This window comes from Paroedura picta, chromosome 6, assembly GCF_049243985.1.
Source record: "Paroedura picta isolate Pp20150507F chromosome 6, Ppicta_v3.0, whole genome shotgun sequence".
Taxonomy (NCBI): Eukaryota; Metazoa; Chordata; class Lepidosauria; order Squamata; family Gekkonidae; genus Paroedura; species Paroedura picta.
Genome location: NC_135374.1, coordinates 26,054,582 through 26,198,760, shown reverse-complemented (window position 1 = coordinate 26,198,760; position 144,179 = coordinate 26,054,582). Strand labels below are relative to the sequence as shown.

The following is a 144,179-nucleotide window of genomic DNA, read 5'->3' as shown; positions in this document are numbered from 1 at the left end:
GAGCACGCAGGGGGAAGGGTGTGGGGTGGGGTCAACTGCCGTGGGCCTTGCCAGAAGCCCTGGACCCTGGCAGTTGAGCCACTTGAAGGTATGCTGAAGGTGTGAGTCAACAGTCAAGAGTTAAGTCCAGCAAATCGAGACACTGGAATACATAGTTTCATGGGCAATTTTAAGACTTCCACAGAGGATTTGAGGGGAAAAATCTGGGATCATTAGCAGGAAGGAAGTTCCATGTGACATCTTTATTCAGGAAGAAGTGACCATGTCATCTTTCAGGGGACAGTAAACTTGAAGCAATGCAGTTGCCAATAATAAGACACATAACAGCAAAGAACAAGAACACCAGAGTGCAAGGATGCAGTATAAAAACATACAAGAAATATGGACTAGATGCAGAATCAGAATCACACAGAGCTGGAAGAGATCACAAAGAGCATCCAGTCCAGCTCCCACCTTCTCAGGGACTTAAAAATCACATGCTCCTAACAAGTGCTCCTTCCATCTCCTCCTAAAAACTTGAAGGAGACTCCATCACCCTCTGAGGCAGCACCTTCCATGAACAGCCCTCCCCATCAGAAAATGCTTTCTAATATTTAAGTGGAACCTTCTTTCCCATAATTTGAATCCATGGTTCATAGTCCTTGTCTCTAAAGCTGCAGTAAATAAGTTGGCCCCCTCTTCACCATGTCTAGCTTTGACATAGTTAAACCCAGCTATCATATCACCCCTTGCCCACCTCTTCTCCAAGCTACATATATCCACCTCTCTCAACCTTTCCTCGTAAGGCATGGATTCTAACCCCTCAGCCCTCCTAGTCACCCTTCTCTGAACACATTGCAACTAGTCAATATCCTTCCTGAATTCCAATGCCCAGAACTGGACACAACATTCTTAATGAACTCTTAACTAATGCAGAATAGAGTGGTATTATAACTTTCTTTGCTCTAGATTCTAATATCTGTTACATTCATGAACAATCCAAAAGGCTAGTTCACACATGCCTTTTCCTCACTTAATGAATGCAACTCTGAATGATGACTTGCATGTTTGAGCAGGCCATAACAAACACAACTTCATCACATATTCTTAGATCTCTTCTTCTGCTAGTGAGTCAGTTCCCATATTCAGACACTAGTCATCCAGGGTTCAGAAATAAAGTGGTACAACTGTACATATGAATTAAACCTCATATATGTGTGATATCTCTTAATGGAGAGAGCAATGGACTGAGAGGCAGAGGGGCAAGAGATGCAATGACAGTTACAGTGATGGAAAGAGACGCTAGCTAGGAGGAAGAGGAGAAAGTGCTTTTCCTGGACAGAGAGCATCCTTTCCCAGTTGAGAGAGAAATCTGCCAGCCCTTTGATGGTTTAACACTTCTTGGTCCAGGTCTGATGGGCCTGAGCATCAGGACCAGGCATCCAGATTGACAGAACTCCATGAGCGGTAGGGGCTAAAAAGGTGAGCTGTCCCTTTGCCTGTATTTGGTTGGTGACCGTATAAAACCCAGGCAGGCATGAGTTCTCAGGTGTAGTTTCTGTGAAGTTTACTTCTCATCTATTTTACAGTGAACATCTTAAACTAATTACTCTGTGAAGCCTCTAGAGCCAGGAGCCGTAACCCTCCTGGGGAGGTGCCATATTTCTCCATGTGTCAGATAGGAGGCCAGACATGTGTCAGAAAGGAGGCCAGAATGGTGGATCTTGTACTTGGTTCCTTACATTGCCAGTGCTACAGATCAACCATTAGGGATGTACATTTGGATACATCTGAGCCAAAGGTACACCTGGAAAATGCCTTATTTGTATTTTGGGGTTAATTTCAGCATACCAAAGATATGCAGACCCCAGTATCGCCCCCAAATAGATTTCCCATTCAGTACAATGGTCATAAGAGCCTCTTGTGGCGCAGAGTGATAAGCCAGCCGTCTGAAAGCTTTGCCCATGAGGCTGGGAGTTCGATTCCAGCAGCCGGCTCAAGGTTGACTCAGCCTTCCATCCTTCCGAGGTCGGTAAAATGAGTACCCAGCTTGCTGGGGGGTAAACGGTCATGACTGGGGAAGGCACTGGCAAACCACCCCGTATTGAGTCTGCCATGAAAACGCTAGAGGGCGTCACCCCAAGGGTCAGACATGACTCGGTGCTTGCACAGGGGATACCTTTACCTTTACCTTTACAATGGTCATAGAAGAAAGAGGAGGAGGAGGAGGAGCTGGTTCTCATATGCTACTTTTCTCTACCCAAATGAGTTTCAAAGCGGTTTACAGTCGCTTTCCCTTTCCTCTCCCCACAACAGACAACCTGTGAGGGAGGTGAGTCTGAGAGAGCCCTGATATTACTGCTCGGTCAGAACAGTTTCATCAGCGCCGTGGCAAACCCAAGGTCATCCAGTTGGCTGCATGTGGGGAAGCGCAGAATCAAACCCGGCTTGCCAGATTAGAAGTCCGCACTCCTAACCGCTACACTAAGCAGGCTTCTCAACCAGGGTTTTGTGAAGCCCTGAGGTTTCTTGACAGCCCTGAAAGGGTTTCCCAAATAGATGGGAATTAATTAATTTTAATATATATGTTTAATTTGTTAAACATTTATTGGATGATATGATCATATATGGTCATGTCGACCAGTTCCCCCCTCCTCTCAAAATGGCCAATGATAGGTCTCGAGAGGGTGGGAAGGGGAGGGGCCCCAGGTGGGCATGTATACAGCTATGCTTCCCAAGCATATTCTGCATGATTTCACAATTTCTGGGATTTCTCAAAGCCTAAAAAACATTTCAGGGATTTCTTAACTGTAGATAAGTTAAGAAAGTGTGCCATAGGGCATGATGGAGCCAGAAAAAACTGGGATTCCAAAAAAAATCCCAAATCCAAATACCATACCAGTACTGGGATTTGGAAATATACCTGAACCCCCCCCCCCAAAAAAAACTTTTTCTTTTTGCACACCCCTATTAATCATCACCTCTAGGGCTGGCCAGCTCATAGCTTTTCAACTCTACTTGTGTACAGTTTGATGCTTGAACTGCCTTCTCCTATCTGAGTATTTCACTCTGATGCTGTCCCCTTCCTGTAGGACTAAGCCAGGGGTAGCTCTTTTGTCTTGGTCAGGGATTGCAAAGTTCCTTCTGACTACCAACTTCTGATGCTTCAGGCCTGCTCCCTTCCTGCTGCCAAAGACCCCAAGGTTGCCTACCCACATCAATGAGCTGCCCCCTTGCCGCCTCCATCTGGGCCCATTTATTTCTCTTTACTTGGCCACTCTTAGTTCCTATTTCTCTCCCTCTCAAGAGCACTTTTTCCTGAGAGGAGTCCTATTGTCCTATTCCATCTCTCTGCTCTTCCTTTGCACCAGGGGAGTCCTTTGCTCCACAGGAAACTAGTGCTCATTGGGCCTTCCTTCTGACTCTTCAGAGCCAGGTGGGCTGTGGCTGCCCACCTGACTCCCCCCCTCCAGCTCTGCTTTCCTTAGGACTGTGCCCCCATTCCAGCCCTTCCCCTCCAGAGTTAAGGAGGTGGTGAACTCCCCCTCACTGGCAGTCTTCAAGCAAAGGTTGGATTCACACTTTTCTTGGATGCTTTAGGATGCTTAGGGCTGATCCTGCGTTGAGCAGGGGGTTGGACTAGATGGCCTGTATGGCCCCTTCCAACTCTCTGATTCTATGATTCTATATACTCCTTGCCACTAGACAGGATTGAGAATGTCAAATCCTGAACGTCCAAATGTTGCAGCAAATGAGAATTCAGGCAATTCGCCTTCAGAATGATAATGATTCCTGTCTCTTTTTACCCTTTACAGAGAAGTGCTCTGTGGAACATTATTCTGTAATTTATTCAGCTCCGAGGAGCAGAGCCCTATTGCAACTCCATATCCTTTATTGATATTCTGTAGCCTTCACAAAAGCAAAGGATGCTTCTAATGATTTGCATGAGTAACCTGAAGATATTATATCATAAGGAGATGAAAGTATTTACAGTCCAGATATGCAGTATCACAGACACTGGATGTTTTCTTGTCAGATCATGTTTGGTGTCAAGGAACTTGCTGTTATCACTGAATCAGAATGGGGGTGTTCTTTTCTTGAAAAAATGTACAAATCCACGCAGTCACAGGTACAGCATGGGAGTCCTTGGAAAAAAGAAATACAAGGATGAAGGGAGACAAATCCTCCCCTTCCCACCACCACTTACGTGATACCTGCACATTTGACTGTTTTGTACCATTTTTCCCCCTTATCAGCCCAATTTACACGTGAGAATTTTACTCTGCAATTTATGCAGAATTAGCTCTAAGGTAATGGATTTAAATAGCTTGCAGACAAGCAACTCTGCATGAGTTTTCACTACCTACAGTTGCGTTTCCAGAAATTATGAAACCACTGGGTTTCTTTCTAAAATGAAAAGAATTTGGGGTAGGTGGGATTAAAACACATGCAATGCATACATTCCTACCAAACCTGAGTTAATTTTAATGATTTAACAACATAAATTGTATCATTTATAACAGGGGTGGCCAAATTGTGACTCTCCAAAGGACCACGGACTACAATTACCATGGTACCATGCTGGCAGGAACTCAATAAATGACAGGAGGAGCTCCCACAGGTGAGCAGGAAAGACCCCTGGCTGGGATCACTCTCCTTGACATCTCCCCTTTCTGGCGACTGCAATCTTTGCCTTATATGGGTATGGACCTGCTGGGGATCACCACCGGTGGAGAACGCTGGGGCCCTTGCCAACGCTGTCAGCTGCCCAGTTACTGTTTGGCAAGGCTCAGCTCCTTTAAGGCGATGGGGAGGGTGCCACAGACATGATGCCTCAGTTCATGGCTCCACCCCTTCCCACCTAGAATCATAGAATCGTAGAATAATAGAGTTGGAAGGGACCTCATGGGTCATCTGGTTCAACCCCGTGCACTATGCAGGACACTCACATCCCAATCACTCATCTACTGTAACCTGCCACTCCTTTGCCTTCACAGAATCAGCCTCTTGGCTATGACGTGCACAAGGCTGGGTCCCTGGGCCTGCCAGCCTATGATTGGCTCTGTTTGCCCTGCCATCATAGCCCTGCTGTAGCGCCTGGTGACCAGTATGGTCCATGGCAACATGGTTACTGAGGACATGGACACAGCTGCAGCCTCTGCAGCCTCACTTTTTAGTCTTTTTCCTTCCTTCCAGTTTCTACCAGCACTGTTTAGAAAGCAGACTAGCTACATCATGGTTAGACTGGCCATCATTCAGTAATTATTTCTTTTTCTGGCCTGTTACAAAATGGGGGTGGGGTAAATATGAAGAACTGTTGTATTGTATTACTTTTTGGATTAATCTATATCATCTATATCAGGGATAGTCAAACTGCGGCCCTCCAGATGTCCATGGACTACAATTCCCAGGAGCCCCTGCCAGCATTCGCTGGCAGGGGCTCCTGGGAATTGTAGTCCATGGACATCTGGAGGGCCGCAGTTTGACTACCCCTGATCTATATCATTAACCAGTACATCTGGCTTTTCTTCTCTACAGATTTGTCTAATTATTGAAGGAGACAATCCTATTTTTATTTGCAATACAAAAATACCCCGGGTCATAAGTACAGCTTCTTCGTTATTGAGTTCACCTAATCAAACCAATGGATGATCCCAAAAATCTTTACCTGTTACCAAAATCTCTTCCTCAGCCCACTCTGTCCCACTTGTATACCCTTCACAGATACAAGTCCCATTGGGACTGTTCAAATCCAGAGTAGATATAGCTCCTGGAATGGTGTTTAGAGGATGTGTTCAGATAGCTCTGAACAGTTCAATAGCTGTATTGAACTGATGTTACCCAAGCTGTTTACAGTAGTGTTGCTTAAACATTCTCCATTTTTAATCATCATTTGTAATAATCATGCAGCTGGCTGGTGCCTGCTGTCAGTTGTGTGGGAGGGGGAAGCTGCCGGTTCCGTTTCTCTAGTTCCCCCTACCTCGCCTTACAATAGACGCAAATGAAGCACTTCCCCCGCCTGTGTAGCTTAATATGTGCACAGCCCTAGAATCAGGAACAGCTCAGACAACCAGGACCTGTGACTGCACAGAATTGGGAAGCTTTCTCCAAGCTAGCAGGATGATGCAGTTATTGATAGGATGTGAAAACAGTAAGCACTCAGGAGGATCATGATCAGCAGTATGTCTTCCATGGAACACTGAGCAACTCTGTCACCTTGCAGCACCAGTACCTCCCATGGCCTGGGGCGAGGGGGGAGAGATAATGAATGAGGTGTCAAAATAACCATCAGATCAGGAGGCACCTGAGTCCTGACCACTTCCAAGTGTTGTAAAGGATTTTAGTTGGATTACTAACTTTTCTGATTCTTATGAACAGGAAGTGGTTTAAACATGGGCCATTTCCGCATGAGGAAAATGTTTCTGGACAGCATTCGCATGTTGGCGACGTATAGAGCCCCCTCCACATGACGTCGCCAACATCCTGAGGGTTTCCAGGAGCTAGGTTGCATTTTTGCCATGTTTTACTTGAGATTTCGGGAATCCAGAAACCTGGGGGCTTTTCTGCACATGGAAAAAATAGCGTTACGCCAGCACAATGGTGTAACGCTATACAAAATTGTGCCACCAGCAATTTCACACCTCCTGGTTCTCTTGCTGTCTTCTGCTGCTTTCTCACGCTTCTTGGCATTCCGCATGCCTGCTTAAAATGGCGGAGGAGAGGAACGCCCTATTACACGTGACTCTCCTCTGCCTGTCAATCAAGCCAGGCAGCCAATCACCTTTCTCCCTGTTTTAAAGGGACTGTGATACAAGCTTTTTTTTTTAAGTCAAATTTCTCCATTGATATGCCAATGCATCAAATCATAGATGCACAGTGCTTTTTTTTTTACAGAATACAGTGCTTCAGTGTGATTCAACATGTCCAAAAATTTGATGTCCAACTCAATACAACAATGAAAACCATCAGCAGATATATTAAACCCACTCCAACTGGCGTTATGTATTTCATATTAATCTATGTTTCCTATGTGTAACTCTGTTATATGATAAATAATAGCACTCTACACCACGTTTTGTTTCTGCAGCAACAGATTAGCACTGCTGCTGCTTCAGCATCCCCAAGTTCATGCCACAATTGCCCCTCTTTAAAGGTTAATCAGGCTCTCTAACTCCCTTTGCCGACTGAATAACTGAACAAGAAAATAGATTATGGGGACCCAGTGAACATTATATACTTGGATTTTCAAAAGGCCTTTGACCAGTTATCTCACCAAAGACTCATGAGTGAGTTTAGCAGCCATGAGATAAACGGATGGGACTTCTTGCCGATTAAGAACTGGTTAAACGAAAGGAAGCAGAGAGTAGGAATAAATTAGACAATCAGGCAACTATGTAGCAAATGATGTTTAATAAAGGTAAGTGTAAGGCAGGGACCCCCAGCTTGTGGCACCTTTGGAATTCTGGCACCTTTGGCTGCTACAAAGAGGCCCCGGGTGTGCTGATAGGCCCGAAGGAAAGGCCGCACCGCCACTGGGGGGAGGGGGGAAGCAGGCCTTCCCTCACCAGGCCCAGAAACGCCGCACCCTGGGGCAATGCTGCCTCTATGTGTCTGCTGGGTGGCCACGGTGGGGGGGGGGAGCTTTCAAAGCCCGTTCTCACGAACGGGCTTTGAATCTAGTTACTTTATATTTAGGGATTGTTGTTCAGCTTCAACAAAGCTTTTAGTTGTCATTTCTCCCTTCATGGTATACCTTTTTCTCCATGTTACAAAATCTGAGCCTCTGTCATTAGGGTTTTCCTACTCCAGCAGTTTTCATATGTTCATTTTCTAAGAAGAAAATGCAGAGGAGACTAAAGCTTAAAGCCGGCTGTATATAACATTTTTTTTAAAAAAAAATCTGTTCCACCCTGGCCTTCCTCAGAACTGCTTTCCATCTACCAGTTGTTATTGCTTCTTTTGAAGTAAAGCAATTCCAAAGATTTGAAAAGATGTTTGCAGTTTCTCCAAAGCCCAATTCCCCTTTCTGCACTCCAATATATCAGCTTTCTTTTTAAATAGCTCCCAGTAGGGCATTTGCTCTATCTTTTAGCTGAGATGATTCCAAAAGCATTTCTCCACAGGTTCCTGGAGCCAAGTGTGGTTATAAAAAATAATAAATATATTTCCCCTCTTGAAGTCCCTAGATGCTGCAAAATCTCACATGCATGATGTAATTCTTGTTGACATGAATAGCAAAATGTGCCCAGAGTGTCGCGAGCATGCACAAGCAAAGTTGAGAATACATGGATATTCCTCCAGAAGTTGTTCCCAGATACTTGCTGCACAACCACAGACATGGTATGCTTATTATTTAATCAGCAATTGTATTTATTAAGACATTTTTACTCCATCTTCTACCCCAGTAAGCCATTACATATGGGGAGGGAAGGCTGGGTTGGCAGTGGCATGGCAGCGGGGCTAATCCCTGCTTATGCATGACCTCGCTGCCAGCCCAGCATTCTCCTGGCCTTGGCCTGCTTTAGGGCCTCTGATGCCCAGTGGCAAGGGAACTGCCACTTCCCTTTTTTGCTGCGGCCACCATCAGCAGCCAGGCTTCCTTGGCACACAGGAAGAACCAGGACTGGAAGGCCCAGCTCTTCCCTGTGCTACGTTGGCCTGGAGGGGACCAAAAATGCCCCACTTGGCTCTGCAGCATCTCATGGTGCCATGAGGTTGAATGGGGTTTTGTTTCTCATGCAATCCCGCCTTCCTGTAAAATTATCCCCCCTGCCCTCCCCCCTGCACAGCAGAACCTTTCCACTATGTCTGCTTTTCCCGGGGGGACGCATTTTGGCACGGAGCTTCTCCGTCGCCAAAATGTCTCTGCAGCGGAGATGCAGAAAACGGTGCAACAGCTTGCACTGCTGAAATGCATCCCCCACAGGGGCACAATACACAGTAGAGCATGCTGCACCCCCATAACACTCTGGCAGTGGCCCAGTGCAGCTGCTGCTGTACATTATAGGTCAATGAGACCCAAAAGCAGCTTACATCATCATTTTCCTTTCTTGTATATTATTCTCATAAAAGCAGCCCTGTGACATATGTTAAGGTACAGGTACGGTCATTCTGGTACATGTTTGTGTAGTGAGAGGGGTTGTTTGTGTTTGTTTTGTTTTGCTGAATTCTGAACCTAATGTAAGACCTTGACTAGGTCTAGTATTTTCCCATCATTCACACTTCAGTTTCCTTAATTCTTTTCACATTTGAGCTGGTTGTCAATTATCCTGCTGCAAGCACAGAAACAGTGTGCGTTTATCTCTGACCATGTTTTCTAAAGTCTGCCCATCTGTCCAGTGCCATAAAAGGAGCTCACAGCTCACCAATGACAGATCACGGTGTTTTCTCTGGCATTCTGAACAGTAAAATATAGCTGTAACGTGGGAGCTGGAGAACCATTGTCACGTTAAACCTATAATATGCAGGAAAATTATGTCTCAAAAATCCTGGACTCAGAAGGGAAGTGTCTATGGAACACTGTCATACAAAATATTACAAGACATTCAGGAATATATGTTTGTAAAACTGTAACTGTAATGTTGTTGTTGTTAGTTGTGAAGTCGTGTCCAAACCATTGCGACCCCATGGACAATGATCCTCCAGGCCTTCCTGTCCTCTACCATTTCTCGAAGTCCATTTAAGTTTGCACCGACTGCTTCAGTGACTCCATCCAGCCACCTCACTCTCTGTCGTCCCCTTCTTCTTTTGCCCTCGATCACTCCCAGCATTAGGCTCTTCTCCAGGGAGTCCTTTCTTCTCATGAGGTGGCCAAAGTATTTGAGTTTCATCTTCAGGATCTGGCCTTCTAAGGAGCAGTCAGGGCTTGTCTCCTCTAGGACTGACTGGTTTGTTCGCCTTGCAGTCCAAGGGACTCGAAAGAGTCTTCTCCAGCACCAGAGTTCAAAAGCCTCAATTCTTTGACGCTCGGCCTTCCTTATGATCTAGCTTTCACAGCCATACATTGTAACTCTAATACATAATCATAAAACCTCAAATCAGTGAAACCTAAATAAGCATCATTGTGCACAGCCTTTCTGCTCAGGGTGCTTGCTCATATATAGTTATCACATAGACCCATTATGCACGGGGGTTTTAGCGCACATTCGGGGTGGAATGGCGGCAACTAAAATCACCGATAACGCACGGTGCTGGCTGCAACCGGCCGCAGCTTCTGTGCATGCCGCCGAAAAAGCCACGTTAGCGAAACGCGGAAGAAAGCGCAGCTTCCGGGTGACCGGGGCGCAACCAGAAGCGACGCCCGGATCACCGCATGCATAATCGGTTACTCTGGGTTTTGCCGCCGCCGCGCCCCGCCCCGTGCATAACCGGTGTGCATCGCGTCTTCCCCCTCCGCGTTTTCCATGTGACCCGAAATCGCCGTTTTGGCGGCCATGCATAATGGCCCATAGTGATTCCCAGCACACAATCAACAGATTGGGGGACAATTAAGAGCAGAGCCTGTTCCTAGTTTTGCAGCAGTCGTTATCAAGGAGATGTGGGAAAGGTCCCTGATCAGGATGCTCACAGATCATAGGAATCCAACCCTAGAAAAGGGTGAGTCAAGGACTCGGGGGAGTCTGGGTGCACCTGAGATTCCAGGAGATTAGGAAAACAAGTCCCAGTCCAAGCCATGGTATGCTGCTGAGGCCAACTAATTCTATGCTGGTGTAATGGTTGCACCAGCGCAGCAGAAATGGGGCTTGCTCATGGAGTCTTTATGAGATGTGCCCGCGTAGAGCTTTGTTAACATCTTAACAAATGTGGGGGGAGGCAAGATAACAAAATGAATAGGGGGGAGTGCCATTTGTTTAGCTATGTGGTTTTCTTTAATCTGGTTTTAGGAAATGATCTAGCAATGTTGGCAAGTGGACCTTATGTTTCATAATGTTGAGACACATTTGTGTCTTTTGTGCCATCCATAATATTGAAACATCTATTGTGTTACTGAAGATTATAAAAAAAGAATTGTTGATTCATGTATTGAGAATTATGTATCTACACATTTTTTTGTACTCTCAAAATGAACCTGAAAATTCGGTTATGGTAAAAGACGGTGACCAGCCCAAGATCCCCCAGTAGGGCCTTGAATATGGGCCTCCCTGGTCTTCCTCTAATCACTACACTCAAGTCAAATCGCTTTCATATATCTTTAACGGTACTTGGTTTTTTCGTGGTAATTACTGAAAGGGCAAGCAGAAGGTATTGCACACTTTATCTTGCTCTTTAACAAATTGCTGACCTAAAAGATTCATTCTGATTCCAGTTGCTGGTAAGTGTTTCGAAAGAGCATATTTTATGCTTTCTTTCTTCTTTTTTCTCTTCTTTATTAATTTGGTTAGATAGGACTTCTATGTTCTTGTCTGCTGTTTAATTATGTTATGTTTTAGAGAGTTACGTTATACTTAGGGAGCTAATGACTGTTGGAGTTTTGACTCCCTGATTTCCCTTTCATGTTTTTTTTTTTGCTTCCCAGCTTCTGCTTTGATAATGCTGACCTTCACTAGAGCAGTTGTGTTGTCTGAGATTTAACTGTTATTTTCTTTTAATGTACAATTAGTTAGGATTAGATAGGATTAATGCATTAACCTATTTTAAGGTTGAGATGTAACCTATTTAACATTAATTTTTAACACTTTCCATCTTTAATTCAATTCAATTCTCATTCAATTCAATCCTCCCCCAGAAGTGTTTTTACAACCCAATTGTATCCCTCTTGTTCCTTCAAAGTCCATCTTGAGGAGGATGCAGGAAGAAAGAAAACTCCTGTCGCTTCTAAGAAATTAGAATTCTTGGTCCATAATAAATTTGCAATGCCTACCTCCAGCACATCAGCTTCTGCTATTATGAACTCCTTTCCCCCTGAACATTTGGCCAGCTATTTTTCCCCAACCATGTTACCTGAATTGCTTTCACACATGTCCTGGAACATGGGTCTTTGAGTTTGTGGGGAAGTTAGCCAAATTAATACGAGAGGGGGGCAACTAGTGTTTAGGATCATTGCCTACACATACCAGGGTAATTACACCTGTAGGAACTCCAGGCAGACACCAATGTAAATGGTAAAACAGTAAATAGAAGTTTTATTGAAAGAAAATAATAAAAAGTATAAAAATAGCTAACAAGCAGTCAAATAAAGAAGAATAGGGTGGGAAAAGTGGCTCCAGTATAGTTACCTTTCCTGTAGAGAGGATAGGCAAGAGAAAGCAGGCTGCATAGAGACTGTGCAGGGTGTTAAGATGAATCCCATATCCAAAATACACAGGGGCTTGCTAAAGCCATTGTTTATACAGGGTTTGGGGGAGCTGGCCTACATGATGCAAGCCAGGTGGGAGGCTAGTTGGAAATTTCCACTGAGCCTGGTGTTGGGCAACTGCTGGCCCAGGCCGGAGGTGGCTGTTAATGGGTCTTAGAAAAGGGAGCTATCAGGTCTCAATGGGTCTAGCTGTAGGGTTTGGGGGAGAGATTTCCCCTTGCAGAGGGGCCAAGCGTGAATATGTTGCAAGTCAAAGAGGTTTGCCTAGGAGCCCCTGGGCAAACAGGATAGAGCAGGTCCACTAGATCAGCAGCACAATGGAGTGGGGGGGGGGAGTTAAACTGGATAACTAGATTTGAACCAGGAGGCACCTGGATTAGGCAGAGGCTGAACTTCTGAACCTAAGGCAGAGAGCAAGATTTCTAAAATGGGGTCTGGCCTAGCTTGGCAGACTTTAAAAGTGTCATGGCTTTGGCTTAAGCCTAGACTATTGAGGGGTGCCAATGGTTGTAGAAGACAGTGTGCCTGTCTGTGAGGCAGGGGGTCCTACCATACTTAAAAACCAATACTGTCAATATAAATTGGACCGATCTGTCCAGAATTCTTGACTCATTCAAGTCTTTGTAATGTCAAAGCTCTTCTACTGGATCAGAGTATGAAGGCAAATCGAAACATGTGGTTTAACAGAAACTGTAGATTACTTAAAGGTAGATCCAGCAGAAACATTGAGAATCTAAAAGAAATAATATTATTACACTTCTGAGGGAACTGCTAGAAGAGCTATGGAATTTTAATTAAAGAAAGCAAACAGAAAGCTATGGCCAGAGAATGGAGTCGACTTATATCTGCAGTTAATAATAGTGACAACATTACATAACCTTATGGTCTGCTATCAAGTCTGCCATCAATCCATAATTTAAATTTCCCTCCTGCATTGCCCCACAGGTCTGGGTAAATCATTTTAAATTGCTATTTTCAGATGATGAAGCTATATCATGACATCTTTCTCTACTATTTCTCTTGATACGGTTCCCTCTTGGCCTGATATTTCTAATGACAAAGTTGAGCTTTTCATCTGGGCTCTTTGATCAGACAAAGCTCCTGGGTTTGACTTAATCCCAAATGCCTTATCTAAGACAAACCCTTGGTGGGCACAGTTTTAGCACCACTGTTCACCTCTATCAGACCTTTCCTGAATGAGGGATTAGGACCGGGCCGGCATTCGTCTGGTTGCGGGGCTAATCCTCACTTCCAGTTGATGTTGGCACCAACCCTACTCAGGCCCTCAGTTGCCCCACAGCAGGGGAACAGATTCTTCTTGCGTTCTCTTCTGTGCTTTGGATGCCATCGGGGCCTATGTCAGGCCAGGCCCGTCTGGCAGGGAAGAGTCTGGTTGTCCAGGCCCAATTCCTCCCTCTGCCCTGTGATGATTATAGTATCCCAGAAGGGATACAAAATGCCCTAGGTGGCTTCGTGTGCAGCGCTGCAGAGCCTCCTGGGGCATTTTTCTGTTTAGGAATGTGGTATTGCTACAACGCTCCTAAACAAAAAAAACCTGCCTCCACTCCCCCCCATGTAGCAGAACCTTTTCGCCCTGGCTGCCTCATAGAGGCAGGAATCCAGGTGGTGTGCCGGTGAAAATAGTCACCCATGGGGACACAGGAAGCAATGGGGCAAACTGCCCTATTGCGAACACCCAGTGGCAGCCCAGCTCACAGCCACCAGTGCAGAAAGGTAACAATCCTTCAGCCTTTTCTCATAGGCAAGGTGTCCCAACTCTGTAATCATCTAAGTTGTCCTCCTCTTGGTTGCTCTCATTTCATTCAGCTGGGTCTCATTTGTCGCCTGTACTCTGATTCAAGTGTCCAAGTCTGCTGTGGGTGTGATTTATCAAACTCTTTTAATTTGGATAGAAGAGTTAGACAAAGTTGTTTACTGGCTCCATGGCTGTTCAATTTATATTTAAATGACTTTGTTTTAAATTTTGATGAATTTTACCATTTCCCTAAACTTGCTAACTAACTCGCTAGCTAACTTGCTAGTGTCTCCATTTTCCTTTATGCATACATTGCTGTTATTTTAACACATACAAGGAGTAATCTTAATAAGATCTTTAAAAAATCTTCTCTAATTATTGCAGGAATGAAACCCTGTCAATAAAACTAAGCTTCTAGTGTTCCCTAAAAGTAGCAGCTGAGCCCCCTCAAACTGGATTATAGCTAGATATATAACTGAACAAGTAAAACCTCTTTTCTTTTCTTAGTATTCAGTTCTCAGCTGGTCTATCCTGAAAAACTCATTTTAAGTTTGTGCAGCTAAGGGATGTTCATTTGGATCTACCAGAGTTGAAAATATACTGAAAAAATACCTTATGAGTATTTCTCAGGTACATTTCAGCATCCTAAATGTATCCATATTTTCTCAAGAAAATCAGGGGGGAAATTCTGAGAAAATCCTGGATGTATTTGGGAATTACTGGTAGACTTGAGAACAGCAATCTGCTCCGGCCTCTCAGCTGTTTGTCAGGCTTCTGCAGTCCCTTTATATTTTAAAGAGGGTGCAAAAGAGCATCCCCACCAGCTTGGCTTAAGGCTAACAGTCTTTTCCCACAGCTGCAAGATCAGCCTCAGCTGAGGTTGGCTCCTCTTGCAGGTCAGCTTAAACCAGGCGGCAAGAGAAGTCAGCCCAGGATCTGCCAAGGTGGCGGGAGTTGATAGCTTCATGCCACCTAATCAGGGGATGGCTCCTCTTGCAGCTTTGTTTAAATTGAGCTGCAAGAGAAGTCAGTCCACTATCATCTGGTGCAATGGGAGCAGAGAACTCCCCTCTGCCTTGGTTTAGTGCTGGCTTCTCTTTCAGCTTGTTGTAAACTGGGCTACAAGAGAAGTCAGCCCAGGATCAGATGTGCCTGCAGGGGGTAATCTACTCTCTGCAGGTGCAGATTCTGGTGCGCAAACCCCCTTTCCATTTTTCTTCTTCTCTGCTCTATTGGACCTTAAAAAAGGGATTTCTCCGAGTACTGCCACATATTGGGACCCAGGATTTCTTGGGAAACTGGAATTCTTGTTTGGTTCCATATACCCAAACTGGAAAAACAAAACAAAATTGATTTGCACACTCCTAGTTGCACTTAATAACAAAGGGGGCAGATATGTACCTAAAGCTCTTCAGATTTTTGATTTGAAGGTTGTTCCCCTTGTTCCTCTCTTGGACCTGCAATTGGGATAACTACAGTTACAGAGAGAGAAAAAACATGGCATTATACTCTCCTAATTTCTGAGAAAACAAATGAATATTCCCTGTTCTGTTTCCAGTGTTGTGGGCAGAATTTAGACAGAAATCATTGGAGGCTAGAGCATGGCTCCTTGCTTTTAAACTGAGCATTAAAAGTTTGTGTTCTCTGAAGACAGCCGACTTGCTCTTCTGAGAAAAGGCTTTAAAATCTTCATGTGTGAAAATAGTAGACAATAAACTAATATTAATTAGTAGGAACCCCCTCATAAAATATTGGCCTGAGGAAAGTATGATTCTCTTGTCTTCATTAAGAAACATGTCATGGAGACTGACCATCATGGTAACTTAGTGAAAGGCTGCTGTGTTTGTTTGTATTATGGTATCCTCCTTCTAATGTCTAATATCCTCTTATTATTTCTCAGTTCCATGATTTTGTACGGCATTCTTGTTTGCCAGGTTGAACATCATTCCTTCCATGGTTTTACAGGGCAGGTTTGCTGGAATCTGCCCTTGTGCCCTGCAAATGACCAATATTCCTCTCCCAAATTTGCTTGGGACTCTTAGGAACCACCTTATTATGCCCCTACTAAGTAGCCACTTACCTCACTACTCTTTGGAAACTATTCCAAACTATTCCAAAGAGCCAGTTTGGTGTAGTGGTTAGGAGTGTGGACTTCTAATTTGCCATGCCAGGTTCAATTCTGCACTACCTCACATGCAACCAGCTGGGTGACCTTGTTCTGATTGAGCAGTTCTGAGAAAACTGTTCTGATTGGGCAGTGATATCAGGGCTCTTTCAGGCTCACCCACCTCACAGGGTGTCTGTTGTGGGGAGAGTAAAGGGAAGGTGACTGTAAGCCGCTTTGAGCCTCCTTCGGGTAGAGAAAAGCAGCATATAAGAACCTTCTTCTTCTTCTTTTCTTACTCAAATATAATGATCCAAAAATTACATTGGGTGTGGCTAAATATGTATCAGTCCATTTAACTCTTTGTTCCAAACTATATCTAGAAATGTTGTGCTGCTCAAGATTGTAAATCTTTGAACTTCTAGGGCTGAAAGGAAAGGAAGGGAAAGATGCATGCTAAAAATTACTTTGAAAAAAGATTTTCTGAGGAAGTTGAGAAATTTCCCATTTGGTTCTGACTGAATGACACTAAAAAGTGTCTTCCTTTGTCCGGCTGTTCTAAATAATCCCTTTTAGTAGGATTAATCAGAGTCTTAAATTAACAAAAGAAGCAATTACTTATTCTTTTTTGAAATCAAGACCAGCCACAGCCTGTAAAATGCTTTCTCCCTCCTCATCCTCTGGATTTCATATCAGAAATCACATTATGCATTATTTCAGATGTGTAAAAATCTTGAATCTTATTTTAAAGGAAAATGCTGGTAAAGAAGAATAGCACAATATTAATTTCCTTTTGAATTTATATCTAATGTGTCTTGATTAATGTATAATTAAAATACAAAGCAAGGTTCTGCTTTCACAACCTAGATGTGCATATTTCATAATATAGGGAGGAACAATCCCAGCCAAATCCTACTGAATATGTGTGGTAGAGGTCTGTTACCCATTATGGGATTATATAAATGGATTGGCTATACAAGGAAGCACAGAGCATTTTAATTTGCAGATGATGCCATGCATGAGATGTCTGTAAGGCATATTCATCAATTGCAGCTTGCAGAAAGCATTAAGCGTGCTGGCTTTAAGATGTGAATCATGGGTGCTATGCATCTGTCCATATGGGCCAGACACAGCATGCTGCAATTAATCCAAACATATAGTGCAGGCTTTCTCAACCAAGGTTTCGTGGAACCCTGGGTTCCCTTGACAGCCTTGGAAGATTGGCCTGAATGAGTGAGAGCTAATTAATTTTTAATAAAGTTTTTAAATTTCTTAAACATTTATCATGTGATATGACCACATATGGTCATGTTAATCCACCCCTCCCAAAATGGCCAATGATGGGCCAGGATGGGGTGGAAAGAGGAGGGGCCTGGGTGGGCATGTATACAACCATGGTTACCAACCATGTTCTTCTGCATGATTGTGCCACTTATGGGGTTTCTCAAGACTGTTTCAGGGGTTTCTCAATGGTAAAAAAGTTGAGAAAGGCTGGTATAATGGGTTGTGACAATGTGTCCCCAACCAGATGCAGCACATAGAGGTAGATGTGCTTGATCACTTTGACACAGTCATTGCATATGTTAACATGTCACCATTCAGTAGTATTCCTAAAACAGAAAAATTCTTTTTAATCCCCTCTTTCTTCCACCTTTCCCATACTATTTTCACATACTGCTCCCACTCTGCCACCAACATGTCCTTCCCCTTTCTGTTTGCTTATGAGTAGGGAATGAGTGCCCTGAATGTGATGTCAGCACATCAACAGATACTCTAGAAACTCTATTGTATGAACCATAGAGTTTCTAAAACATGACTAATATAGGGCTGCCAGTTGGGACCTCCTGACAACCAGCAGGGCAATGGTTGGGCTTACCAGGAGCAGGAGGGAGGACCAGACAACATTCCCAATTATGTGATTACATAATTTCTGGCATGCACCAGAAAATAACATCATTGTGTTGTGTTGTCCTGGTGATGCTCTGGTATTTGGGCAAAAATTCTATGGTAAAATGCCTTCTATCATAAATTCTTCTGCCCAAATACCAGAATATTACCGCAACATTTCTACATGATGATATCACTTCTAGTGCATGCCAGAAGTGACGTTGTCATGTTGCCAGCAATATAGCCTGGGGCCCTCTCCCTCCCGTGACAAGTTTCCCTGCCAACTGGCTGAATAGGGCTGAATAGTGGCAAACGGCAGGGCCTCAAGGGGCGGGGGGGTACTGGGAATCCTAGACTGGCATCACACCTGAGTTTTTGCCCAAATGCAACATCAGCACATAGCCTTCTATCATTTCCATCCCCCACTGCTTATCCCATGGGCTGATACGAAAAGGGTGGATGGAAAGGCCTTTCCCTGAATGATGGATGACAAAAAACAGGCATTTGATAACCTTACTTACAAGCCCTTCTACTATGGCTCCCAGCCGTGTGTATCCAACTGTTAGTGGCACAGGATAGCGTGTGAGGCTGGAAGGATGTGTGGCAAGTATGGGGAACCAAAGGTGGTGGGGTGGATGCTCCGCAGCCGCTCCACCTTGAGATATCCAGGAACTGCTCCTTTTTGCAGCCCTTTGCTAACCAGAAAAAGTAGCAATCCTTCCTTAAGCCACAATATGTGTAAAAAGGTGTAGGTTTGGGTGCTTTGGCCGCCGAAACAGCTGTTTGCACCCAAAGCAGCCAGCGCCATGACGCAGGGGGGGAGGGGTGGCGCCAGTGTACCAGTTGGTGCATGCAGGCGCCGTTTCAGGCGTAGCCACCTGCACCACCCCTACCCAACGCACCACGACACTGGCTGCTTCAGGCTCCATTTCGGCAGCCAAAGTGCCCAACCCTAGTATGAAGGGAGAGAGAAAAAGATTCATCCCGTCAATGCAGTCCAGTATATGCAAGTTGCACAGCAACACCATGAGAAAGATCCTTCAAAAGACAAAACTTTTTTCATCCTGTGCTTGTCTTAGGCTTATATAGCCTTTGCAGTATTGTCATTATTACCTGGTCTCAGACTTGCAGTATAAATGTTTTGGCAGTAAGTGGGGATCGTACTAAAATATTAAAACTGAAATTGGTGTCAAGCTCTTGTTTGATTGTTATTTGTGAACTAAATGAAGAAAGATAGTAGATATCCGTTTTATATATGAGTGTGTGATGTGTGATGTGAGTTGTTTTTTTTTTTTAAATAGTGCTGTTATAGTTAGTTTCTTAGCTTTCCTGGGAAACGTTTTTATTTATACCTGCTTTTAAAGAGAGTAAAATCCTCTTCCCGAAGCAGCCTGTTTTTTAAAGCGACTGTCAGCGCTTTGCAAATTGTGTTTTCAGAGAATAAAAATAGCTTAGCTTCGATTTAAATAGAGAGCAAGAGAAAACACAGCGAAATTTACAAGATTTAAGAGGATCTTGGTATTATCTCAGGAAAACAGTTTCCATCTGCTTTGTCCCATTATGCCATTCCAGCCCTTGGAATGTGCTCCATGCATTCAGCGTACGAGCAACACTAAACTGTGTGATTAAGCATTTGGAGATTTTATTAGGAGACCGTACCTCTTTAAATACTAATGGCAAAGTTTCTAATTAACATGACCGTAATGTTTCAATGTCAGACGCTTAGCGTCTGCTCCAGGGCCTGAGTACATCTGGAATTGGTGACTGTTTCATTAAAATGACACGCAGGCTGTGTAACTGAATAAATAGATGCCGGAAAGGGCTTTCTGGACTGTGTTTTTATATTCGTTGCTGCTCAGAGAATGCATCCCTCCCCAGAGACTGTAATGCATTCTTGCTCCATTCCCAGCTTGAGTCTGAGGTGCTCTTCTCATCACGATTGCCATGGTGCACCCTTTGAGGGGCAATAAGGGTTGCCAACCTCCATGGTGAACCTAGAGAGCTCCTGCAATGACAACTGATCTTCATTATTATTACTAGGGGCAAAGTCCGTTGCATTCAGGAATACAACGGGCTCTAGATTGGGTGGGGTGGGGTGGAAGAACTCTGCAGAAGACTTCTCCCTCCCCCACCAGGACCTGGAAAGGTTGCAGGCTGCAGGGAACTCACCAGCAGGGGCAGCTCTCATGCAGCAGGGATTTGCAGCCTCCGAGCCTCAGAGGCAAGTGGAAGGAAGAGGGGGTGGTCAGGGATGGGGGACGGAAGGTGATTAGCTGGCCGCTGGACAGACAGGCAAGCAGGTTGGAGGAAGAGGCACTCAGGGGTGGGACAGCCGCCTTGAGTGGGTGTTAACCGCTGAGTGGCACTTAAGCCATGAGATCAGCTCCTCCTCCAAGCCCTTACCAGATATATTAAGTGGAGCAGATTGTCATTATTATTAATTGAATTTCTCTGGCACTCTTGGCAAGTCAGCTCATGGTGGGTTACAGAATAAAACCCCCATAATGCAATAAAACTCTCCATTAAAACCCCAATTAAAATTACAAATTACATTAACACAATCACAAGCATAGAGGCAAAAAACAAGCCCTTCCCCCCCTACGCTGCCACGGCATCTGCTGGCCACCCCCGATTAGACCAATCTGTAAGTATTTCCCAACCTAGTATTGCCAACCCTAGCCAGTCAGTGGACAATGGTCAGAGTGGCAAATAAAGACCTATGAAGCTTGCAGCCCAGCTTTTGTCTTCACTGATTCATGGCACACTATAGAGAAACAAGATATTAAAAAAAATACCAGACAGACAGACAGACAGCTCCCTGCCCCCAAGTAGCTTACAATTTAAATACCTGCAATATGTTTCAAAAGACTGAGAGGAAAGCTACTGAAGAAGGAACCCCAGATAGTGTTTGCATTACAAAGTTTGCAGAAAGTATCACAATATATGCAGTACAATTATGTAGTAAGAACAAATAAAACGAATGAAGGAATCAGGGGGGGGAAACAAAAAAAAATGTGCCTGAGTGGGATAATGAAGGGAAAGTATTTTCTGTCTTTTATTCTTGTGCATTAACACCACCAGGAACACAACGCTACAGCATTTAAAACGGGCAGAGACAGCCGAAGCAACAAACTGTGGAAAGGCAGGGAAAGCAAACATTACACAGAGAGGCCAAGACCAGTATGAATTACAGCTCCCCCTCAAAAAAAAAAAAACCCTTTCCCCCCAAGTTAATGGTGTCCACCAATACTTTGCTTCCGCAAACTAGTTTTGCTATATTCCCCCCTCCCCCCCGGCCTTCATTCTCCATTTCTTGCAGAATTGCTTTTTACTACTTTTGTTCTACAGCTTGCAAAAAAGCTATTTCTTCCAGTGTGCCTGGGTGGGTGGGGGAGAAAAGCTGTTTTTTGAGTTGGTGTCTGGAAGCTCTCTGTGGTGAAAAATGAGGTCAAGTAAACACACTCGGCAGCAATCATAAAAGGTATCTGCAGACCGCTGGGGGAGGGGGGGGGGCTGGCAAGCATCTCCCACCCATTTTGGAACAACAGTCTTTGAAAGTCCCAGGCTAATGTGACTGAAGTGGCTTGGGTTCTGCATCCACTCCAAAAGCATTACTTTTGCAGACCATGTACAGCTTTGAACAAGTGGAAATATACAACAATACTGTTTTTTTTTTTCCCCCAAGGGTGCCTTGTTCAGAGCACTTTCATTGGGTAAGAGAATGCTAATTGAACAAAATAAAGGCAATGCCTCCTTTGCGGACTCTCTTTGAGGCCTCAAGCGAATCGCGGGGGTGGGGGGAGACCATCAGAAAGCTGCTTTGGAAGGGGAAGTGTATGGCACGATGGCCCACTGAGGTCCCTCCCCTCCCCAAAACTCACCCTCTGCAGGTTCCACCCCCCAAATTTCCAGGAACTTCCCAAACCAGAGCGGGCTACCCTAAATTATGTACATGGCTCCCTTTTCCTTTGCAGAGGATCTCGCTTCTCTGTTCACTTCATGATATAGTAAATGAGCTTTTTCAAACTCAGATCAACACCTCCAAGCATTTAAAAGCATTTTTGTATTAGGGTGCCTATTATTAACTATTAACATCTGAACTGTGCCAAAAGGCTGCTGGATACTGTGAATAAAGTTGCCAACCTTTAGAGTCATGGTGCTAGGGGAAACAGACAAGATGGATTCTTAAGGGAAGATGGTAAGGCCTCTTTCTCAGTAAGGTGCTCCTGCTGTGGGAGTATCGTTTCCTCTTTGTAGGAGATTCACATTAGGCAAGACTTCAAACACCGTGGAGTTGGCCAAGCCAAAGTGATTAAGTGTAATAGTGTAAATGGACTACCATATATATATACTACCATGGCTCAAGGAATATGCAGTGTGGTTCTTGGATAGGTAGGTTTGAACATAGAAGAAGAAGCAGAGATGGGTTTTATACCCCATTTTTTACTCCCCAACGGAGTCTCAAAGTGGCTTACAATCACCTTCCCTGACTTGTGACAGAACTGCTCTGAGAAAACAGCTCTAACAAGACTGTTAACTGGCCCAAGGTCACCCAGCTGGCTGCATGTGGAGGAGTGGGGAATAAAATCAGATTAGAGGCTGCTGCTCTTAACCACTACCCCAAGCTGACATCCAACAAGCTCCTTGGACCAGCGGCAGGACAGAAACAGAATGACAGATACATGAACTTATTAGAATAACTAGATTCCATCCTACACTAAATACCCTAAAGGTGAGTAAAGTGATTTCTCTTCTCTACACCACCTTTCATTCTCTACACAAAATTATTCTTGAAAATAGCCTTGAGCATAATAACTGCATGCGCAGCATTAATCAGTTTCTGGAAAAATTGCCTGTGGGTTAACAGTGCATTAGCCACCATCCTCATCACTTGCCACTACCTACTTTACTTTCCTGATTTCTCATAGACCACTAGGAATGCCAGTACATTTAGGTTTATGGAACAGACACTGTGGGTCACATTCGTTTCTCTCATGTCCATTATTTATAATCCATGACAGTGAATCCGGTTTGGTAGTATGATGTCAAATTCAAAAGTCTTTGAAATGTAAATAACATGCATGAGCACACTCTGCCTCCCCAAGGCTATTCCCCCCAAGTTTAAGAGCCTTTCCTCAAAAGAAGCCCCAAGTTCCAAAAAGACTGGACTGGGGGAGTGCCAGCTTGGTGCAGTGGTTAGAAGTGTGGACTTCTAATCTGGTGAGTCGGGTTTGATTCTCCACTCCCCCACATGCAGCCAGCTGGGTGACCTTGGGCTCGCCATGGCACTGATAAAGCTGTTCTGATCGAGCAGTAATATCAGGGCTCTCTCAGCCTCACCCACCTCACAGGGTGTCTGTTGTGGGAAGAGGAAAGGGAAAGCGAATGTAAGCCGCTTTGAGACTCCTTCAGGGAGAGAAAAGCAGTGTATAAGAACCAACTCTTCTCTGGGTGCCAAGAAAGGTTACCCCATCCGACCTCGATTGTTTCCTGTGGTGGGGGGAAAAGTGCTCCCAAACCTTGTGAGAGTTCCCCCTCATTCTCATCCCCCACTTCCATAATGTACTTCCTTTGCACAGCTTTTCTCTGCGAGTGGCATACAATATTTTCACATCAAAAGCCAAGAAAGCCACAAAAAATGGATTAAGGAACGCAAGTAAATCATAGAGTTAGAAGGGACCTCCTGGGTCATTTTATTTTCCTGGGCTCCAAGATCACTGCAGATGGGGACTGCAGCAAAGAAATTAAAAGACGCTTGCTCCTGGGGAGGAAAGCTATGGCAAATCTAGACAGCATCCTAAAAAGCAGAGACATCACCCTGCCAACAAAAGTGCGTTTAGTCAAGGCTATGGTCTTCCCAGTTGCAATGTATGGCTGCGAAAGTTGGACCATAAGGAAGGCCGAGCGTCAAAGAATTGAGGCTTTTGAACTCTGGTGCTGGAGAAGACTCTTGCGAGTCCCTTGGACTGCAAGGCGAACAAACCGGTCAGTCCTAGAGGAGATCAGCCCTGACTGCTCTTTAGAAGGCCAGATCCTGAAGATGAAACTCAAATACTTTGGCCACCTCATGAGAAGGAAGGACTCCCTGGAGAAGAGCCTAATGCTGGGAGCGATCGAGGGCAAAAGAAGAAGGGGACGACAGAGAATGAGGTGGCTGGATGGAGTCACTGAAGCAGTAGGTGCAAACTTAAATGGACTCCGGGGAATGGTAGAGGACAGGAAGGCCTGGAGGATCATTGTCCATGGGGTCGCGATGGGTCGGACACGACTTCGCACATAACAACATAACAACCTGGGTCATTAGTCCAACCCCCTGCACTATGCAGGACACTCTAACCTGCCACCCCCTTGAACCTTTACAGGATACTAGAAAGTAAAGTTGAAAAGGAGAAAAGGAGGCCTGAGGCCTGCTGCTGTACCAATTTACCCTCACACCTTGCCTGAAGTCTGCAAAAAGCATTGCAGACCTCCAGACCTCATTGCATTTGCAAAACACATTGCAGAGATTGGCTAAGATCTCCCTAAGGGGATGCAAGATGCCTCTTCCCCTTTCCCCCTGTTGCCCTGGAAACCAGGGTGGAATGTGGAAAGATCACCTAGAGAAGGGATAGATGGAATGGGAAGAAGGAAATATTGTTTCCCTTTAAAATTTAAATAGGCCATATCAGCTGAATTGCCAAATGGTGATTCAGGCTTCTCTGATTTGGACCATTTAAATGAATAGAGACTGTGATTTGACTCAGATAAGCCCCAGTAATGATTTGAGTTTTGGGGGGTTTATCTCCAATCAGAATCACACTCCCCTAGTTCACTGTATTCATAAAACACTCATCCAACACCACATTTCTAATGTCTCTGGATACTGTAATTATGGTCTATATTAGATATTTCGTTTCATTGATTGTACTGACTTACACAAGGTAGACTATAAATAAACAGAAGAAGAATGGGTTTTCATATGCTGCTTTTCTCTACCCGAAGGAGTCTCAAAGCAGCATACAATCACCTTCCCTTTCCTCTCCTCACAACAGGCACCTGTGAGGTAGATGGGGCTGAGAGAACCCTGATATAACTGCTGGTCAGAACAGCCCTATCAGGTCTGTGAAAAGGACAAGGTCACTCATCTGACTGCATCTGGAGGAGTGGGGAATCGAACCCCGCTCACCAGATTAGAAGCTGCCGCTTTTAACAACTACACCAAGATGGCTTTCCAGCTTTTAAATATTTTTAGATCTCTAGCTTAAAAGTACAATTATATCCTTATGCTGGAACTGGGATTCATAATGCTAATCTACACGGTTACTTCTGCGATCTTTGTCTGAATGGATTGTCTCCCAGTTTCCCCATATTTTGGAGCTCTGAATTGCTGGTCATGTTTCTCATGTGGTGCCAATATAATGGGTGTTCCACATACAAATAAAGAAGCCTTCCAAGAGGAAGATTTATAAAGCTTGATTCATATAACTTTGTAATGCTACTGTTTTGGATAACTGAAAAACTGCATGAATCTCTGCTCCAATGTTTTTCCCCAACTTGGCTTTCATAGGAGAGCACTGTTTTTGAAGAATCTGTGTAACATTTTTCAAAGACTTTCTACATTTCCAGCACCTTCTCTGCTTTGCCTCAATTTTATCCAAAATTGCTTCGCTACGGTCCTTCCTGAACGATGACAATATGAGCAGCTTTGCAGGTCACAAAGATTAGGAAAATACACATTTTCAAAATCTTTATAGCCACCAATTTAATGCCCTCATCCCTTCAGGGGCATTTCCCCAGTACTTTTCGCTGCCTTTTTGTGCATCAGTTTGTGCATCATCAGAAAGCCCTCTGGTGGTGTGACCAGAAGAATTTTAGCCTCTACAGCAGGGGTAGTCAAACTGCGGCCCTCCAGATGTCCATGGACTGCAATTCCCAGGAGCCCCCTGCCAGCATTCGCTGGCAGGGGGCTCCTGGGAATTGTAGTCCATGGACATCTGGAGGGCCGCAGTTTGACTACCCCTGCTCTACAGGATGATCAATATAATGCTTGGGTTAGTTTCCATCTGGATGGGCTGTTGCCCCTGTGAATACCACCGCATCTGCTGTAGCAGTAAATCCACAACAGAAAATGTAATTTAGATACACCCATTTATTGAAGACTTCTTCAAAAAAAATACATCTCCAAGAAAGATCTTCTCCCCTGCCTCCTGGGGAATTGTATTGTTTCTAATTTTTTTATTCCTCTCCTCAACCACCCCAGAAAGCAAATACTAAAGCAGTCCCCCAACCCTCAGTTTCCAATTGTTATTACAGCCAAATATTCTGAGCTCACAGAATCGCCAAATCTGGAAGACCAGAAAACCTGAAATGTTTTCCCGGAGTTTACCTCAGAACATGGTTTCAAGGGTTAGTTCTTATTCTCCCACCAGTGGAGAAGACACTAAACTATGACTGCAACACAATATGGAAAAGACAAGAGGACAGAATGGAGTGTACATGAGCCCTGATAGTATTACTCGGTCAGAACAGCTCTCCCAGGTCTGTAACGAGCCCAAGGTCACACAGCTGGCTGCATGTGGAGGAATGGGGAATCAAACCCGGCTTGCCAGATTAGAAGACGCCACTCTTAACCTCTACACCAAGATGCTAAGGTCTATTTTACTATGATAAACATAAAATAGTGTCCCAGCTAAGGAAATCTATTAGGGAGTCACTCAAGAAGAATTAGTTACTAAATAAATGCCTTCTCAAGATATATTCCTAGGGTGCCAAAACTATTATAATTTCAGCAGGGACCTTTTCGGTCATCAAAAATTGCTTCAATAATGGCCGTTTTCCACTTTTATCCATTGTTCTTTTGTACATGATTTTTATTTTAATTGTATTGACATTTTTTTTTTACCTTATGCACTATGTGAGCAACTTTTTAGAGGAATAGCAGCCAATAAATATTCTGACCAAAAAAATAATGTTTACGCACTATAGGGCTACCAGCGTACAACATCTGTAACTGGCTGGGAGATTAATTAGGCCTCTGAAACGTATGCCTATCTGGAGAATACTCCAGCTGCTTGTAAACATTGCTGGATCGATTTTCTCCATACCACTACGGACCATTTTTCTCCTGCTAGGAATGAAAGATGTGATAAATTCAGAAATGGTTGGGGGGGGGGAAGCAAGTAGCAAAGACACTTTTGCAGAATGTTAGAGGGCATTCTTTGACGTGATTATGCCATAAGTTTGAAATTAGGAAATGAAAATAACATTTTGTATTGTGATAGGACACTGGGCAAAGTGCTTGTGCAGATAGCAACACTTCAGCTCAAGCTGTTAGTCAATGACCACGATTTTCTGTACCCATTTCAAATAGTCCCAGTTGGGGGACTGAAGCAGCTTTACTTGCCTTGGTGAAGAAGAGCTTTTGCTAAAAGAACAATGGGACAGTGTGACCCTATTGATACTTTTGAATTTTTAAATTCTTGCTCACGGGCAATAATGATGCATTTACATCATGGGTTGCATGTCAGGCTTATGTCTACTTGGCAGTCAACAACAACAACAAACAGTTAGTAAATAAGCACTATATCCCAGAGACAGTCAAGCAACAATGTAAATATGGAAGACCAGATTTTGATCACTGAAACACTGGGGTGGGAAAGGTAAGGAAGTGACACAAACTTTGACAATGCTAGATGTTGTGTTGTGAATGTGATATTTTATTTATTCATCAATTTGTATACTGCCCCTCTCGGAGTTGCTGTCTCAAGGCGGTGAACAACAATTAAATGTACATCAGTGATAAAACAATAGAATTGATACATTATCATTAAAGCGATAAAACTGTATTCGAAAACATTAAAACAACAGAATTAAGCAGCTATCTACAACCAGTAATGAAGCCCAGAAGAACTCAAGGCATATTATGGCAGGACTGTGACAGTCAACTCGTGCCAAGAATTACACATATAATATAGAATAACAGTCAGCAACGAAATATGTTGTGCACCACCCCAAGCCCATTGTTGAGAAGGGTGGTATACAAATTAAATACATAAAAATAGCATACAGGTTTTTTTCCCCTCATGATAGTGATTCATTTGCTTTAAGTCAGAATGATGTAGTGATTCAAGCTTTGTTCCAATGTTGGGAGAGACAGGTTCAAATTCAGTCAATCATGAAATTCACAGGGTGATCTTAGGACAGTCTACCTATATAAGGATAAAACAGATGAGAGGAAAACCATGCAGGTTTTCGGAGGTTCTCCTCCGAAGAAGGGCAGATTAAAATGGGAGAAGGTATGCAAACGTAATTAAACAATCCTAAACAGATCTATTCAGGTCCATTCAGTGTGACTTACCATCTATACTCGCATAGAAGCTGAGCTTTTCAGCCCTTTTTTTAAGCTGAAAAAGTCCCCCTCGTCTTATGTGCAAGTATTAAAAGAAGCTGCCAGAAAGGAGGTTGCGGGTGGGAGACAAGTATATTTGCTTGAAGAACAGAGGCACGAACAAAGCAGCAAACCCGGGAGGGACAGTGGGAGGGGAGGGAAGAACAGTCTCCGCCTCCCCTCTCACTGCCTTAATGAGGCTAGCACGTGTTGCAGGAAGCTCTGCAGGAAGATCTGAAGCCTCTGTCTCAGGGGGAGAGCAGAGAGCAGAAGGAGGAAAGGAATGAAAAGTGGAGGGAACAGAAAGAGTACAGGATTGGATATAAAAAGGCAAGATGAATCATAGGGAAAGACGGAGGAGGAGGGGAAAGAGGGGGGGGGGGGAAGGAGGGAAGAAAAGGAAAAAAAAGATTCTGCCCAAAAGGGAAGGGAAGGGGAGGGGAGGGGGGAAAGCCACTATCCAAACATCACCCTCGGCTTATATGCAAGTCAATAAGGTTTTCCAGCATTTTGTGGTGAAATTAGATGCCTCGGCTTATATGCGGGTCGGCTTATATGAGAGTATATACCAGACAATTTGCTTGCTGTGTCTGAATGACAGCCTCATCCAGTTCCCTTCCTCAGAGGCAAGATTGTTCCTCTATTTTTCTTTCCTTTTACTGAATGAAGTGCCCTAGTAATGTGTTTTCTTCTTTGCTGTCCCACCCTGTCACAATATGATATTTCGACTGTTGATTCAACCCAGGCACCTGAGGGAAAGGAGCCTGCTTTAACTTAAAAAGCATGAGGGTGTTTTTTTTTAAATTTAAAAATAACAAAATATTTTATTTAATATAGAGAGGAAAGGTAAAAGTATCCCCTGTGCAAGCACCAGGTTATGTTTGACCCTTGGGGTGATACCCTCTAGCGTTTTCATGGCAGACTCAATATGGGGTGGTTTGCCAGTGCCTTCCCCAGTCATTACCGTTTAACACCCAGCAAGCTGGGTACTCATTTTACCAACCTCAGAAGGATGGAAGGCTGAGTCAACCTTGAACTGGCTGCTGGGATTGAACTCCCAGCATCATGGGCAGAGCTTCAGACTACATGTCTGCTGCCTTACCACTCTGCGCCACATGAGGTTCTTATAGAGAGGACAGGTCAGGTGAAATCAGAGGTTGAAATTTCTGAAGAAAAATCAGTACATTCTCAGACTTTATTATTTACATTTATAGACTGCCCTTAATGAATTGGTCCTCTCGGAGCAGTTTTTATATCCATTAGTATCAAATACAATTAAAATCAACTAGTCATTAATAAATACATACAATAATTCTATAAGCCAGATATAATTGGCTAGACCACTCAGGAGACATGGGATTGGATATACATTTATTGTCCTTCTGGTTTGAAGGAAATGTTAGCAAGAATAAAGAGCAGGAGAGGCCCATCAACGTTCTTAAGTTTCACGCTAATGAAAGGTTCTTAAGCTTTTCACAGTGACTTAAATCTTTATGCTGAGAGGTTTTTGTTCCAGTGTTTTCTCCAAATACTCCAATACTCTTTGACTTTTTTGGTTTCCAGAAGGCTGGTATACTCATTCCAGTATCTAAACCCCTTCTCTTGAAACATCAGTACTTGAGTTTTTAACAGACTCATAACATCTTTAAACAGTCACTAATCACATCAGACCATGGATCTCTGCACTCTTCAGAGCTAACTCCCTGTTTGGCTGGTAGGGAAATTCTCCTCTCACTAGACAGTCTTTCCCCTTTCTTTGGCCCGAATGGGAGTCTTCACCTACTTCCCAAACTTCCTTGCCAACTTCCCCTAGTTCTCCTATCTGTGTTACACTGCTCTGAGTTAGGGATGAATTCCAAAATTATCAGTCCTAGAGCTGAAATTGAACTCAATTCTCAGCATCCAGCTCAGTTTTTCTTTGTTCAGAGGATGCCAACCAGTCAGATATCTTGGAACAGCTTGTCATTCAAGGCTTTCTGGCTCTGTGAAGAATTAACCCTTCACAGTATTTTATCTGCTTACACATGACATATAAGCTTTTAATAGTGCAGTTCATCACAGCTTGCAAATAGTTTATACTGACACTGAGTCTCATACATGTAGGAAGGTCCACATAACCTCTTTTCTGAAATTATGTATTTTGTAATTTTTATAAAATGATTGAAAATTCTGTTAGAGATCACAAGGTGAGACTTTCCTTGAGCCAGTAAAGGAAAACAATTTAAATCAAATTTGGGGAGTATGGGTAGTCCTCTACAGCTAAAGTATTAGCTAAGTGTAAATTAGATTAAGGAATACATAAATGTGGCTGCCAAACCGGAATGATGATGATTCATCAAAAACTGGTGCTCAAAACTTTGCTTCCTGATAGATAGCTAAGTGAATTTTGCACTGCAGAAAGGAAACACACATATTTTAGTATGCACACACACACACAAACACCCAAAAAAAGCTATGCATAGCGTCATTGCTACTAGAATAATTCTTCCACCATGGACAGCAGCCAAAATGCTTAGACAAGTATTGGCCCCAAGTGACCCTGCTAATTTGGAGACAAAATCCTTCCAATTAAACTGACAGGACAGCAAAGCCTACTCAGGTTATTTTTAGAAATGTATGACCTGTCTAAAAATCTGTGAGTAAATGCCTAAGGTGTATTGCTGACTGCAATACGTTGTGCCCTGTTTGGTGTGCTGTACCCTGCACCTTTTCCTATGTGCTAGCACGCATCCCCCTTCATTAAAAGCATCTAATGATCAAGGGTGAAGCCATTGACTCTCTGGAACCGTGGGCACATTTTTGTTGTGATTTCTCATAGCTTGCGTTTAAGAAACGGCAACTCTGGGTGTTGCTTTATAGGTCACTAAGACTCATGGACATAATTTTGTGCAGTGCTAATTATTCACACAATTGGGGAACTGCTCACAACATGAAGAATTAAGGAGTTTCTGGCCACACGGGAATTTCTGCTCCCCTAACAAGATCAATCATAGCTATTACTTTCTATCAAAGGACTGTAATCATATGAATTTTCTGCTCTGGCAAGGGGGAAAGAATATGATAATGAAGTCTAATGTATGTATGTTGCTTGCCAATTTATAATTAGGTTGCTATGTCTTTTTCATGCCTGGATATAGGTCTCAGGTTCAATAGCTAGCATTAGTTCTTGATGGATGGCAGACAGAAAGGCTGGGAAGGAACTCTACTCAAAAGTGATATAGTGGTTGATTAGAGCATAAAGATCTGGGAGATCCAGGTTCAAGTCCCCATGCTGTGACGGAAGCTTGCTCGTATGGTTGTTGTCACAAGGAAAGAACAGAACAGTGTAAGCAACTCTGGGTCCCCATTGGAGAAGACAGAGAGGTATAATATATCTAACTTGGAGAGCTGCTCTCACAGTATGGAATAATCTTATTCATGATATTATTATACTTCAATGTTTCTATCTCACCTTTATCTCCAGGGAGCTCTGCTACTCAGATTGCTTTAATTTGTAGGGGGAATTAGCTGAGTGAGAGGAGGGGTATCCAGGATCGCAGTCTGTGTGTATACAGGAGTTTAATTCCTTTGGGGAAACCCCATAAAGAACCAGTCCAGATATAAAAATAAGATGTCTTTATTGCAAGATAATGAAAATAAGATAAAACAGTATATTACATACATATGCAAGCACCTTTATCACACACTAGATACTAAGGAACAAAAGGGGGGAGGGATGTGGAAATTATACTACACCTGTCGTGGAGATAGATGGATCCAGAGAGAGATGAAGTTGGTACACAGCATCTCCTTCAAGAAGTGACATTGGGTGTACAACATACCAAAGAGAGCACACTGAGAACACACATTTTGGGGGTTGTGCAAGGGTCGATATACTGTTTGAAATTCAGACCAGCCCCGGGACTGCCCCACAGGGTGGTACAATGTGATACAAAGTGGTAAGTTATAGATAAATCTGATAGGTGGGTTGGCATGTGAGGTAACTAGAGCGGGAGGTGTGGGGTTGTGTCATGTAAGCCCATCAAGTCAAACAATTCCTTGTCCTGAAGAGATTAAATTTATCTGTGGCTTGGAATCAGAGGAATGTGGATATAAATTATCTGCCAAAATCTATTTAATGGCTCATATTATCTAGTTAGGAAGGGTTCCAGAATACAATATGGATTATTAAAGCAAGGGAGATGCTGCTAGACAAGAGCCACACTGAACAGACAGCTTGGGTTAGAGACAGAACTGGAAATAGACAAGAGATTCCAGTTAGTTCCCAATGGGAAAATGTCCTATCCCAGATGCAAAAGGAATTCCCTCACCTAATGCTTCACATTCAAGGAGCCTGCAAAGCCAGAAGCAATTCCAAGGCTTAAGCAGGTATTTGGGGTCTGTGTTGGGAAGATGAGAACCTGCAGGAAACAGATTGGCCTGACAGCCAGGGGATGAAAAAAAGAGGAGAGCTGCGGTTGGAGAGGCAAATGCAGTGGTGAACACAGAGAAAAGACTGATAGCCAGGAAGAAAAGTATGACATCCATGGAGGCCTGAGAGATAGCAGACAATTCAGGGGAAGGCTGTAGAGAGCCAAGATACCTGTGTTGCTGTGGAGGACCACCAGTGACCCTGGAGGATGACAGCCAAGCACTCAAAGTGGTAAGACCAGGAAGAGGGAGGTTGTGAAGGGACTGGTCAACTTAGGCCCCAGAGACCAATCTGAAATGGTGCCATTCATTCTGCCCACCTTCAGACCCTGCTTCCTCATATTCCTTCACAGGCAGATTTAGTAGGGATGTGCAATTAGAATGAAATCAGTCTTTTTCAGATCCAGGTATCACAAAGCCAAAAAAAAAATGGTATTCCCAATTACTTGGGTTCCATATACTGGTTTGGTATTTGAATGTGTTTTTCCCCGCAGGGATTCTGATATTATTTGCTTTCCTTACGGGGAATCTTTCAAGAGTGTGAAGGGGATGTTTTCTGGGCAGATGGCAACACAATTTCAGCAGAGCTGCTGCTGCCTATCCAAGAAATAACATTTCAAGTGGATGGTTCAGATCTATGCAGCCCTGAACGAGGTGCCTCCAGCCATACTCTGTTGTTTCCCATGGTGGGTGGGGATTCCATGCTTTCTCCTTGACAAAGAATAACCAAAGAGACAAGAGCAAGCAAAGCAACTCAAAGCACACGGAACCAATGAAGAACTGGGGAATCCTAGCAGAAGCAGGGGACAATGGGGCAAGTCTAACAAAACAAATGTCATATCAGGGAATCTATCTCACCATCAAACCAGAGAACCCACTAAGTCAAACCCATTTAACAGGGAAGCTCTTGCAAGCCTTACAATTGCAAACCATAGACTCCAAACCAGTCTAAACAGAAAATCCAACACAAACAGAAAATCTGAAGCAAACCAACCAGAGCCAAAAGAAAAACAATTCTAAGACAAACAAAACTAATTTAAAAGGACAGAAGCAAAGCCAAATCAACATGGCAAAGCCAATCCTAAACCCCAGCAAGACACAAACACAGTAAAATGAAAGAAAACACAGTCTTGGGAGCCCTAAAACACTGGTTTGATATTCCCGTTCAGTCCCGAGATTTTTTGGGATCCATTTCCCAATATCCCAAAACATCCCAGGTCCCCCCCCCCCCGAAGGCCTGAATAAAACAAACCAACCCATGAATAGATTTCTTGCCTGGAAAACTTCAAGCCCATCCCAACAGTTTTATGATCTTTTGTTAGGTGCACGGGATTCCCCTCTCCCCCCAAAGACTACACTGTTAAACTGATTTACCACTGTAAAGGGAAGCAGTTAGCACCAACTTTAATTATCGTATATCGTTTTCATTTCAACTCTATATCTCCCTAAAGTAGAAAACCATTTAAACATTCATTTTCACTGTATCTACTCTGGTGCATTAATGCATTTCAGACCTGACAATACCGATGAAATGACTGTGCTCAAGGTCTATTCTATTTACCCCAAGAGAAATGAAACCTTTCTAACACAGAGAAGTTAAAATGAAACGCTGCTCAGAGGGAGTCATAATCATGGTTGCTTCAACTCTTGTTTCCTTCCTGAACATCTCCTACGATTTGTACTTTTTGGAATTAGTTTATGAAACGAAGGCTGCAATCTTATTCCAATATTTTATTACCTGCTAGGCATGCTCCTGGGTTTAAGTCCCACTGAATTAAATGGTTTTTACCACTGAGTCAACATCTATGGGATCAGGCTGTATATTGAATATAACCGTACAAATACCAAGAGACCTATATTAACATCTAATATTGTACAACATGCCCTACTACAGCTGTCTTTACCCACTAATTCCAGTGGTCACTAAGGATCTAAACGAGATCTTAGGCTTTACTGAAAGTCAAGTGTCAAAAATGTGAAAATTGCACAGATCACCACCAAAACTTAAATACTCCTGAATGTGAATGATATATCCAATTGCTTTGATGACAACCAATTGCTTTGTGGACAAAGACAATGTGATGAAATCGCTATGGAATACATTTTGATGCAATGACCACAGAATTTACGTTCCAAGTGATGGGAGTATTATTGTACCTATAGGGGGGGGAAAGTAACAAGACCATATCCAAATTATTTGGTATTGTCATAACTCAGTAAGGCAGATCAGGCTGAGAGCATGAAACAATTACCAACCAAACTTCATGACAAAGAAGACTTATGAATTTAAACATTGCACATTCAATCCACTACACTCGCTTCATGGTAGGGGCATGCATTTGGGTAACCCCAAACTGAAAATATACCCCCAAAACATCTTATTGGTAATTTTCAGGTATATTTTGATACCCCAAATGTATCTAGGATTTTTAAGGAGAACCAGGAACCCCCCCCCCCCCCAGTCCTGGACATATGCGGGAATTACTGGCAAACCCAAAGAACAGCTGAGGAGACAGAGCAGATAGCCCCCAAACAGCTAGGCAGTGGGAGCATTCTTAAACACCTATTTAAGTGTGCAGCAGAAAAAAAGCCAACAAGAGCGCTCCTTACTGGCTCAGCTAGGACTCTTTTGGCCTAACCAAACCGCTACAGAGAGCTCCTGGTGCTTTGTAGTCTGTGTTTGGTGATCAAGTTTCAAGCAGGCTGCCAAGCAGCACCTGCAGGGAAAGTTGTCCCCACAGGATTGGTGGTTTCGTGAGTTCTCTGTGGAAGTTTAAAGAGACCACCCAAAAGAAGCCCAGCTGAACTACCTCTCAGCTGCTTTGTTTTCCTTGATATTTTTTGGTTCAGGCTTATTGGATCCCCCAAAATCAAGATTTTTGAAAAATCCCAGATTTGAATACTTTACTGGTATTGGGACCCGGGGTTTTTCGGGTCCAATACACCCTAACAAGAAATACCAAGAAAAAAAATTGCACACCCCTGCTCCACAGCTTATTCATGTGGTGAATAGAACTGAAATAATAGAGCACAGAATACATGGGAATCTCTAAAATCTTCAAGAACATTCATACCATCTGGCAAAATACCACAAAATAAATAATCCCCAAGCAATCATCATGACAAGCACACTCCCTCCAAGAACGTACAGAGCCACTGTATGTCATGGTTAGAGTGTCAGAGTAGGATCTAGGAGTACCAGGTTCAAATCCCCACTCTGCCACAGAAGAATGCTGGGTGATCTTGCGCCAGCCACACACATTCAGGCTAGGTTACCTGACAGGGCTATTGTAAAGATAAATGGAGCAGAGAAAGGTCATGTGAGCTCTTTCATCCCTCCATTGGGGGAAGGGAGGGCAGTGTAAAAATGAAGGAAATTCTACAAGCAGGTAACTGACAAAAAGGTTCAGGTTAAAGGTAAAGACAGTCTATGAGATTTGCAGATGGATATTTACATAGAGTTCACAGAAAGGTGGATTTTACAAATTATTCCTTCATCCAGAAAGGCACTGTAAGATGTTTCTGAACGGTCCACATCCATTCCACAGCAGGTGCCCCTGCAGGTGCCCCTGTCAGCACTATTAAGTTCTGAACACAACATTAAGCCATTTCCCTCCTTGGGGCAGTCATTTACCCAACAACTGTTTTGCTGAGCCACTGGATTTTGTTAACACAATGGCAACAACTTCAATTGGAAAACGCCTGGAGTAATCCAAGTAAGTTCTCAACAATAGATAAATATTGAAGACTATAGTTTTTGTGTGCAATATTAGAACAAAGTTTTAGCAAATTGCATTAGACTTCTGATAGCATGTCCAAGTAAGAGTGCAAATTTCCCTCACCAAGGAAGTTACTAAACAGAACATACTTGACAATTCCAGGGATTCAAGCTCACCAGATTCAAGATAAATGGGAGCTCCTAGAATCATAGAATCATAGAATCATAGAGTTGGAAGGGGCCATACAGGCCATCTAGTCCAACCCCCTGCTCAACGCAGGATCAGCCCTAAGCATCCTAAAGCACCGTCAGGAAGAACTGGGGGGAGGGGGAGATAAGAGCATTGGATTGGATGCTATGAATTTGTTCTGCTAAAGAACAGCCTTCTTCCAACAGATGTGTCCCTACCAAAAGAAGGCCCCAGGGCTAACAGAAAGCATTCACAAGATCCAATGTGTGGACTACAAACATCATTTAAAATTCATATTTGGATACTATCACTAGTGCGAAGCCAAAAAAGATAAATCTGAAAAAACATTGAGTTCTTGCTTCTCAAAAGCAGCAGAGCTGCATTAAAGAACATGTGATGACACTTCAGAAATTTTAAAACCTGCCACTTTTTAAAGATTTTATTGTTAAATAAATATATGTGCGTGACCTATGCATCATACAGATTATCATCTGAATTGGTCAATATCTCAGCAACTAACATATCAGAACACCATGGCTTCCAAGCCATCTTCCATAAACTTCTTATAGAGGGCCATAAACTTGGCCACAAATGCCTCCAGGTGATAAATGGATTTGCTCCCCAGCTGCAATCGGTGCTCATAGAAGGCTGCCATCTGAGCTACTTCCCCTTTCAGCTGCCCATCACAGTTGTTGAGGAGTTCAGACAGAAGCCCCTACGAAAAGTAACACAAAGCAACATTCAAAATTTGTTTAGGTTTCAGATTCGTGAAGCCATCCTCTCGGATGACAGTTACTAATACCTAGCAAGAGGATACACACATATAAGCTTTTTTAAACCACACTTCCAAAAAAGGTATTTAGTATATACAGCAATGGACAACACTAGTCCATTAATTTAATGCACTAGGATCTCAGCATGGCATCCATCAGAACATTTCGGTGGATGGAAAAGATTTCTATTTCACTGTGCATCATTTCACTGCCTGCCCCCTCCTGCAGCAGCCCAAATTGTCATAGAAATGCTGGGGGGAGGGGAGAACAGCATGAAGTGGGGAGCTGAAGGTTTGATATGGGCCGGAAGGATGAGCAAAAATGGTCCTTCTCTTGTATACATGGAAACTCAGCAATGGATCTCAAGCCAATGCCTACAAAGGAATCTAATAGAAATGAGAAGTAACTTGGGGTGCTTTCCAAGTATATAATGAAATAAATGATCTGTCTCATTTCCAAGCACTCAGTCCACCAACAATATTCATTCTAGCATATTTGGCTGCAAAAAAACATATATGCACACAGTTTAGAATCATTAACAGAAAGGTTTTAAAAGTCAAGAGAAGTATAAAATCTGCAGTGTTTGCACACGATCTCAGTGGAAGCCTCAGGGGTCCTACAGTGTGCATTAAACTGTCTATAAGTGAGGAGGTAGCTAACCAGGTAGATTTGAACGTGCCTTTATTCCTTTCTTCATCTGCCCTTATTCTAAACCCTAGCTTGTACAACAGCAGCAACAGCACATCCGTGTGAATTCAACAGAAAGTAGAGTTTTAATGCTGCTTCTTTTTGCACAGTTTTCTTCTTTGAGAAACCCTCGCTGGTGATCTTACAGCATAGGACATTTGCTTCATTTTCCACTGATTTTGGGGCATCCAGCACTCACTGTGTTTGTTTTGAGTTAAAACAAAACTAATTTAATCTGAAGAGAGTTTTTTTCTCCTCCTCATCCTGAGAAATGTCATTCAGGGAGAACCTGACACTGTCTGCCAGATCTAAATGTAAACAATTGCTGATGTTTCATACAGGAAATATTCATGCTCTAGTTGGACATCACTTCAGATCATTGTTTAGGACCTAAACACAGCAGGCAAATCAGTTTAGAGCTGGTTTGGTTTTCTGGCCATTCACAATTGTAAGTTCATGGTCATCTCCATAGGTCAGCAGCCTCTGAAGGTGGAGCAACACCCATAATTAAGGCTTGTCCATATGTCATATGTGTTCCCCAAAGAGCTTTAAGATCTACAGACCAAAATCTGCTCAGGATCCCTAGCCCCAAGGACTTGGCCTCAACCAAGGCCAGGTCTTATTTGGCCCTGGCCCTGGCCCTGGCCCTGGCCTGGTTGAACGCTCTCCCAAATGAGATCAGAGCCCTGTGGGACCTTAATCAGTTCTACCAAGCTTACAAAATGCAGTTGTTCTGCCAGGCCTATGGTTGAGACCAAAACGACATCTGGAAGTGCTGACCTCCCTGCTGGAAATCCACCAAATTTACTCCAGCTAAAGGGTCTCATGACCACCCCCTTTCCCCTTCTGATAAGGTAGTGAAAATCAGGCAATATTGATGTTCTAAATTCATTTAGTTAAGTTTTATCTTGGATTTTATTCTATTTATGCAATTTTGATTGTTGTAACCTACCCTGAGTCGCCTGAGAAAGGGTGAGCAAAAAATATCTTATTATTAGTTCAGAAAACATGACAAACCATAGTACTTTTATAAAATTATTAATTTTCAGCCAGAATGTCTCCCCAATTCAAATCTGTAACCATCTTTCCCCTGTGCCATTTATTACTGGCCTCAATTACTAAACCACTTAAGAATCTTTATTAAGTTACCTTTATTATAATCTCCGGAGGAATGCAGTGGGTCAAGAGTTCATAAAGTCGTCCACGAACCTCTAGCAACCTATTAGAATAAAACCGATTGAAGCATGATTTGAGCTGTTAAATTTAAATAAAATACTATTTAGCAGAGAAGGATGCGATAAAATATCTTTTTAAAAAAGTTTTAATTTCAGTCACCGTAGCATTTTTGTTGCTAACAGCCAGTAAGAATCTGTTTTCTTGTACTCTGCTCAGATAGATATTAATTAAAATGCAGCAGCTACAATTTGAACTACAGTCAAGAAGATTCAGCATTTGAGAACATTAGACACAATTCACAGACGTTTATCCCCCCCCCTTTCCCTTTAAAAATGCTAAGCACCATAAAATCAGCTATGTTCAAAGGACTCATCCTTCTGTTATTTCCACACACACTTTTAGGCCTCTACAGCAGAATCACCACAGACAAATAAATTAACATCTCAACAGCTCATCATAGTTGAAGTGGCTTGTAAATCAATATACATCAATAAGGATAAGGAAGAAATAATAAAAGGTGTCAAGAATATGCTGACAATATGAATTAGCTGGAGGGAAGACAAAATAAAATCTAGAAATGATTGCCCAATCAAGCAACTGTGATGCTGAGCAGCTTGATTTCAACCCAATGCCACAAACATATCATCTACCTTCCAAGTGTGTTTGCTTAAGGCATTAATTACTTTTATTTGGGTTCCTGTAGAAGTGCAGCTCCCAAGCCATTGTATGCACTAGAAATCCAAATAAAACATAATTTAGTGTTTCAAGACTTCCAGTGGGGAAGGGAGAGGGAGAGAAACTACCATGCTGCTGTTCTTATGACATTTTAAAAATTTAACTCGGGAAATGTTTAGGATGTCAGCTCACTCACCCTTGGTGGTTTGGGATTTTTAAAAAAACACCCTGAGAAGTATTTTTTTTAGGATTTGGAAGTGACAGATTGTGATCTCTGTAAAAAAAAACCCCGAACACTACTGTGATTCTATTCTCTAAGCAGCAGTTTTTCTTGCAGCTTCAACCTATGATCAATCAGGGAATGGCTCTGCAATTTCTAAGCAACAGCCAAATCGTGACAAGCTTCTCTTGCACAACCTGATCTAATAAAAGAAGTCCTGAAGTGTCTGTCTGACAACCAGGAAATCAGCTGCAGCAGCCATTAGTAAGCCTTGCTAGCACAATATTTGTCTCCTGTTGGTAATATGAAGGGACAAGATATTTGTGCCTTGAATCCTACAAAATTCCACTCCCCTCCCCTCAAATGCTTTGTTTCAAAAACTAGCTAGTGATATAACCAAGGCCACACCACCAGTCAAAGGGTCAGATCTCACAAATCACCAGGGGAAGTTGCTTATAATCATAGGTCTTTCTCACATCCCTGTCCACCCCCAAAGTCTCTCCCAAACCCAGGAAAATTTGCTCCTGTGGAGCACAGGACTCAAATAGCCTAATAGCCAAAAAGACTGGGAGGCTGCAGTGAGCAATAGAGACTGGCATGAACTGGCTCATGGACAAAAGTTTGTGCTGAATTTTAGTTGGTTTGTAGTTCACTAAGTGATATTTGTGAACTGAAGAGCCACCATAAACTTTCAAGAATTTTAAGCCTGTTAGTTGTGGCTCTAAGCCATCTAAACCTCTGCTTTCTCCTCCCCATAAAAAGCAGTCAGGAGCAGAAAGCAAGGGTCAAACTGATGCACATTGGTTTGGTTTGCAAAACAGACTACTAGTTCAAATTGAACCTCAAAAATACAGCTCATGTGGCGATTAGGAACAGAATGAAATCTGCAATTTCTGTGACTTCCACCAGTGTAGCTGTGCTGACAGAAGAGAGAGCAGAAAGCAACTTTGTCTACTTCCCCTGTTCTATTTTGATTCTGCATGTTGCAGACAAAGAGAACATAAAGGTTTCCTAAATATGTAAGATGAATACAGAAGGTAATTCTTGTTCAAATCTCAATCATACTGCCTCGTTTCTGAATTTTGGACCTCTACAAATGAGACAATACTGGAAAAATAACAGAAACAATGACGAAGCTTTAGAAAGATCAGCAGCAGAACGTGTGACTCACAGCAGCAAAGAGTAAAACGCTCCAAAATTCACTGTGACATGCTGTCATTATATTTTTGCCAACACGCTGAATCAAAAGCTGGGTAAATGTTTGGCAGCTTTAACGGCATTCAGACAGCAATGAATTGGTGCTAATACCACTGCTGAAAATGGGGAGGAAAATGCCATAGCCCTGCACAAACAAAAAAACCTGTCCTCATAAATTCCAGTGGGAATTACATCATTGCCCCGAACAAGCAACTCTGGTCTGCAACAGCAGGGCCTCACTCAGATTCCACCCTGCAAATGGGCAAAATCCACAACTGCTCAAAACTTAGAGGGGTCCTCGCTCAGTGGTAGAGCATCTGCTTGGCATGTAGAAGATCCCAGGTTTAATCTCTGGCTTGTCCTGTTAATGGATCTGGCAGTAGGTAATTTGAAAGATCTCTGCCTGAGACCCTAGAATGCTCCTGCCAGTCTGAACAGACAATACTGACTTTGATGGATCGATTCAGTCTAAGCCAGCTTCATGTGTTCATGCCCATACATGTGTATTCTCTGTCATGGCCACCGCCTTATGCAATGGCCTGCCTAATGGCAGGAGGCTCATATCCTCCTGGCTTCCGCACACTGTGCATGGTGATCTGATTATCTGTGTTCCTTCTTCCCACCTACAATTTTAGAAAACTGGACAGATGCTTGTAATATATAGCTGGTGGCAGGGAGAGAACCATACACTGACAAGGTAAAGCATAAAGCATGATTTCATGATCAAGACTTAATATTAGCATTCTAATGTAACTATCTCCCACATGCTTTAAATACAGTTCTTAGAAATCAGCATTTAAGTACCACAGCACATGGCTAGAATCAGAAAACTGTGTCATGTTTTGCATTGCATTTACAATGGCTTTCAACTACAGCCCAGTGTAGTCACCTACTTCTGAGGGGTTTGCTGACTGACAATGGCATTTGCTGTCTCTCTCAGATAGACCTCCCAGTCAGTCTCAGAAATATCTTGATCAGGAGTGAAAGGACACCTACGAAGAAGAAAAAAAAAGGACACTCATGATTTGCTTAAAACAAAGCAGAAAGCAAAAACTTTACCCTGGACTGTTTGACTTACTGCTGGACTCTGCAAGCCTCGCACATCAGAAGGGCCTTTCGGAGGTTTCTCCCAGACTTTTCTGCAATCCTCTGAGCCAGTTCTGGAGGAAGAACTAGGCCCTCCTTCTTACAGACACTGGACAATACATTGCAGATCTAGAAGTTCAACAGGAGAGTGAATTGTTTGGACCAATAGCTGAGTGTTCTACAAAAGCTTGCACTGACTTTTCAAAGATACAAGTATTTTCCTTGGGAGACAGTCATAGGGAAGATGGTTCTGTTAACTGGAAGGCACACAGGGACTGACTTTCTACAGATCATGCTTGAGGTAGTATGTTTCGGGCATTTGTTCCCTCATTTTTGCCTGCCCCAACTATTTGCCTTGGCAAGAAGCCCTGGGCGCTAGAGAAGAGGCACCAACATAGTATTTCCTGTGCATGCTTTTCCACAGAGGGAGTGAAGGACACAAGGAATGGTTCCTTCCTATAGTCTCCTGGTCACAAACAAAATCAACAGCAAACTACTCTCTGTGCCCCTTCAGGCAGAAGAAATAAAGCCAAAAATGACAGTGTTGCTATCAGTCACAGATTGCATGGTACATTTGGCACTTGTCACTAGTAACTAATAATTACAGAGCTGGTTAACTGCTGTAATATATAACATGCACCCAGAGACCACTATGCAATCTGGCCCAGAATTTACCAACATTAGCTCCCACAATACAGAAAAAATGTGGAAGTTTCACTTAAGGTTTTAATGAACCATGGTGGTTAACAGCATCAGATCTGCTCTCCCAATAGTCAATCTAAATCTGAGCTTACTTATGAACTCTTCCAAGATCCTCACCAGCTCTATTTTGAGCCAGTTTGGTATAGTGCTTAGCATTAGGCTAGGATTTGGGAAACCCAGGTACAAATCCCCATACTACCATAGAAGCTTGCTGGGTGACCTTGGGCAGAAGTTACCCGCTCTGCCTAATCTACCACACAGGGTAGTTGTGAGGATAAAAGAGGAGACGAGAACAATGCAAGCTGCTTTGGGTCCCCACTGGGGAGAAAGGCTGGCTATGCATTAAATGAATAAACAAATGGAATATGGGCATGTATCAACCTTTTACATGGCAAAAACTACAAAATGTGCATGTGAAGTATGCTCAGTTCTTACAGAAGTGCTATATACACTCTAAGTACTGTGTAGACATTCTTAGATGAAAAAGCTTGAATGTCAAAAAAGACACTGAACCAACATTCCTAAAACAAAGATTTTTCTATATTAGTAACATATTTGCTTAAACTACACTGGATAATTAGTTCACATTTGTCAAAACCTACATCTTCAGTGCTGGGGGCAGGCACACGAACTGCCAAGCACCTGCTTCTGATAGGTGCTATGACTTTTGATGTGGAATTGCAACACAGAATTAGTCTACAGGTGGCCATATACTTCTCCATGGTTCGTCGCAATGCATGCTGGGCATCTTTGGTAAGTTTGTCCACTTCTGTCAACAGCACCACTAAAACCAAACAGAAAGTAACTTTTTACGACAGTAGGTACATAGTGAACTTTAATAACACTTTTTTGTTTTTGTTAAGTGAGAAGTCTTGTCCGACCCATCGTGACCCGATGGACAATGATCCTCCAGGCCTTCCTGTCCTCTACCATTCCCCGGAGTCCATTTAAGTTCACGCCAACTGCTTCAGTGACTCCATCCAGCCACCTCATTCTCTGTCATCCCCTTCTTCTTTTGCCCTCAATCGCTCCCAGCATTAGGCTCTTCTCCGGAGAGTCCTTCCTTCTCATAAGGTGGCCAAAGTATTTAAGTTTCATCTTCAGGATCTGGCCTAAGAAGCAGTCAGGGCTGATCCCCTCTAGAACTGACCGGTGTGTTTGCCTTGCAGTCCAAGGGACTTCAACCCCAAAGCTTTTAGCTGAAGTCAAATACAATGGACCAGAGGAAAAATGTCATGATCTGGATGGCCCAGACTACTCGGATTTCTCAGATCTCAGAAGGTAAGCAGGGTCAGCCCTAGTTGGTACTTGGATGTGGACCACCAAGGAATACCAGGCTCACTACACAGAGGCTTACTACACAGAGGCAGGCAATGGCAAACCACCCCTGAATATCTCTTGCCTTAGGGGTCAGCAAGTAACAGCTATGGGAAAACCAGCGGGATCAGCCTCACCATGTAGTTAGACTATTCACACAGACACCCTAGTAGTGTCTAAATATAGTATTAAGCAGTGCTACTTGTATAGCTAGCACACAAATTTGCCAAATAAACAGCCCAGTTTAACCTGTTTTTGTCCCCTACATCTTTAAGATTTCTGGAAATGTTGCATCTCCAAAAAGAACACAAAAGGAGCTGGAGAACATAATGTGAAAGAGTGAACCAAAACTAGGGACATGTTTGATCTTGTAAAACCAATTTAGAAACCCTTTTTTAATAGGTGTATTTCTCATTTACAGACCTTTAAAATCTCGTTGAGTGCTTGTCTCAAGTTGCTGTGATTGTGCTACCGTCTTCAATAATTCCTGAATCACCACCCGGTCACTGTTTCCTGCATCGCTAAAAAAAAGTTCAGATACAAACACTTGGAGGTAAGAGGTTTGCCCCATCAATTACAAAACTTTCTGTCTAATTCTATGTATGCTGACTTTGAAGTCAATCTCACCTGGGTCAATAGGCTTTACTCCTCTCAAAGTTCAATTTCATCTATTCTGTACAGATTCTGGTATGGAACTATCTCGCAGGGAACACCAATGCATACACGGAGCTCCCATGTGAGCATAAAATTCTTAGCTTTGTTGTGCAGAGGAAAGCTCCATACATAACAGCATGTGTATGTAGAGTTGTCAGCAACCCCAAAGCACACTGTAACCTACTTTGGGCTACCACTGATAGCAGGGAAGGCAAGGTATAAATAGTTATTCTTATCCATTGTTGCTCCTCTATATATTTATGAACCAGCCTGGGGGGTGGGACGTGTCCGGCTGTCCAAGTTAGAATAGGGCCAATCAGGGTACAGCCAGCTTTGCCCTGATTGGCCCTGGCCCTGCAGCTCCCGCCCTCCGTCCCTGGACTCTAGCCTCTTTGCTCTCAGATGCCTCAGTGCCTGGAGCCAGCAGCAGGTAAGGGGAGAGGGCCCTGGGCAAAAGGTCGTCGTGGAGGGCCTCCTAACGAGGGCCTCTTGGCCTGCTAGGCTGGGCCTGCTGATGAGGGCCTCCCGGCCTGCTGACTGCCTGCTAAGGAGCTCTGTCCTGCCTGCTAAGGAACTCTGTGCAGGCCCTGATAACGAGCTGCCCAGCCCCCACCTGCCCCACTTGATCTGGCTGCAAGCTGCAGCCCAAAGCCACCTTAAGCTGCCTGGCCAGGGGCCAGGGGAGGGGACCCTTTCAAGGCCTGTTCTTAGGAACGGGCTTTGATGCTAGTTGTATAAATAAAACAAGGAAAATCTGTGCTCACTAAGGAGCTCCAAGTATCCCCAATCTTCAGAAACACTGGAGTAAATCTAGCATCTATATCAATTGTTTCAAACTTAAAACACCAAGACGCCAATTGAAAAAGGAACACTGTCAACTAGAGCACATGCTAAAGATGAAACAAAATACAGATGTTAAGGCTGGCTTTTCCAGCATTCTGTCTTTTAGCTTAAAAACCATGAGTATTACATATTCTAAGAAAGATCACATCAAATGATTATCACATATTATCTCTGGACTTTGGCAGAACCTTTTTTTTTTTTTTTTTTGCAGGAAATAGATCTGGGCAGTTTCTAGTTAACATTCCTGAACCACACAGAAAGAGCAATTCAAAATGCCTGATATCCATCATCCATGCAAAACAGCTGGTGTCCCTCCCTTCTGGGGGAGAGAAATTAAAACAACATCTTTAGCTGGCTCAAGTTGTCCTTGTATTAATCCAGACATTTCTGGTTCTTTCAAAAAGATCTTCTTTGTCTAATTAACATTTATTGAAGATTTGTTTTGTTTTTTTAAAAACTGAATTTGTAAATATAGAATTCTACCTTTTCTACAGCCTGTATTAATACAAACATGCATTCCTTTTTTATTGTATGTTACCTTGGGTTAACTTCAAGATGATAGTTGCTTGCAATAGTACTAATTTCAATTTTCTTTTTGGAAGGTGCCTGAAAAGTAAAAATACAAAATACAGTTAAACTTCACAGGTCAACACTTAAAAAACTTAACTGAAATCAATGGGCATTCACATAGGAAGAGTACAAAATTCATGGTCAACCACTCAAAATAAACGTTTTAGAGCTTAGTGGCATCAAGGCCATAGGCAACAAGAAAATTGCTGAGACATGGAGATACATACATAGCGTGAAAGGAGAACAAGTATATTACAGTGCACCAGAGGAAGGAATCACAGTTCAAGAACATCACAGGTGGAGAAAATAACTGTGATGGTAAGTACAGATCTCAGCCAGTTTATATTAATCAGAGATGCTTATGGAAAACACTAAATCATCATCATTCTGATTTAATTTGCAACAAAGTGGCAATCTTTACCCTTCCTTCTATGCCTATATTAACATTTTGCTACTTTTGAATTTTTCGGATAAGGAAACACCCTCAGCCAGCAATTCATAACATGATGACTATGGGAACCACAGAACCCACAGAGACTTTTCCTGGTGGCTGCCAAATGGTTTTAGAAAGAGGCTGGGGCCAGGAAGGGCTGTTGCCCAGCTGGCTTTCTGACTGACCACTGGAGATCTGACTGGTTGTTTAGATTTCTGAGAAGTTGTTTTGGCAACAGCTGCCACCATAGCACAAGGTCCTTCTCTATATAACTGAAAAAACTCTGTATGCATTAAAATATTTTAAACAATATGTTCATTTTAAAAACTTCCTTTAAAACAGATATTCTCCCTGAAATGTTGAAGATTTAAAATTAGAATGATGACCTCCCTAATATTTTATGGTTGCCTCCGTCTCTTCATATGAAGAAAAGTTGGTTCTTATATGCCGCTTTTCTCTACCTGAAGAAGTCTCAAAGCAGCTTACAATTGCCTTCCCTTCCCTCTCCCTACAACAGACACCCTGTGAGGTAGGTGAGGCTGAGAGTCCTGATATTACTGCTCGGTCAGAACAGCTTTATCAGTGCTGTGGCGAACTCAAGGTCACACAGCTGGCTGCATAAAGAAGAGTGGGGAATCAAACCTGGCTCACCAGACATCCACACTCTTAACCACTACACCAAGCATTTAACCAAGAGGATGAATGGATGAATAAGAACAACATCTATAACTGTCCTGGCTTTTAATTCTGTTGAATGACATGCTCAACGTCTGCACTGTATTTTTGACACTTAAGAGTAACTTTCATGAGAAATTCTTACTGTTATATTTTGATGCTCAATCCTCAGCTTCTCGACTCCAGCACCATACAACTCCCTCAGCAAACACATTATTCTGGTCTTTTTTCCTGCACCAGAGGGTCCATACACTAACAAATGAGGAAAGTCACCACATTGAACCTGTCAACAAAACACAGAAAAACACTAGGGGTGGTTCCTTGTAGTTATAAGTAGCACTATTTTAAAAATGAACGAAAGAAACAAACACTTTCTCATACCCAATTCTAAAAACCAGTATTTATATTTAGACAAGAATACGTTATGAGCCTCTTCTGGCGCAGAGTGGTAAGGCAGCGACATGCTGTCTGAAGCTGTCTGCCCATGAGGTTGGGAATTCGATTCCAGCTGCCGGCTCAAGGTTGACTCAGCCTTCCATCCTTCCAAGGTCGGTAAAATGAGTACCCAGCTTGATGGGGGGGGGGGTAAACGGTAATGACTGGGGAAGGCAGTTGTATTGAGTCTGCCATGAAAACGCTAGAGGGTGTCACCCAAGGGTCAGACATGACCCGGTGCTTGCACAGGGGATACCTTTACCTTTGTGAGGTAGATTTGGTGAAAACATCGCCACTGTTCATAGGTTGGTAAAGATTTTTTCCAGACATAAACCCAGGTTGACTCTTTGCTCTGCACAGGATTATATGCATGGGCTGGTGCTGTTAAATTAATAGCTTTGATTGCCATTTATAAAGCAGAGCTGCCACTCTACAAACTATAAGGTATATTTTAGGATCCACCAATTCACAACACTAGTTTATGTAAACTTAGAACAATACTCGGTTTAGTTTAGGGTTAATACATCTTGCATTCCAGAAGCAGGTCTGTCATGCATCACAAGAAGTCTACGCTTGGACTCTTTGTCAGATGAATTACTTTAACCCCACAGCTCTTCACTTTGCAATGGAAAACCTGCATCATAAATCACCGCATGAGTACACAATATACTCATACTTCATTTCAGGCATACCAAACATCAATCCAGCAGCACCAGGATAGCAGTAAATAAATCCCAGGGCAGGAACCCTGGGATATATCACCTTTCTATAAGCAAACTCTCAAGATGAGCAATACCATCTAGAGTCAGAGAGCATAAACTTTGCAACGGGAGAAGCAGCTACTGAATGACATGTAGTTAAGCATCCTTAAAGTTGCCCTGGATTTGAAGCTCGATTCAATGTGTGATTACTTAGAAGTAGAGATTACACACAATGAAGTTTGCACAGGACCGTACCCTTAGATCTGATCCACACCTGCAGAAGCACAAGGCAGCAAAACAGACTGCTCTTGGATTACAAAAGTTATGAACGGATTATGAATTAGGGCGGAACTCTCTGCACACGCCCAGTATACCTCTTTACCATCACTTCAGATATTCCAGGAATCAACTTTGACTGCACGAACTATCTTTAGGGTCGCGCTATGGCACTAAAGTAAAGTTAAGTAGTGACAATAAGAGGTCCAGAATTGGGGCGGGGTAGGGAAGAGAGCCTGGGTGCTCCGGGAGCTCGCCTCCTGCAGCTCACCAGGTTGCGAAGCTGTGCCGCCTGCTCCCGGTGATAGTCCAGTTTGCTGAGCGAGCTCGGCCGGTACTTATCTACCCACAGGCTCATGGCCACCTCCCGCCTGGCAGCACGGAAGGAATGGAAAACAAAAATGCGCGCTCTTCACCGCCAAGATCTCCCGCCTAGGAAAGACAACAACTCGGTCATACGTCACTAAGCGCATGCGCCCCAATTCCTTAAGCGTGTGTTTTAGGGCCGCGACATCTCACTTTTGCCGGTTTCAGTCCGGCTTGATCCCGCCTCCTACGGTGGCCTTCTTGGGATAAAAAAATAAAAAGTCGCAGACCGTGGGTTGGGACGAATGATTTCATGCACTGAGAAGATCAGCGCAGCTGCTGCCGCGCTCTGTTCTGTTCCCATGGCAACTTGCCGGCAAGGGTGTCTGGCAGTTTCCGGGGGAGGGCGGAAAGCTTGCCAAGGTTCTCTCTCGTGTAAGGTTGCGAGCAGACGAGAGTGGCTCGTTCGACCTTTACGCTGCGCTGCATCTAGTAAAGTGAGCTCTGACTCACACACAAAAATACCACGGAATAAATTCAAGACTTCTGTTTTATGTTATTCTGTGCTGAAGCGCTAAGGAGGATGGTGCTGTTTGTTCCCGACAGGAACAGTCCCACCTGGTTCAGAACAAAGACCCTTGTAGTTGAACGGCTTCTTTCCTACAGTGCAGTGGGGAGGACGCCACAAGGTAGTCATAAATAAAGTCACCAGCCCGCCGCCAACCCCATTGTATAATGCTAGCATCTCTCATTCTGGGTCAGATGGGTGGGCATGTTGGGCTGAGTGACAGGAAAAAGTTTGAGTCCGTGGCAGCTATATATAAAGGTTGGCAAAGTCTGGACAAAGAGGTCCGCTTTCATGGAAAATAAATGTTTGAGGGAAGAAATGTGTGTAATTTGTTTTGTAAAGCCAGCACTGACCAATGCTTTCACACCGGCAGTCAACACATTCTCTTGCAACAAGCTGTGCGGTTGCCAGGTCTAGAGTGAAAAACTGGAGATTTTGAGATAGAACCTGGGGAGGATAGGGATCTCGGGGGGTACAATGCCTCAGAGTCCACCCTCCAAAACATCCATGTCTAGTGTCTGTAGTCTGGAAATTAACTGTAATTCTAGGTTGTAATTCCCAGGTCCCTGTAGGGTGGCATCCCCTATTCTGAACCTACCACTGATCAATTTTGTTGTGTAGCCACAAGTTGTTATGGGAAACATAAAAATATCAACTCTCTCCACAGCATTCAGTTAATTCTTTCATACTGTAGCTCTCTCCACACAGAAAGGATCAGCTTTTGACGCTAGCATTTTTATTTCCAGTCACTTTACCAAGAATTCCAAGGAGTCTACCCTCTCCCAATTTGAGAGTGTGTGATTGGCTGAAGGTCAGTAAGCAGAGTAGGGGTTCAAAACTGGATCTCTCAGATCTTAGTCCTGCACTCTAACTATACTACACTGGCATTAATCTTTTGGGGGTGTTTATAGCCAAGTCACACCTTATTAGCCTGTTTATGAAGTCAGAATTTATTTCTAGGTTTATGTAAAACATTTATATGCCACCTTTCAACCCAAATAGGTTTGCCAGGTAGTGAACATCAGGCACTTAATTATTTTTATTCCAAAGTACATCATGTGGCCTGCTCACTTTCCTCCTGTGTCAAGTCATTGCTTTCATTATTAAAAATTATGCCCAATGGATGAACATGCATCTGATGAAGTAAATTCCTAAAAGTTGGAATCTGGTTATTTTAAAGGTGCCGAACTCCTGTTACATTTCATTCCTTCACTCTGGGCCTTTTCGCACGGGGATCTTTGTTGCAAATTGTTTGCGGAATGAAAAATCGCCATTTAAAATAGTGGAATTCGTCGTTATGCATACCTGCCTTTGTAGTGGAATCAGTTGCGTTTTTTAGCGTTTCCCACAGGCTTCCGGTTTCGGCAGAAACCGCTAGAAAGGAAGCGCTATTGCCAAGCTCGTCCCGCCCCTGGCCGTCAAGCAGCCAATGGGCAGCCGTTAGCATGCTCCCAAACAGCCCCTTTCCCTTTAAGAAAGGTTTTAAAAAAAAAAACAGACCCATAGCAACGAATCTAGGTAGATTCGTTGCTACGGAGAGACCCATCCAGCTGCCTAATGTGAGCTGTCATTTGATTGTATGATCGTTGGCACGCTGCCTCGAGTGATAAACCCCCCCCCCCTCTCATGGGCCCGATTTTCGGCTGAATTTATGTGTAAAAAATAAAGGGACTTTATTTCAGCAAACGGGCTTTTATGTGGTTTGTGCTTAGTGACTAAAGGTGAAGGACTGAAGCCAGGGAAGCCTCTAAACAGAAAGAGGCTCGCTGGTGCGTTTATCCCCGCTCGCTCGGAGAAAAAAAAATGGCGATCGCTTCGCCGGAAGTTTGGAGGAGAGAGCCAGGGGGAGGGACTTTGAAGAACCAGCAACAATGGTAACGCACAGGTCTTTAGCGCTACTGTTGCAGATTGGTTGCAGGAGTGTATCGCTATCCGGAGGGTGAATCCACTTTTCTGGATTCCCCTGAAAGCGCTACAACGAAGCGCTTTTTGCGGGTCGGTTTCAGGATTGTTGCAGATTGTCTACGACGTCGTGGGTTATGGCAAATTAGTAGCGTTTCCAATTAGCAACCATTGTGCTATTTTGAAGCCGTGCGAAATGGCCCTCTGTTTCTCCCTTTAACCAGCTGCAGATCCAGAAGATCTGTCACGTCATACCACTAAAGCAACTTTAGAACATCTCTTTTCACCAATATGTAGAGTTCCTAAATTACTGATATTACAACGGTTGAAGCTTATTTTCATCCCACAATATCTCACATCCCTATGAATATGACAGAGAAAACCCTGCTTTATTTCTAAAATTACGTAAGAACCCAAGAAGATAGTAGCCGTGTTGGTTTGTGGTCAAATAGTAGATTTGAGTCCAGAAGCACCTTTGAGACTAAGCTTTTGAGACTAAAAGTTGATAAAAGAAGTGTTGCCTCTCAAAAGCTCCTACCCTGAAAATTTTGTTGGAATATGGCCCATTATGCACGGGGGGGGGGGGGGGATAGCGCGCATTTGGGATGGAATGGTGGCGACTAAAATCATCGATAACACACGGCGCCGGCTGCAACCAGCTGCAGATTCAGTGCATGCTGCCAAAAAAGCAGCGTTAGCGAAAGGCGGAAGAAAGCGCAGCTTCCGGGTGACCAGGGCGCAACCAGAAGCGGCGCCAGGGTCACCGCGTGCATAATTGGTTACTTTGGGTTTTGCCGCCGTTGCGTCCCGTCCTGTGCATAAGCGGTTTGCTTCACTTTATCCCCCTCCATGTTTTCCATGTGACCCGAAAACGCCGTTTCGGCGGCCATGCATAATGGGTCCATAAGGTGCTACTGCATTCAAATCTAACAAGTGGAGGCACCAACATGCTTCACATCAAATCTACTTCTTGTTCTAGAAGTAAAACATGTTGCTACAATGTTAAGATTCAGATTCTGACCAGGCACTCTTAGAAGCAGCATCTGCTATATGCTGTCAAATTGTTATAATCCATAATAAGGAAAAATTATTTAAAGCATAATGGACATCTGGCAAATAACGGATGTCTGGCAAGATAACTAACTTATTTTCTCTATATATATCACTGATTTATCACAGCCTAATTTGAAACAAATGCCTCAGAATAAGGAAGAGAAACAGTCATCGTAGCCCATAGTCTCCCCCATTGAACTCTTAGCACAATGTGGAGGGAACCTCTTTAACTTCCTAAAACTATCTAAAACAGCAATGTGGGAAGTCATGGGACCAGCATGGACAAAAGCCATGTGAGACTGGGCAATTGAGGAAAATAGAGTGAAAAAGCTGACTGAACCTGGTCCTGTAGTCTTCAGTAAAGTAGCACAACGTTAGGGATACATATGTATACCAAAAATGACTGAGGCATATTCAAAATCTAGACATTGTATACAGAGACATATTTTGGACATTGAAAAACATATATTAGAGCAGCAGGTTTGGTGTAGTGGTTAGAAGTGCGGATTTCTAATCTGGCATGCCAGGTTTGATTCTGCCTCCCCCACATGCAGCCAGCTGGGTGACCTTGGGCTCACCATAACACTGTTCTGACAGAGCAGTGATATCAAGGCTCTCTCAGCCTCACCCACCTCACAGGGTGTCTGTTGTGGGGAGAGGAAAGGGAAGGTGACTGTAAGCTGCTTTGAGCCTCCTTCAAGTAGAGAAAAGTGGAAAAAGATTTACATAACTCACCTGCAACTGCCCAGCCCTATAACTGGACCACTAAACTAACCATCATTTGAACATTTGTTAAACACTTGAATCAGGTTTCCCAGCTCTGGGTTGGGACATTTCTGGAGACCTGGGGCTGAGCCTGGGGGATGGCAGGTTTTGGGGAGAGAGGAAGCTCAGCAGGGTATAATGTCATAAAATCCACTGTCCAAAGCAGCGATTTTCTCCAGGGAACTGATCTCTGTCCTGCAATGTGAGAAATAAATGAGTAGGCAAAGTAATGGGCTGATACTAGTAGTGCTCCAATTTAGCAGTAGCTTGATGCTAGCATATATGTGGTTAATACACATTTGTGCAAGCTCAGCAGCAAAAAGCTTCCAGTTCCAGTGTGCTGCAGTGGCTAGAATGCTGTGTTTATGCATCTAAGCCCCAGTTAAACTTTGAAGTGGTTTTGTGAAAACCCATAGATCAATGTCTCATGAAAATTGTGACCCTAAAACATTTGTTTGTTTATTTCTTAAATGTCTATACCACTCTCCCATAAAACTCAGGGCAGTTTACATAAAACGTCATGGTTATACATTGAAATCTAGTGATAGTAACATAATAGTGCTTCCAAAATTGAACATAACAGATTATAACAAAAACACTATAACAGATTCACAGTGTGACAACAACTCTCAACTTTTAACATTAACTTCTGGGAGGTCAACATTCCTCAGATCATGGAGGGGGGGTGTTTGGGGGAACAACAGATGTTGTTGAATTGGCCAGCCTCAACCAAATGCCTGGTAGAGGAGCTCCCTTCTTCATGTCCTTCAGAATTGCGGTAGTTCAGGAAGGGCCCTGATCTCTTTGAGGAGCTTGCTCCACCAGGTGAGGGCCACGACTGAGAAGGTGCTGGCCCTGTTTGAGGTCTGGTGTGCTTCTTTGGGGCCAGTGATCACCAGCAGGTTGGCGGTGGTGGAACATAGGGCTTTTGGGGGGAATAGGCAGAGAGACACTGGGCCCAGGTACACTGGGCTCCGACGCGTATGGCCTTGAAGGTGATTACCAAAACCTTAAGCCTGATCTAGAATACAGCTGGGAGCCAGGGGAATTGTTGAAGTGCAGGCCGGATGTGGGATCTCCACATTGTATTTCTGAGGATACTAGCCCTGGCATTTTGGACCAGTTGCAGTTTCCGGATCAAGGCTAAGGGACGGCCTGTGTAGAGCAATTTGCAGAAGTCTAGTCTAGAGGTTACAATCACATGGATCACTGTGGCTAGGTGTTCTGAGGCCAAGTAGGGCGTTAATAGCTTGGCTTGGCATAGGTGGTAAAAGACCTGCCGTGCTACTTTCGTGACCTGTGCCTCCATGGAGAGGGAGGCATCAAGGATCACACCCAAGTTTCTGATGGAGTGAGCTACCGACAGCTGCACTCCGTTCAGGTTGCGTAGGCGTGCTGCCTCACTTGTTCCCTTCCTACCCCCCCAAGGACAGAATACAAATATAATAAATAATGCCAAAGCGATTACTGCATCAAGAAAGCCAACTTTGTCAATTGCCATATGATTGCTGCCACATCCTCTGTCACTGTTCCTTCATATTTCTCATTTAGAAAACTATTTTGTACTTCTTCGGCTTAGGGATTTGATTGAGCAAACATTGGTTTAGCATAATGGGCATTACTTGATGGTTTGGTTATATGTTCTGTCAGCTGTCATTCCGGTTTATCTCATCCTATCCACATCATAATGGCTAGATGGCTGTGAGTGAATTTCTGTGTGCCTCCCACAGGCCAGACCACTAATTACTAGAAGGCCTAGACCCTTATGAGCTGACAGATGGCTCAAGCGCTGACAGGCTGGTGTCACTCCCATGAAGTGAGACAGTAAAAAGATCAACATTGATTGCATTAGACAGACTCGTATTCGTTAAAATCCCAAATCCTGGTCAGCAAAGACTATACCTGCACTATTATTAACACCTGGAAATGAGAAGTGCCCCTTTATACCCGTATGCAAACTGAGGGTGGGATTTAAGTAGAAACCAGAAGTAGCCACTTATAGCACATGGAGCAAATCACTTTTGGATGCGCCTATAATGACATACAGTAAACTCGAGGGTGTTTTTAGTCAACAGGTCAAATAAGAGAAGCAAAGGAAATCAAGCTACAAGACATGGTGCTTCATAAATGGCTGGAACATACAGGCTGGGGGGGATCAAAGTCCAGATGTTGCCAAATGGGATATGTATATTTGAACACCCAGGCAAATGGGATATGTATATTTGAACACCCAGGCACACTGAGCTGGTTACTCTTCTTTGTGTGGGTCAGTTGCTAGAACACAATGGAGCAAAGCTGTTTTAGGCAGACCTTGGCTGATTCTGTACTTTTCCATTGTTGATCCAGCTGAATTCAGATCGATTTGAATCCGGGTCTTCCTCCTTCTCCCTCCCCCCTGAATTGAAACAGAAAGTATTCTGCACTTGATTGGAGAAGCTCAGAGCAGGGAGGGGAGCCAAGCACAGCAGGGGGCTCTTCCTTTCTTTTCCTGAATGAGGGGGAGTGGGGAGAGGATTGAAGACAGCAGCCTCACCGTGAATGAGGAGGGGGAAATAAATCAAAGAGGCAAATCTCTGCTGAGAGAAGTGTGGGCTTCTGGAGTGCAGTTACTTTCAAACAGGGCAAAAATAAGTCTTGGGAGGGAAGCCTTGCAACTGGGAACCAGGAAGTCTTTGAACTGACCTCCTGGCCAATCAGGGAAGATTGCTTTGCTATGTCAGCATCGGAGGCACAAAGTTAATTAGCAAAAAGCAGAAATCTACACTTATACTGGTGGCTTTAAAAGCCAGTTTTTCAAATATTGCAACTTATATCTGCTCCTGGATATTGTGGGGGAAAGATAGGGTCCATCATGGATGTTGCAGAGGGAACATTTAAAGTACCCCAAATCAAAACAGAAATCGAATTCGGTGCAGAGGGGATGGGTTTATTTGGCCTGGGAGTGGATAAAAAGCAAAGTGCAGACTCGACCCTTGTTGAAGCCCAAGCCTTTTATGTTGACTTGGTACAGTTTTTGAGGAAAGAGATATTCAGTAGTGGTTTTGCCATTGCCTGCCTCTGGGTGATGATCCTGTATTTCTTGGTGTTCTCCCATCCAACTACTGATCAGGGCCAAAAATGCTTAGATTCTAGGCTAGCCTGGACTTCAGGTCAGGGCAACGAAGCCTTATAGGCCCATCCAAAATCACCATGCCGGGAACTTCAGCTGTTGCCTAGGTATACAAGCTAAGAAATCAACTGAGGGACTGGGGGAGGGAGTGGGCATGTTTCTGAGACTGAGCTGAGAAAGCAAAGCAAGATATATTGGCCCTGCATTATCCTCCATTGTTGCAAACATTCAGGTCCTGCCTGCCTTCACACTCTCATGGGATTGTCTCTTACTTTCAAGGCAAATGGATCTGAGAAAAATGGGGAGGGAGACCAGCTGGACTCGGTTTATGCTTGCTATATTGTCACACCCTTATAATTTCATCCATATTGTGCATTTAAAGATGAACTGCCATGTGACTGAGTAACTTCAAAACTTTAGTAGCACTTGAAGGCTTTCTAATGCTATACGTTTTGTAAGATTACCCAAAATAGTAATGATGAAACGCTAGGCTGCTCTCTTTGTATTAAATATTCTGTTTCCACTGCATACTAATTATTTTAACAGGGTTTCTTCTTTTTCAAGCTGAAACATTTGATTTTCATGTCTCTAATGTTTTTCTTTTCCCTGGTGAAGTGATTACATTTTTGTTGGATCATCTGACATGTAGAAGTTTTGAACTTCTGACTGTTCTCTTGAGAGCCACCTTCATGAGAGATTCCTTTTCAGGAAGAAGTTTCTGGAGTTCTGCATCTGTTTGGCGAAAGCTTGCTTTTCTTTCCAGTTCTGATGTTTTCTTCTGCATCACTCCTGCTTGAGGGTTCACTCTTGCTTATACTATTGTAAAACGACAGGTAAGTTCTACATAATTTCAGTGGACAAGAAAGCCCTGCCCGGAAACATTGATGCAACACCATGCAAAGAGTGCCTACATTTTTTTTTCTTTTTAAGTAACACCCCCTCCTCCAAACGTTACACTTCTGAAATGTGTTCTCTTTTTAGCAATGGAGTCATGGTACATAAATGCATAAATTATCTCATGCATTTAATGTATTTATTTATTCACTGCAGATATGCAAATTAACAAAAACAGGGAAATAACTTTTAATACAATTGTACAGAAGAGAAACACAAAAGATTGCAAAACAGTGAGAGTGGTGGTAGGGTCATGCAATGTGGTTTTCCCTTTCGCCCCTTCCATCTGCAGGCTCCTGTGACTAAAAAACAAAAAAATCTCGAAGGTTTGTCTAGAATGGCCAGAAAGCAGAGGAGGGCACTTGTTAAAGCCAGGAAGTGTTTTATTTCCACATATTCCTTTTTCTTGCCTCCTTGAGCTGGTGGAAATGTCATCTGTTCATGCCAGCAGCTTTTGGATTTCAGGGTCTTTGTAAGGCCAGTACTAACAATAACCCTAAATCCTGCTGTATATTAGCAACAGAATATAGGAATCAGCAGTACTATAGTCCCAGTGATAATTCAAGATGACAGCTCATTCTCTTTCTCTTCTCTTGGAGCCAGATCCTCATTTCTTTCACTCATGTAGTAGCTGCCAGCTGCAAGGTGATGGCCAGTGGTTCCGTCCATGAGAGGCATGGAGTGACCCTGCCTCCTAGTGTTGATGTGACATTACACAGGCCTAGGCAAAACAGATCAGCAAAGGGAGGCAGAGAGGTAAAAGGTCTACCTGTCCAGTATGCCAAAAACCCAGGCAGAATTGTATTCTGCTGTCAGTAAAGCAGAATGCTTGCAAAGTTAGAAAATTAGTTTAGAGCAAAGATGCATGTCAATGTGGTTTTGATGTTAAAGCCCGTGAGCCTATCCCAAATGACCTTTCTCACAGAGATGGTTTACAAGATGAATTACTATGATCAATGGTGAACCTATTTTTTCCCTGTCTGATATGCTTAGTCCATTGTTGAAATGGAAGGAATCTTTTTTATATATATAAGCTTCTGCTTCTTTTGTTAGAAAACAGAGACTTGTGTTAGATGTTTGCTGAAAGCAATCTATATTCTGAAAAGAAGTGACATTGTTGCCATAACTTCAGAAATTGTGGCTGGAAAGTTAACAGGTTTTTTTTGTTGTTGTTGTTTTTTGCACCAAAAGGCATGAACAAATGCTCTTGATCGAAGACGTGCTATGACTAGCACCACTCTGCTGGGCATTGATAGGGATTCATTTTGTACTTTTTCTTCTTTGGAGCAGCAAATGTAAAGAAGGATGGGATGCAATATTAAAATCTGAAAGGATTCAGGAACAATATATTTTTTAAATGTACAAACAAAATGAAGAAGGCAAGCTTCTCTAAGAATAAGGAAAAGAAAACCAAAGAGCTAATTCTCAACATGGCTAAAGCTGTGTATACATAAATATGGAGATATGTAGAAAGACAAGACAGGTCTTTCTACAAACATGAGGAAAGCCTCCGGTTTGTAAACACCCCTCCTCCAATAACAGTATTGCCAGTCTTCAAGCCTTGGTTTTGTCAGTAAAAGGCAAGTAGGAGGGGCAGAGACCTTTTCAGGGTTATTTTGTTTCTTGAGGAAGGCTAGGTCTGGCATCAACCATGAGGCTCCTTGATACCACATGACTTGTATGACTCACCCAGGACTGGGTGCTTGCTACTATTCAACAGTAGCCACCCTACAAAAGGCAGTGTGGAGTAATGGTTGGAGTCTCAGACTTGGATACAGAAGACCCATGTCAGATTCCCCACCCTGCCATGGACATTCATGGGAGACATTAGGCCAGTCACATGTTCTCTGCCTTACAGGGTTGTTGTAATGATAAATTAAAGGAGAAGAGAATGATGTGAGCTGCAATGGGTCCCCATTGTAGAAAACCACAGGGTATGAATGAAGGAAATAAATAATAAATATAGCTGAAGGGGAGGGGAGATAAATGTTAAATTTGTCAGAGGTTGAGGAGAGAGGGAAGCAGGGGAAACTGAGAATATAATGGCTGCCAGGAGTAAGGAAAAAGGAAACATTGTGGGAAGGGATGCAAGAAACCCCCTCTGCAAGTCCTTGTAGGTTATCCACCATGCAACTGAACTCAGTAGCTAGTAATGTGCAGCTGGGCCCAGTGGTTGATTTTTCAGTGCACTGTCTGGTTGTTGAGCAGGTCAAGTGGGAGCTGAAGTTTAAGCAACTTATGATTGTAAGGACCTTCAAGACTGAAGCACCATAAGGCAAAACTGTGGAGGAAACAGTACAGCCTGACAGAGGACTTACCTATGATTAAAGACTTTAGTCTGCCAGCATTGATCATATGGCAGCCAGGGATACATAGAAATTAACGTGTGAACCAGAAAAGCTGAAGGCAAGGCAGGACCTTGGCCCTGATCTACTGTGAGGCAACTCTAACCCCTCCACTGTGACCTTGTTCCTCTCACCCCTAAATGTAAACACACATCAATTCTATTAATGTTAAGCTGAATTTTCCCCACAGTTCACCTGGTTCCAGTCTTGTAGCCAGACTGGGAGAAAAATACAGGAAGCACCAGAACATGTTATATTCTGGTTCAGCTCTCCTGGACTGCACACTCTGGTTTTGATTTTTTAAAAATAGACTCCAAGGACCCACTTGAGGATCTCGGGAAAGGAAGGAAAGGCTTATCTGCACACTAATTTATGCCTCCCAGTGTCAGCTCTGCAAATGAAAAATTAATAGCCATTGGAACAGGGTTCTTTCTCCATTCACTCTGACATTTGGCAGGGACTGGATCCCTTGGGTTAAGGGGTACACCTGAAAAGATTCATATTTTCAGTGAAACCAATGGAAACAACTATCAGACTGGTTTCCTAATACAACTGTACTAGAATGTCCAATTAAAGAATCCAGTTCAAGCTTCTAAAATCTCTAAAAAAAATTCTTGCCCCTTCTTTCCTTTGCACACATATTTCTTTGGCTTTGAGGGGGGGGGGACAGGAAAAACAACAATTTTTTAATGTTCATCTGGAGGGCTGTGTGATGATCCCAGCATCTTCTAGAGGTAGAGAGTTGCAGAATGTGAGTTAAATAGAATTTTTTTTTCTACAGTGATTCTTAACTGCTCAACATCTGGTCCCTTGACCGCAAATCTGAGACCTCCAACCCAAGAGTATTCTGGAATCTATAAATACATTCCTTGTTCGATAGTTGTGGAACAGCACTGCTCCTAATGACAGGGAAGGTTTCGTGCCTCAAAGAAGAATGGACATCAGCATTTACTGGACAAAAATGAACGAGTAATTTATAAACCAGTGGGAGAGTATACAGGATTATATCTACCATGTTTCTACAATAGGCCCCCTCCTTCAAATAACACTGGAGCTGCCTTCAGGGGATATTACAATGGGTACTGAAGAAATGAGAAAATCCTGTTTGCAAGCCATACTGCTCTTACAATCACAGAGTGATTGCAGCAAAACCGGTGCTTTTTAAAAGCTGCTTCCAATGACTTACTTGCCCCAGGTATGATGCTGCTGGGAAGTGGCATTCTTTCCCTTCTCCCCCACAGCATCCTAGTACACCTCCCAGAGTTTCCCCAGCATTTGATCTTCTTCCAACTTCCTTTTTGTTCCACAGTGTTTTGTTTGTTACTGATTTATGTCCACAGACTCATGCTGGAGGATAACATTAACACATATTTTTAACATTTTGATGCTTTGCCTAAGAAGACATTCCTCACTGGAAACTTAAAACCTATCCTTGGCCCTTAAATTTGGTATCCCACATGCATGCACACGGTTCCCACGGCTGCAACACAGTGACAGCGTACTTACCTTAGCAGCAGCAGAGGTCCTGAGGCATAAAAAGTATTGTCTGCAAGAGAACATTAGGAGAGGTCCAAAGTTGCTCCTCAGCTCCTTTAACATGGGGGCAGCAGAGGGAAAATCCTGAACTATTAACCTTGTGTACAAAAAAATGAGGAGTGAGTTATTGCAGGTTCAACTCTATGTGTATGTCTATATGCTTCTGAGGGAAAGAGGATAGCTCTATATTCATGCATGCACTCTTTGAAAGAGCAGTAGGGGGTAGCACTTTGGCCTCACGTATGTCTAAGCAATACTATTACTAGGACAGAACAATATTTTGAAGCCAGTAGCACCCTTAAGACCACAAAGTTTAATTCTGGGTATAAGTTAGGTAGGTACGTAGGTAGGTAGCTGGTTATGTAAGTAGGTAGAAGTTGGTTAGGTAGGTAATAGAACTTAATCATCCATTAAGTTCGTAGAAAACCTTGCTCCTTTCTAAAACTATGGCATAGTAAGTTAGGTGGGTGGATTACCACCTCCCAGGGCCAAAGGGGAGAAGGCTGGACACTGGGCAAGACTCAGAAACCATGTCCACAATGAGGTGATTCAGTCAGGGGGCTCCACAGTGAATTCCACATGCATAGCACCCCAGGAAACAGCTAAACAGTTAACTAACTCAAGTGAACTCAGGTCTAAGAACACCAGGGGGAGAGTTCAGTGCAAGTTCAGGGTTTGGGGCTCATCACTTCCCCCTGACCCACAACTACCCACAAATCCAACGAACTTCCATTTTCCATGTTCGTGCCCACCTCTATTGCCCAGTGAAACAGTATTCCAGAAGCTGTGAGACAGGCTCCTTTCCTTGGGTCTTCCCATGATGCCATATGATAGAGCTATTTAAAAGAGTTTATGGGAAAGCCTGAGGTTACATATGTCTCTCACTTGTTTCAATGATTTCTTTGAATCATTTTAATAGATGAATACATTTATATTTAATTTGCTGTGGTTACCCACTGTGGTCCTTTCTAGACTATATTGAAAGAAAAGTGGAGTATATAAATACTCAAATAAATAAAGCTGGGTTGCCATTCCCTTCAGTGAAATTTCTCACAACACCCTAGTTGTTTTCCTTTCTCCTTCAGTCTAAGGAAACAAATTATGGTAATTGTTTTGTCAGTTGCCTACAGAAATCTTTAACTCCTTGCCATATCACCTCAGAAAACCCAGCTGTGACAATCATCAGAACAATACTTTCTATTCTTGATATGTGCCTCAAACAACATTTCCCCCCTCCCTTGGAAGTGTTATTTGGTCATTCTAGAGCTATTGTGGCAATCACATTACGTAAATATAAGCAGCAATCCGGTTTATTCTCTACAATGGTTTAGAAGGAAATTTAAGAATTCTACAGTTACTTCTGTAACAAAAAGACTTACCTCAGTGCACAACCATGAAAAACTCCTTAGGTAACCTTGGATCAGTAAGCCGAATTTACTTTGGGGTTTTTTTGTGGTTAAAATGGAGTGATGGGCTTGCCAACTGATAGCCTTCCCCTGGCACTCCTTTTAAAATAGCACGTCTAAAAGGTGGAGGTCTATGTGGTACACAGAACCACTACAAAATATTTATTTAAAAGAAAATGTTTACAAGCATACTCTTAGTACAGCACCAGATTGAGGAACAGTTTCAAAAGAAAACAAGATCTGAACACAATGGAAAAGTGGACAAATGAGAACAGGATGCAATTTAATAAAGATAAGTGTAAAGTTCTGCATCTGGGTCAGAAAAATGAAAGGACTTAGATAAAATTGAAAGGGTACAGAGGAGAGCGACAAGGATGATCTGGGGCCAAGGGACCAAGCCCTATGAAGATAGGTTGAGGGACTTGGGAATGTTCAGCCTGGAGAAAAGGAGGTTGAAATGGGACATGATATCCATCTTTAAGTATTTGAAAGGTTGTCATTTGGAGGAAGGCAGGATGCTGTTCCCAACCTGTGGTCCTCCAGATGTCCATGGACTACAGTTCCCATGCCTCACTGGCAGTCTTCAAACAAAGGTTGGATACACACTTTTCTTGGATGCTTTAGGATGCTTAGGGCTGATCCTGCGTTGAACAGGGGGTTGGACTAGATGGCCTGTATGGCCCCTTCCAACTCTATGATTCTATGATTCTATGATTCATCTGGATAGGTACTTATTTCTAAGGACACAAACAGATATGAGTATCCTTGTGACATTTCTGTCAATTTCGAGGGATTTTTGTGGACTGTGCCTTTTGTACATTAGTAGACCGTTTATGCACTGGGAACTTCACTGCCCCACCCCCCTGTCAGGAGCACAGATCGGGGGCTGATGAGGTGCACCAGGCCAAATGTTCCCCCATGTGGGCGCAGGAAGAGGTGGGGCAACCTGCCATGACTAAAACTCCAGCCTGCAGCCCAGCATGAAACCTCCAGTGCATAAACGGTCGTAGCATTGAAAGTGTTAATCAGATTTTTCCCAAATGTCTTACACCAGCTCTTAAAACCAATTGCACGAGTCCTAAGAATCAACTTTAAACTCAGAACAATAGACCCCCTATGGCAGAATAGAGACATCGGATTCTTATCTTATTACAGATACTAATTTTCTGCCCCACCCCAGCATTTCCTCTATAATTAAGATGATTACAATATGTATTGTTCCTTTGTATTCCTCTCTATTCCTCTCTAGTACATGAAGACTCAGAGATTTCCATTCCCATTTATATCTGATGAAGGAAACTTTGTTGAAGCATCTTGTTGGTCTCTAAAGTGCTTATAGACACAAATCTCACTGTACAGTTTTCTTGTCTGTGGTGTTGCTTAAAACATGAACCAACAGACTCTGCTGGATTCAGTGTGTGATTTAAAAATCTGACTGACAAGATGCATAATACCTCAGTTTTATGGGGTAAATCCTAAATATTACATTCAACATAGTATCTGTTTTATCTGGCCACAGTGCTGTATCAAATAAATTTAATTTGATTACATTCAACATAGTTTTCATGTAACAGAACTCTCCCACCTCCCCCTTCCTACTGCAGGCTGCCATGCTGCTTCAAAATCTGCTACATGCAATATGGAATGGAGAATGGAGATGGACCCATGGAAATGGTCTAGGATTCCACAGTGAGGAGCTGCAAGAGCTCAGTGACTCAATGGAAGGACACAACACTCTTTGTTTTTAAAGTTCAAGGGCCACTCTTATGGTGGAGAAGGAACTGAGAAGAATAGGGGGGGATGGCCTCAGCAGTAAAGTACAGCTTCCATCGAACAAAGAGTTAGAAGGCAGATGAATGGAAGCTTTTCAAGGCACCGTATCTGAACTCACCTGGTGCCCCCTCCACATTCTTAAAACAAAGATAGTACATACAAATTGTCCTAAACAGTAGAAAGTAGCAAAGGTGGCTGCCATAAGCTTAAGGATCTTTCTGTGCTTCCCTTTGTCTTATGTTTTAAAAGCCCCACAGAACTGTTTGAGGTCCCGTAGGGCTCTGATCTCATTTGGAAGAGCATTCCATCAGGCTGGGGCCAGGGGTGAAAAGGCCCCTGGTTGAGGATTCTGAGCAAACATTTTAAAGCTCTTTGGGGATTGTATGAGGAGAATGCAACGGTCCAAGACCATTTAAAAGTCATGACCAAGACTTTGAATCTGATTTGATCTTCAATCTGAAGTTGATGCAGCCGGGAGATCACAAGTCTTATATATGTCCTCCACTGAGTCACTGTGAGGGGTTGTGCAGCCACATTCTGGACCACCTGGAATTTCTGAAGCAGCTTTAAGAGTAGCCCTGCAATAACAACCCAGCAATAACGCAATCTAAAGCTGACTGGTGCATGGATTACAGTGGTTAAATCAGACATTGAAAATAGGAAGCTAACTGCCATGCCTGGTGCAGATGATAAAAGCCGGGCACGCAACATTTGTGATATGGCCTCCATAGACAAGAAGGAATCCAGATTCTTGACAGCTGAAGCTGTTAAGCTGTTAACTGGACACCAACTTGAGTCAGGAGTCAGCGTTTCCTGGCAGGGGCTCATGGGAATTGTAGTCCATGGACATCTGGAGGACCACAGGTTGACTGCCCCTGATCTAGGGCATGCTGGCCAAGCCAGAGGACCAGATGAAGTTGAATTCAGCCTCAGCCAACTCTGCTTGAGCCAATATACCTAACATCTGGCCAAAGAATCTGAAGATATTGATGGGTGAGGATATAAATGGGTGTAATTGGCATATTGATAACATCCCAGACTGAAACTCTGGATCAATTGGGCAAGGGGACATATATAGATAACATTGGGGAGAGAACATCTCCCTGTGTTTCCCCCACACACACGCATACAAGGACAGGCCACTGGGAAGTTCTATCTCCCTGTGTCACCCTCTGTCCCCAACCATGGAGGAAAGATTGATGCCATTTGAAGGCTATACCTTGAACCCCCACACTAGCTAGGAGCCAGTGATAGACTATGTCAAATTAGGCCTAATAATAGCAGCACTAACCCACCTAGATCCAATTGTCTCCTGAGATTGTCCCTGAGGATGATCAGAACCGTCTCCACCCGCTGGCCAAGTCAGAAGCTGGAATGAAATGAATCAAGAGCTGAAGTTTCCTCCAGGAAATTCTGTAGTTATTCTGTAGCTGTTACTGCTCACCCTCTGCCAATATGTTTGGACTGGTAAATTCCCATTTCATTGTGTCTGAAGAAAGTGTGTAGCCCACAGACGCTTACACCTTGAATAAATCTTTGCAGGTCTTAAAAGGTGCCACTGGACTTAAACTTTGTTGAAGAAGAAGGTCCATTCCGCACGACTTAAATGTAGCAGGTCTTACCTTTGGTAAACGCTACAAATTCAAGGTTCCGCATGATGTCGCACACAATCTACAACACTCCTGCAACACTCCCGCAAAAAGCGCTTCGTTGTAGCGCTTTTCAGGGAATCGGGAAAAGTGGATTCCCCCTGAAAAAACCGCTACACCTCTGTGCACAAGCTGCAACAAACATGTAGCGGTAGAAAGAAAGTCCCTCCCCCGCTCTTGCCCCAAACTTCTGGAGAAGCAATCGCCATTTTTCCCCCTTAGACCTGCGAAAGAAACGAATGAGCGAGGCTTTTCTGGCTAAAGTACCTCCACAGAAGTGATTTAAAGTAAAACAAAGCTCCCTTAGTTCCCAAGCACAACACAGCCCCCTGTTCAGCACTGCCTGTAATTTTGGCCACAAATCGTGCCCGTGGGGGGGGGGATTTTTTTTCCTACTTAACCGTTTACGCACTGGAGGTTTCATGTCGGGTTGCAGGTTGGAGTTTTAGTTATGGCAGGTTGTCCCACCTCTTCCTGCACTCACATGGGGGAGTACTTGGCCTGGTGCATCTCATCCACCCCCGATCTGTGCTCCTGACAGGGGGGCGGGGCAATGAAGTTGCCAGTGCATAAACGGTCCTTGAGGAGCGTATAAACGATTAATCACCAGCTTCTACGTCAGCAAAAAGGTCTTTCCGATGCAACGATTGAACACAGATTTGTTGCAACGGGTGTGTTTGATTTTTTAAAAAACAGTTCTTAAAGGGAATGGGGCTTTTCAGGAGCATGAATACAACAGCCCATTGGCTGTTCCATTTGACTGATGGCCAGGGCGGGAAGAAGCGCAGAAAAAAATCACTTCCTTTGTTGCAATTCCAGCCAGACCTGAAACCTGTGGGGAATTAATGAAACGCTACTGGGACTTCTATATTCCACTAAAAAAAAGGTATGCAGAATGACGAGATTCCACTATTTTATATAGTGTTTCTGAATTCTGTGAACAATTGGCAACATTGGTCCTTGTGTGGAATGGCCCAAAGAGTTGGTTTTTATACCCCTCTTTTCACTGCCTGAAGGAGTCTCAAAGCCACTTACAATCACCTTCCCTTCCTCTCTCCACAACAGACACTCTGTGAGGTAGATGAGACTGAGAGAGCTCTGACAGGATTGCTCAGTCAGAACAGCATTATCGGGGGTGTGATGAGCCCAAAGTCACCCAGCTGGCTGCATGTGGGGGAGCAGGGAATCAAACCTGGCTCACCAGATTAGAAGCCGCTGCTCTTAACCACAAAACCACACTAGCACCGTTCAACATTAGCATGTATTATTGATATTTTAGATGCAAAAAAGCTTTCCATTCTAGCTTTTGGGCAGGAATAAATAAACCAACAATTTAATAAAATTTCCTAGTGCCTTGGGGAGAAAAATTCACCAACTTAATTGCACTTGGATTTTACTCCTGTGTTTATTAACAATTCACTTTTCTGTTTGTGACAAGTATCTGCTGGAATGGCCACACGGTGGCATCACTCTCCTTGGAGTGGGTTGTTTTGCTTCAGTGCCTGCAGGCAAAAAAAAAAAAAATACCCTTTCTTCTTTTCTTCTATTACCAGTTAATTTTTATTTATAAAATGTGTTTTCTCCTTTGTATTTAAACTACAGGTGTGTTGATCTTGTTACATTTTCTGCTTAGGGAGTTATATTCTACAAGCCGTCATTATTAAGCAAAGAATTAATCCTGCAGCATTTTAAGGTTCTTCTGGCCCTATTAGGATTGCCAGTCCTGAGTTTGGAAATTTGTGGTGATCTGGGGGTGGAGTCTGGGGAGGGACCTCAGCATGGTACAATGCCACAGAGTTTACCTTCTGAAGCTGCCATTTCCTCCAGAGGAACTGCTTTCAGTAGTCCTGCAAATAAGGGCAAAACTCTACCTTTTGAATTTTGGTCAGGCAGGTCCGGATTCCTTGAACTCAGTCTCCTTCCCTGCAGACATCCATCAATTGTAGGGAATTTTATAGTGCACAGGAGCCTAGTTTGGCTCATAATGATAATGGAGCCAACATCACACCCACATTTTTCCAAACCCAAATTCTACACAGGTGTGTGTATGAGGGATAGGAACCCCTCCTTCCTTGTGCTTTCATCCTGAGCCAAATCAGGTTCCTGTGTACTTCAGAAATTCCTTTTCCTGCATCTTTTGTGAGACTGTTGGGAAAGTGAGTCATCAATCTGCCAAAATTTGTAATGTGCAGTTTTCACTAACATGTAATTTCCAAGTTTGAAATCTATCTAGAAGCTAAAATGACTAAACTGGGGCTATCATCCTTTGGTCACATCATGAGAAAACAAGACAATAACTCCAGGAAAAGTCAAAGGCAGCAGGAAAATTGAGATGGATTGATTCAGTAAATTGGTAAATCCCAAACTTTTTGAGCCTGTGGACGCCTTTAGAATTCCGACACAGCATGGTGTGCATAGTCATAAAATGTTTGCTACAAAATGGCTGCTGCAGGAGGCAGAGCCAGCCACAAAATGGCTGCCACTGCTTGCCTTCAGTCACACTGTGAAGGTCATTGTGCTGTGGTGGAAGCTGCTGGCAAACTAATGTTTTCAAAAATAGGAAAACCGTTCCAATATCCAATGGCCAATCAGAAGCACAGATGAGCAAAGTCCCCCCCCCCATCCAGTTTCTAAAAACCTTTGATGGGCAGGAGGAAAGGTATCAGTGGCACCACACTGAGGACCCCTGCAATAAAGGAAACCCAAACCCAAACAATAGGATATTTTGGAGGTCATTAATTCATAGGATCAACATATGTCAGGAGCAATTTTACAGCACTTAGTGCATACACAGTTTTTATCCTAAGCCTTGCTGAAATCAGTGATGAGTAGGTTAGTGAAAGAGCATTATCTCCATCTAAAATGATCAGGTCAGAGAAGATAAGAAAGACACCTGCATCAAACCCCAAAGAGCAACCACCGATAAACAGTACTGGCCCTGGTAAACCAATGGATTCAGTATACATCAGCCTAATGTACTTTTCCTCATTAAAGTGGCCAGAATCAAAGTCATACATCATTGTCCTTTCCATATTTACTCAGAGGTAAGTTACATGGTATCCTAATTAGTGTGTTCAGGACCATAGGCAGCCTAGTCCTGCCAATATTTAAGTCCCACTTCAATCAGTGGACTCATCTACACATGCTTGTGCATAGGACAGCAACTTTACAGTATATACACAATTTTGTCATTAAGCAGCTTAGCTGCAACAAAATTTAGAGCAAGAGTTCTCAAAGAGCCAGTATAAAGAAGCCTATTTGCATAAGTGGAAATATACATGTTAACATTATTGATACCTGACAAATTAAATTTCTGCAGTGGTTGTTGTGAGTCCTTCATTAAGAAGAGGCACAAATATATCGCAGAACACCCTGCACTGGCATAATACTTGCATGATTTGCCCCAGCAACTATTCACCTTTATCATTTCAATTTTTATTAAGCATTTCTAAGAAGGCCTTTAATCCCATAAAAACATTTCCCTGCCAGCTCTTTGACTTAAAAGTATTTTGCTGCTGGCTAAGGGTAGAAACTTGAGGGAAGAGACAAGATCACCTCTTTAATGTAAACTTCTGAAAATGGTACACAAGAGGCTTTAGAAAATCCAAAAATAAACAAGTTATTTCATTCAACATAGAAGGGAAGAGGTTAGGTGAAACCAGGGGTGAAATGTCTGAAGTAAATGTATAATGAGTTTTGAGGTAACTTACTAATTTTACATATGTTTCCACCAAGTGAGATTATAAAGCTTTCCATAAAGTTATAGAATCTTAAAGATGAGAGGTTTTGGTTTCAGAATTTTCTAAACACCCCAGTGCACTTTCTTGAGTTTAGCTGACTCTTCGGCTTTCAAAAGGCAAGAATACACTACCAAGTACTCAAATTCCTTCTCTAAACACACCAGGGATCACTCTGACCTACCTCCTTTTCCAACAGGGCAAGGAATAATTTATCTAACTAAAAGATCTATCCCTTTTTATGGCCCAAATAGGGATCTTCACCAATTCACCACCTCCTCCTTGCCAACCTTCCCAGTTCTCTGTCAGTATTACTGTTCTCAGTCAGTATTACTCTCCTCAGTCAGGGTTTAACTGTTATAATTCTCAGTCAGAACTAAACTGAGTTCTCTTTATTGGTCAATTCCCCAGTTTTTCTTCTCAACTGATAACCAATCATACCCTTTTGCTCGGCCAGCCACTCAAGGCTCTATGGCTCTGTGAGGTATGAACTCTTCATAGCCCTGCAGCAACAAGCTGCAGCTGTGGTCCCAGTGCTGCTGCTGCCAGCACCACCTTCCATGTGCCCACTCAAAAAGCCAGAAAAATGTGATGGCTGCAAAGAGAACCTACCACCTTCTTGCTCAAGTTAAATTGTTTATCAGTGCATGTGAGTGCGACTTTCCAAACAACCAGGCCAAGGTCATTTTTTTTATCAGTTTGTTAAAGTAGTGGTCCCCAACCTTTTTATCACCAGAGACCGGTCAATGCTTGACAATTTTGCTGAGGCCCAGGGGGGTAGTCCTTTACCGAGGAATCGTCACCGCCTCCTAAGCCCCTGCTCTACTTGCTTTCCTGCTGGTGCCCCTGACTTCCCGCTGCCCACTGGGGGGCGCTGCCAGCAGCAGCTGCGCAGTACCACACCGAGGGGGAGCCCCAGCCATGGTGGCTGCTGGAGAGCACCACAGGTGAGCCAGTGGCAGAGTGGCAGGGCAGCCCCCAAGATTGCAGCCAGGGAGGAGGATGAGGAGGAGCTGCAGCCCGGTACCAACTGATCCATGGACCGGTCCTGGTTCCCAGACCGGGGGTTGGGGACCACTATGCTAAAGGATCCTGCCACCTACTAGGCCACCCCCCTTCAGCATTCTGAGGATTTAAAAAAGAACACATGCACAGATGTTGCTAAAAAAAATGGATATTTGTAACATTCTGAGAGCTTTCCAAGACTATTCAGGATCACAGAACAAAACTTTCCCCCCATATACCTGACTAGTTGGATTTGTAGCTGGAGAAGAGATCAGGGCCTATTCTGCACACAATAGATAATGCACTTTCAATGCACATTCAAAGTAGATATTATTACTATTACTATTTATATTTATTACCCACCTCCCCCCAAAGGCTCAAGGAGGGTTACAACATCAATAAAAACTCCAGTACATCTGTTCTGCACAGGAACATCATGCTGCCAAAGCACATTGAAAGTGAATTATCCTATCTGTGCAGAATGAGCCTAGGTTTGAACTGGGCACCTTCTTGAATGCATCCCAGTAATGTTAGTTACTGTGCTACAGTAGCTTTGAAAACCTTTTGCATTTCTCCTCTTCTTACCACACAAGGTATGTGAACCATTCTTAATATCAAAATCACACAGAGCTGGAAAAGACTACAAAGGGCGATCCAGTCCAGCCCCCTACCTTCTCAGACACTTTAAAAAACCCACATACTCCTGACAGGTCCTCATCCAATCTCCTCCTAAAAACTTTCAGTGAAGTATACTCTACCACCCATCTATGAACAGCCCTCCCTGTCAGAAAATGCTTTCCAATATTTAAAGGGACCTCCTTTCCCATAATTGCTCCTAGTCTCTAAAGTTACAATAAGTTGGCCCCCTCTCCAACAATTCTATCTTTTACGTAGTTAAAAATAGCTATCATATCACCCCTTACCTTCCTCTTCTCCAAGCTACACATACCCAACTCTTGCAACTCCTCCCACAAGGCATGGATTCCTCCCCTCAACACTCTAAACACATTCCAACTTGTTAATATCCTTCTTGAACTGCAGTGCTCAGATACTTTGGTTCTTGCAAAATGAGCTGAGAGGCACTGGACTCCATTTTAGTCCTCACCCCTCTTTCTCATAGTTTATAAGCCTTGTGAGAGGATAACTTACAAATCTGGGTATTTGAGGAACAAGATATTTTAAAAAATTGTTTGGAGTGCTTTGTCTTGTGCTAAGTACACCAGTTTCTGTAAGAAAACTGGGCAAAAAATTCAAGGAGATTAAATGACGTGGAATAAAGCCTCCAAAAGCTGTAATTGAAAGTGGCAGAAGCATTAGTTTTGAAACAAGTAACATTTAATCACTCCCGATAATACAGAAGCATAATTTTTGTATGTTGTTTTCTTCAATAGAATTTACATTTTAATCTGTTGAGACAGCTAATCACTTCTGTCTGCCTTGTTCCAGGAAGCTGTCAGGCTACGTAAAAGTAATGGCAGCAGGAGGCAGACTAGATTTCCAAATCACTAACTAAAGAAAGTAGGCTTCTATTGGGATTTCGTTTCTGCAGTCTGTGTTTCATTTTCTTCATTTATTCTCTGCCCTCCTCTCCAGTGGGGACCCAAAGGGGCTTACTTCATTCTCCTCATCTCCATTGTATCCTCACAAGAACCCTGTGAGTTTGGCTAGGCTGAGAGTATGTGGCTGCCCTACAGTCACCCAGCATGCATACTTAGCAAGTCCCTGTATTCTGGTTGCCATAAAAACTGCTTATGCTGGTTCAAGGCACAATCCATCCAGCCCAGTCCAGCAGACGATGCTCCTGAGATGCCAGCCTGCAGCACAAGAAAGAGCCAGCCTGGTGGAATAGGCTCCCAGAAGAGATCAGGGCCCCGCGGGACCAAAATCAGTTCCAAAGGGCTTGCAAAATTGAGCTATTCCACTGGGCTTATGGTCGGGGGCAAAAATAACATCCACCATGGAAGGCTGGCCTCGCGGCTAGGGGAGGGGAAGGACATAGAAGTTCATCTCCTGCCAAACCTCCCTCATCCAGGATTCTAATCAGGGTCTGAGTTACCGAAAAATGGAAATGTTTAAAATTTTTAATATTTGTATATGTTTTAATGCTGAGCATTTGGAAAACAGGATACAAATAAAAATGTATTATTATCATTATCCCCCAGTTGCTCATCTCCAGCACATCATAATTAGTACTACTTATTGACATCAACAGTAGGAAGAGGATGGCCAGATGTGACAGGGACTGGCTCAATAAAGGGCCATCGGTTTGCAAGGCCCGAGCAAGGCTGTTAGCAGTTTATTAATTCATAGGGTCACCATTTATTATAAGCAACTTGACCATACAGCACGCATAAACAAACACACTGACATCAACAGGGATAGAGGATAAATGTGTAAGTCAGAGGGGGATCACATGCTTTAGAACAGTGGTCCCCAACCTTTTTATCACTGGGGACTGGTCAACGCTTGAGAATTTTACTGAGGCCCGGGCGGGGGTAGTCTTTGGCCGAGGGACGTCGCCACCACCTCCTGAACCCCTGCTCCACTTGCTTTCCCGCTGGTGCCCCTGACTTCCTGCCACCTGCTGGCGGGCACTGCCACCAGCAGCTACGCAGTGTCATGCTGAGGGGGAGCCCCAGCCATGGCGGCCGCTGGAAAGCACCAAAGGTGAGCTGGTGGCAGAGTGGCAGGGCAGCCCCCAAAGCAGCAGGCGGGGAGGAGGATGAGGAGGAGCCGTGGCCCGGTACTGACTGATCCACGGACCGGTCCCAGTCCCCGGACCGGGGGTTGGGGACCACTGCTTTAGAAGACTGCAGGTAGGAAAAGCCCTGCCTGAATCCTGGGAAACTGCAGTCAAGCTGAGGAAGGGACATGGCTTAGACTGGTATCATGAAAAAGGTGCATGAAGAGGGTCACATGTTGAAACCCCTGCATCCCCAATAAAATGAATCAGATAGTAGGTCATGTGACACCTCTGTTTGAGATCCTGGAAACCTTCTACCAATCACAGTAGGTACTGACCTTGATAGACAATCATTTATTTAACACTAAGGCAGCTTCAGGTGTCCCCCTGTATACAGAATATAAAGCAGATGGACTAATGGTCTGATTGACAGGTAGTCTGTCAATGGTTGCTGCGGTTTTTCTGCTTAGAATCCTATTCTAGGACTAGCTCCATGGGACCAGCTAAGCTTTTGCATCACTGCTAGAACAATGCTACTTGGTCCTGCGGTTTGTACTGTTCTTCTGAGCACTTAGAACAGGTTCAAGTAAGATCATTAGATGTTTTATAGTTTCTATCAACCCTTGGGGGAGGGGTTAATGTTGCAAATTATTTATGAAATTTGATTGGTCTGACTTTATTGTGGCTCAGCCAAGACTACCGAGACCTAACTTTCACATTCAAGTGAGAAAATAAAATTACATCAATAGAGCAAAGGAATAATGATGATAACCTGAGATGAGCCACACTGAAACCCTTTGCTGCTATCCAGCCTGGGCTTCCTGCCTCCTCCTATTGCAGGTGTTAAAACCTGGACATGGCCAGAGAGAGGAGCCAAAGGACTCTTGGACTCCTGTTCCAATGATTTTCAACGGGTTTCTCCTTCCCATTGCAGACTCCCCTCGTGTCATTCCACAGGGTCCCATATCTCTCAGGCCAGCAACATTTCATGAGTTCAGTGTGCTCCAATGGGAGGGGAGAGGCAAGAAAGATACTTTCTATTGATGGAGAAATTAGGCTGAACCCAACCCTTTGATTTCTTTTATGAAGGTTTATTTTATGGGTGCCAGAATTAAAGCTGATCTCCAGACCAGAGGAAATGGCTGCCTTGGAGGTTGAACTCTATGACCTTGTAACCCTCTGAGATTCCTTCCCAAACTCTATTCCCCCAGGCTCCACCCCCAAACCCCCCAGAATTTACCCTTATGGAGTTGACAGTTACATTGTATTTTATTTTAAGTGTACTAGCATTTTAAGCCATTTGGGGGGCTCTGCTGGAGAAAAAAGCAGGATAAATGCACTAAATGTTCTTTGTTAAATGTCCCCAAATGTCTCCCTTACTACTTGCTGTCATTGTTAGTATTTCTATCAGCTGCTTAACAAAGCAAAAGAGCATTACCTATTGGCTTAAATGTAAATGATGAGAACACAACCCAATTCCCTATAAAATTAGCTTGAGAAGATTTACTGTATAGACAAGGGAGTGAGTCAAATGAAACCCTTGCTTGCCAGCATGTCTTCCTGAAATAATCTCTCTCTAAGAATTTGCCATCTTGGGAGTTGTTGACCCTCTTCCAGCTGTTTCCCCCCACCCCCCAGGAGAGTTATTTGCAGTTGTGGGACTCCATTGTGAATATATGGCTAGAAAGAAGTACTTTTATTTCATGTCATCTGTTTTATCATCTGTTTGATGCCGCTAGATCCAACTGTGTTTAAGGTATTTTATATTTTTATTTTGATTAAACACTTGTTGTCAGACTTGATAGCATTAAATATTTTTGGCAACTGGTTATTCATAAGTATGCATCGTTTTATCAGTTATGTTTATTGAATTTCTATTTGTTTTATTATAAACTGCTAGAGAGCTAAGTCTGGCTGACATTACAGTGCTTTGAAGAAACAAATAAACAACTCATCATATTGGCCCCTGCAGGCCCAAAGTGAATGCCTAGGGAGGAAAAGAAGATTTTCCAAGGAATTTACGAAAGGAATCTGCACATTTCACATTATAATGGACACATGTAATTTTGTTATTTGCCACAAGATGGAATACTCTTTAAAATGAGCAAGGTTTAGTTCTGTTGATTATGGGAAGCAAAAAGGGTGGGAATTAAAAGAATCTAGAAGCACCCAGCTGAACCCAGTCTTGGTTCCCCATATCTCCCCATTATAGAATTATAGAGTTGGGAGGGGCCATACAGGCCATACCAGCTGCTGCTTGAAGACTGCTAGTGAGGGGGATCCTGCCACCTCCTTAGGCAGCTTATTCCACTGCTGAAGTGTATGTGTGTGTGTGTGTGGGGGGGATCCTGATAATTTTTTCCTTATCTTTTCTCAAGCCTCCGTCTCTTATCTGCAAATCAATCCCATCTATCAGGGAACTATCTATTTATAACACTGCAATGCAGTACACAGTTACTACAGTCTCAACCCCTTGGGTTGGATCCAGCACAAATTTTCTGGAGCTCTTGTACCACCTGAAATGCAAGGAAAAACCACTTGCGTTAAGTCAGATTTATTGTATCTCCTCTTTTATTTCTGTTTGCGCAGGATCTTTTGCACCTAATTCCTGTATACTATAATATATAGGTTGAAAAGCATTAGGTGTCACCCGAGTCCATTTATGTTTCTGCTAGCGCTTCACTTGGATCCAAGCCATTGAAATCGATGGCCTAAGACTGGAGTAAATACATAGAATTGCACTGTAATCCTTTGGACTCATAAATGTGTTAATCAGTAAGCAGTAAGTTTTGTGCTTTTGGACTCAGCACATAAACACTTCAAAAATAAATTTGAACTCTCAAGTAGGGACAAAAAATAAGAAGATGGAAAATAAGGTAAGGTTGTTAAAAGGAAAAGTTGTACTCCTCTGCCTGCCAACTTCTGGTTGTTCTCTGGCCTTGACAACAAGTTCCCACTTTATGGAATGTGGAGGTGAGGGGCTTGGAATGTTCAGGAGACACTGGACATCTCTCGGTTTGCTTTTGTGAAGTTTAAGTTGCAGGCATTTTATTGGGGGGGTGAATTGGGGTTCTACTGTTACTTGAAAGTTTATAGTTACCGTATTTGCCGGCGTATAAGACAACTGGGTGTATAAGACGACCCCCCAACATTTCCACTCAAAATACAGTACTATGGGCCACTATGGGCACCTATGTCTACCCCAACTGAAGTGCACCCGGCATATAGGATGACCCCCCCCCACTTGGAGGCATGTTTTTCAGGGGGGGAAAGTAGTCTTATATGCCAGCAAATACTGTATGTATTTTATGTCGTCTTGAACCATGGGAAAAAATGGGGCATCAGAAAACAACAAAAAAGCCTTTTTTTAATCAAAGGAAATGAACCAAGAATTATAAAGGGGATCGTTTCTTGACAATATTTTGCTCTGATCTCAAGTCCTTTTGTTATCCATCACCTGAATGCAGCTTCACAGATCTGTTCCTGTTAAGTGCTGCATAACACAGATGTCAAGGGTAATTCCAAAGGCCATATGCCAATTGTTACAGACATTTGAGTAAACATTTCCCACATGGTTCTCTGGTTTTCTTATTGGTGCAATCTGTCCAAAGAGGTATGTCAGGATGTATGTGTGTCTATGACAGATGTGTATTTCTGTTAAAGGAAACATAACCTCCATGTGGGATGAGATGGTTTTTGTTTTAAGAAGAGCCTGGATGGTTTATGTGTCAGGTATGATCTTTTGATACTTTCCCAAGGAGTTTACTGGAATGCCGATAATTCTGCTGTTTGAATGATTGTTAAATGAAAGACAAACGGTCTAAGGTAATAGTTGTTGCTTGCTGTGGAGAGAGATGTATTAATATTATGTCAGTATTTCCCTCTTGTCTTGCCTTCTGCTGCTTGCTTGCAGTGAATATATTCTGTCTACTTTTCAAACGGCTTCAGATTCTGTGGGCCATTTTAAGGAGGGCTTCTGTGTAGAGCTAAACCAGGCCAAATGAGAATCCTAGTGTCTTCAGGAACATTTTCAGGAGCACTACATGCATGTGGTTTGTCATGAGGAAAATTTGGGGCTCGCATGTTCACGAATGAAACAGGATGAAGGCAAACTGATCTGTGTTGGTAATCTGTTAGTCAAGATGCTACAGCTTTAAAAAATCTGTTTGGTATCAGCTGTTGGCAAGTAGCTTGATTTATAGTGTTTGTGGTAAATTAGCTTGACAAATAAGAGCTCATCACTATTTAGATTTGATTTTGCAACAAAATAATGGATAAAATTAACCAATACAGTTTGTACAGCAAGGGGAATTTTCCAAATGGTTAAAACTGTTTTAAATTAAAAGTTTGTGAGATATGATCCAGGATTTTTCAGAAATCCCAAATTTGTTCAGGTCCAATAGACCCAAACTGAAAAATACTGAGAAAAAATATATATGGGTAAATCAAAAAAAAAAAAACAACAACAACAACAACAAAACTGAGAGGTGGTTTAGTTTGGTGTAGTGGTTAGGAGTGCCAGGTTCGATTCTGCACTCCCCCACATGCAGCCTGCTGGGTGACCTTGGGCTTGCCACGGCACTGATAAAACTGTTCTGACTGAGCAGTGATATCAGGGCTCTCTCAGCCTCACCCACCCCACAGGGTGTCTGTTGTGGGGAGAGGAAAGGGAAGATGACTGTAAACCGCTTTGAGCCTCCTTCGGGTAGGGAAAAGCGGCATGTAAGAACCAACTCTTCTTCTTCTTCTTCTTCTTCTTCTTCTTCTTCTTCTTCTTCTTCGGTGGTGTCCTTTGGTTCCTTTAAACTGGACTGCTCAAAAGAGGTCACAAAGGAGCTAATCCTGCATGGAGAACTCTCCCTGCAGGCTGAGATGGGGCTATTCTGGGCAGCCCATTTTAAACAGGACTGCACAACTAAGCCTTCAAAGTTGCCAATCCTACAAGGAGAACTCTCACACCCTGTTTAAAGTGACTGCACAAGAAAACCCCATAACAGCCCCTCAGTTACTGTTTGGGGTTGTTGGTAATTCCCACATATACCTAGGATCCACCCCCACCCCACCCCCGGTTCTCCTGAAAAAGTCATGTGCATATTTGGGGTGCTGAAATATACCTAAAAGTACCCATAGAATGTTTTTGGGATATATTTTTGGTTCAGGTAGACCCGAACACACACTCCATTAGGGACCTACATAGCTGTACATATCGCACATTGCAATTCACATTGCAGTTCTTTGCATTTAGCAGTTTATAAATAACATTGCCACTATTTCTGCAGTATCCACACTGCTCAGCAGTTACTGTAATTGACAATTAGCCTGAAGGATCAAGTTAAAAACATGCTGATGCATCAAAGAAATATCTGACTAATCTTTACTTTTAAATCTACCATAAAATATAAAAATAGGCCACAAGTGCATTAGTACTACAGTGAAACTTGTGAAACTTTAAACCAACATTGTAATTCAGCCTTTCTCACTTTTTTTACTGTTGAGAAATCCCTGAAACATTCTTCAGGCTTTGAGAAACCCCAGAAGTGACACAATTGTGCAGAATATGATTGGGTAAATGCCTACCTGGGGTGCCTCCCCTTTCCACCCCTCCAGGCCCATCATTGTCTGTTTTGGAAGGGGGAGGACAGGTCAATATAAACATATATGGCCATATCACCTGATAAATGCTCAATAATTTTTAAAAGTATATTAAAAATTAATTAACACCCATTCGGGAAAGCTTTCCAAGGTCATCAAGAAACCCCAAGGTTTCACAAAACCCTGGTTGAGAAAGCATAATTACTTGAAAATTATTATTTCATTTCTTACAATTATTTCTGTGATCCCCATTATAACTACTTATTATGTATTGCCATACCTCCCCCAACATTTTATGCTATAGTTTTTTCTTTGTGATCAGTGAGTTTCTTCAGTAAACTACAATTAGGAACTTTCATCACAGTTTTGGAATGGCTTATTTATTTATTTTCATATTTATACCCCAACACTCTTCAGGGACTAGTGGCGGCTTACAATTATAAAATTCCATAAATCAATAATACCCCAATAAAACCTCCAACAAACCCTCCAAGATTGGCAGCTAAAAATACTGCCTACCTCCTGACCTAGGGGTGGGGTGCAGAGATGTAAATGCCCAGTCTAAGGAGTAACCACCTTGATCTTGGCTTAATGCCAAAGAAAAATGATAGGCTTCACCAGTTCTCAACAGCTGGTTTTAGGTTCTTGCCAGCAATCAGTTATTTTATTTTGAAATTTGTAGGAGAGTCAGTGAAGAGCCTCCCCAAGCTACACTGAAAGTTTAGAGGCTGTAACTTAAACCCCCACCCCCCCAGGCCCCAGGCAAGTCAGGGAAAGCCAAAATTCCCATTAAAGTCAAGAGTGCCATTGACTTTAATGGGTGTTAAAATGCTTTGGATGCTTCCGAAGTGGCTTAATCTGAAGCCAAATCGGTCTGGATCAGACCCTTAGTGCACAAGCCTAATGGAACACTAAGTCTGTTTGACTTCCTCTTTGCAGGTACTGCTATAAGACAGCAATGGGACTTTTCTTATACTAAAAATTCCTAAAAAAAAAAAAAAAAGACCCCAAAATAAAATGTATTCTTGCTCAGTGTTTATCGCTATTAACAAATTGATTTTAGCATCCTTCTCAAATCAAAGAGGCCTATCTTGCTACTCTGAATTAATTATTTTATTGCCTATTCAGATTAACTACGGAATGAGCACAGGAGTCTAAAACAGCCACCTTAAAAAGAAATAACCCGACCATATTAAAAATATTCAATAAAAATGAAGCACAAGCAGAAATCTCAGAAAGAAGGAAGATGCTAGGGTGCCTATTGGGGGAAACGACACAGGACTGCATATTGAGAGCAAAGGCAGGGCATAAGCCTGGGCTCACACACTGATGCAGCTTTGTTCGTTATCCATTCCTGTTAAATGGGAAGCCTACTGTTGTTACAATATGGAAGATCAAACTTAATTGGGTATAAAATTGCACAATAATTAAATTGTCTGTAAATGTGGAGCATTCCAATTAAGTTTAACCAAATAATGCTGGAGACTTCAAGTATTAGCATAATGCTGGCACCATATGTCTGTCATTCCCTTTTGCACATAGCTGCCATTCTTCATCCTTGTCAGCTGCTCATGTTCATTCGCCAGATCATACTTGTGTCATAGCCAAACATTCCTAACAGCTGGCACAAGGCTGTTACAATGACACAGAGCTGGCTAAACATTTAAAAAACAGGCTACAGTTGGGCCCCTATACCAGGTAGAAAATCAGTTACCAGAGCAGCTGTTGGGCTGTGTAGTTTTGTAAATTAACTTTACTACTGATTTCTTGTCAGCATTTTAAATGACTCATTATATTGCTTTCTAGAAGACTGACTCAATCTTCTCGGAATCCTGTTTTTTGTTTGTAGGTAATAGAACTCTGGGGGAATTGATGTAGATCCTGTGAATATGGGAGCAGTTAAAAGGGCGCCATTTCCAGCTAAAGGAGTCGTTTTAGATTTGTTTAGCCATTTCTGCCTAGTAGTGTCAGCACAGGGTCACAACACCACTCTCCAGAGACTCATGAGTAGCAGGGTACCTCAGGGCTCAGGGCTCGACCTGGTACTTTTTAACATATTTATTAATCTAGATGAGGGGGTGGAAGGGCTACTCATCAAGTTTGCAGATGACACCAAATTGGGAGGACTGGCAAATACTCCGGAAGATAGAGACAGAGTTCAACAAGATCTGAACACAATGGAAAAATGGGCAAATGAGAACAAGATGCAATTCAATAAAGATAAGTGTAAATTTTTCACAGTCAGAGTAGTTCAGCAGCGGAATAGGCTGCCTAAGGAGGTGGTGAGCTCCCCCTCACTGGCAGTCTTCAAGCAAAGGTTGGATATACACTTTTCTTTGATGCTTTAGGATGCTTAGGGCTGATCCTGCGTAGAGCAGGGGGTTGGACTAGGTGGCCTGCATGGCCCCTCCCAACTCTATGGTTCTATGATTCTATGATTCATGCAAATGGAAACAAGACTGCAAGAGCAATCCTAAACCAGTCTACTCGGAAGTAAGTTCCCTTTATTTAGTGAGGCTTGCTCCCAGGAAAGTCTTCTCAAATTATATGTGAAGAGAAAACCCTGACATTGGAAAAACAGAATTAGTTTTGTGACCTTTTGCATTTTGGCCTATGTAACTGATTATAGAAATTATACATACAGATTTTTAAAAAAAATCACAGTCTGTATCTGGAATTGAGCTGACTCATACTGTCTTGATTGGGAACAAAGTTGGAGTCCAAAGGGTAGAAGCTTTTGTGTGCATGCACACTTCATCAAGTTGCTTATGGTGACCCTATGAATTAAGTACCTCCAACAAGCGGTATCATTAACAGCCATGTTGTTAACAGTCAGGAAGTGCTCTCCCTGAAATCTTAATTCTCAGGCAGAAACATAAGGGACAAGATGGTCCATCAGATACTTGGATCCAATGCCATGTAGAGATTTAAAGGTCAAAAACAACACTTGAGTTGGGCTCGGGAGTGGATCTAGTTATAATATTGGGGCCACATGCTCCCAGTAGCTGACCCCAACCAGCCTTCTAGCAACAGCATTCTGTGCAAGCTACTGTGATACTCTGCCCTTGCCTTCTAGATGCCCAGAGGGCTGCCCTCTCATAGGCAGGGCATTGCCCAGCCTTCCTATGCACTTTGGGTCCCAGAGTCAGGCAACTGGCTATAGCCAGCAGCTTGTTGAGCTTAAGACAGGGGCAGGATGCATGCACGGTGGGCCCCTGGTCCATTCCAAGCTCAAGGAGATCATGAAGTGGGGATGCAGGTTATGGCACTTCTTGCTGGCCTCCCCAGGGGCTGCAGGTGGCTGTCTCTGGAGTTTGCATTAGCCACAGCAGGGTCTGGTGGGGTGCCAGGAGGTGTGGTATCATCAGCTCTAGCTTCTTTGAGGAACCACAGGGTGCCTCCTTTGGGGTGAGTCACCAGAGTTTGACTTCTGGCCATTGACGGAGGGTCTCTGGGCATGGAGTCCCATTTGCTTGTACAGAGGTCCCTTGTGCAATAGCAGTGTCTCCGGGGAGAAGGCCAGGGTCCCTGGGAAGGAGGCCCAGACATGCCTCACCCCTTGGTTTCTGGTCTTCCAAGATGTCTTCAAAGGCCCACAACAGGTATCCAGAGTTGATGTGGCCTGTTCCAGCTCAATGGCAACCACTGAACATGAAAGATACCACTGTAGCACCCTAGGGTTATGGTCTTTCATGCATGCCATCCATTGCAATGGGGTGTGGTCAACTGCTAAAGAAAAGACGCTGTTGGCCATGTGGGCCCCAACAGCCCACTTGACAGCCAGAGCTTTCTTTTCCACTGTCACGTATTTCTGTTCAGCCGGATGGAGCTTCTGGCTGAGGAAGGGGATAGGGTGCTCTCCCTCTCCCTCCCCTTGTGCCAGTTTAACTCCTAGTCCAGTTCCAGAGGCTTCCATTTGCAATATAAGTGGTTTGCTGCAATCAGGGTTCTCCAGGCTATACCACAGGGTCTCAAAGGCTTGCTCTCAATCCCTTGTCATTGGAGTTGATTGGGCTGTCCCTTCCAAAGACTATCAGTCATGAGCTGGCTAGGGTGAGAAGGTTGCCACAGGGACTGCAGTTGACAGCACTTCTTCCTGTCATCCCCTTGGACCCCAGCCATCTCTGGGGTTTGCACCAGCCTCCACAGGGTCTGGGTTGGTGCCAGAGTCTTGATGGTGTCAGCAGTGCCCGCTGCTCCAGCTTCTTAGAGGGTCATAGAACCCCCCCCCCCCTTGCAGGTGAGTTGCCAGAGTTCAGCTTCTGGCCATTGGGGGGAATCTCTGGGCATGGGGTTGACCTCTGGGCAGAGGTCCCACATGCTGTCCTGCATGGACAGAGTCTCCTGGTCCACCAGGGTCCCCAGGAGGGTGCCCAGACATACCTCCAAACAGAGTGCATTGTAATAGTCCAGTCTAGATGTAACTAAGGCATGCATCACTGTGGCTAGATCTGACTGAACCAGGAACACATTCCATGCACCAGATTGGCAAAAAGCACTCTGAGCTACCACAACCACCTTTCCTTATGTGATGATCTATATGTAAATTGAAAAGATGAGGAGATAGTAACTGGTAAAATAAGATGGTAAGGAGATGGTAACTTGTAAAATGAACTTCCAGCAGTAAAACTAATACTTTTTATGTCTGAAAACAAATGAAGCTTCTAAACATATGTAGTCTGATTCCATTCATGTAAAGATTTATTCTCTTTTTAGATATCTATTTTTTTTATCTTGTCCTTTCTCCAGGGTGCTCTGGACAGTGTGAATGATCTCCCCAGTCAATACCATCAAAATAATCAAATGCATTCTAATATCAGTTGTCTGATATGAAATTTTATGCCAATAAAGGTACTCTGAATCTGAATCTGATATGAAAAGTTGCAAACAATTATCACAAATTAAATACACGTATGAAGGAACTTTAAATGTCCGATACAAATAATGCTGATAGCTTAGTATGGCAAATATGCGAGCATTCAAAGAATATGCAACATCAAACATTCATGAAGAAGAACTTAGAGGAGAATTTTTAGGGAGAAAATTTGTTTCAGTTCTAATGGAAACTAAGCTATCCATTAATGTGCAGCTAGATGTTGTGTGGAGGGCTCAGATACGATTATGTGTTCTGCACTAGAATAAAGAAAGTAAAATTAGATAAAAGCCAGAATGATTCTCTCCCTTGTCCATCCGTAATATGTTTTACAGCATATGGTGATGCACCAAGATGACAGAAAATAAAATACATCAGAAAATAATGGGACATAAACGCGATTGCAGATTTGTACATTTGTAAGTGACTGTGTTGCATTTACATTCCTCTCTTATGTTAGAGACCTGGAAATGGCTCAGAGAGTGGGGAAAATTAGATTTTAAAATAGGGCAAGATGCAATTAGGCACAACAGAGCATTAGTCAAAATTCACAAAATGGAATCTGCATCTGGGTATACAAGTGGAACTCTGGGAGTTATACAGGAATATGTTTTTTCCTGTTAGATCCTAACAAGATTAGCAGATTTTCCATTTCTTGTAATGGAACATCTTCCTTATATTAAACACGTGATCAGACATAATATCTGTAGCGGACTGATACATCAAAGTATATTCCACATTAAACAAAGTAGTTAGAAACCTACAGCCCACTCTGTTGATCTGTTTTCCTGTACAACCCTATATTGTACAAGAATATTGCTCAAGGTTATTCAAGGCTGCGCCAGAAGTCTGAATAACCATGATGAGCATGCTATTGTCAAAGCTTAGAAGCTAAACAGGGTGATCCCTGGTTAATATGTAAATTGGGAGACCACTAAGGAAAATGGGTTAGTATTCAAAGGAAGACAACTCCATGGTCCTGAGGATGCCAGGAGTTGGTTGCATCTTGATAGCACAGTTATTAGTACCGCAATGTGTAACAATCCTTTGTAAACACAGTTACTTGGAATACACTCCCATTTATTTTATTCATCAGAAAGCTCGAACAAATTTAGTGAGGCATATACTCCTGCTAAGGGCCAAACTTGACACGTAAGTCATCATACATTGCCCACAAGAACTGGCAGCCATATGCTTACTAGGGTCCCCATAGAGAACACCCTCCAAAATTGCTGCAGGATCTCAATTCTGGCTGGGATCATGGCACAGTAGGAGGTGAGGTTCCTGCCTCCCCCCTCCTGCTTCACCAACTCAAAACAGTGTTTTATTTGCCACATTGGATGGCTGCATATGCTTGCAATACTGACCTTGACTGACCAGAAATCTGCCTCAGTATAAGGCCAGTGAGGTGTTCATACAGTCCTAAGTATAATTACTAGATGACGGATTCCACTGAAATAGTTTTATCATGCTTACTTCTAGTGTATTTAGGATGGGGTGTCAAATACTACACCCCCGCTCACAGATCTTGGTTCAGCTACTAAATATGTGGTATCAGATCCTTTCAGCTTCAATGGGGCTTCATATTTATCATGTGCAAATTATGGCATAAGGAAGACTTCTTTCTGATGAGCATGATGACCTTCATCCTTACTAGGTGGTAAGACAAAAAAGAAGACATAAATCATGCATAAGAGTTATATTCACCTTAGAAATCAACAAGATTTTCAAGGTATAACCTTTTGAGAGTTAAAGCCCCATTTGTCTAACATGAGTACAACTGGGAATCTTTTTGTCCCAGTCAGAAGGTAGAAGAAGAAGAAGAAGAAGAAGAAGAAGAAGAAGAGTTGATTCTTATATGCCGCTTTTCCCTACCCGAAGGAGGCTCAAAGCGGCTTACAGTCGCCTTCCCATTCCTCTCCCCACAACAGACACCCTGTGGGGTGGGTGAGGCTGAGAGAGCCCTGATATCACTGCTCGGTCAGAACAGTTTTATCAGTGCCGTGGCGAGCCCAAGGTCACCCAGCTGGCTGCATGTAGGGGAGTGCAGAATCGAACCTGGCATGCCAGATTAGAAATCCGCACTCCTAACCACTACACCAAACTGGCTGCGAAGAATACATAATGTCTGTGCCATGTATTTTCATCTTTGTGAAAATCCTGCTTTATCATATACAAACAATGGCAATGGAAAGTATTGCTGAGTTGCAGTCGATTTATAGTGACCCCATAGGGCCAGCCTGGGCTAATACAAAGAGTAGCTTATTCAGATTAAAACAGAAACATTATTATGGAATGTTTTCATTTTGTAAGACTCCACTTAATTTTTTATCTGTTAAGCAACAGGTAATCTGAGATAAAATATGGTACGTGAATGGAGTTTAAGGGAGGTCAGGGCAGAAGGCCTGAATATTTCCATGGAATCAGTTTTGGAATACAAACTGAAAAGAGGGAAATGAAGTAAGAGCTACGTACGTTCAGTAAATAACTTGTAGAGTTTTAATTTGGCTGACCTTCCTTGCCCTCGCTTTAATCTTGGGACACTTGTTGAAAAGACAGGAGGAACACCCATTGATAACAATGTAAAACATTACGTATATTTACTAAATCTTTCCACTTGCTTGATCATTAGCCCATGATTTTAAGATGAAGTCATTAATATTGTGTACATGTAGAATTTATGGAGCGATTGCACTATAGGAGAGTCCTGACATGTTTTTAGCAAATACTTTCAGATACCCTGGGGTTATGCCCCTTAGAAATTTAGAGCTGTAATCAGATTCTTGCATGAACAGATTGCGTTAGAATTCAAACCTGATTATCTTCAAGATAGGAGAAAAGGTTAATTAAACTGTACATACTCAAAGAGTAGGGATCCTTGATGACCATGAGCCTTCCGGACTCTTAAGTATTTTAACAGTATTTTCCCCAGCTTAGTACAGAGACTGTTTTTCTTGCCACTGTGTCCCTTAAGAATCTTGTGTGCACCAATCATAGCAAAAGACAATAATAGCAAAGGGAACACGGAAGAAAACATGGAATTATAATGTGGTTTTTGTTCAGACAGATGACTCACAAGTTATGTAAGCCTCATCTGTCAAATCTGCTTTATACAATCTTGAATCTGCTTGCCATCCTGGGCATGTAATATATGGAACTTGTCTCTTTAAGAGAGAGGCTTAATGGGACTCTCTCTGTTCACATGAATGTTCATGTCTTCCTACAAGCCAGAGAGAAGACAGAATATGCAATAAGCAGCCATGGCTCCCAGGAAAATCCCAGACATTGTAGTGTCAACTAGAATCGTGCATTAGGAACTCTGGGATTACTTTTTTCCAGTCATTAGACCCATCAGAATGAGCATCTGAAGGACTCAATAAAGGAGTCCTCAATAAAGGAGATTTTCTGCCCACCAGCTCAAGCTGACCCACTGCTTGACTTAGTTGGACCACTGGCAATATACTCCAGATGGGAGAAAAGAAAACCACCATATCATGTGTTCTCTCTGCTTGTTCTGACCATCGTGAACTCTAAACCAGTTCTGCTCCAATAAAGGTATAGAAAGCCAGGATCGGTTCTTTGCTTTAGGGAAGAAGCAAGAAGGGGGAAATTAATTAATGGATGGGGAAATTAGGCAGCTGTGAATATGCATTTTGATGCAGATCAGAGTGTACATTTCACTGAAAGCAATGCACCATGGAAATACATGTGTGGGAATACCACAAGTCATCAGGAGAAAATTACAAATTTACACCTGTAGATAATACTTTATACTGTATACCACTTAGTTGGTGGAGGCATAAAATAGTTTTGGAAACAGATAATGATCAATCAAAATTTTGTACAGGTTTCTTTTGTTAGCTCAGAAAGTGATATTTTGAGACTTGTTACTGTTGAGCTGATATTAAATATATATGTTTTTTTCCCCCTGTAAACTGGGCCGCAGCCGGCTCACAACTTCAGTTCACAGGGAGAGCAAATCTGGAAGATTTCAACTGACAGAGGTATATAATTTCAGGCTTGTGATTATCGGCAGGTACAGGACTATGGGAGAAGAACAGAAGATGTAGAAGCTCAGGCATTAAACAGGTATGGCAATCCACTACTGGCCAGTTTCTGCTCTTCTCAAGAACAGCTGTACAAGATAAGCTCTTCCATGGGATATTGGTGGACCAAGTGCTTGAGAGAGCAGTAGCAGACCAACTCTGAAACATCTTGGATAACTCCCTTTTCATTCTTGTTTTAGGCTGGGCTATGACTCAGCTGGCTTTAGCTGAAGACCTCCACCTCAGTGAACATACCTCTTTCTTGCTCAACTCGAACTTATCTGCAACCTTCAGTACAGTAGCTTATACCATCCTATTGGGGAGCTTGGAGCCAGAAGCAAGTATCAGGGTATATACACTGAACTGGTTCAAATAATTCCTCAAGACTCAAAGGGTTTCTATTAGAAACCAGAGTTATCACCAATGTAGGACCTAACCTGTGATGTTCCACAGGGCACAGTTCTATCCCCCATGCTCTTCAGTCTCTACATAAAGACTTTGAGGCAAATCATTCATAACGTTGGGGCTGGTTGTGAATGACATTTAATTCCATATCCTGGTAATGCACTGGAGGTCCTAAATTGCTGCCTGGCTGCTGTGGTAAATTGGCTGAGAGTGAGCTGACTGAAAGCAAACCCAGAACAGAAAGAGGTAATGCTGGTTTGAGAAAGCAGAAATCTTGAAGGACACTGTGAAGCTTGGGAAGCTTTTGATGGAGTTCAGCTGACTCTTGCTGATTTAGTTAAGAGCCTTGGTGTTATTATTGGAGAAACAAGTTAATGGATCTGCAAAAAAAGGGCTATCTCTCAGTGCCGCTTAGCTCATAAGATGGTCCCTTACCTTGATATGGATAATCTGAGCACCTGGATCCATGCCACAGTGATATCTAGCCTAGACTACTATAATGCACTATAAATAGGTCTTTCCTGAAAATCAGTTAAGAAACTCCAGGGGGCACAAATTCCTGCAATTCAGCTATGATAGGGAGCTAGACAGAGCAGGCATATGACTCCCATTCTACAGGAATTCTACTGGCTGTTACTGGCCTCAGTTTAAGATACTGGTTATCTCACACAAAGCCCCTCATGGCCTTGGACCTCATAATTATCCAACTGTCTCACCCCCTGTGCTCCACCATAAGAGCTTCACTAATCTGAGCAAGGTCTTCTGCTGCTACCAAGCTGCAAACAGTCAAAATTGCCCATACATATGCTTTCCCCATGGTGGCCTCAACTTATGGAAATGCCTGCCTGAGGAGGTCAGTCTCCTGGCTTTCTGTCAACTATGCAAAACTGAATTATTCATGGGAGCTTTTCTATACAGGCAATGGAGTGGAGCCACAATAAATGATTCACAGTTATGTGGATAAAATTATTAGGGACTGTGGTCTATACTATTGTATTTATTTGACTAAAAGAAGGATCCTAGTACATCATTTTTCTGTTATGTAATGTGCCAATTATATACTGCTGGTTTTCTTGACTGCTGTTTTACTACTGAGCATTTTATTACTGGGATTTTATTAACCATTGTCCACCTTAGGCAAGGTTTTTTGGATAAGAATGATTTAAATAGTTCAAATAAAATGCATTCATCGGTGCTGAATAAAATAAGGATTAGCAGAATTACTTCTCATGTTCTGACCAAGTATAGTTTATTTCATAGACAGAATTGCTACATACCATGATGAGTAAGAATAGAGCAGAAAGTCTGCAATCCTAGGAACCATGGTCCTGAAAGATTTAAGAATGTAAGAGAAATGGTTCATCCAATCCAGTATTCAGCCAGGTGCCATGGAAGACCTGTCAGCAATCTATGCCATAATCTGGTGCAAAGGGGAACACAAGTGTATAACACAGGAGACACTGGTTCTATGGTCAAATCTTCAGGTGGGATGCATTCTTAAGATTAGTCATTCTCAAATCTCAAAAGGAACAAATTAATTAATTTTACCTCTCCTTACTGTCAGCACTGGATTAATGACTATCAGATGTGCAGTCTGATGTAGGGAATATCCCTTCTGCCTTTCTTGGAGATCCATTAAAAGGCACATGAAAAGTGCTACTAAAGATATTGCCAAGAGGAAAGAAAATATTGGGCATGTTAGCTTAGGGTTCTGTGATAATAGGGGCTTTTCTGCATGCGATAAATATAGGGAAATGCTTACCTTGTGAAGACGCTATATTCCAGCCACTCCACATGATGTTGCTAACCTCCCGCATCTGGCCAGGAAACTGCTTGCTACATCTGCCATTTTAAAGCACTAGTTGTGGAATCGCATAAAGTGGATTCACCAAACTAAAAGCACTTCCCCCCAGAGGACAACCAGCAGGCCACCAGCAAAAGAAAGGTATGGAGGCAAAGAAGCACTATATCCACCTCCAGTGTCCCACTCTTGCACCCGCTCCCTCTCCCTTCTTCTGGGGGATGGGAAGAGCTTTTTTAAAAATAGAGACGCTTGGAGCAAGGAATAGGCAGACACACACATTGGCTGAGATAGTCTAGGCTTCTATGAAGGTTTGGGTAGGTGTTTAAACTAATAAATCTTTTTTTTTGTAAAGCAATCACCGGAAGTTCATCTGTCAGTCAGCCATGCCGGGACTGGCTGGCCAAAGTGATTGACACTGGTAAAGCAGGAAAAGCACCCAGAAACATGCGAGACAGTCAAGAAGTGTGGAGTGCCAGTAAGTCGCAATTATTTCTCACACTTTGCAAAAAACAATTGAGTAACTGTTGAATAATAACTGGTCAGATTGAAACATGAAATAAAATATTGTTTTAACTCAGATGCAATGGGCTTTTGCAGCCAAGATAAAGAAATATGTTTTTAATGTGAATATTAACCATAAAATGCTTCTCATTGAGGACAGAATTTTCAGCATGTAGTAATCTTATTTTTTTAATCCATTATAGGCTCATAAATGCAACCTTAAATGGACTCTGGGGAATGGTAGAGGACAGGAAGGCCTGGAAGATCATTGTCCATGGGGTCGCGATGGGTCGGACACGACTTTGCACCTAACAGTAACAAGGCTCATAAGGGTTCATTTCAGGCTGTATAATTTTGAGGACATAATCTATTGATTGTGTTCACAGTCAGTTCCAGAAATGGGATTTTTCATCATCAGGTTAGGTGGCACCATAAAATCAGAACAAATGATGCATTCAATCTGAAACTGACTTCAGGTGCTTTGAGTCAGAGATAGTCAACCTGTGGTCCTCCAGATGTCCATGGACTACAATTTCCATGAGCCCCCATCAGCGTTTGCTGGCAAGGGCTCATGGTAATTGTAGTCCATGAACATCAGGAGGACCACAGGTTAACTACCCCTGCTTTGAGTAATAAAAGAAGGTAAAATGTAAGGGGCCTGACACGGAGTGTGAAGAATCAGGTCACCACTGTATTTTTAGAAGTGTGTGTTTTTGTTCTTTTCCAGCATGCTTACACTTTTTCCTCCCACTCTCTCTTTTTTTCTGTCTGTTTCTCAAAATAATTTGACCGGTGCTTGCAGAAGGCTGTTTTAGCCTCAGGTATTCTCACACATACTTCTGTTGACAGAGTTCCTGGATGGCAAGCAAGCAAGCAAGCTGAAATGCCTTTTCTTAAGTGTCTATTCATGTCCCTTTCTGTACCACCCCAACATTTGGAAGATCCTTTAAGCTGATGAGTTCTTGCAATTGCACTCCTAGAAAAATTGGATTTGGGGTTTTCATATGAAACAGGTAAAATTATCATAATAAATATTATTCACATTCTCTTGGTTTAAATTTCTCTGTTCCTGGTTCTTTCATTATTTTTTAAAAAAATAGTGCTTTAAATAATCTGCAGCCATTAAAGGCAGTATAAGATAATCAGAAGCTACCTTGGGAGCTTAAATCCATTAAGTTAAGAGAGTTTTATTTCCCTCATCACTTTTACTCTTCAGAATAATAGTGTCATGACAACTGCCATACTTGAAAAGTAATCATTCATAAATAATAGTTTTACTAGAAAATAATTGGTTTTACTTTAAACAGCAAATAAAGAAGGTGAAATCACGTTTTGTAAGAGATGAAATTAATATTTTGTAATGGTTCATTGTAATATTTAACGGATAAATATGATGTTTACATTAGGTATTATTCAAAACTTCATAGACTATAATAGAAATGTAGGATGTACAGGTCTCTCCATAACAAATATGTATAATTAGGCAATTTTACATATGGTAGCATGTACTTCTGCATATATCTTTTAAGAATCAGATTACAAAGCTATATGATACTGTAAGAGTCTACTTGCATTCTCAGAAATATCCCCAGAATTGAATATTTTGTCCCAAAGGTAGGAAAGAAACTAAGTAAAAATATTGTTCACATTGTTTTTATATACAGTATTGTAAATACAAAACTACTTCACAATTTTTTCCAGAATCCTTCCAACTGGTTGCATTGCCTTAGAAGCTTTCTCAGTTTTGTAAGTCAGTCCAAAGTATGCTGATTGAAAAACTATGCAATTACACATCTTGTTTTCTTTTGGACTGTAAGCCATTCCCAGAGTTTCCCCTTAGAAAAATATACATGGATGGTTCATGAAACAATATACAGTCCACGTCTTACATGTTTGTTACAGAAAATACAGCTGTGCACACAGAGCAGTCAGGTTTGCCAAGTAACGTCTACAGCCATTTCTATTTAACCCTGTTTCTGTCTTCATGAAACCTTCAGAAATGCCATCCTGGTCTGATGGAGAGACAACATGAAGTAATAGTTAGAGGTTCCCAAAAGTGAGTGGTACCGCCCCCTTTGGGGTGATGGAAGGATCCAGGGGGGCAGTGAGAAATTTGAGACAGTAGGGGAGCAACAGTCAGACTTTTTCTGCTATGGCTGTGTTTTCCTAGCAAGAGATGTTCCAAGGTGGCTTGCCATTGCCTGCCTCTGGGTAGTAGTGACCCTGGACTTCCTGGGTGGTCTTCCATTCCTGTACTGATCAGGGCTAACCCTGCTTAGCTTCCTGAAGAAAATGAAAGCTTCAAAAGGTGAGCTGGATAGGATCATATTCCTACTGAGCTTCTTCCCCTCTTCACACTCTGTCCTTCCCAGGCTCCACCACAGAGCGCCAGGAATGGCTTAACCCAGGGTGGGCAACCTTACCACAAAAGTAAGGAAGCTAGAAGCTTTGGGAAGCTGGAAAAGCCTTCTCCTGGCCATGGGATTTTCCATTGCCTGCTTCTCTCTCTGTGTTTCTTTCCCTATCTGTTTTTATCCTCAGTGAGGACCCAAAGTGGCTTTTACAAAGATATTTTTTTCCAAACTAAAATATGTCCGCTTCACAACAACTAAAAAATAAATGTAGGCAATATAGTATGTTTTGAATTTGCAATAGACCTAACACCAGGAAATACATGTGTGCTCATATATGGGGGGAGGGGCCATTAGGGATGTGGCCTGGGAGCCAATGGGGTGAAAGCCTGAAAAAATCTGGGAACCACTGGGTTAGACTGTTGGACTAGGATGTGGCAGACCCAGGCTCTAATCCCCATGAAATTTTGTTAGCTGACCTTGGGCCACTGTCAGCTTGACAGAGAGGTTGTGAGGTTAAAATGGAGGACAGCACTACAATGTAAGCTACCTTGAGCTGAAAGACAGGGTGTGAATGAACTAACTAAATAAAATAAACTACAAACTTGCTTTATATTTTTAAAAATCAGTTCTCAGAAAACTTAATGCACAAGATCACATTCTATTTTTATTCAGAACCATGGCATGGTATCTGATTAAGTATATATTAAACTAGGCAGCCTCTGCGAATAGTTGGAGTCCTTTAGGTAAAAGTTTGAGATTACTTAATTTTGAAATATTTATTTACTTTTACAATTTCTAAACAAACAATTTTAATTTCAAGCACAAAGAAATTTCAGATAGTTTTTCTGCTTCTGCAGATAACAACAATGGTACAAACCTCCGAGAAACACAGGAAGAATTCTCAGCATAAGGAGTTAAGATTCATATGTCATCTAGAAATGAAATGGAACTTGGCCTATCCTAATGGAGAAAACTTGTAGAGATGGAAACTAAACTTTATGATCAGGAGAATACATGGTCTGATTCCACACCTGGTATAACTACCAAGTTACTTAAGACTTCAAAGATAAAGGATGAAACAGAAAGGAAAATTCAACATGGTTCACAGGGAACTAATTCAAGTTGTTCCTGTGTGTCTTATTTGATATACAGTGAGACACTTTTAGAATTTAGCATGGTTGTTGGTCAGTGTTCCATTGATGAGCATCATGAGGAAAACCAACTGGATGAAGAATTAAGGGATGCCTTAGACCAGGAGTAGTCAACCTGTGGTCCTCCAGATGTTCATGGACTACAAATCCCATGAGCCCCTGACAACAAATGCTAGCTGTGGCTCATGGGAATTGTAGTCCATGAACATCTGGAGGACCACGGGTTGACTACCCCTGCCTTAGACTACAAAACAACAGATAATCCAAACAAGCCTTCCCAGCATCTTTCTAGACCACATTCAGATAAGAAAGCATGAAGAACTCATGAAACCAGTCTTTTGAAATTTAAGCTAAAGTATCTCACTTGTTCAGATTTTAAAGGGTCGTCTCACAGAACTAGTCCTAATTTTCAGTTTGTTAAGACAGCAGATTTAGAAGCATCTTCATCAGAAGATGATGATGTTTTCATGGAGCTCCCAGTGAGGGAGGAAGTTTTGGAAAACTTGCACAAAACGTACGTTTCTCAAACAAACGTTTGAGATGTCTAATACAGATGTCTTCTTTGTAATGGTTGACAACAAGCATGAGGAGAAGAAATGGAATGTATGCAAAACAACTCTCCGGGTAAGATAAGATGTTTTCATGTAATAAAAAGGGAGAAACGAATGTTAATGGTTTTCTATTTTAGCTTTTGCCTGTGCAATTCAGACTTGTTAGGTTGTCATAATCAAAGCCTAGATTATGGGTTCCCCAAATGGGTGGTATGCCCCCTGAGGGCAGTGGAAGGATTCAGGGAGGCAGTGAGGGATTTGGGGGCAGAAGAAGAATTGGTTCTTATGTGCCAATTTCTCTACCCAAAGGAGGCTCAAAGCGGCTTACAATCCCTTTCCCTTTCCTCTCCCCACAACAGACACCCTGTGAGGTGGGTGAGGCTGAGAGAGCCCTGATATTACTGCTCGATCAAAACAGCTTTATCAGTGCTGTGGCCAGCCCAAGGTCACCCAGCTGGTTGCATATGAGGAAGTGGAGAATCAAACCTGGCTATCCAGATTAGAAGTCCACACTCCTAACCACTACAACACTACCTCTCACACCAAGCTGGTTCTTGTATGCATACAAAGGATCCAGTGTTCAATTCCTAACATTTCCATATAAAATGACCTTAAGTAGCAAGCCTGGGACTCTATCAATTGGAACAGACAGTACTCAGCTAAATGGAACAATGTAGAATATATTTAGTTTAAGAAGGGTTCTGATTGGCAGTGCCATCCTAAACCTGGATTTGGACATATGTAATATAGTACTGTCAATCTCTCAGCATCTTTTATTTAGAACAATTTGGATCAATATCTATCTGGAAACAACCCCTGGGGGGAATGTTAACTCACTGCCCCAGTGTCTTACTTTAGTACAATTTGGGCCTTCTTCACCTGATTTGAAGTAACACCGTGGCTTCTCTGCATCTTGTATAGATGTTATGTTATGCTCAGTGTAAAGCAGATCCATGTATTTCTGATCTTCCACATATATAGTGGATGTTTGGTCTAACAGCATATTTGAATATATGTGGGATTGTATATGCAGATGTAGGGAACAGACTAAACAGTCAAGTCTAGGATACTGAAACTGTGACCAAAGAGGTCATCCACTCCATTATTGTTTTGGTACAGACAACATGGTTTAGCTACATTCCAGAAGAATGATATTTCATATATTTTATATACCAACGATATTTCATTGTACCATCATTGCATTAACCCATAACATTAAGCCTTCATTATATTAACCTTACTCTCTAGCACTAAATTAAGCATGATTCTGTTCACTTCTGCCTGAGTTGTCAGAATGACTCCCTTTTGGAGACATTTTCCTTTCGGGAAGTAAGGGATGGGCATTAACCAGAAAAATGTGGCTTGTGGTTCAACCACAAACTGAACTATGAAATGAATCAAGCCAGGTTTGTTCCTGAACCGGTTCATAGTTCATGACCCCACAACCCCTTAAACATGACAGAAAGTCTGAAGAATACCTAAATGACAGGGAGCACCCTACTTCCTCCCACTCAGATGGTTCAGCCTGCTCCATGCTGCTCATTTCACAGCCCCCTAGTTCTTGCAATTGACACATCTGATAACTAGAAATTCAGCTTAGGTAACTGCAAATGGCACCGTTTATTTGAATTGCACAAGACTTGAAGGAAACTTATTTGTGGACTGCATAATAGCAGCAAAGGACCAATAATGTAAACAGGAGCAGAGGAGAGAGAGCAGTCTATATTAACTGATTTCCAGGTTGAATTAGACAACTGTAAAGTGAATTACTTGTGAAGCTGGTTCTGCAATTAAGTAATGAAGAATGACTGCAGGTGGGATCATGCAAGGTATTATGTTGCAGAAGTTGTAGCCTTAGGCTCAAGTAACTAAGTAATAACTCTGCCTTTTGGAAAGTTTTTAAAAATCCTATGACTTACATTTAAACTATTCAACTGCATTTTTGCTTTGATACTTTTAAATTACCAAAGGATTAAGGACCAAATAAATCACAGGGATAATTTCTTGGAAATAATGGTAGCAAGACACAAAGCAAATTAGTAGTTTATTAAATTCCCAAGATATAAATACATGAAGCCATATAGCTACGATTGGTTCACTATGCAGTAGCAAAGATGTCCAATCTTTTGGACATATTTTTATGTTCTTTGTAGTCTACCTTTTTCACCGGGATTCAAGATGGATTACAAAGAGTGAATTAATACAGTCAGCAGGATGGGGCATTCAAGAATCACTTACGTAGGATTACAACAGTCTTTCTCAACCAGGGTTTCATGAAATCCTGGGGTTTCTTGACCTCCCTGGGTTTCCTGAATGGTGGGAGTTCATGAATTTGTATGTATTTTTTAAACATTTATTGGGTAATATGACCATAATATGGTCATGTCGACCCATCCTCCCCTCCCCAAATGGCCAATGATGGGCCTGGAGAGGGGGGGAAGAGGAGGAGCCATAGGTGGGCATGTACACAGCTATGTTTCCCAATCATATTCTGCACAATCACACCACTTCTGGGGTTTCTCAAAGTGTGAAGAATGTTTCAGGAGTTACTTATCAGTAAAAAAAATGGAGAAAGGTTGGATTAGGATTATAGAAGTATGAAACCAGCCTGATTTTTTTTAAAGAAGCATGTAGTAACATGATACATTAAACAATGTAAAAAGTATATTGTAGGATTCTACTTGCAACAAATTATACATAGTTGTATAGACCACAGTCCCTATCATTTATCCCAGAAACCTGGTAAACCATTTTGTACAATGCAACCCAATTAACTGTTTAGAGAAGCCCTCTCGAATAATTTCAGTTTTGCATACTTTGAAGAAAGCCGGGAGAGTACATGTCTTCCTGACCTCCTCAGTCTGGCCATTCCATGAAGTGCAAGACACATGTGTACAGACAATTTTACCAGTTTGCAGGTTGGCAGCAGCAGAAAGACCTAAGATGAGCAAAGCTGTTATGTTAAAACCAGTACTGAAGGTTGTCTTGTATGTCCCTTCCCCTTCTATGTCCCATATCAGAGACAAAATATTATGGGGAATGTTAATATTTAATCCTGTATTTAATGCTTAATTGTTAAATTTCATATTAAGTTTAAAAAATCATGTTTTTGTAATTGATATGTATTTTATATTACTGTAATCTGCCATGAGTCAGGAACTCAAAAGTTGAGCTGTAAAACAATATAAAAATAAAAATATAAAAATAAAAACAATATAAAAATAATAACGAATAAAGTGCCCCAATATAATGTTGAAAACAAAGTAAAAACTATACAGATCTAACTGCACATGAACAGACCAAAACCCTCATGGGTCTTCCTCAGTTGTCAATATTATTATACAATGCACTCCTATCTAAAACCAATTCTGAAGTTTAGCTGGGTGGTCAAGGGAAATCTGTTTAGTGTAGCCGCAGAAATACTTCTATAGTATTTCTTTTTGGGGCTCACTTTCTAAGACACATAATGTCTAGGACCACCACTCTCAGCTATTGTCTTATTCTGCATAGAGAGTGTATTATATGTGTGTCAGAAAAAAGCCCTGAGTCCCCAGAGATAGAGCAGAATAAAAATACCCAAATAAAATGTAAGAGATCAAAACCATGAAGGGATTTGTATATGATTCATCAAACAAAATTCATCAAAAAGCAAACTGTTACCCAACTCTGTCTCTTTTTTGCCTCCACTGAAAAACCAGTCTGGTCTTTGAGATATTTCTCAATTTTCCAAAATGGTTTTGTCCCAAACTGTAGCTTAAACTTTGCACCCATATATTCTGATCAGCTCTTACCTATGATAGCTACACACTAAGCCAGTTAGTTTCTAATGTACCACTAAATCCTACTCCTTTTCTATAACATACAAACTGCTAATATAAATACCATTGAAAGAATACTCTTTCTTATAGTGACATCTGTTTGCTTATATCAATAATGCCTCAGAACATGCTGCAAGAATCCTAATGTGAATTGTTCATCAAAAAAACAAAACAAAAGCAAGTTGAACCATTTTATTTATTTATATATTTTGGGTGTATGTGGTTAAAAACTATGCAACTCCCTTTGAGGATAAAAAAAAAGGCTTGTTCAAAAGAACATGATGAGTGATTACCTTGAGGTTTGTCAGTTACCTACCAAACATACTGAAAACAGGGTGTCCCATGGTACAAGATGAACAAATAACCGGAGTTCATCACTGTTCATTCTTGTTCCCTGCTTTCAGGTCATGAGTATGCAAGTCCAAGGCAGTGTCCCCACAGCACATTTTTTACTGAATGAGAGATACCCTTCACTGGTTAACCCCAAAAGGCTTGTAAAAATGGGGAGCAGTCCTAAGCAGGTCTATTCAGAGGTCCCATGTTATTCTATAGAGTTTAATGTCAGGAAATCATATTTAGGGCTGCAGCAATAATTACCCAGTTCTATTTTTCTGCATGAAAATATAAGACTGCAGGCCCAGTGGCAGGGACTCATCATGCACAGATGCAACAGCCTGGCTGGAATGAAAGAAGAGGATTAATGATGCTTTTACAACTTGTTGTGCTACATTAATTGGCTTTTTTTTACAACATGTTACTGCATCCTGAAGCACTTTGGGAACATGATAGCTTTGTTGAGTGCTTGCTAGGACACCTTGTACGAAAAATGACTCGCAGAAAAATGCCATGAATATCAAAGATCATTTCAATGCATCATTCTCCAGATGCTATTAGGGTGCTTTTAAAAATGATAATGTAAATTTAACACCAAACATTTTACAAAACACCCACAGTAGAAAATGAGTTGCATAATTGAAATTGGAATTTTAAAAGACCAGAATAAACAGTTTGCTGGGTTTCGGGTGGGCAGGGGGACAGTACAAATCATATCTGAACACGTCCTGATGATTTCTGATTGAAATGCCACCTGGAACATTCTCTTAATATATCTTGCACTTGCCCAAACACACTGTGTATAAAAATCATAAATCTGCTGTGCAAAAACCTTGATAATCTGACACAGAGCTGCAACAGTATTCATGAAGGTCCAATCTGTATTTGACACTGTATTTTTCAGATGGGAAGAAATTCTATAGCATGTTTATTTTGCTACCACAGTGAATTCTGTGGATTTTCTAACACCAAATTGTTCATTTTATGGGTTTCGTGGAGGAAATGAAGGCCTGATGGAGCCGAGGCCTTGGCAGACATTTTTACTATCATTGTTCACAGCCTCACAAATCACGCTCCTTGAATTACTGTCATTTTAGGCGATTCATTCTAGCACCGCAGCAGCAGCACAGGTCAGCACTCCCACAGATCATCCACATACATCAGGCAAAGAAATCTGCCCGCTTGGAAGGAAATACTCATTATTCAAGTCTTCAAAAAAGTTAGTCTATCTTATCACTCCAATAGTTGCTCACTGTCCAGTAAAATGTCTTTACCACATGCTTCTGCTCCCACCAAACCTCTGTCTGTTGATTAGCAGACTGAAATAAAACAGAAGTCCAGTAGCACTACAGAGACCAACATTTATTTTAACATCTTTTGTAGGTCACAGCTCACTTCTGATGTGCTCCTCAGTTGTTTAATGGTGCAGGAGATGCAGAAAAGGCTCTCTGGCTGCCACCTACTGGATTACTGACTACTTCTAGGGCCTTGGAAAATCCATCAGGAGTGAGTGCAATAGCAAAATGAACTCTTCCGATTTTTCTTCCAATCATCATAAACACGATCCAAGAAACAGCTTGATGGAGAATGTACAATGCTTTGAAACAAAGTCTGGTCCTTTCTCTGTGTGTGAGCATGCACGATGGTAAGACATGCTTGGCAAACAGAAGGCCCCAGGTTCAACTCCCTGCATCTCAGGTTAAAAGCCTTAAGTAGCAGATGATGCATGAGACACCGGCCAGAAACAATGGAGAGCTACTGCCAGTCCGAGTAGATAGTACTGATCTTGATGGCGTGATTCAGAATAAGGCAGATTCAGTCTCATTCAGGGCCCGATATCACATCACTTCATACCATAGTTATTAGGGACCACAGCCCCCAAAGTAAAGCTTTTATCAACTCATCCAAAATGTCTAAGGACAGGAGATTCCCCAGTACTGGAATATAACTGGATAGCTCATCTCATATTTTGTCTCACTGCCCCTACTGCTTTTGCCTAAGAATATTGATTTAAAAAAAATAGGCTTAACTTCTCACATCTCAAGGGACTCCCATATATGTAGACATACCAAGAGACAAACCTCTGCTCTTCTTAAGCAGACTGCTTCCCCCCCTTGGCCCCTTCCCCAGTCAAGAATATTTCATAGTCCCATAAACCAGAGGTAGTCAACCTGTGGTCCTCCAGATATTCATGGGCTACAATTCCCATGAGCCCCTGCCAGTGTTTGCTGGCAGGGGCTCATGGGAATTGTAGTCCATGAACATCTGGAGGACCACAGGTTGACTACCCCTGCCATAAACCGTTGCCCTTCCCCTAACGCAGGAAGAGAGCATTTTGACTCACAAGTCCCCAAACCCTTTAGTCATCTGCACCTTATTTTAAAAACGCAAAATTCTTTTATTTTATTTTAAACTTAGAAAACCATCAAAACCTGGCAGCACGTTACAATGAGGTTTGCAGAAACAGGCTTTATTTACAGCTGTTGGCTGCTTTTCCTACAAAGAGCCCTTTGAAGCGATCACAGAATTTAACCGCCCAGACCTCTCATTTTCCATGACTCGGAACTGAGGCTGCATTTTGCTTTGGTCCAACTCTGCTCTCTGCAACCTCTTTCGTGCACGCCCCGGGTCGCCTCAGGTCACCTCCCGCTCTTCCTCGCCCTTAACAATTCCGCAGGAGCCTTTCAAGCCCCTGGGAGAAAGCACCAAGGTCAACCCCGCTCCGCCGTCTTCCCCTCCCCCGAAACGTCACCTCTCCCCTCGAGCATCTTTCCTCCATCGCTGCTCCGCCCCTACCCGCGTGACATGGAAGCAGGCATGCGTGGAAGTTAGCGAGGAGCGCGCGCTGAACTGCCGCCGGCCCCACCGCCGCCCTTCGCGGGCAAGCGCGCGCACGCCAAGCAAGAAGGGCGGGGGAAGGAAAGGTGATGCGGGACGCCAGATGGCGCCACAACCTCGTAAGCTGAACGGCGAGTGCCCGTCCCAAAAGCACGCACACCCCTCCTACGTCAGCGCAGTAGTCCGCGCGCACTTTGCGTGGGGAGGGAGGCGGCGATGGCGGTGGAGAAAGGGCGGGGCGCGCGCGCGCGCTCTCGTCTTTGTGGGCGCTGGCCGAGGACACGCTCCGAGCGCCCCGCGAAGGCGCGGCCATCCGAGCACGCTCCCGTGGGCGCGCTCCCTCTGAGGGAAAGGCGCTTCAGCGTTTATTTTGTGTTTAGAGAGGCCAGCCGGGGCGCTGGCGACTGAGGGAGCCTGGGCGGAGGAGCAGCCTCCGCCTCTTGTCCGCAGACCTGTCAAGACCCAAAGCTGGGGCCGTGGGGCTTGCTTTCCTGTCATGCGGCCTTGTTTGTGTCACGTCCGTTACTATTATTGCCCCTTTCTTGAGCTCCACCCAACTTTCATCGCCGCCTTTTCGGGCTTCCTTCCCTCTTTCTGATAACGGTTGGAGGGTTCCTAAAGGTTTGCCCGTTGGAGGCAGCCTCGCTAAAAGGGGGGGGGGCGGGGGGCGGACAGGGGGAAACACCCTCTTTTCATTGCATGAAACAGCCTTTGTAAAAATCACAATCGGTGAAACAAGTGTCTGCCATTTGGTTTTCAAGCAAGGGGGGAAAACAAGCCAGAAAAATGTATGCCCACTACACCGGTTCAGGTATTAAACCAGAAAAAGGCAGGTGGTTAAGTTCTCACTTTTCTATTAAAGGTTTGCAACTGTTTTTATGAGGAGTTTGTTTGAGCTTTACATTTTCCAGTCCTCTTTATTTTACTTATTTTTTATTTGTTCTTTATCCTCTTTATTACAAATTTATTGTTTTAATCTTTTTTATTGGCATAGATAGGAATTGGGAAATGAATTCCCCCCTGTAAATCCCTGTCTGTTCAAATTCTTAAGAGTTGTACTGTAGTGGTCCTCAACCGCTGGGCCGTGAAGGCCCTGGCACTGGGCCGTGGCTCCCTCCCCCCGCAGTAAAAAACTTCCCAGGCCGCAAGGTTGCGGCCCGGGAAGCTACTTACTGTGGGAGGGGGGAGAGGGAAGCAGGACTGCGCACGTGCATTGCGCATGTGCGGGTGGGCCACGCATGCGCATATGCACCATGCACGGCCAAAATTGTGCATGTGCGATTTCAGCAGCGCATGCGCAGCCGGGCAATCGCCCTCCCTGCTGCCACCGGTCCCCAGCCTCAAAAAGGTTGGGGACCACTGGTGTACTGTTCAGACAAAAGAAAGTTCCCATTTTATCAGCATGGCAGGAAAGTATAGTCCATTTCCGCACAGGCAGGTAAAACACAAGTGGCTTCCTGCTTGCAAAGGTGGGATGGTAAATCTCACGTTTGCAGCCCTCTTCACGGGTTGGTTTTTTTCCGCCTGGCTTGTCACTCACAGCAAGCCACCAATCACAGCACAGCAGTTCTCTTGTGAACTGAAACTCCAACCCCCTGCTCTGAAATTATTATTTTTAAAAGCCACTTCCGTGTTGCTATGCGGTAATGCCACAACACAGATACATTTTTAATAAAAACACCACTGCATTGCTATGGAGAAACACCAGAACAATACAGCATCCCCCCCCCCTTTGAAATTTGTGTTCTTTCGCAGTTTATTTCTGTCTGGGTGGATTTTTGAGATGCTGAACAATGGTCCCTGGAGCCAAAGAATACATTTTGTGCTAATGGTTGGCTTTAAAACAGAGCACATTGACACCTGCATGATCGGAAGAAGGCAGCCAGATCACACACACACCCCTTTCCCAGCTCACTTCCCACCTCCAGGAAATGCGAACGGGACTGTGCTTGCCTGCCCAAGTTGTGAGAAGCCTGGAGAGGTAACTGAAGCCAAAAAGACATTTTGTGTAAATGGTTGGCTTTAAAACAAGCTGCTAAGACCCCTGTATGATCGGGAGAAGGCAGCCCAATCACCTGCCCCCCCTTCCCATTCCCCACCTCATTTCCCATCTCCAGAAAACAGAAAAGGGCCTTGTTTTGTCTGCCTCAGCCCCAAAGACCGTGGACACATTAAAGATTTTATTTCACCTTTGACAATGTAGGTCACGCAATATGGACCACGCCATTAAAAAAAATTACTTGGAGTAGGAAATGGAGGGGGGGAGGGCAAGTGTGAGGGTGGGAGAACCTTGTGTGTTTAAACAAATCAGTTCAAGTATGTTCCCAAAACATGAGGATTCTCTGACCCATCACATCTAGTTCGGCCCTTGCTTTCATTAATTATGCCAGTGTTTGTCTCTTGTGGCCCTTCCTTGCATACCCAGGGAATTGCTGATCACCAATGTGGGATGGTAGGTGAATTTCCTCCAGTCCAGGCTGGATTCTGGAGATTTTTGATGTGGGGGGGCGATCATTTGGGCATGAAATTGAGGTCACTGTCGGTCAGCAGATAGTTGTGAGTTCCTGCATTGTGTAGGGGGTTGGACTAGATGACCCTGGAGGTTTCTTTCAGCTCTATGATTCTAACTATCAGTGTGATACAATAACAAAATTACTGCAGAATAAGCCAACAGATTCATATTGGAGAAATTTTGCACAAGATGAAACTATTAAAGTGTTTGCCTTTTTTTCTCTGCTGGGGGGGGGGGGATAGAAGCTTTAGGAGGGAAACAGTGCAAGGGAAAAGAGCTCCCCTCTCCTCCACATCTGTTTTTACAGAATATAAAAGAGGCTGAGAGATCTCAATCCCACCTCATCACTGATTTCCTGTGGCTGTTAGGCTGTCTGTCTCTTGTACTGTTGCTTACATAAAGACTGTGTTGTAGATGCTCCCTGTCATAATTGTCTGTATGAGCAAGAAAAAACATTTCCCTCTATTTTCATGCTCCCCATAACCACACTGATTGTCACTGGGGAGAGAGGAGCATAGCATTTGCTGAGTCCTACCTCCCTGTTTGTACCAGTGTATACAAGCAAGAGGGTTTTTGTCTTTGAACAAACAATAAAAGAACAACCACTCCAGCTTGGTGTAGTGGTAAGGAGCACGGACTTCTAATCTGGCAAGCGAGGTTAGATTCCTCACTCCGCCACATGCAGCCGGCTGGATGACCTTGGGCTCACCACAGCACTGATAAAGCTGTTCTGACCAAGCAGTAATATCAGGGCTCTCTCAGCCTCACCTACCTCACAGGGTGTCTGCTGTGGTGAGAGAAATGGAAGGCGAATATAAGCAGCTTTGAGACTGCTTTGAGGGGGTGCTAAATATAATCACGCCTCCTGGCCCCTCACCTTTTTGATGCCTTGCTCTTCTCTGCCACCATTTTGCTCTTCTTCCCCTCTACATGCCTGCTTGAAATGGCAGAAGAAAGCAACATGGTTTATACACAACTGTCTTCCACCTGTCAACCAAGCCAGGCAGCCAATCCCCTTTCTCCATGCTTTAAGGAGCCCACGATGCCCGCTAATTTTTTTAAAAAATTCAATACTTATCCGTTGAAATGCCTATGCATAGATGCATAGTGCTTCTTTATTGCCACTTCTTTTGGAATCACGAGTCTTGCTTGTAAAAATGAATCTCATTCCTGATTGGGGGGAGGAAGCTTAGAGATGCATGCCTTGTACTACAACTTGGGGGGGGGGGATTTTTTGGCTTTGCCTGCATGCTTGTATGCCTATTCAGTGTTCCAGGCAGTTAGCTTTAAAAAAAACCCTTCCTGTCCCCGGGATAAGGGAGAGGGAGGCGGGTGCGAGAACGGGATATTAGAGGCAGGGATAGGGCTTCTTCACTGCCATAACTTTCTTTGGCTTGTGGGCTGCTGGTTGCTCTCCATTTGATAGTTCTACATAGGTTGGTGAATCCACTTTTTGGGATTCACCAACTAACACTTTAAAATGGAGGATTTAGCTGGCCGTTTACTGCTCAGACACTGCATGTTGGTGACGTCATATGGAGGGGCCAGAATATAACAAGAATGAAAGGTAAGTATATCCCTATTTTTCAAGGGTGTGGAAATCCCCTTCTTCCTGTTTAGAATTTACTTTTGTCTTTATAGAGGCAAGATGGAATTTTACCAAGGACAAGATCATAAAATAGGGACTGTTGCATCATTGGCTTTATAGTTAATCCCATAGAACTCAGTGAGACATGTACTAGATTTTTCTGAAAAGATCAATTCAGACTAGGATAATACAATTTGAATATGCTTAAACCCAGTTGAGTAATTGTTCAGCTTTTTGAAAAAGTGAATCTCTTTTGTTATATTAATTATGAATACACTGCCAAGACATTTCCAAATGAGACAAGCTTAGGTGACAAGCTAGTTGTCAGAGATGTGTGGATGGCATGTGAAATAAAAATAATTTTAAAGTTGAGGGAAGGATTGATCATGAGGTGGCATCAGCATTCAGGAATAAAAAGATTCAAGGTGGATGAATTAGTGATAATGTAAGCCCCTCAATAGGAATAAATGTCAAAACAATTTTTCTGATTGTTTGGATGCCAACATCTGTCAACAGCGCTGTCTTTGAGACAGCCTGATAATGAAATTCATTGTTGCTTGTCATAATCTTTGTTTGAGAAATGGATCTTTCCTTTAGGCTATGTGAACAGAAGGAAAGGAAATCAACTCATTAACAAAAACTTAGCAATATCTGTTATGTTATACAAAATCTGGCCCAAACTGATTTCCTTTCAATTTATTGGGTTTCTTTTTTTAAAAAAAAGCTAAAACTTTATTAAAGTAATAGGACATTTTGAACCTGTATAGGTTGTTTTGCTTGTTTTCTTTGATAGATACCAGATTTGGAGCACTTTTTATTCCATGGCCGGTGAAAGTTTCCTTTTGATCCAATATTGGACCAAGGTTTCTTCTCTCTCTGCCCACCCTCTCTTGCTCTCTCATTTGATTTCTCATCCAGTCTTTCCCTCCTGTTCAAGAGTTGTTTGTGTGTGTGTGTGTGTGTGTGTTTTAAACCTTTGATATTTCATTTTCTTCCTAAGGAAGGCCAGATTTTCTGCCATCTCTCTGCTGTTTTCTAATGCATTGAGCAAGGGTCATCTGAATTGTATATATGTGGAATTAAATAAAGATTTAACTATTTAAAACAGCATGAAAATATGGCATCTCTGTTCTATTCAACATTTATTTGCACATTTCAGTTTCCACATCTTTAAAGTTTTTCTGATTGTTACTATGATTGTTTCTGCAGCTGCAAAAAATGGTGCAAATGTCTCCCTAGTCCTGTGGAATAACAAACCTTTCACATAGAAATCAGGTTCTAAAGGTGCAGATCTGAATACAATCTCTGTTTGCCACATGATTTGAGAATCCTTTGAAAATGTGATTTCTCTCCCTCCCCTGGGAAGGAATTTGTAATTATCCATTGAGGAATCTCAGGATTCAAGTCTGCTTCCTTCTCCATCAACTCTTCCTACCTTTGGTCTTTCCTCCCACCCTCCCCTCCATTTAAAAAAAAATTTTTTTTTCATCATAATCACATTACAAAGTGAACTTGCACTAACTATAGCACCCACTAACTGGGGATGCTCCAGAAAGTTAAAAGTCAAAAACGAGGATACCACACCCCCCCCCCACAACTCCCCAGTCTCCTCCTCTATCATCTAAGCCCACTTTATGATTAAGGTGCAACAGGGCACTTTATAAGTTTTGTGCTGAAAAACAGTCATGTAATGGCGGCCAACATGCTTTGTCTTTATGGAGTCCCCATTGAGACTGAGTGCACATCAACACAAGAACCCCCCTCTTGCTTGGGTGATTCGAGTGCCATGGAAATTGATGATGGGGGTGGGTGGGTGATTTCAATGTAAAAACATTTTTGATTGTGTTATGGTGCAAGTGTGTTATTGACTGTGCTTAGTCCAAATAAAAGGGGGAGGCATGATGGGAGGCGAGATTGCCCACTCTTCTAAGAAAATGCAAAACACATACTGGGATTGCAGTCCTGACCACTTACCGGAAAAAAACCCAGATGCAGAATGCCAGGTGCAAATCCGGAGTCTATATTTAGAAGAAGAGTTGGTTCTTATATTCCACTTTTCTGTACCAGAAGGAGTCTCAAAACAGCTTACAATCACCTTCCCTTCCTCTCCCCACAACAGACACCCTGTAAGGTAGGTGAGGCTGAGAGAACCCTGACAGGACTGTTCTGTGAGAACAGCATTATCAGGGCTATGATGAGCCAAAGGTCATCCAGCTGGGTGCATGTGGAGAAGGGGAAAATCAAATTCGGTTCCTCAGATTAGGAGCTGCTGCTCTTAACCACTATACCATGCTAGCTAAAATCTGATGTGATGAGAACATTCCAGCAAATCATAACTGCAGAATTAATCTGTTTGTATGTGCTGGTTTTGTCTAACAGTTTGTGTTCTAGTCATCCCATTTATCTCCCTAACCTGAAATGGGAGTGAACCATGAATTACATTTCTTAATTATGCATTGTTCATAACTAGAAAACTTTCTTTAGTACTTAGCCTGAAGAGCCTATTCCATTAATATATTTTCAGAAATAAGTTTAGATGAAATCTCTGGACAGCCAATTACAGTCCTTTTTATTCTTAGTATATAACACAACTGTTCTTAAAGTGGACCTCCCAATGGAATTCCTTGTCATTGCATAGGCAGAAAATTACGTTTCAAGTAAATTGGTTTCTACTTCCCCAGCATGACAAGAAGAAACACATCTGCATTTGCTGCAGACATCCTTAATGCCCACTCTGATCAGAATTCTATTAATTAAACTATAGACCCAGTGGAAAACTGCTATCATTGAATTTTTTTAATGAGTCAATTAAAGGGGCTGGTGCTTATTTTTAAAATCCTTTCTGGCCCAGAGCTCATGGACTTGCAGGACCATTTCTCCCAGTGTACTTGTTTATGCAGCAGCTTGCTCCTTGAACCAATGCTTGTTTATTCCCTCTTGTATGCATGGCAGGACAGTTACTGCCCATTCCTTTGCCCCCATGTGGTGAAGTGGTCTGGGGTATGCCAAGAAAAGCTCCTACATTCAGAAATGACAGAATTATTTTATAAAGCATTTAAAACTGCTGGTTTAAAATTTTTTGATGAAGACTGTGGTAACCTGGTTATGCTTTTCATGTCTTTTAATAGATGGTCTTAATGTATCACTGTAGGTTTCTTCCTTTATTGGAGAAAGATGATTTAATACATCATAAATAAATAAATAAATAAATAAATAAATAAATAAATAAATAAATAAACACCTAGTGATAGGAAGACACTTTTACACAGCCAGAGCTCCTCAAAACTCATGCTTGCTACCATCTTTCTGTGTATTATGCATGTATTTACATTGAATGCTCCAGAGAGGCAAAGTCTGTGTTCCAAAGAAGGATTCTTGAATAGTATACATTTTGAAAACATAAGGGGAAACTGCACTAGCTAAAAACAGTTTGTAGAAGTGTATCCATTACATGGGTTTCCATTGAAGAGACTGCTATTGAGCACCCAAATCTAGATTTCACTATGCATTGAGGAAAACACATTTGTTCCAATTCTTGGTAGTCTTCGCCGGATGTTGCCAAGACTTTCTACTTTGTGGGATCAAAAGCAGTGGACATTCCCAAATCTATGTTGGGGGGGGTTTTGAGAACATATTACTTAAGTCCTGGATATATAAAACATATTATCCACAAAAAACTGCTCATAATTATAGCACATCCTATTCCACCCATAGCAAATTGATTAATTACTTATATAGTTTGTGTCTTAGCTGCCTCTTTAGACATCTGCTGAAAGCATCTCATAATCAAATAAAAACAATAATACGTTAAGAAATAAGAATGTATGGAAAAAACAATTATAAATGATGGCAATAATGGTGTAAAAAAGAACACTAGTTGCAAAGTTCAATTATGTTGTTTCCCAGGCTTTTATGCAGGTTTGAATTGCAGGCATCTTTAAAGGGACCTGTTATTCTGTCTTTGGTTTTAGCTGGGGATGTTTAAACTTTATTGTAAGCCACCATGAACCAAGAGGAAAGATGGAATATAAATGTTTAAATAAGTAAGTAAATAAGTGAATAAATAAATAAAACTCAGTAAAACTAGAAGCGATGCTGGTCAAACAGATAATTAAAATAGACCAAAAGAAGAAAAAATGCAAGCATCAGCAACAGTAGGATTATCTCAGGCAATTACTTTTTTTAGTATATTTTTTCTTACCATTCCTCCCAGGAGCTAAGGGCATCCCCATTTTATCCTTACAACAGCCGTATAATATAGGGTACATAGACTGTTTACACACTGGAGGTTTCATGCCAGCCTGCAGGCTAGAGTTTTAGTCGTGGCGGGTTGCCCCATCTCTTCCTGCACCCACACGGGGGAGCATTTGGTGCGGTGCACCTCATCCACTCCCAATTTGTGCTCACGCACAGAGGCTGGGGCAGTGAAGTTTCCAGTGCGTAAACAGTCATAGAGAGAGAGAGAGAGTGGTTGGTTCAAGGTTACCCTTGCATGAGCCTCATGGAAGAGAGGGAATATGAACCTGGGGGATGGGTCTATGCAATAGTTCAATATTTAATCTGTACACTATGCTGCTAAATTGTTGGGTATGCCCATCCCCCCAGATCCACAATTGCTGCAAAAGAGGGACAGGTTGAGCTCATCATATTGCCTTGACCCTAAGAAATAAATAAAGTCCAGAGAGAGACAAAATCAGAGCGCTGACATTTTGTAACCAGGCAGCGGGAGCTAATAGTCTCTTAACTGAGTCAGTTACACAAGCAAGAACCTCTCTTACAGCTGTTTTGTGAGTTCATATTCTCTGGAACAAAGGAGAATCTCATACTTTTTCCTGTGACCAAGGAGATGGCAAGGAGAAAGAAGTCAAAGGGAGGGGTGGAAGGGAATGGCTTCGTAGCATTTTAATCCCCAGCCTCTCGCTAAGACTGCTTCTCTTAACTTGACCTTGCATGAATTTTCACAACAAGATATATATTTGCACCTGGGTCTTGCAGACTGTACTCTGAAGCTCTTAACTGCCACTCCACACTGGCTTTCATAGGATAGCTGTTACCAATATAGTTTGGCATAGTTTGATATATAATTGTATAATAAGCTTATTTTCACTTATGATACTGTATATAGGTGGTATTCATTGCATTGTAAAAGTAAAGGTAAAGATATCCCCTGTGCAAGCACTGGGTCATGTCTGACCCTTGGGGTGATGCCCTCCAGCGTTTTCATGGCAGACTCAATACAGGGTGGCCTTGCCAGTGCCTTCCCCAATCATTACCGTTTACCCCCCAGGAAGCTGGGTACTCATTTTACCGACCTCGGAAGGATGGAAGGCTGAGTCAACCTTGAGCCAGCTGCTGGGATTGAACTCCCAACCTCATGGACAGACAGCTTCAGACAGCATATCTGCTGCCTTACCACCCTGTGCCACAAGGGGCCCTCTTTGCATTGTAGGACCTGATTAATATAGAGATTGTTGAAGTTCATTTACAAGGAAAATAATCTAGGTATGTGAGGAAGGGTCTGTAATTCGTTATTTGTTTGTTTGTTTGTTTGTTTAGATACCCCCTCCCCTGAGGCTCAGGGCAGTTCACATGGAACATAAAGAATAGATAAAACTTTGTTTCTGCATAACTTGATATATAAAAGGACTACAACAATGTAACAATAACAATAGCAACCATAACTGAAGGTAACACTCTAATTTATAACAGTTCAAACAAGTTTATGCATATCTAAAAATCATATCTTCAGTTTTGTCTCTGATGAAATTATTACTGAAAACGAGAGTGAAAATCTGTTTACCTTGTTCAGATGAAGCCTTGCTGTTATTTTAGACATAAAATGACTTTTTGAACTTTAAAAAGAGAAAGAGACAAAACCTTCCCTGGCTACTAATCTCTGGAAGAGCCTTAATCTATATAATGTGTGCACATAGTCCAGAAGAGATTGCAGAAATAATATGAGGATGTGCCTAGAAGTGTTGTCTTGCTTTCTCACACTGATAATTATTTGAAATCCTTGGTAAAGATTCATAGACATTTTTGGGAAGAAGCTGCAGTACTAAATACACTAATAAAAATAAATAGCATCTCTCTGAATTGTGCAAGATACATAGGGATAAGGCTACAGTGGTAGACACCCTGTAAGCTTGCCAGACACATCTGAGGATAACCAGAAGGTCCCCTTCTCTTCCATAGGTTCAGTAGACAGGTGTTATTCTCTTATGTAGGACAGAAATAGCCTTGGCTAAGAATAGAAGACATGCAGTAACTTTCGTCACCCAACTGCAAAGCTCCCATATCCCTTTGGTTACCTGGAACCAGTTGTTCTGAGATATTCCAACTGCAGCTTCTAAAGAAATCATCGGCAACCTGCTTGTACATGTCCCTCGGCTGTAATTGTGAGCACAAAAAAATGTTTCAAGCTAGGAAAGAGTGAGCATCCCCCCTTCTTTTCTTGCAGACTGCTAAAGTTCTCTTGGTCCCTGTTCCTGCCTTCTCATTTATGGTAGTAAGCACATCACTGCTTTAAATCTACTTTTGTTACTTGCCCATTAGACAGAGTAGGTTTGTGAAACTGACATCTGTGATGTATCACTGAGAATTTGAAAGATTTATGCGATCTGAAGAGAAACCAGAGTATTTGATAGCCCTCTTTAAGTATTTGAAAGGTTGTCACTTGGAGGAGGGCAGGATGCTGTTCCCACTGGCTGCAGAGGAAAGGACATGCAGTAATGGGTTTAAACTACAAGTACAACGATATAGGCTAGATATCAGGAAAAAAAATTTCACAGTCAGAGTAGTTCAGCAGTGGAATAGGCTGCCTAAGGAGGTGGTGAGCTCCCTCTCACTGGCAGTCTTCAAGTAAAGGTTGGATACGCACTTTTCTTGGATGCTTTAGGATGGTTAGGGCTGATCCTGCGTTGAGCAGGGGGTTGGACTAGATGGCCTGTATGGCCCTTTCCAACTCTATGATTCGATGATTCTATGAATTTCCCTTTGCTGGATCTGAATTTATCCACAGTTGACACTGAGAACAGCTAAGGTTGCTCCTTCTAGCATTACCAATAAGTACACATCTACTTGTAACTGCATCCTTTAAAAAAAAACCCTTTTAAGATTCTGTCTAATTCTAGAATAAAATAATGAACTTTTGAAGATATGACTATTTAAGGTCTTTGGTTTTGTTTTAGAAATTACTGTGTGTGGAGGGGTCTTTTTCATGAGTCTGATCCAACTATTTTGTTTAAACTGAGTTCTCTCCGCTCATAGTGAATAGCGATTTCATAAGTGTGGGCAGGAAAAGGGGGAGAATGAAGCATGTAGTTATTGAAAAGGTCTCAAAAGGCTCCTCTGATCTGCTTCAGAGACTAAATAGCAGATTTTGGGCATAGATATCTGGCATGCATTTTTTTCAACATTGATGCCTTTGATCTAGAGCACAATAAAATAGTTTCATGACTGGATGACTAAATGGTACTTACATTCCAACAATTATACTTACTAGGGTCATGTGAACTGAGCAAAACTGTGAGAGCATTATCAACAAAAAGTAAGGATTGTGTGTCTATTCTGTAACTCATCTTTTGTATTTATAGCAAATCACAAGGCTCTTGAATTCCAGTAGATTATAAGGCTGAACTATAGAGTCAACTCTGACTCCTACATATCGTGTAAAAGCTCAATAATTTTTGCCACATTCCAGCAGTTTAATTTTTGGCATCCATCTATTACAACATGCTTTACAGATTAAACATTAAAACCAATGTGAATGAGAATTTACAGTTCTGTGCTGAATAGGTTCTGTGTGATAAATACGTTTTAAAAGGATACAGAATTATTTCTATCCCAGATAAGAACATGGGAAAGTCTGTGAGACTATGTGCTATAGTTAGTATTACTCTTTGACTGGGAACACCTTGGACTAGTCATTGTCCCTCAGTCTAATGTACCTCAAAGAAAATTGTAATGAAAAAGTGGGACAAATTCATGTATACTGATATGACTACAAAAGACCTCTGTTAGATTTAATTTAAAAGACCCTCAAGTTCAGAATTCTGTCTACAACAGTAGCCACGATAACAATGTTCTCCCATTCTCTACATAGGGCAAACAACAGGTCAAACATCTGTAAAGGATAAATGGACACAAATCTGACATCAAGAATTACAAGACTGAAAAACTTGTAGGAGGACACTTTAACCTTCAAGGACATTCAATTAGTGACCCCAAAATAGCTTTTTTTTATTACAAAGGAACTTCAAGAACAAAGGAGAGAGAAATTGCTGAGATTGCAAGTTATTACAACACTCAAAACAATGGAATCCCCAGGATTTAACAGGGATATTGGTTTCTTTTCTCACTACATATGCTAGCCCTCATTCAGCCCTTACAAGTACATTTTTAACAATACCCTATAAGGCCCATAAATTCTCATTATATTTTTCATGTGAAGAATAAGAGTTGGTTCTTATATGCCACTTTTCTCTACCAGAAGGAGTCTCAGCTTACAATTGCCTTCCCTTTCCTCTCCCCACAACAGACACCGTGTGAGGTAGGTGAGGCTGAGAGAGCCCTGATATTACTACCTGGTCAGAACAGCTTTATCAGTGCTGTGGTCACCCAGCTAGCTGCATGTGGGGGAGCGGGGAATCAAACCTGGCTTGCCAGATTAGAAATCGGCACTCTTAACCACCACACCAAGCTGGCTCTTATTTGAAATAATAGATTTGAATAGTTGATTGTAACATAATGTAACATAACGGATGATAGATTGGTATGTATTTCTCTGTCTCTGTTTTCTAAAATTAATGTTTTCCGAAGACTTGCACTTAAAGAGGTGAAATCATCTTAACACCGCCCGTGGCGCCGCGGGCGGCGCCACGGACTAAATAAAGCTGTAAGACGTTCTGAGGCGGGATGTGTCCGGGATGAGGAAGGGTCCGAATTGGACCCTTCCTCATGACAGACAATCGGAGAGACCAATCGGCAGGCGCGAAGCGCCTGCCGATTGGTCCCTCTGATTCCCAGCCCCAGCAACTGCGAGCCGTGCGCAGCGCGGCTCGCAGTTGCTCCCAGCCTGACACGGCGAGAGGCGCTTCGCGCCTCTCGCAGCGTCAGGCTGCCGCCCAAGGGAGCCCCCGGCAGTCGCGCGGAGCGCGGCTGCCGAGGACTCCCTTCCCGGCGGCCTGATGCGGCGAGAGGCGCGAAGCGCCTCTCACCGCATCAGGCCGCCGCACGAGGGAGCCCCCGGCAGCCGCGCAGAGCGCGGCTACCGGGGGCTCCCTGCCCGGCGGCCTCAAGCGTTGGGAGGCGCGAAGCGCCTCCTGATGCGTCAGCCCGCCACAACGCTGTCTTCCGATCCGTTCCCCCCACGCTCCTGACCAACAGACCAGGGAGCCCCGGCTAGGGAGCTCTGTGCGGCTGCCGGAAGCTTCCTCGGGAGCCGGCCTGACGACGTGAGAGGCGCACCGGGTGCTGACGTACTGCCGCTGCTCAGCTGCTTGCTGAGACCTGACCACGCGGCCCTTCCTTCCTAGAGGAAACTGCCCCAAGAACGGTCCTTCGCCACGGAGGCGGAACACTCCTCGCGGGAAGCACAGCGGCGCTATCGGCGTGAGCCGATACCTTAAAATATTCCAGCGCCACCTTCTGTTACTTCCCCTGCAGCTCGCCCGTTGCCTCAATGGTGTCCCCCGGCGGATGACAGCCCGCTATCTGGAGAGCGACCGCCCCAGCTGCTGAAGCCGCAAGCAAACACGTACTTCCGGGTTTGGCCACAGCTGCCGCCCTGGTGTCGCCGAGCAGCCTCACTCAGGGGGGAGATGCCGGGCTGCCATCTTGGATTCCCACCGGGGTCAGAAGCTGTGCGTCAGGCCAATGCCCGAGGGAGCCCCCGGCAGTCGTGCTCCAGGGGCTCCCTTCCTCCCTTCGGCTTTTCCAACAAGCCCCACCCACGAGCGCGGTGGGCCCCCTCCCCAATCCCCTGCAAGGTAAACAGTGGTGGGCCAGCGGGGGAGGGAAGCCAGCGCCCGGCGGAGCTGCCACACTATAGCCCCAGCACGGAGCCCCATAACAACAATGCCCTGCCCACTGGCCTCCCCTCCGCGCTCACCTTCCCCGCCGCTTGCTCGCCTCGCCAAAGGGAGCAGGAAGGAGCTGGATCCAAAAGAGCCTCGCCTCTCGAGCAGCTTGCCAGGGAAGCGGATCATTGCAAACCCCCCCCCCCCCCGCAAAAAACTAACAACACCAGCCACCCACCCTCGAATGTCAGGGACTCCCCGGCAGCAGCATCAAGTGCGGGCTTCCTGCCGACCCAGCCCAGAGCTGTTCCCTGCAAATCTCCGTGCAGCCGGAGCAGCGTTTCTCGCCCCGCTTGGCTACGCTCTGGAAATCCGTGGGTTTTTTCCTCCACCTGCCTGCCTCCCTCTTCCCCCAGTGCTCCTTCTTTCTTTCATTCTCCTCCTTCCTTGATGTTGGACCCCAGGGCGGGAGTCAGGAGCCGCGGAAAGGGACGCTGCCTTCCGCCCCGCCCCCCCCCCCATGGAAGAGGAGAAGGCCACTGACCCCCCTGGAAGCTCCGTGCCCTGCAAAAGCCCCCAATTCAACTTTCTCCTGAATTTCTCAGCGACGACTAGAAGCCTGAGAATCCAAGCCCACCCCCCACCCCCTTTCCCGCATCCATGCACCGTTGGGAGGGGGGGGAAGGATAGGATTCTTTTTATTATGGTCGTTGTTTTTAGTGGCACGCTTCGAACTCCCCGATCTTTTTCTCCCCGGGAAACAAACCCTCGGTCGCCCTTCGCGTTCGTCTATGAATAATGTCGCGTCTGCCGGCCAGAATTGATCTTCACCTGGCCCTTTCTCCATGCAGCCTCCTATTGCCTTGGTTCACTTAGCTCGGGAGTTTAATTTCAACCAAGTTCCTTTTATTTGCTTTCAGGGCTGCTGCAGTCTTATCTACTCATGACTCTTAGCGTTTATCAGGACTTAAAAGTATTCAGATCATTTTAGGGATATTCGCCTGGGGTCTTAATAGGTGCATTGTTTGGCCCATCCCTGCCCTGCTGACCATGCAGATAGGTTCCAGTGGGCAATCAAGGTGCTCAGAAGCAGCAGAACTAATTTAGAGCCCAAGGGCACCTTTAAGACCAACCAAGTTTTCTGGGGGGGGGGGGGAGTTTCACATTTATTTGCAGTGTGCTCAGATGGGGAGATTTATTTATTCCAATCAACCTATTTATTTATTCGACTGTGAGTATCCTTGCCTAGCGCGCGCTGTATTTATCTTACAGCGGGCTTGATTACTAGTTAGAACATAACTTTCCTATGGTACATCATAATATTAGTATTCATGATAGAAAACTGATTCAATACTTTTATGAAGGTGAGGATATACTTGCTGATAAATGGGGAGACATTGTTTTACTTAATAGAGAGGATTACAGGGCAGAGGCACTGCAGCAATATTCAGGCATATAAAAATTACCTTCTGATCCTACTTTTAAGGTCAGCAATATAATTTAGACTGTTGTGAATGAGGTTCGGGCATTATCCTATATTTCAATAGCTGATTTTATTTTTCTTAAATTTTCAAGAACTTAAGTGTTTTACACTCATCCTAAAATCGACAAGGAGATTCTTCCTCCTCCATTTAGACGCATTATAAATTCTTTCAGCACGCTTCTTTTAGACTATAGACAAATACATGTCAAACTAATACATATATGTTTGTAGAATCCCTTGACAAAGCATTGGGAACTATTAACCAGATATTGTATTGAAGACTTGTGCGTCAACTTACTATGCTGCATTCGGCTAATTCATGCTTCCAGTGTCTTCTATTTTGGCTATTGTTCTTTATGGCAACAAAATGTGAGAACTAAAATTGCACTCTTGGGGTTCTCTGCTGAGCACCTACTGAGTATGGGATAAGATCAGGCCATAGAAACCGTTAAGCAGAGATTAACTGACTTAGAACGCCAACAAGATCTAGCTAATAACCCATCCTTCATTGCCAGCGAACCTAATATACAAAAAGTGTGTATTAAGCAGAAAAATGAGGAGTGGTTTAAAAAGTTTGGTTTATATCCTTTGTAATCACATAGTGCAGTCATAAGAATGCTGGACAAGAGCCATGTTAAAATCCTCATTGTGTCATGGATCCGTCTAAGTCAGCCTTTCTCAACTGACTTTACTGTTGAGAAACCATTGAAGCATTCTTTGGGGTTCAAGAAACCCCAAAAGTGATGCATTCATGCAGAATATGTTTGGGAAGCATAGCTGTGTCCACAACCACATGGGGCACCAATCCTTCCCACCCTCTCCAGGCCTATCAATGGCCATTTGGGGAGAGGGGAGCAGTTAGACATGACCATGTATGGTCATTTCACGCAATAAATGTTTAATGAGTTTAATAAATATATAAACAATTAATTAACTCCCACTGATTTCAGAAACCCCTCCAGGGCTGTCAGGAAAGCCTGGTCTAGGTAATCTGGGTCAGTCACCCTAACTTTCCTCCTCTAAATGTTGTGAGGATAAAATGAAGGGAAGAGACCATGCATGCTATCCTGAGCTCAATTCATAAAGGGTAGCATAAAAAACTAACTCGTGTATATTTTGTAAAGAATAAAAGTCAACATTGGCACTGAACATTACATGTTGCTTTTCTCCTTAGTTGAAAAAAAATGGCAATGAAAAATCCTGTAAAAGTGAGATACAAGCAAGCTAGCTTTAGTGTGTACGTTAACTTTTTCATGTCTCGGTTTGTATATTAAATTATGCTACCTGGCAGGTTCCATCAGTGTACCTCCTTGACAAGCTACCTTGTTATATTGTCATAATGCCATGTTTTTTATGTTACCCTATGAATCTGTGATCCTTATAAATCAGTCCTTCAGGTTTTTAGGTGATTAATAGCTAAAGCAGAGAAGAGTTCACTTTCATACCTTGTTTTTCTCTATCCTAACAAGTCTCAAAGCAGCTTATAATCACCTTTTTTCCTTCTCCCCTTGTGAGTTAGGTGGGGCTGACGGAACTGTGGTTTTTCAAGGTCAGGCTTCTTATGGAGGAGTGGGAAATCAGACCCAGTTCTCCAGATTACAGACTGCCGCTCTTAACCCCGCTCTGCAGATTACAGTCTCTCACCACACCACACTGGCTCTCTCTTAGGATTTTCAGTTGTCTTTTCTTTAAGCCACGGATCAAGAGTCTAAAAGCCTGTTTTTAAAAGTAGGAGAGGACAGTGTTCTGGGTACAGAAATTAGAACTGTTGAAGAATCACAAAAATAAAGCAGGAATAAATTTCAATTACTATAAGTCCCCAAAGCAAAATAAAAAATGTAAACATTTTTAAAACGTTATGACTCAGAGAATAAAGGTTTCTCATGCTTCATTCTTCTTGTTTTGTGTAATTTGATTATGTCTTCCATTCTCCACATGAGCCTCAGGGAAACGGGTCCAAAGCTGAATTTCTAATATGTGAATATAATAATAGAAAATAAATTAATCTAACGCATATTTCAAAATTTGAAAAGCTGGTGGAAATCCATTATTATTTTAATGGTTCAGTTCAGAATATTGGTAATTTAGCTTTAGTCTCCTGAGATGGTGTTTGGCAAGCTTGTATCTTTTTCGTTGTCACCTCTTGTCTTTCTGTAGTATACTGGAGATGCAGTCAGTATTTGATGATGATGGTAATTCTCACTTTTATTTGTTTGCAACTGATATTCACAAAAAGGAAAAATTATAGAGAGAAAACAGGCAAAAGTGGCAAACTAGAAAGAATATGCAGCCATTTAAATTGCATGTACTCATGCCATTTAAATTGCATGTACTAATGAAGGAAAGTAACAAAGAGAATGTTTTTATTAAGCGTGCTTTATAACATTATTGTTCTTCATATTAATAAGTCTGATATAAATGATCATAACTAGCTCTGAGCATTCAAGTTATTGAGCCATTTGAAAACAAAGAATGAGACTCTGTAAAAATAAAATTGCCATTCATGCTGTTGACCCAAGTGTATGGGCGAAGGTTGCCAGCTCTTGGAGATTTGTGGCATTTAGGAAAAGACCTTAGCTGGGTATAATGCCATAGAATCCACCTTCTAAAGCAGCCACTTTCTCCAGAGGCACAGATCTCTGTTGTCAGAAGACCAGTTGTTATTAATTCAAGGAGATCTAAGTACTCAAAATATGTATGGTTTGCTATTTATTGTTTCCAGGGTGTAAACTGCACGGAGCTTTTATTCCAACCCCAGATCGATTCAGTCCCTGCCCTCTACACAGAATGCAATTTCCATTTGGATTTTGGGCGATTTAAATTTTCCTTCTGCAGCAAGAAGGATTGATCCGGAGTGACCCTACCTTTATTGTACGATATCTCAGATTGCTGTTAATCCTCAATATCCAGACTGGGAAAGAAAGCTCCATGGTAGAGAACCTCTAATAGGCTACACCTGGTCATGTGACACACTTGCCTTAAAGGAGAAGCCCCTAATTTCTCTCAACTTCTGTCGGTCCTGGATTTTTCCTCCTTCCTCTGCCTTTTTTGATCCTCTCCCCCTCCCCTCCAAGAAAAGAAAGAGGCTCCCTGCCTGGCTCCTCTCCCCCCCCCTTCAAGAAAAGAAAGAAAGAGGCTTGGCTGCCCCCCATCTTCTGAGCCTCCCTAACCACGTGCAGAAGACTTTCCTGTTTCAATGGGGAGGAGGGGGGAGAGGAAGACCCGAGTTCAAAGCAATCTGAATTCAACAGGATTGACAATGGAATAAACAAAGTAAGTACAGACTCTGTACCTGGACAGGAAGAAACATCTCACTGGAAGAAGTTATGGTAATTTCTTTATGCAGATGAACTTCTAGGAGTTTTCTAGGAATAAACTTAGGGATGCCAGTCACCAGGTGGGACTCAGGGAACACTCAGAATGACAGGTCTTCTCCAGACTAAAGAGATTAATTCCACTGGAGAAAATGGTTTATTTGGACAGTGAACTCCATAGCATTATAGAATACTGATGTCGTCCCGCACCCCAAATCCTCCCAACCCATGACCCCACACCCCAAAGTCTCCAGATATTTCCCAACCCAGAGCAGGCAATCATAAATAAACTAGATGAACCCATTAGGACTTTTCTAGGAATAAACTACATAGTTGCTAACCATTCAGAGGCGATAAAAGTATTCTATGCAACTGGAGTTATTGGTTTCCAGTAGATATTCAGCTGGAGTTAACTTGGGAACGATAGGTCTGAATCACCCATAGACCTATTATGCACGGGGGGAATAACGCATATTCGGGGTGGAATGGCGGTGACTAAAATCACCGATAATGCACAGAGCCAGCTGCAACCGGCTGCAGCTTTGGTGCATGCCGCTGAAAACGCCGCGTTAGCGAAACGCGGAAGAAAGCGCAGTTTCCGGGTGACCGGGGAGCAACCAGAAATGGCGCCGGGATCGCCGCGTGCATAATCGGTTACTCTGGGTTTTGCCGCCGTCGCGCTCCATCCCGTGCATAACCGGTGTGCTTCGCATCTTCCCCCTCCGCGTTTTCCATGTGACCCGAAATCGCTGTTTCGGCGGCCGTGTGTAATGGGCCATATACTCACTTCCCACATTTCAGGGTTTTTAAAATTGTTTTAAAAAGTAAACATGGCATATAGAGCTTCTCAAACTGCTGATGGAATACAATTTGGTGTTTAGAGAACCCTGGACCTTTGAGTAGAACAGAGGTTGTGAACTACCTTTAATTTCTAATATTGTCAGTTTCACAGAGCATATTTATACATTGCTTGTGGGTGAAATGTCTCCGAAGAGTAAGATTTTTGTTGTCCTTGTTTTGTGTGGGTTCTTTCCTCCCCCCAATCCTGCAAGGCTCTGGAATATTATATTACCAAGTTCTCCCTAGGGTAAGTTATTGCCCTGAAGCCTTAATGATTAAATAAAAATGGTTTATTTAATCCTAGGAAGACTTAATGGCATCAAATGTTTACATAAATTCTCCAGCCCTAGAGAGCTATGAAATGTAATATACAAAAAAAGGAGAAAGATTTGAGTACCATATGGAAACTCTAAAATGCTCAATACTTTCAAGAGATGTAGTTCAGCAAAAAATGAGATAAATTCACTGTGTATCTATGCATTTAAATACAGAAGGAATATGGATTAAAATTTATTTTATGTGAAGTACATAGTCAGACATTAGAACTATGTGAAAGTCTTGGCTTCTAGAATGGAGCATGTGGTATTGAAGGGTTTATTCGGCTCAGGTGGTTAGTATTTAATAGGTACTGGGCTCCAGATATTTTCGTAGATTAAAAGCTGTATTGCTTCTTACAGAATCAGCCAAACCCTGAAGTGGACTGCTGTCTGATATGAACACAATTTTATACAACTACTGATGCAACTGTTTTTCTGGGTTTTTTTAGTGTGGTTTTGTTGGGGTTTTTCCCATTGCTTCGTTCCAAGGTGAAAGTAATTCAAAAGGATGATGATTCCACTGGATTTTCCCCCTTCTGCCCCTTGGAGGCCACTCCTCCACCATCCACATTGTGCAGCATGGTAAATCTCTCGTTATTGGTCAGTTTCACACAGGGTATGTTTTTTGAAATTATTCAGAGAGATTCTTTAAGTTGCATTTATTATGCGGTAGCCATCTTTGCTGCACATTTAGTATTTCTCCCCCCTTCAGTACTGCTAGGCTTTTAAAGTTAAACAGAAGCTTGGGTTAAGTGTATTGGCCATTCACTTTAGCGTTAATGTACCACCCAGTAATAATGCAGCGGGAAGCCAGGGAGGAAGATGCAGCTGACCTGGCACTGAGAGCCTTCAACCTCTCACCAGACCACAGGGGAACCCATTTCTAAAATGTTTCACTGTATGTCTTTCTTTCTCACACTTCCTTCTCCATACTTCTGCCTTTTGTGAGTGTCCTGTTGACCATTTATGCACTGGAGGTTTCATGCTGGGCTGCAGGATGGAGTTTTAGTCATGGCAGGTTGCCCCACCTCTTCCTGCACCCACACGGGGGAGCATTTGGCCTGGTGTTCCTCATTCACCCCTGATCTGTGCTTCTGCATGAGAGCTGGGGCAGTGAAGTTCTCAATGCATAAACGGTCGTTGTGAGTTCAAGGGGTTGGACTAGATGACCCAGGAGGTCCCTTCCAACTCTATGATTCTATTTTTAAACGTTTTTGTTTGAATGCTGGTAATTAATGTCTTCCGGCTTTAACTCACCTCAGGTAGGCAACACAATACCCCACTCCCCCAAGCTAAGGAATAAAGGAGAGCTGTGAACACTGCAATTATTACAGCAACCCTCCTAGCCCCTCTGAAAAAGCTTATCCCACCACAGATTCCCAAAGCAAGGAAAAGGGAAGCCCCTGCCAAAAAGCTCCTGTACAGCATCCAGAACCAGATCCTCTTCCAATCAAAAAGAGAATGATCCAAGGCTTTAACTGCAGCATTTGTCTAAAGCCCCAGGAAGAGGGAACCTCTTTGCAACTGGCATGGGACAGGGTTGGAGAGACAACTCGCTCACTCAGCAGGCCTTTCTGTAAAAACAACAATAATCATTATCTACAGAAAGCTCCAGCTTCCTTTCCCTGGACTCGGCTTCCTGCCCTCTTCCCCCCCCCCCCACAGCTGCAGTGCAGGCTGCTTGCTGAGCCCATCTCCCCTGCTATCATATTCATAGAATCATAGAATCATAGAGTTGGAAGGGGCCATACAGGCCATCTAGTCCAACCCCCTGCTCAACGCAGGATTAGCCCTATTACGGTGAGAGGGTAGGGGAAAAGAGTGATCACCACCTCTCTGCAAGGGCCAGGCTCAGCAGTGCCTCCCCAACCCACAGACAAGCAGTCTGACCACCAAAACAGCAGCAGCAGTAACAGTAGATTAAAAAGCACATGGTTTTCAGCAAGTGAATGCTGTCTTGAAATACAATTATGCACAAATGATGAGCATGTTAGTGCCAAGATGTATAACATTTTGTTGAAATTAGAGACAAAGAATATGAGAAAGACTGTATGGTAAAATGGGCAAAAAAATTTGGACATGATATACAAAAGGAAAATATGTGGATTGAAGGTCTTAAATTTCAGCTCTGATCTTAAGGAGAACTTTTATAAAATGATGTGTTTATAAAATAACCCAAAAGGTTGTAAACAAATGTACAACAATATGTCTAACATTTGTTGGACATGTGAACAACATGAAGTGACATTTTTTCTTCTTTGGTGGACTTGTAAGAAAACAAAAATATTTGGATACAAATACATGCTTTAATCCAGAAGATATTAAAGACCGATATACAAATTTATTTATTTATAATTACATTTATATATCGTGAGTTGCAGAAGTCTAGCCTGGAAGTGACCATTGCATCGACCATAGTGGCCAGATGTTCCAAGGACAGGTGGGGTGCTAGTAGCTGCGCTTGGTGAAGATGGATCCAGAGACATTCCTTTTGGTATTAATGGAGAAAGATTTTTAACAAAAATATAGAACTTTGTTTCTTTATATGATTGCAGAAGCAACACTGTTATTTGCTAAAAAATGGAAAAGCTAGTTACTACCGACAATTGAAGAATGGTTGACTTTCTGTGTGAGTCAAACAAAAATATGAATATACAGAATATGCAGGAAAATATGAATATATAGAAAAAAGAGTGTAATAGATAACAGCTTGATTTATAATAATCATGGATAAAATTAGAGACCTCTTTACTTCTTCCCCCCCCCCATCTTTTATTTATATTTTTCTTTGTTCTTATCTGTGTTCTATTTTAAAATTCAGAATAAATTTTTTATTGAAAATTAATGATGAAGTGAATAGTCAATAGATTTAACCTAAGCTTGTATATAAAAAAGAAAACTTTAAATGTCTAGCAATAATGAGAGGGGGGTAGTACTCTAAATGTTCTGAAAATATGGCTACCCAATAATCAATGCAGCTTGAAGAATCTCTCCCTACAGTTTCCAAAAACATACCCAGTATGAAATTGTCCAATAAGGAAAGTCCAGCCACATGGCACACATAAAAAAATCAGTGCTGTGACACTATCCACTTTCTCTCATTGGGGTTTAAAACATATAATCTCTGATTCCCAAGATAAAATTGGATTTTAAATAATGGCACAGATCAAATCAAACTGTGAGTGCGGAAAGAGCCTATGTTCTGTAGTAGTAAATCACAAATGATGTTTTGGGAATAGTTAGACTAGCTACCTATCCTTATATTCTTCATTGTACACTTAGTGTGAAGGTCCTTCTATGAATTATTCTTCATGTTCTTTCAGAAACTAGGAATTTCTGCATAGGGTTATTTTTTCAGTTGGTTCTGTCTTTGATTTATCTACCAGTTTCTCACACATTTTTGTGCATTTAGTTTTTGGTTCAGGTTTTTTGTTTTTTGGGGGTTTTTTTGCAATTCCTCAGTTTTTTTTCTGATCGTCTCTAAACCTTTTTAGCCCAATTTCCCCACCGCACCCCAGGAAGACCGCACCCCAGGAAGTCCGGCTTTCTCCTTGTACATAATGTTTCTGTCGGTTTTCTTTCAATATTTTAGGGCCATTTTAAAAGAAATAGGGGGAGAGTGCTGTGATGCCAGTGAAATATCATGGCCGCACCCTCCCTTGAAACTCCATTATTTAAGGAATATGCAAGGGGGAAATAAACTGACTTCACAACCATGAAAATGCATGGGGGAGGGCAGACATGTGGAACAATAATTCCCAAACCAATCCCCATGCTTTTGATTTGGCTGCCAAGAAAATCAGTAAGTTGAGCACATGGAAAAGGTCTTCATAAAAATACTAAACCTTAGAAGTTTAGGATCTGGCATGTAATACTAAGAATATTTGAATCATAAGCTGCAGAATTTTCATAGCAGTTCAGTGGATATTTGTTGTTGATTATTTTTCAATGGAGACATAGTTTGTTGGTACCATCCAAACCAGAGTTAGACCCTTCAAAGCACTTTGACTTAAACTCTATGATTCCATGTATGTGATCCTTCAGATTGTCCCAGTTCCACTGACTGTCCCACTGCTGGCATTGAACCCCCTCCCCCAAGCCCCGTTCAAAACCTTTTCTTCTGCTTATAGACATGCTTCTGGTATCTTGACCTCTTTGCTTCAATATGTCTTATATCGCCTTTACAGTTTTGCAATTCTTTCTTTCCCATAGCTCGTTCTACTCTTTATCCAACAACCTCTGATGAGTAAAAATTTCTAATAATAGGATATTTTAAATTGCTAATAAAGATCCAGCTTTAGCTGTGTTCATTAAGGTGTCATTAATTCTTTAATATTTATATTCTTTCATTTTCCTCTTGTATCTTCTATAATTGTTTTATAATGTTTCGATGTATCTCATTTACAGCACTTACAACACTTCTATAGCTTTATGGGTGTCACATAATATACATTAGCTCTGTATAAATATCTTTAACATTTACATTAATTGACATTAAAATTAACTTCCCTAAATGTTTGTGAACTGGCATGTGTTTTAACAAATCATTTTAACAAAAAAGATGAAAAAAACCCATCATTTTAGGTGGATTGCTTGAACATCTGAAATAGTCTTTTAAAGCATAAGCTAAATGCAGTACAAAATTGTAGCACTGAACATTTCACTTTACACGTTAACCTATATTCCTGCAAGACACTACCAGCTTTTCATCAACACAGTCTGTAGTGCTCTCCATAGTGGCACGCCACAAGCGGAGAAAAGTTGTACCGCATTAAGGCACTTGCGTGATAAATAGCGAGAAGCAGTTCAAGCTACAATAGATGCTCAAGCAATATTCCACGCATACTGTGCTTCTACATGATCTATTGACCCAAGTTTCATTTTAAAATATGGGGAAAGCATCTCCAAGATGCTGATCTTAATCTACCTTGAAGATGTCATAGACTCTTGTCAAGCTGCCATGTATGTTCTTGTGATGGAGAAGTCTTTCTTTTACAAGGTACACTCCTTGGTCAGATTTTGTGCCTGCCCAGAAAGTCAGGAAAAGATATCCTAGATTAGATCTTATACTGATATGACATATGTACATTTAGAAGCTGATGAGCTCTGTTTCAATTTAAGTCCCATGACATGTAGCTTTATATTGATACAATCACATGATTGTATTGAAATCACATGATAGTCCAACTTTCTGGCTTCCTCCCACATGAACATTCTCTTAAGAAACCCCAGGATGTAGACTTCGGCTGATTCTGAATTCTGGATTTGGTGTCGTCTAGCTTGCCATTCAATGTGGATTTCACTTTTTGGATTTCAGTTTTGACCATTTTGTCGTTACTTTTGCCAATATGCCATCTGACAATTCTAAGATATAGATCCTCTACTTTAATTTCAGTGGTAGCCAGAGAGGCTTTTGTCTTACATGGACTTGCCAGAGTATCTATGCTTGCCAGAACAGAGGCTGCTAAATTACAGAATGAGAAATTATAGATGCCGTAATCAGAAACTGAAAAATTCAGAGATGGAGTGAGTAGTGTTTATTAGCTATTGTATCATTTGCTTTGTATTCCTTCCCACCAGATTGGCACATACACCATGTAGAATTACTCTGTATTGCCAAGTATGTATTTCTCATCCATACATCTGCCGGTTTGTGGGAATGCCGGTAAATATGGAGGAATTTGTAGGGGAGAATCAGTGTATGGAAGGTGGGTGCTTAATAACTACTATGTTTGTTCTTTCTCTCATGACAATGCCCCCAGTTTATTTTCCTCACAGCTGACTTTCTCCAGGCACAAAGCCCAGCTAAGGGGAAAGCAGTTAAAAAGAAAAGCAGCCAGGAACAATTTACAGCACACAATTGGCACAAGAAATGAACACAAGACTCACATCCCACGAGCCATTTATTTCCTACAAAGCCCCACACCAACACACAGAACTCTCATTTTAGTATTTTGAAAACAAGCACCACACAGTGTTGGTATCTCATATTTGTCTCTGGTGAGCAAAGCTGCTAAAATTTCAGGAGTGTAGGCTGGAGACTACCATAACTGGGTGTGTTTGTGTATGTATTAAAGATAATCCCCATGTGTGGTGAGCACAGATTCAGCTGAAAACACATCACACTTGTTTCAGCAACCACCTAGAAAACATAACTGATAACACTAATAATAGCATTTATTTAACATGATGATAAAGTACGTTAAGTTCCAGAAGTAGTACATTATTTCAGTAAGAGAGCCAGTTCAGTGTAGTGATTAGGAGTGCAGACTTCTAAGTTGGCATGCTGGGTTCAATTCTGCACTCCTCCACATACAGCCAGCTGGGTGACCTTGAGCTCCCCACAGCACTGATAAAGCTGTTCTGACCAAGCAGTAATATCAGGGCTCTCTCAGCCTCACCCACTTCACAGGGTGCCTGTTGTTGGGAGAGGAAAGGGAAGGCGACTGTAAACTGCTTTGAGACTCCTTCGGGTAGAGAAAAGCGGCATGTAGGAACCAATTCTTCTTCTTCTTCTTCTTCTTCTTCTTCTTCTTCTTCTTCTTCTTCTTCTTCTAATCCCTATGATGAGCCTATAAGGTACATCAGTATCATTCTCATCCTCAAGGATAGATTCAAATGGGTAGCAGTGTTGGTCTGAAGTAGCACAATAAAATCAGAGTCCAAGAAAGATTTATTCAGGACGTGAGCTTTCGAGTGCAAGCACTCGAAGGCTCACGCCCTGAATAAATCTTTCTTGGTCTTAAAGGTGCTACTGGACTCTGATTTTATTATTCTCCTCCTCAGTTACAGGTGGGAGAGAGCACTGAGGATGAGGTACAGTGGCTTGCCGGCAGAGGAACGGACGATTTTGAGCATTGTCTGATTTTGAGCTGAGACATTCAGTACACTGAAACTCAATGCCAAAAAAAAAAACACAATTACATTAAAGAGTAGTAGTCCACAACCCACTTGAAATCGATGGTAAATCTCACATGATTTAAAGCAAATCAGGTTGAAGACTTGGGTGCAGGAATTATGGGTTTAGTCAAGATTTAAATCATAGGGTTTTCTTTCTACAGAATAATTCTGCTTGCCTTGGAATTTTATTTTTAACTTGGTCACAATAAATATAGGCTCTTGACTTATTAAGAAAAAGAATTGTGACATATGTCCCTAAGGGGGAACAAATCGTAGAGCAATAATAAAGAATTTCACTGACAGGTGAAAAGAAAAGAGCCAGTTGTCTCTGAGGATCTATAGTACAGTATAGTTATTGAAAGCTTTTTCTTTGGCTCCAGAAGCAGGATCTACATATGAATTTCTGTTACAGTGCCACATAAACTCAATAAAAACTTCCGAAGTCCACACTTCTATCGGGCAAATTTTTAATCCTTACACCACCAAAACTATACAGGTTACTATGGCAGTTTATTTTATGTCAACTTGAAGTGCATGGGCAAATGTTTCTTCAGCTAGGTTCTCATGGTATCATAGAATCATAGAGTTGGAAGGAACCTCCAGGTTCATCTAGTCCAACCCCTTGCACTATGCAGGACACTCACAACTTGTTCCACTGAGGAACCGCTCTAACTGTCAAGAACATTTTTTGAATGTTTAGCTGAAAATTGTTTTGAATTACTTTCAATCCATTCTGACTCATGTTCAGTGTATGGTCTACTAAGACCCCCAGAACCTTTTCACACATACTACTGCCAAGACAGGTCTCGCCCGTCCCTTTGTGATGCATTTGATTTTTCCTGCCTGATAGAAGAACTTTACATTTATCACTATTGAAATTTATTTTAGCCCAGTTTTCCAGCCTGTCAAGATCATCCTGTATTCTGATTCTGTCTCTTGGTGTGTTGGCTACCCCTCCCAGTTTAGTATCATCTGGAAATTTAGTAAGTACCCCCTCTATTCCTTTATCCAAATCATTGATGAATGTGTTGAACAACACAGGGCTCAGGACAGATCACTGAGGCACTCCACTCATCACTCCTCTCCAAGAAGATAATGAACAATTTACAAGCAGCCTTTGGGTGTGATCTGTCCACCAGTTCTCTATTCACCTAACAGTAATAGGATCCATACCACATTTTACCAACTTGTCAATAAGAGTATCATGCGGAACCTTATCAAAAGCCTTACTGAAATCAAGGTAAACAATGTCCACAGCATTCCCATGATCTAGCAAGGTAGTAACTTTCTCAAAGTAAGATATAAGGTTAGTCTGACATGACCTGTTCTTGAGAAAGCTATGCTGACTCTTAGTAATTACAGCCATGCGCTCTAGCTGCTCAAGGACCAACTGCTTGATGAATTATTCTGCAATTTTGGCAGCTATAGACATCACGCTGATGGGTCAGTAGTTACCGGGATCCTCCTTTTCTCCCTTCTTGAAGACATGGACATTTGCCTGCCTCCAATCTTCTGGTACTTCACCTGTTCTTCAAGAATAATGGACAGATGCTCAGAAATTATATCTGCAAGTTCTTTTAGTATCCTTGGATACAATTCATCTAGTTCAGAGGATTTGATTTCATTTAAAGAAACTAAATGTTTATGGACTACCCCTACAGTGATCCTAGGCCACAGCTCTCATCCCTCATCCCGTGAAATGATTTTGCCATGTTGAACACAATTCCCCTTACAAAAGAGGACTGAGAAGTAGAAATTGAGCAGTTTGGCTCTCTCATCATCACCTGATACAATGTCACTTTCTTGTCCCTGTAATCATAGATAGAATCATAGAATCATAGAGTTGGAAGGGGCCATACAGGCCATCTAGTCCAACCCCCTGCTCAATGCAGGATTATCCCTAAGCATCCTAAAGCATCCAAGAAAAGTGCGTATCCAACCTTTACTTGAAGACTGCCAGTGAGGGGGAGCTCACCATCTCCTTAGGCAGCCTATTCCACTGCTGAACTACTCTGACTGTGAAATTTTTTTCCTGATATCTAGCCTATATTGTTGTACTTGTAGTTTAAACCCATTACTGCGTGTCCTTTCCTCTGCAGCCAATGGGAACAGCATCCTGCCCTCCTCCAAGTGACAACCTTTCAAATACTTAAAGAGGGCTATCATGTCCCCTCTCAACCTCCTTTTCTCCAGGTTGAATATTCCCAAGTCCCTCAACCTACCTTCATAGGGCTTGGTCCCTTGGTAATGGTCCTACCATATTCCTCTTCTTACTTTGAATATAAAGAACCCTATTTGTTGTTTTTAGCATTTCTCGCTAGCCTAAGCTCATACTATGCTTTAACTTTTCTAACACTTTCCCAACAAGCATTGGTTATTTGTTTATATTCCTCCTTGGCTATAAGGTCCTCCTTCCATTTCCCAAATGAGTCTTTTTATTACTCAATTCTTTTGAAAGCTGTGTATGGAGCTATCGCGGTTTCTTTAGATTCCTCCCAGTTTTCCTTCTCAAGGGAATTCTCTGCAACTGTGCTTTCTGTATTTCACTTCTGAGAAACTCCCAACATTCTTGGACTTCCATCTCCCTAAGTTTTTCTGAACACAGAATTCCACCCGACATAGCTTTACATTTGTTAAAATTTGCTGTCCTGAAGTCCAGCCTGTATGTATGACTACATTCAGCTTTCTCTTCCCCAGGATCATAAAGTCCAAAATCACATGGTCACTACTACCAAGTGCACTCACAACTTTTACCTCATCAACCAGTTATACCTTATTTATTTATTTATTATATTTATATACTGCCCTCCCCGGAGGCTCAGGTGAGAATCAAGTCTAAAAAAGCCCCTGATTGCCCCTTCCACTTTCTGGGAAATGAAGTTGTCAGCAAGACAAGTAAAGAATTTATTGGACTTTTCCTTTTTAGCACAGCTGGTCTGCCAACAGGTAAATGGGTAATTGAAATCTCCCATGACCACTAGGTCCTGTCTCTCTGAGAACTTTGTTATCTGGTCTAGAAGCATCTCATCCAAGTCCTCCACCTGGCCTGGTGGTCTATAACAGATACCCACCAAAATACCACTATTATTTCCTACTCCATTTATTTTTACCCAAAGACTCTCAGCTGAATTCTCATGCTCAGACACATGTATTTCCTTACAAGTATATATATTCTTAACATATAGTGTTACACCTTCCTTTTCTTTATTTGTCTGTCCCTTTTAAATAAGTTCTATTAGTTCTATAAGTCCCTTAGTTCTATTATTCTAGTTGTGAGAGTTATCCCACCAGGTTCATGACTAGTTGTATGCTTAAAAACCTAGATTGCAATACATGTGTCAATAATGGACAGAAATCTTGCACATATTGTACATGGGCATGTCATTGTTTTAACAGGCCTATTAGTTCAAGGTTGACACATACATGCACATTCTGAGGATATTGATAGCCATGATCAAAATGAGTTATTAAAGATGCATTCCCTGGTTGTGCGTGCCACACAGAATATTTGAAATGCCTTATAATCAACTTGTCTTGGCATTAATAATTATATATTATACTATACATATGTACAATAATTTGCCCACTGAGGAAGGCCTTGGAGGCTGAAACTCATTTCATCATGTTTTAATGTGGTTCAAGGTTATCAACTTAGAGATATTGAATTGTATGTCCTGTTTTATTGGTTCAAAGCTAACACCCTAGATATAGTTTATCAAGTTACAAATCCTTCTTAGTCCAAATTTTCACTGCTTCCAGGGTGGAATATGTTTTTAAAGTAGAGTTTTACTTTACTTTGTACTCCTATATATGAGATCAGACTTTTTTGTAGTGATTCTTTGTCATTCTTTCTAATTAGATACACATAGTTATTTTCTGCAGGATGTATGAGAAGATAAAACGGAGGCAGGAAATCCATGCAAGGCCAACCTGGGATCCTTCAAGGAACGGTGGGTTTGTGGATTGATTAAACTCTCTCTTCTTCTGGGCTTGTCTTACATCTTTTAATGCCCTTTGTACAATGTATCCCACATGTTCATATAAAGGTGAGGAGGGAATGTTTGCTATATAATAGATTCTTGACTCTAAGTTTTTAATTAGGTGGCTCCAGCTTTCAAATGCCCTTATTAGCACAAGCTCTTTTCACTTCAGTATCAGCTTCTGTTATGAGAAGAGCCCTGACATTGCAGATGAGTTTCATATATGTTTGGAATATTCCCTCGGCTAAAGTTCAGTTTTAGATTAAATTATCTAAGAAAGTTTTCATTCTAAAGAAAGTGATATTCATCTTGAAATAATGTTTTAAAACATTAGAAGAGCAAATAATGTATGAAAAGGCTGAAATAGTCCGGATCAGTTGGTACCTCTTTACACACATGTATACATACCCCTTTATGGTAAGAATGTATGCTGCTAGTATCATGTGAATTTTTACTACATCAGGAAGTGACCAGTTGTACAACTCCTTCCCACCCAGATGATCTTTAAGTGGCAGGGAATATGCCAGTTGATGGCTGAGTAGTTCATATGTACTCTTCCGATATGTTGGATCATACCTTGAGGATGCATCTTCTGGGTGCATGAATAAAGGGCTTTTAGTTGGGAGCATAGTGTGCCCAGTATAAGGAAAGTAGTAAACTGTATTTGATGATAGAAGAACAATTCAGTCAACTCACGCCAACATTTGTACACAGTCAACCTTCCAAATATATTAAGCAGCCAATTTAATGGCATATTTTACTGTTGCTTTGTTCTGTGGTTTGGGTACCACAGTCCCTAGACTATGCCAGAGATGCATGACATCATTACTAATTCAAGTTGAAGGTAGACCAAAGCTTGGGAACTAAAGGAAGTTTGGTCAGGAAGTGTAGGATTTATGAGTCATGCCACTTGAATGTGCATGGTGTGAGCCATTCCTGATAATATCCAGCCAAACCACATTGTTTCTTTTGGAAGATTTGGCATGGGAACTACAATTCTGACTTCCCCACCCACCCGCCCTCCCTGGGCTTTATTTGTATTTACTAAAGTTTTCTCAGATGGTCACTTTTTTTTCATTTCCTGAGTCTTTATTTATTTAGCAGTTGTTAGTAAGAACAGAAAACCCTAAGGACACTAATGTTCTTATGGAAGGAGAATCAGCATTTTCCAGAGATCATCTCCTGTTTTCTGCATGAAAGGGAAATTTCTGTTTTGAGCCAGGCAGCCTCGCTTTGTAATTTGTTTTTCATGAGGTCAGACTTCTCTGTGCTGGCTCTTTGCCAGTCTTTGTAATTAAATGCACATGGCTCAGGTCCATTATTTTTTTCATTGGTCCATCAGCTTTAAGTTTTTCTTAGCAAAATACATTAATAAAATTAACATTTCCCAAATTGTATTATTATTGTGTTTGATTCTTCCAACTTCATGAAATGAATCCCTTCCAGTTTTTTTTTCAGACCTGATTATGGGGCTGGAACAACACTGATCACCCTGGTATATGGCCTACGTCAGGACAAGAACAGAGGGACTAAGGCCCCTCTGATTCTCTGGAGCTCTCCACCACTTTCAGTATAATTGATGATGGTATCTTTCTGAACTGACTTCCAGGGCTAGGACTGTGAGTCAGCATTTTGCAGGTCCTACCTGAAAGCTTTCAGAAGGCGTTGCTGGAGAATTGCTGCTTGGTCCCTTGACCTCCACCCTGTCTTTTCCTCCATGCTTTTTAACAATCACATGAAACCACTGGGTGAGATCAGCCAGAGAACGGGGCTGAGTTATTACCAATATGCTGATTTCACTCAGTTCTGGTTTGCACTTCAGCAGATAGGGGAAGAGTGTCCAGAAACTACAACTGGCATAGAATGCTGCAGTGAGAATGCTGACTGGAATAGGTCATAAAGACCATATGTCTTATGTATTGCACCATCAACACAAACTTCAGAATTGATTTTGTGTGTGTGTGTGTGTCTGTGTGTGTCTGTGTCAGTGTCTGTGTGTGCATGCACATGCATGCTGGAAAGACACCATGAAAATGTTTTTAATATACTATTGCTCCAATTCAAACCAGGGCATTTTTTTATTTTTAACATACTGTGCAAGAAATGCTGAGGAATAAATTTATGTTATATTCATAGCACCTGAGGCTTTGATCAAGGTGTTCTAGAAACTAAACATAGGTGTCATGTGGGGCATGACTGGGTCAGCCTGCCAGAAGTAGAAATTGATGGCTTTCTGTCTGCTGCTGTTTTGCACCCATATTACACCTGTGAGAAGACAATACTAAGTTGTCAGCAGGTTTACCAGGCCCCAGCCAGTGCAAGGGATCTCCCATCCTGGGGCCCTTCCCTCCACCAAGCATCTGGCTGGAAGGGAGACTTACTAGTAGCAAAAATCGGCTGGCATTGTGGCAGCATGGTATGTAATGCTCTGGTATTTGGGCCAAAAATGTATGGTAAAAATTACTTCTAATATCACATTTTTGTCCACATAATAGAACAGGCTTTCTCAACCAGGGTTTTGTGAAACCCTGGAGTTTCTTGATGGCAATGGAAGAGTTTCCCGAAAAGGGGGGGGGGGGAGATACTATTTTTTATTTCTATTTTGACTATATATATGGGTGGACTATGCTTCCCAATCATATTCTGCATGATCTCGCCATTTCTGGGGTTTCTTGAAGCCTTGACAATGTTTCAGGGGTTTCTTAATGGTAAAAAAGTTGAGAAAGACTATAGTAGAGCATCCTTGCATCACTGGTGACAAGACAACAAACAAACACTTGATTTGCAGCCATTTAGAACAGAACAACAAACACTGTGGTGTGACACAGTGTGTGGTGCACACTGGAAGTGACATCACCGCAAGGCTGTCCTGGCTACCAGTAATTCCCCATTGGTACTTGGCATCCCTACTTGTCAAGGGCACTGGAGGCCAAAAAGTTTCTCTCTAGCCTCATAAAATCTCATGCGCAGGTTTAGGCCCAGCTACAGACTTTGGTTCTTCTGTCTGCAGAATGTGTTGTCTGAAAGTGAAATAACCCATTTATTTTGAATGCTTTCTCAGTCATTAAGGTTATCCTGTTTTGTACTGTGATGAGGAAAGATGCTATTAAATTAGAATTTAATTTCATCCAACTTTGCTAGGTTTTACCCACATTGTATTAATTACCAAATCTCTGGACCAGTTTTAAAAATTACTGTATTTGTCTTTATTTTTTCTTTTGAATTGTAGTTGAATTAATCCAGTATATTGTATCAATTAGCATACGTTCATATGAAGGAAACTGAACGACACCTAGAAAAGGCTTACAAGCAGAAGATGGGGACATAAGCTATAGGGGCATATTGGCATCCTTGGAGGAGGCTGCAACTTCTGGTATGACCTGGTATGACCATTACATTGGAGGGAGATAGTCATGCATTCATCCAATACACTTTCCCCCCCCCCCTTCCCATTCAATACACTGAGTAAATGCTAGTGTCATCAATGCAATAACATCATTTCCAGGCTACATCAGAAGTTACATCATCATACTGGGGACACTGATCTCACCAGCACAACTACCCCATTTTGCTTCTACTGCCCATTACTGAGTGGTGGCAGACAGAGTTGATACTAAACCTCCCAAGTGTTTCCCTCGGGTCTCTCAATTTCAGGATCTTACATTCAGATATTTTGTTTATTTCCAATCTCTGATTCTTGTCATCTTTCAGTGTAAACAGAATCATACCCTTTTAAGCTCCTTCAAGACATAGAAAGGTATAACTCTGCTTAGGATTGCAGTGTTAATAATCAGTCACTCTTATCCCACTTTCCGTCTGTTAAATCTTTTTATCTATTATTTCTAAACTCACGAATGCCATCTTGCAATTCTTTTTTCTGCTGTGTGTTAAATTGTTGTTGTATTTTTCCTATTGTTTCTTTCTCTCTTGGCCTGTCATTAATTTCTTTCAGTGTTTAACAGCATTCTTCATTCAAAATCTTTAAAATCCATGGCAAATACCTTTAATATAAAGGCAACCTGAACATGGGTTTTCTATTTGAGATACATAGTGCCCTTTGCCACTACTTGTTTTCATTCTAAGAATATTTCAGTTATTTAAATAACTTTGTAAGCAGACTTTTTAATACAATCATTAATTAACTTCCTAGTCTCAGTAATCATAGCTTCATTAAATGCCCAGTCATGATAATTGTACATGGTTTCATTGCACAACCCAATTCTCATTAATTAAATGAGATCTTATTGTTTACTCTCAACCTCATTAATTATAGAAACCATCATTAATTACCCAAGTGGGCAGTGATTTCATGAGTGGTATTCTTATGCATTCTATATATTAATTCTACATATAAATCTCCAAGCTACCAAATCTCAGGTAAACATGCAGAATTGCAGATGTCTCCCATCTTTGGTTTAGTCATCGTTATTCATCACTTTTATGTGCCAAAGTCAGAGCCTCTGGCCGCTCTTGTGGTAATGGTAAGGTGATGAGCACAGAATTTTCTCTGAATGCACTACTGGTGCCTGAGATTCAGGTCCTACTTCCTCATTATCTTTGAGTTCAGAGGGGGCTGCAAACATCTGGCATTTCAGTGATTCCAGGAAAGCTTCATTCCCTATAATACAGTTGGAATTCCAAGCACTTTTAAGGAGCGGCCTAATCAGGACACCACTACTTGCCTGATCACCTTTCCAAGTTTGATCATTAAGATCAAACTGTTGTAGTTCCATGACTGGGATATCAGATATGTCATCTGGCCCCCAAAAGTTGACACAGGGGAGCCCAGTATGGATTGGGGTTGCAATTCTGGGGAAGGAGTAAAATTAACTCTCCCTTTGGTGCTGTTTTCCTGAAATGGGCCTCTAGAGTGCTCCACAGATGAAAAAAGGATCAGTGCCCCCATTGTTCATTTCATCCCAGATGGTATTTAAGGCAGTTTTGGTAATGGAAATGGTAACAGGAGAAAGTTATACCTCATTTCCCCCAGAATCCAGTTGCTTTGAGAGCCACCATACATGCCTGGCATTTACATATGCTGTTTGGCCCTTAGAGCCTGAAGTTGTTTAACTAGAGGTAATTGAGAGGGTTTCTTTTGCAATGCCCTTACTACATCCTATTTCAATGCTTTGAACTTTGCCCTTTCTCTCAGAGACGCTTTGAAAAATCACAGTGCCCAGCTGGCCAGTCCTCTTCTAATAGCTCTAAGCACCTAGAAAAATAGGACAGGTCATAGGTTTTGCCTCATAGCTAGATTGCACAAGCTGAAAAGTGTTCTATCAAAAGTTGTTCTGATGTCTGCATGTCTCCCTGAAGCTATTATGGTAAACAGTTTAGAGCACATTAGAGCATATTTGGGAGGTGAATTTCTTCCAGGTCAGGCTGGCCAGGTATTCTGGAGTTTTTTTGTGGGGGGTAGCATCTGGGAATGGAATTGGGGTCACTATGGTGGGCAGGTAGCTGTGAATTTCCTGCAATCTGCAAGGGGTCAGACTAGATGACCCTGGAGGTCCCTTTCAACTTTATGATTCTATATCTTTACAAGAAGGGATGCAGGCTGATTTTCTCAAGTGTAATTATTGGTCACAAATTCTGACTTGGCTAATGCTGGTAACCTTAATAATAATAAAGAGTATCCCAATGACAGAGCCTTTTATTACAGCCAATGTCAGGATGTTGAGAAACTGTCATGGGAAATCAAGAGGTGAAATAAAGCAAAACAGTAGGGAAGAACAGAAGGGCTAGAAAGGCAGGAGAAGAGAAATATTGCAGCCCATGATCTTTTGTACAGGATCAAGCTGAAGAGAGTTGGAGGCGGTTCAATAGTACCATTGTTGTCTGCAATCTAAACATCTGGATGTATATTTTTCCCCTGTCTCACTGCAGACACTAGCTGGATTGCTTAGCTTTATTTATTAGTTATGTTCATTTTAAACAAGTGAAATCCAGATTCCTCTTTCAATAAGGGAAACCACTGGTCACAGGTGATTAGAAAATGTGACTATCACAAGAAAATGCAGTGTGACTATCACAAGAAAATGCAGTGTGACTATAGCCAATTCCTCACAGGCAGAAAAGGCCAAGAGGGTGGTCATATGGAAGCGGGGCAAATCCCCGCTTCCACACGATGCTGCTGCTGGGCAGGCCCTCTCCCGGGCCTGCTGCAGATCAGGCCCCAGTTGCCCCAGCTAAAGGAATGCAGGAAAATCCATGTTCCTTTAGACACTGTGGGGGCAAACAGGGCCTGTCCCTTAGCAGGCCTGGTTGGACAGGGAAGAGCTGGCCCTCCCAAGCCTGGCTTCTCCCTGCCCTACAGTAGCCCAGGGTGGGCAAAGAATGCCCGGTTAGCTTTGCGGTTCTTTGCAGCACTGCAGGGAGGACCGGGGCATTCATGTTTATTTTGCAGGGAGGTGGGATTCGTTCCACACAATCCCACCCCTCTGCAAAATAACCCATCTGCACAGCGCCCCCTCCCTGTGTGGCAGAACTATTCCGCTGCTCCTTTGTTTCCCAGAGGGACAAATTTTGGCACTGGAGAGGATCCAGTGCTGAAATGTGTTCCCTATGGGCACACATTAAACTGCAGAGCTTTATGCTCCACAGCACTGCACAGCAGAATGGGCCTACATGAGTCTGTGTGCTAGTTAAAATTTAATGTGGATTATTGAGTCACTACGTGGAGAAAAAAGTTAGTGTGCCTTTTTCTTTCTGTATTGCAGTTCTAGCCCTCACTGCCACCATGGTTTATTCAACGATTAAATATAGATTAAAGCTACAGACACTGAATTGTCACAATGGGAAAGTATAGCATAACAACTTATATGTTGCATATTCCAGTAAGTTTTTAGTGTAGATAAAACATACCAGATGCATGTTAACATGAGCCTTAATTATTCATCATATGAAACAAAATTTAAGACAATTGTTTCTGCACCAATCAGAAGAAAAATTAATTCAAGTTTAGGGGGGTTTGTTTAGGATGGAAAGGGAAAAAAATAAAATAAAAAAGAAATGTCATGGCTTTCTCTTTGGCTCATAACCAACCAGTCAATCTATTGGTCTCTGACTATATTTAACCAATGATTTAGCCATTTTATTAAAATATCCATTATTCATCTAACCTCCTTATAAATGTTTTACAGAGGACATTTTAGTATCAGATGTCTCCGTATATTAGTTCCTTTTGCTAATGCCATAAGATGTGCAATATGCATGAAGAATTTTTATATTATATTTTGGTTTTCCTGATTGATGCTTCTAGGCAACATCTAGTCAAATAATTATGGAATTGAAACTTAGTTTGTTTACATCAGCAGTTTTCAGGGGGGGGGGGGGTTCACACCTACCATGCACTGAGCTTCAATGCATTTGATTTTGAACCTTGTCAACTTCTTCCTCAGTGTATACACACACACACAGAAAATGTTGTTCTTTTCTCCTGAAATTGTATAGGTACTTACAACTAATGAGGAGCTGTGGATGGGTGAAAGTAAATGTCCTGTTTGTTTTTAAATGAGCTAATTCAACTACAAGTAGGTCAAGTGCTGCAATGATTAGAGTCTGGGCAGTGCTGTCATATAAACTGGAAGAAGATGAAAATTCATTCTCTGCCTTTGTGAGTTAAAAATAAATGGTTTGACTAGAGAAGAAGTCATGGAAGTGGAATTATCTGCCAATAGAGTGAATTTTGAAACAGGATCTGATCAGACTGGTTAATGGCACAGAGAGTTATATTGTTGTCTGCTTTTCTCTCTTGATCATCTGAAGCTATCTGCTCTTCAGGAATCTGTTCTAGGCTTATGGAAGACCTCTGTAGAAGATTTTGAAGAAGAACAGAAAAAGGGTGTTTGTTTCGATGTCTTGTGTGTCTCTTTCAATGGCAGCAGAAACTTATGGAAGCTGATGAAAAATAGGGCAAGGAGTACAGTATATCTGCATGTGTTCGGGAATAGCAGTAGGACCAGTCTTGGACAGATCTGATCAGATTGGTAGTTAGAAAGTAGGATTTAGATCTTGACAAAAAGTGGTCTTTAAAGTCATTTAGTATGTTTCCAGTTCAAACTTAGTGCTGGTTATAATGGCCTTGAACATATATGAAGGACTGCCTCTTCCTAAATATACCCATATGCCAATTGTGGTCCTCAGGCTCTGACTGTCTGATTGGGGCACTGCCATCAGCCAGAGCCCATACCTTTTCTATCATAGCTTCCATTTTGTGATAAGGTGGTTTATGCAAGTAGTCTACTGAAACCAATGTGCTTAGAAGGGTGTAATTCTGTTTAGGGTTTGCACTGTTAATCACACTCAAATCTTCAGGAGCAGCAATTTTGGCCAATTCTCTTCCTTTACTGCAGACCTCTGATGTCACCCTTTTTATTCTTGAGAGTCCTCTGATCCCCAAAAACAGAATCTGGTTGGGGTTCAGTTGGCTGCAATGCAAAGGAAAAGTAGAAAAGTCCCAGAACGTGAAAACTTTGGATGGTTCGATGCATGCCATTATATATAGTGATCTTGCTAAAAACTGTCAACAATCTTTTCCGCTTTTGTTTAACAGGCCCGCCTCTAAAAGAAAGCCCATAAAATATACCCTTAATCAATAACAATGCTATTTATACTGTTTTCTCCTTTTAGAAGCAGTATGTTTTTAAATTTCTGGCATGACCTTTGCAGCAGCTCTGAAAGCAAACACGTGTTTTATACTGATATGCATTTAAACTGAATGAAACAACTTGGCATCAACCCCTTGGCCTGTGTCAATTAGCTTAAGATAATACCAGTGTTTGAAAGCTCTTAGCGCCTTGGATGTTGCCTCTGTGTTTACAACCGTTAGTAGTATAAATTAAAGATGTACTAGGCTGTCCATCTTCTACTAGTCCCACTTAGTTTATTCCAGTCACTATTGTTGCTTACATAGGCACTTGCATTTTCCCCTTTTTCCTTCAGTGTTGCTTACCAATAAAGTTCTCAAAAACAAAACAAAAACCCCACAATGTAGCATTAATTAATACAAGATAGAATGTCATGAGGAAACACTGACCACCAAAGCCAATGTTTCCACCATGGGAATTGACCTATGTAGTCTGGTGATTGGTAATAATTCTGGGAGAATGCTAGGCTCTACCCCTGAAAACCTGCAACATAAGTAGGGTTACTTACAAGGTAGGCTAGCTTGAGAGAGAATGAATGGCCCAAGGTCACCACCTATGATTCATGAACCATCATTTGAGCCTGGTTCTATTCAGAGTCCAGATGCTACAGCACACTTTATCTATCATATGTGAATTAACTCAATTTTGAATATTTTAAAATATCGAATATTTAAAATATCGATATTTTAAAATAACCAGTGAATTAACCTAGCTTTTAGATAAGTTGATACTTTAAAATAACCAGTCATCTAAAAGAGTTCTTTTTTCCAGCATGTTAAAAGTTGGAGGGGGGAGGGGATGGACACAAACAAAGTAGGTACACTTCTCAGGCTAACTACAGTGATGCACCAGAGAAGAAATTACTCAGTCAATTTGCTGTGGAGTACTAATACTATGAGCCTCTTGTGGCGCAGAGTGGTAAGGCAGCCGTCTGACAGCTTTGCCCATAAGGCTGGGAGTTCAATCCCAGCAGCCGGCTCAAGGTTGACTCAGCCTTCCATCCTTCCGAGGTCGGTAAAATGAGTACCCAGCTTGCTGGGGGGTAAACGGTAATGACTGGGGAAGGCACTGGCAAACCACCCCGTATTGAGTCTGCCAAGAAAACGCTAGAGGGCGTCACCCCAAGGGTCAGACATGACTCGGTGCTTGCACAGGGGATACCTTTACCTTTACCTTTACTTACTAATACTGATAGGAAAGAAGGGCTATAGATTACTTGTCCCCAAGACTTTCTCTGTTTGGCTGTGCTTGGCTCTTTAGGCATGTCTGAGAAGTCTAGAAGGATCTACTTGCTATCCATATTGCCACCACTCCTTTCCTAGGAAGAAACTGGTTGACTAGGCTACTATTCCCACTTTTTAGTCCTGAAAAAGCCTAAGAAATAGTGTGAGCCTGATCAAGGAGAAAGTAAATGATTCTGCTCTATCTACATTGCCACTGAAGGCCATGTACATGCAGATTTGAGCATCACCATTAATGATGATCGAGTTCATCTATGTATTAAAATAATTTTTTGCTTCTGATATTGTGATGCTACTTTGTATAAGTAGGCCAGGGAAAGGAAACGGAGTCAAATATTAGCCAGTTCTTGATATCCCCAGGAGTCAGAATTTTCCTACAATATATACTTAGTATGCAGTAACTTAAGGCAAAAAATATTCCACGATGCTTTAAATCTGTTCCCCATCACCTTTCCAAACTATCTTTATCTTTCTTTATCTTTTATGTAAAATGAATGGTCCATAATTTTGAATTCACACAGAAGTAACTTGACTTGTGAAAGCTAGGGGAGTACCTAATGTTCCTTCAAATTGTTTTTAAATTGCCTCTGTCACTTTTCAGATGCAAAGGTGGCCAAAATGAACCAGCCTTAATACGTTTTGCTCCTTGGGGAAGCAACCAAGTGATTGACTGGCTTTTATGGTCCTCTGCAGTGCAGAAAAAACATCTTTGCAGTTTTTAAAAGTAAAGCCCAGTGACCTTCCTGGGAAACATCCAAGGACCCTTCCATGGTTTGCACTGCCATCCTGGAGTGTTTCTATTCTAAGCAGGCATGCGGCATCTGAATTGTTTCGTAGAATTATATGCTTAAGTGTTTGAAGTGGTGCAGTTTGAGAGCTTGCAAGAGCTTCTTTAGAAAACCCTTCTTATAAAGTTGGTACTCTTCACATAGATGTTGGCTGTTTCAACAAGGTTAGCAAGAGGAGAAAGGGATGAGGGACTTTTATCTTCCCTTTGTGTCTCCTTCACTTTAAAACAAATGACTCTTCTTGGGGGGGTGTTTATTAGTATCAGAGATTTATTCCAGCAGCAAAAGAAATGTCTTGGGTTTTTTGCTATTAAACACACACACACAATAATTAAGCAAAGGGACCAAATTCAAGCCACACATTTCTTTCTCTCTGGGACACTGTGTTTGTTGTGTGCCTTGAACCTTTGTCCAAAGAACAGCCATA

The 144,179-nt window shown here is 42.4% G+C and overlaps 2 protein-coding genes and 1 long non-coding RNA gene across 20 annotated transcripts; 1 reads left to right on the top strand and 2 right to left on the bottom strand.

Annotated features, from left to right (window-relative positions):
* Positions 1 to 31,987: 31,987 nt before the first annotated feature.
* On the bottom strand, positions 31,988 to 49,801 carry RFC3 (replication factor C subunit 3). 3 transcript variants are annotated; one of them, XM_077341852.1, is made up of 9 exons: positions 49,645 to 49,801; positions 47,859 to 47,996; positions 46,574 to 46,641; positions 44,962 to 45,059; positions 43,824 to 44,005; positions 42,512 to 42,648; positions 42,327 to 42,425; positions 39,315 to 39,384; positions 31,988 to 37,420 (listed from the first exon to the last, which is right to left on the bottom strand). In XM_077341852.1, exons 1-9 carry the CDS (start codon positions 49,744 to 49,746, stop codon positions 37,229 to 37,231), a joined length of 1,086 nt encoding a protein of 361 aa, XP_077197967.1. In that variant the 5' UTR covers positions 49,747 to 49,801; the 3' UTR covers positions 31,988 to 37,228. The 3 variants fall into 3 exon arrangements, with proteins under 3 accessions (XP_077197967.1, XP_077197968.1, XP_077197969.1); XM_077341853.1 differs by lacking the exon at positions 49,645 to 49,801 and adding an exon at positions 49,397 to 49,620; XM_077341854.1 differs by lacking the exon at positions 49,645 to 49,801 and adding an exon at positions 49,224 to 49,384.
* Positions 49,802 to 57,438: 7,637 nt separating this feature from the next.
* Positions 57,439 to 134,893, bottom strand: LOC143839614 (uncharacterized). 3 transcript variants are annotated; one of them, XM_077341850.1, is made up of 5 exons: positions 134,721 to 134,893; positions 112,534 to 112,612; positions 66,078 to 66,151; positions 61,574 to 61,700; positions 57,439 to 57,644 (listed from the first exon to the last, which is right to left on the bottom strand). In XM_077341850.1, the coding sequence occupies exons 1-5, from the start codon at positions 134,792 to 134,794 to the stop codon at positions 57,630 to 57,632; spliced, it is 369 nt and encodes a 122-aa protein (XP_077197965.1). In that variant the 5' UTR covers positions 134,795 to 134,893; the 3' UTR covers positions 57,439 to 57,629. The 3 variants fall into 3 exon arrangements, 1 of the variants encoding a protein (XP_077197965.1); XR_013231786.1 differs by lacking the exons at positions 57,439 to 57,644; positions 112,534 to 112,612 and adding an exon at positions 127,123 to 127,220 and having other exon boundaries at positions 61,576 to 61,700; XR_013231785.1 differs by lacking the exons at positions 57,439 to 57,644; positions 61,574 to 61,700; positions 66,078 to 66,151; positions 112,534 to 112,612 and adding exons at positions 119,792 to 119,943; positions 127,123 to 127,220.
* LOC143839615 (uncharacterized) lies at positions 76,660 to 100,865 on the top strand. Of its 14 annotated transcripts, none has more exons than XR_013231793.1 (5): positions 76,660 to 76,732; positions 77,520 to 77,588; positions 88,568 to 88,716; positions 90,929 to 91,051; positions 100,382 to 100,865. It is a non-coding gene; the product is annotated as an uncharacterized LOC143839615 (long non-coding RNA). The 14 variants fall into 14 exon arrangements; XR_013231788.1 differs by lacking the exons at positions 88,568 to 88,716; positions 100,382 to 100,865 and adding exons at positions 91,927 to 92,090; positions 94,289 to 98,465; XR_013231791.1 differs by lacking the exon at positions 100,382 to 100,865 and adding an exon at positions 91,927 to 94,261.
* Positions 134,894 to 144,179: the final 9,286 nt, after the last annotated feature.

Bases quoted from the DNA above. Each gene is read 5' to 3' on its own strand.
- RFC3 (XM_077341852.1), bottom strand. From the start codon at position 49,746: ATGAAATCATTCGTCCCAACCCACGGTCTGCGACTTTTTATTTTTTTA. The intron at 42,649-43,823 runs GTAGGTTTTGAC...TTGAACTTCTAG, and splicing joins CTGCCCCCAGCACTGAAGAT to ATCTGCAATGTATTGTCCAG. The intron at 42,426-42,511 runs GTAAGTCAAACA...TCTTCTTCGTAG, and splicing joins GAGGCTTGCAGAGTCCAGCA to GTGTCCTTTCACTCCTGATC.
- LOC143839614 (XM_077341850.1), bottom strand. From the start codon at position 134,794: ATGGAGGAAAAGACAGGGTGGAGGTCAAGGGACCAAGCAGCAATTCTC. The intron at 112,613-134,720 runs GTAGGACCTGCA...TCACAATTACAG, and splicing joins CGCCTTCTGAAAGCTTTCAG to CCGAGGGACATGTACAAGCA. The intron at 61,701-66,077 runs GTGGGTTAGTGC...TTTGTACACAAG, and splicing joins CAGGAGACAATTGGATCTAG to GTTAATAGTTCAGGATTTTC.